This window comes from Saccopteryx leptura, chromosome 10 (genome assembly GCF_036850995.1).
Source record: "Saccopteryx leptura isolate mSacLep1 chromosome 10, mSacLep1_pri_phased_curated, whole genome shotgun sequence".
Lineage (NCBI taxonomy): Eukaryota > Metazoa > Chordata > Mammalia > Chiroptera > Emballonuridae > Saccopteryx > Saccopteryx leptura.
Window position 1 is genome coordinate 20,421,091 of NC_089512.1, and position 144,179 is coordinate 20,565,269.

Sequence of the window (144,179 nt, forward strand, 5' to 3'; positions counted from 1 at the left end):
AACCGGCCAGGGCCCATAAATGCTTTTTGTAAAAAAAAAAAGGGGGGGGGGAGGGGGACCTGAGACTGTCAGTTGAAGAAGACAGTGACAATGAAAAACTTGGGGCGGAATTGTCCCAATATAGTATCCTACATAAACTGCAAAATAGCCAAGCAAGCCAAAGGGGCTTAGCTACCATGAATAGAAACAGGAGGCAAGAAGCTGACCTGAGTATTTCTGCTTTATTTAATCTAATAATCATTTTATTTATATAAAAGACGAACGATGCACAGTATGAAAATAAGTGCTTGAGACATTTGACATAAAAAGAGTATATAGCATTCACATTCCTATTTTAATACATGAGTACGGCTGAAGTGTTCCATAAAAGAATAAAACTTTCCCTTTATGTATAGTAGTAAAAAATAAAAGTCAGTATTTTTAGGAACTACAGAAAGTTATTCCTTGGTCTTCGTCTTGAATAAGAAGTGAAAACATAAACAAAATAAGCCACAGTATTATCTGATACTACATTCCAGTTTATGCTGACAGTGACCCAGAAGGGAGTGATGAAGCTCTTTTGAATCATTCAAGGACCAGTATTCTAGAACTTCACCACTAGAGGTCAATGAGTAACAGCTATTGGGACGGTGTCAACAGCCTTATTATAGTGCACAGAGTTTCTGGGCACTTCCACGGTATTGCAGCCAACCTTACCTTAACCCTCCTCAGCCCACCCCTACAGGGCCGGGTGCCTAGAAGTTCCACCTAATCCCAAACTTCAGCATGTCTGCTAAACCCCGATGAGATGAGATCTTCCAAAATCCAAACAGACCTGATTTGCTCGCTGCTGGTCCCTCTCTAATATTCCTATTTGGCTGAAAATAAGTAGCTTCAAAAAATTTTAAACAAACAAACAAAAAACAGAAAAAAAGAGAGAGAGATTATTTGCAGCATTAACACTTGTTTGTGGTTGAACGAGTTTCCTATGGCGTATTAAAGCTCATTCTTTGTTCTTGTCCACGTGGACGCAGATGTCCTACCAGCAAATGGGACTCCTGTGGCCCACATGCAAAAATCCTCACTAGGAAAGTCTGCAAAGGTTGGGAAGGCTGGTAGGAGAGAGAGAGAGAGAGAGAGAGAGAGAGAGAGAGAGAGAGACGGGTATTTGTGATGAAAGCTTCTTGGCAGAAAGGCTCCCCTCCCTAACACAGAAGGGAAGGCTCTTAATATATAACAAAAGAGACCTGGGTTAACCGGGACCTCTTCATAGAGGTCCCCTTTAGTAAAAAGAAAAAGAAAATAGGCCATCTTCAAATGTTAACACCAGATCGAGGAGAGGGAGGCAATCAAAGGCAAGATATATATACAGCCAGAAAATGACTGTTAGAATGCACATTTCTTACAAGGGACCTTGGTCAGGGGCGGGTTTAGATTCCCAGACCGGGGGGGGGGGGGGGTAGGCAGAAAACGCTTAAGTCACGACATGAGGCAGCTTTCTAAGTGTGTCCACGCTTTCATTTTATGAATGATGTGGGTTAGAGGGAACTGGAAAGCATCTGCTAGCTATTCTCGTGAGAGGATCCCAAGATTCTGTCTATGTGCATGCACGCACGTGCATGCGTGTGTGTATGTGTGTGTGTGTGTGTAAAATGTCCAAATATTTTTAAAGTGGCTCAATTTTGTTAAATGCAGTGCTGACCAAATAAAACCTATATTCAGAGTGCCCAAGAAAACAGTCCTGACTGGGGCAGCTGCTCAAATCCTTTCCACCAGCGCGGAGCAGACTCCCGCACTCAGGAGCCCAGAGCGTGGAACGTACTGGCGTTGCTTAGAAAGCTAGAGGCTCCCACCAAGCACGCTGAACGAGTGAACACAAGGAACCCCTGGGAGACTCGATCCTTTTTAGGAAAGGGAGAAGGGCTGGGAAGGGATCAGAGTAACATAGGTGGAGGGGGATGAAAATATATCTGTATATGTGTGTCTATGTGTATATATGTATCTTATTAGTAGACGGTGTGGCAATTTCACAGATAAGGCAATTTGTCCTGACTTTTCTGCAGCCTGTGAAGGAAAAAAAATGGGGCTCAAAACGTTTAAACTACAAGAGATGGGGCAAAGTTTCTGAGCTGGTTGAGGAAGGTGGTTTCACAAGCCAGGTGTGGGGCTTGAAGCACAGGTGAACAGTCCAGGAGAAACAAGGGCACCCAGAAACCCCAGGATCCGGTCCCCAAACAGTGCGACTAGAAGTAGCTCCAGGGCCAGGTGAGGACCCACACACAGGGAATTATATTGCAAAAGCGGGTGCCAAGTGGCCACAGCAGACTCTGAGACGTGGAGCCTCTCTCCTAATGCCAAGTCCCCCCTCGTGCAGTCAGAGAACCATCCATCCCATGTGTGATTGTCAAGTGCTAATGTCCTGGATCCTTTCTTCTGCAATCGACTCTGTGGCTCACCAATCAAGCCAGTTTCCTGGGAATAGCTGATCTTTTTCTGCATCTCTTTCCAGAGTATGGCTATATATATATAGATATAGACATATATAGATATATATATATAGATATATATATATATATAAAACATAGCTATTCCATATTTATATACAGGCGTTAATAAAGTGCAAATGTTATTAGCTATAGTAAAAAAATCAATCTCATTTCCTGAGGAACCGCTAACACAGCTTATCCTATGACAACGTCAAAGGCATAGAATGCTCCATGTCACCCGCTCCCTGCCGCTGCCATCTCAGCTCAATCCCACGGCTTACAGGGCGAGAGCGGGCCCTGGTTTTCCAGGAAGCATCCGTCGGTTTAGGGGCAGCTTCCCGCTGCCTCTGTTCTTTGGTGACACGGGCGGCCTCTCTGGACTTGGCCCAGCCTTCCCTGGAAGAAGCTATTTGGTAGTGCCCAGCGAGCCATCCTCGGGAATCTTCTCCTCCGAGCAGCTCCTCCCGGAGAGTCTGTCCAGGTGCTCCAGCTCGCTGAAGCGCTCGGCCACGCACTGCGCCGTGAGGCGGGCCTCCGGGTCGTGGTCCCAGCACTCGGTCAGCGTCTCGCACACCATCTGGATGCCCTGCAGAGGAAGAGAAGGCCACAGGCGGCATGAGCGGGCGGGCGGGTCGCGGGCTCCTGGGAGGGCGCGTGGCCCACGGACCTTGTTCCTGCAGTGCAGGCCGGGCGAGCGAGAGCTGTGCATGGGACATCTGTGCATGGGACATGTCCTGGCAACAGCGCTTCCCCAGCGGGCGGCTTGGAGGGTGGCCTGGGGACCGAGCGGCAGGCTGTGCAGGCAGCCCCGGACACCCGCTCTTCCTATCCGCTCGGGTGCCTTTTCATCACGTAAGTCGGGGAATGGAGAGACGCAACGAGGACCCTCCAGGAGGCTTCTGGAGCACAGCAGCTTCCCCGAGGCCTGACAATTCCCCTTGGGTGCCCGACACCACTTCCCACCTTTCTCCGTGTCTAGAGCAGTCTTTTAGCCCGTATTGTTCAGGGCAGCTGTAGGTTCATAACAGAACTGAGTGGAAAGTACAGTTTCCACATCCCCCTGACACCCCGCCCCCACCCCCCTCACAGCGACATCTTGCACCTGTGTGGTACATTTGTCAAAACCAGTGAACCAACGCTGACACATGACCCAAGGACCACAGTCTGCATTAGGATACATGCCATGGGTCTGACAAATGTTGATCTCCCACGCTAGTATCCCACATAGTAAGTTCGGTGCCCGACAAGTCCCCTGTGCTCCCCCTGGTCACCCACCCTCTTCCCCCCCCCCCCCCCCGCAAGTCCCAGGCAAATACTGATTTTTCTACTGCCTCTGTGGTTCTGCCTTTTCCAGAATGTCTTATCACTGGAATCGTGTACACACACACACACACACACACACACACACACACACATTTCTGAAGCTGGAAACAGGGAGAGACAGTCAGACAGACTCCCGCATGCGCCCGACCGGGATCCACCCGGCACGCCCACCAGGGGCGATGCTCTGCCCCTCCGGGGTGTCGCTCTGCCACGACCAGAGCCACTCTAGCGCCTGGGGCAGAGGCCAAGGAGCCATCCCCAGCGCCCGGGCCATCTTTGCTCCAATGGAGCCTCAGCTGCGGGAGGGGAAGAGAGAGACAGAGAGGAAGGAGGGGGGGTGGAGAAGCAAATGAGCGCTTCTCCTATGTGCCCTGGCCGGGAATCGAACCTGGGTCCCCCACAAGCCAGGCCGACGCTCTACCGCTGAGCCAACCGGCCAGAGCCCACATTTATATTTTAACAGGACCAATTTCCCCAGTCGGAGAAAAGTCCAGGTATTAGTCTGGTTTTATTTTGGGATGTATGTCTACACGTTTTGTGGAGTGATTTAGTAACAACTGCCAAAGGATGCCCTCTGTGCCTCTTCTCCGACATGAGGCTGGGCCCTATGAAACAGCTGTCTGTGTAGGAATGACCCGCTTGACGCGGGGCCTTTTCAGAGGGTTCGATCTGACCCCGTAAGGGCCCCATTCAACAGCCCCTTCCGGGAAACCTGCCCAGCAACATGGCGAAGGTCCTCTTTCAGGGCCCTACATTTGGTTTGCATTGCAAATACTTTCGCTATCATTTCAAGTCCTGGAAATAAAGCAGGCAGGTGACAGCCTGTAGGCAGCCACAGTGTGCACTCCTGACAGTGACAGGCTCAGCACTGTCACCTGTGGCGACCCCTCACACAGGTGGGTCTGGCGGGGCAAATGAATCCCAACGCTTTCCTGAAAACCAGCACTTTCCTCATACTTGGTAACTTTTCTAACACACCCAGGTGCCTCTCCCTCCCTTCCCGCCCTGTGAGTGAGCTCATGATGTTGAATTAATTGTATAATTCACCTAATTGACGGTATTGATTGATGGCCCTGTTAAAGAGTGGAGTGTTATTGTTGGTACACAAGTAACATTTATTTTATTCTGACACTGTAATTACAGGCAGTAAATTAAATTAAATATTAAGCATTAACTTGAAATCAATAGGGCAACAAATCTCATTAAGAGAAAAAATGTATTATGCAAATTCTTTCCAGAATTTTATCATCATGAATAATGGCTTCATTACAAGAACTGTACAGCTTAGGAGGCAACCGAGTTTGAAAGGAGCAACACGAGGGTGTTGCTGATGAACGCAGAGCAGTCTGGCATTGTCCGAGTCAAGGAGGCCTTGCCCGAAGCCCCAGGGAAGCGCTGGGCTATCATGGCCGGGTCACATTCCCCTGACTTTATTAGGCTCTGTCCTTGGACGTGGCCCCAGGCCAGGATCCGCACAGGCCCGGCTTCCTGCTCCATCTGTCTTCCTGGTCGTGCCTGACCTGCTGTTTCTGTTTCTTATCTGAACTCGCCTTGCCCGTAGGAAGGCCCGTGACTCAGCCCCAGCTTTCACTGGATCAGGGAATTCGTCCAAAGGAGGCCACGGAGGGCTTCCCGCCATGGAAAGGACAGTCTCGGTGACACGGGGCACACAGTCCCCTCCCGTGCTTCCTCCGCGGCTCTTTCCGGGGTGTGTCACACAGCCCCCCTGCTCTCACAGCCTACCACTCGGTTCTTTTTCTCTGACTACTGCCCTCGTCCAAACGCCCCAGCCAAAGCAGTCGGACAGGTCTCCCTGCACGGCTGGAACGACTGCCCTGCTAAGGATGGCTTTACCTACCCTTTCTTGAAAAGAAAAAAAATAACTAAAGGAAGCCATTAGGATGTTCCCAACAGACAGATTTTGTTTGTTCTTTGCAGTTCTCTCTGCTTTCGTTCTTTCACTCCTGATGAGTCGGCCTCTTCCTCAGCTCCAAGTGCACCGCCTGCACATGGCCCTGAGCACACATCTGCACACGGCCCTGAGCACACGCCTGCACACGGCCCTGAGAACACGCCTGCACAAGGCCCTGAGCACACATCTGCACAAGGCCCTGAGCACACGCCTGTACACAGCCCTGAGCACACGCCTGCACACGGCCCTGAGTACACGACTACACACGGCCCTGAACACACATCTGCACACGGCCCTGAGCACACATCTGCACACGGCCCTGAGCACACGCCTGCACAGGGCCCTGAGCACACGCCTGCACACGGCCCTGAGCTCATGCCTGCACAGGGCCCTGAGCACACGCCTGCACAGGGCCCTGAGCACACATCTGCACACGGCCCTGAGCACACGCCTGCACAGGGCCCTGAGCACACGCCTGCACAAGGCCCTGAGCACACATCTGCACACGGCCCTGAGCACACATCTGTACACGGCCCTGAGCACACGCCTGCACACGGCCCTGAGCACACGCCTGCACAAGGCCCTGAGCACACGCCTGCACACGGCCCTGAGCATACACATGGCCTTCTCCTCTTGGTCCAGCTGGCTGACATACTATGCTTTTTTCTCTCTGCTAAGTGTTTCCTTCTACACTTGTTCAGAAGAGAAGATTTGGAACCCAAAAGGGAATAAAACATAAACTCCCTATATAAAGGTCTAAACCTGAATGGCAGAGGCTACAAACAAAACACTTTAACTGGAACCCAAGGGGCTTGGACAATGTGACAGATGCTCTTCAAATTATTATGTGTGAGTCCTCTTTGAACGTCATATCTGCCCACCAGTTGGGACTTAAAATAACAGGGTCAGCCCTCTTGACTGAAATTCTGAAATTTTCTTTATAAACAAAACCTAAGTGGATCCCAGAACACAATGGAAACTGCCCTCGGATGGAAGCCCCAATAGCCCGGAATTCTCTCCTACCTAAGACGTCACCTCAGGTGCCCCTTTCATAGCAGTCACTCCTTACCTGGTGGTTGAGCCAGGAGCTGGGAATTTCTGGTCGTCCCCGATCTCTCAACACATTGTCCTTCATGCTTTCGACACAGGGATGCTCCCGCACCTTGGAACCAAATGGAGGCTCATAATCTTTCACTTCTGTTAAAAAAAAAAAAAAAGCAAACACAGGGTCGCTGAGAAGGGTGTGTGCAGCCTGGGGACATGAGCATGTTGGGAGGTCTGGCTGGACAGCACAAGGCACTGAGTGTCAGTATGTCCCTGATGGCTCTGAGCGTAATTTTTTAATAATTGTGTGTTAAAACAAGAAGGAAGGAGTGATTGTGGAAAAAGCCTGAGAACTGATTATTGAACGCTTGCTATGTGCTAAGTATTGGGCTAACAACTGGGGCCAGTGTGGAGAGCAAGACCAACACGGTCACTAAGCTTACATTTTAACACAGGCATTCTCAGTGGGGTGATGTTGCCCCAGTGGAGCAAAAACCAGGCCAGTTTCACGTATTAGACTGGTCTGTAGGCCTACAAAGGCCCACAGGACACAGACAAATTTCTTATGTGGTGTTAAAGATCATGGTTATGCAGCCTAGAAAGGAATGACATTCTGATACATTCTGATACATGCTACAACGCAAATGAACCTTGAAAACTTGAAGCTAAATGAAATCAGCCAGACAGAGGAAGATAAATACTGTATGATTCTACTTATATGAAGTACTTGGACTAATTCATAGAGAAAGAACACAGAACAGTGGTCGCCAGGGTAAAGAGGTGAACGGTGAGTATTTAGTGGCTTACCGAGTTTCAGTTGGGGAAGATTAAAAGAAAAGGTTCAGGAAATAGATAATGGTGACTGTTGCACACTATCGTTACTGCTAGTGAACTGTACACTTAAAAATGGTTAAAAGTGGTCAATTTATGTTACGTATACTTTCATGAGAAACATTAAGGAAAAAAAAATGTCTACAAAGGCTCCTTAGGATACCAATGATGGAAAAAAAATGCTATTTAGTAAGATGACAGAGGGGAGAGATTAATAATAACATAAACAAAATTTTGAAAAGTAATTTTCCCTCAATGAGACCTGCTATAAAATAAATAACAGAAGAGGATATATCCCTTCGCTAGGGCTTTCGGTTCCAACTAAAGAAAATTTCTTTAGAGGAACTTCCTTGAATATCCCCCACCCCCCACCGCCAGGCCATTCTAGATTAGATGTCCTGGGTAGGGCTCTAGTTCAGTATATGTTATATTTTAATATAATCGCCTGCTTATTCTTCTCACCCAACTAGACTGTGCACTTTTGAGAGCAGATATGGAGTTCCTTTCTCATTCTTGTATTCCCAGCACCAGTGAGAGGGCCTCCCATACAATAGGCTCTTTTTTTTTTTTTTTTTTTTTTGTATTTTTCTGAAGCTGGAAACGGGGAGAGACAGTCAGACAGACTCCCGCATGCGCCTGACTGGGATCCACCCGGCACGCCCACCAGGGGCGATGCTCTGCCCCTCCCGGGCGTCGCTCTACCGTGACCAGAGCCACTCTAGCGCCTGGGGCAGAGGCCGAAGAGCCATCCCCAGCGCCCGGGCCATCTTTGCTCCAATGGAGCCTTGTCTGCGGGAGGGGAAGAGAGAGACAGAGAGGAAGGAGAGGGGGATGGGGTGGAGAAGCAAATGGGTGCTTCTCCTATGTGCCCTGGCCGGGAATCGAAACCGGGTCCCCCGCACGCCAGGCCGATGCTCTACCGCTGAGCCAACCGGCCAGGGCCTACAATAGGCTCTTAATAAATGCTGCAGTGAGCAAATGAATGAATGAGTGAGTGAGTTGTAGATCCCGTCCAAAGTAGCGATGCACATCCTCTGGTTGAATATTAAAACAGCACACTAATTCAAGTGGATAGACTAAGATGCACGTCAGGAGACTCAGGCCAGTTTAGAATAGAGAAAACATTCCAGGACTAGAACACATCTGAGCTAAAAAGAGGAGAGAGAGCGGGAGTCAACATTTTTCTCCCCAGGAAGTGGGACCTTTGACCTATAGCTTTAAAATAATCCTGTTTAATGAGTAAAACTTTTACTCATTTGCCCTTGCAGGCTAAGAATTGAAGAAGCTTTCAAGGCAAAATGACATCTTGAAAAGGGATGGCTTGTTCTTGTTTGTTTATGTGGGATTCTTCCCCCTTTCCCAGAGCCCTGCTTGCATACTTATCTTCTTCAGGCTCACGCAAAGAGAAGCTGGCAGGGTGTTTTCTTTTCACATAGTTTGAAATGTGGAGAAATCTGGAATGAAGACCTCCTACCACATTGAGATAAGCACCAACCACCCTCCGTGTCCATAGCACGTAACCCGTACTGCTCTGGGGGTGAGATCTGGATGCTGACTACTTGCATGCTGTCATTATTTCCTTCTTCATTCTCTTTTCTTCTACCAAACTGTAAAGTCCCAAGGCAGAGGCTAAGGTCTGTGTCCTGCAATTCCCCACCCAGTGCCTGAAACTGTGCCTTATATTATACATAGCAGGCATTCGATAAATAGGAGTTGGGTTGAATTCAAGCAAAAGCAAAGGACTGAGAATCAGAGCTGGTTTTCAGTAAGGGTAACCTCATTCTCCTCGTTTAGAAGAGGAAGGGGCTGGACGGAATGACGTTTATGTCCCCTCCAGAGTGATCTTGTAATCCCATCTAATCAAGTAATATGCTGTCCTCTTAGTGCCAGGCCTTGAGCTATGTACACTACACTATACTACACTACATTATGAGAGGATTTGTATATGATCTAAATTGCTCCTTACATAATGTGATCAGTCCACTGATTCTCCATTTCCAACTGTTGTTGTTGTCGTAGCTGGTGTGGTTGACCCCCTGTCTAGATCCCTTTACTAAGCCTAGGGTACCAGACTCCGGCTGCCTGCCCCAGGTGTTGAGTCCTAAGGGCTCACACTGTTAGCCTTCTCTGGAGAACTGCCCATGGCTGATGAAGCTACCTGCCATGGAGATTTCCAGAACATGACAGCCTTGCCCCAAAGGGAAGCCTACAGCCAATGGCAAATAATTGTGGAAGTTTCAAGAGTCTAACCCTCTTGCCTCTGAGGGGGAAAAGCTGGTGCAATTCATGTCCAGAGCTCCCCACAAGGCGAGGCTGAGGCTGGACCTCTCCAGAAACTATAGGTCTGTGAGCTCCTCCCCCTTCCTGCTTCTCTCACCCCTTCTCATCAGACCCTATTCTCAAAAGGCCATTGCACAAATATTTTTGCATTAGTCTCTACTTCTAGTCAAGCTGGCCAGGAAGTACTTTCTCCTTTCTCCCTACGTCAGTCTCACATCCTCCGACCAGTTGCAAAGCCACCGAGGAAGCCTTAAGGTGGCCTCCTCTGTAGAAACTGAAAGTACTAACCCATCACCAGTTCCCACAGCATGATGCTCAGAAGGGGGAGGGGTGGGGTGACCACAATCAGGGGAGAAAAATGCTGAGCTTAGAATCAATCCCAGATTTTGACCTCACGGTTGAGATTCCTTGAGAACAAAGAAAAAAAAGTCTCCATAGTTGAGATTAGAACCCAGGGACAGTTTACTTCATTGGAAGTACTAATCTTCCAAGTCACAAAATCACAAGCGGTTGCTTTAGTGATGAGCTCTATGCAGTCCGTGGGGAATGGGTGAGAGTTGGGAGAGAGGAAGGCATTGGACATCAGGAATGGAAATGCCTTTTTCTTTCTTCTTGAAGAAAAAGTAACGAATGCTTCTGTGGCACAGCAGACAAAAGGTCTGCTTCCCCAGAGCAAAGAGAATTTTCCCTGAATTGCTTCCTACTTTGCCTAAAACCTTGGGAAAGCTGTGAGATTCCCTATTATTTGCAAAGGGTATGAGGCCTGCCCTATTCTGGCTGTGAGAGATGATCTAGGGAAGGATGGTCAGGGGTAGCCCGAAGGGGGCCGGCAAAGAGACAGACTCTCTGAGCCACACTGGTGGGGGGTGGGGGGGGGAAGAATCTCTGAGTCTTCTGCCTCCTTCCAAGTTCAAAATAGACAAATCTGGGGAGATCACCGTTTGATCCAAACTGCCATACCCCTTGATACTCAAGTAGTCTTTCAGGTCAGGGATGGAGATGGGGCCTTAAAGTCTGTGCCTGTTTTAAGCTGACTCTTCAACTCTGAGGAAATGTGTCATATTTATATTCTATATATTTTCTCAAACATGGAAGTTTGCTTTTTGTCTTCTTATGAATTTCTGCAATTCCTCTTTCTTTGCTCTTCTCCCTCATTTGGAAATCCTACTCCCACCATTTTCTTTTATCATGCCCTATAATATGTATAAAGATGACCTAACGTGTCCATTTGCCATGTTAGGCCACCACCATAATGTTGGATTGTGGCAGTCATAAAAAGCACCCTCAGGGCCCTGGCCGGTTGGCTCAGTGGTAGAGCGTCGGCCTGGCATGCAGGAGTCCCGGGTTCGATTCCCGGCCAGGGCACATAGGAGAAGCACCCATCTGCTTCTCCACCCCTCCCCCTCTCCTCTCTCTCTGTCTCTCTCTTCCCCTCCCGCAGCCAAGGCTCCATTGGAGCAAAGTAGGCCCGGGTGCTGAGGATGGCTCTGTGGCCTCTGCCTCAGGCGCTAAAATGACTCTAGTCGCAACAGCGCGATGCCCTGGATGGGCAGAGCATCGCCCCCTGGTGGGCATGCCGGGTAGATCCCGGTCCGGCGCATCCCAGTCGGGCGCATGCGGGAATCTGTCTGACTGCCTCCCCGTTTCCAACTTCAGAAAAATACAAAAAAAAAAAAAAAAAAAAAAAAAAGAAAGAAAGCACCCTCAGGCAGTATGGCCTTTTTATTTTTTATTTTTGTCCTATATGGCTAATAAGGCTATGCCATCCTTGGGCCTCCATCAGAAGGTGGAAGAGGACCACTGAAGGACATTATGCAGGAGGCCTTTTCCTAACTGGTCCCTATTCTTCTCAGAGTCCCTCAAAATACCCCAGATGCTTACTTGAGCTGAGCAAGAAGAGGTGGCCACAGACACCTGCATGGGAGCCTGGACCCTAGTGGAGGTGGTTAGAGGGCAGGAAGCCCCTGCCAGCCAGGGGGGCACCCATGGTCCTTCCTGGCACGGAATCTCATTCACTGACCCCCAGGCAGTCCTGGGGGATCGAGCAGTTGGTGACTGGCACAAAGTGGGTTTTCAGCTCCAACCTTCGCCCCGTGGTTTCAGCCACCCAGAGGCTGCGGTGCTTGATCCACTTGGGCAAATGACGTCTCTTTTATCCTTTTATCCCCACTTCTCTTCCATGTTGCTTCTTACAGTATTTTTATTTTAGAAAAATGCATGTGATTAAAACTACAAAAACACTAAATATACAGACATAGAAATAAAGCAAATCTCTCTCAACTCCTAACTCCTTGTTTCACAAAAGGGGCTTAGGTTGGACAGTGGCATTAAAAGTGATTTAAATTGCTCCCTGCTTGTTTATGGATGAGCACTTCCATATATATCTATATCTATATCTATATCTATATCTATATCTATATCTATATCAATATCTATATCTGTATCTATATCTATATATCTATAAATATGTATATAGACATATAGACATATATTTACAGCAGATGTTTTGCCCACAGTTCTGAGTTTTTGGTGAAACACTGTGGAAATGAATTACAACAAAAATGAATCCTATGTGGGTGTCATGGCAACACCAAGTCGCTATGAAAGTTACTAAACACCTACTCTCAGTTTCTGTCCTTATCCTATCACAAATTGGAAACAGCCTGTTTGAGGACTAGCCCCTTCCACGGAGCCCACTTCCACAGCATTGCTCTACATCAGGGGTCCCCAAACTTTTTACACAGGGGGCCAGTTCACTGACCCTCAGACCGTTGGAGGGCCGGACTATAAAAAAACTATGAACAAATCCCTATGCACACTGCACATATCTTACTTTAAAGTAAAAAACAAAACGGGAACAAATACAATATTTAAAATAACAAACAAGTAAATTTAAATCAACAAACTGACCAGTATTTCAATGGGAGCTATGGGCCTGCTTTTGGCTAATGAGATGGTCAATATGCTCCTCTCATTGACCACCAATGAAAGAGGTGCCCCTTCCGGAAGTGCGGCGGGGGCCGGATAAATGGCCTCAGGGGTCCGCATGCGGCCCGGGGGGGCCGTAGTTTGAGGACCCCTGGTCTACATGTTTTGCAAGGAACAGGAGTTTCATCTTGGCAGAGAAAATGAACCCAAGTTAGTAAAGATATTTTAAGGGTTTCACATGAGTCAGACAGAGAATGGCAAAGAAGAGACTTCAGAGATGCAATCCAACACCTCATTTTACAGTTGAGAAAATCTAGGCCCAAGAGCGCCCTGGATTCCGGGAAGAGTCCTCAGATGGGCCGGCTGTCTCAATGTTGAGCTGATGCAACGGTGTTGCCTTTTTAGGAAGCTTTCGGGGCTTCCTGCTCCACCAGGCATTTCAGTGAGTTCTTTCTCCCCCAACCAGAACGAACCTATCTGGGAACATGCCTGTCACAAATGCGACAAATGCGTCCCTTGCTGCCTTGGCTGGGCGCTCCCCGCCATATGACCCTGAGACAGGGACCCTGCCGGCCCTTGTTGGATGTTATGGTTAGTCATTTCTAAACAAGCTATGCAACAAAAACAAAAAAAAACAAAAACAAAAGAAAACCACTGATGACAAAAGCCACCAGTCTCTTTACTGCTTTTATTTCTCAATACCACACCACTCTGGGGCTAGGGCAGTCAGTGGACGGGTGGTGGTGTGGGTAGGGAAAAGGGGACTGGCATTTTACACCGCAGGCGCCAGATCAGGGCACGTTTGGCAACAGAATAAATGTGGTATTTTCTTGAGTTCCTCTTCGTGCCTTTGATCAGACAATGCCCCGGCTCAGGGCTCCCTCCTGTGACAAACTGCGAGGGGAGCATGCTACAGGGTGAGTGGGATTAGTTCAGAGACGGCGATCCCCGGCTGACCTAGAATGGGAGCCACTCTTTAAAAAAAAAAAAAGTCTGGAAATGCCTCTAAGAAAAAAACAAAGCAAAGAGCTCAGAGAATTTAGCACTTAAACCATAGTGCTAACAATATGCATCGTAAGTTGGGATGCTATCAGGTCTATTTGCCCTGGCTCCTTCATAAATTAGACATGAGGACTTGGAAAAGAGATGTCTACACTTTGTGCCTCAGTTCCCATAGCCACAAAATCAGAGAAGTCACAGTGTCCGCCGCCATCATTACTCAGTCGGGCAGGTCCCCTTACCCGTGGGGGACATGTTCCAAGGCCCCAGTGGATCCCTGAAACCTTGAGTACTGCCACCCCTCCCCTCAATGTGCGTGTGTATGTTTGTGCGTGTGTGTAAGATTCTTTTTATTTATTTATTTATTTATTTGTATTTTTCCAAAGTTGGAAACGGGGAGGCAGTCAGACAGACTCCTGCATGCGCCCGACTGGGATCCACCCAGCATGCCCACCAGGGGGCGATGCTCTACCCATCTGGGGCGTTGTTCTGTTGCAACCAGAGCCATTCTAGCACCTGAGGCAGAGGCCACAGAGCCATCCTCAGCGCCCAGGCCAACTTTGCTCCAATGGAGCCTTGGCTGCTGGTGGGAAAGAGAGAGACAGAGAGGAAGGAGAGGGGGAGGGGTGGAGAAGCAGATGTGTGCTTCTCCTGTGTGCCCTGGCCGGGAATCCAACCCGGGACTCCTGCACGCCAACCAGCCAGGGCTAAGATTCATTTTTATTAAGTCAAAACCTTATACTTTTTCCCTTAAAGGAAGCAATTTACAGTTTTCTTCAGCATGTCTTAATTGGCAGCATCACAACTCTTGTGTGTTGGGGGCATTGTTACCTAAAACCAAGTTGACTTGAACACAAGCACTGAGACACCAAGATCATCAGGGGAACGTGAACAGCGTGTGGGAATGCTAGAAGGAGGAGTGACTCGCTTTCCCCAGCAGGACAATGCAAGATTTCATCACGCCACTCAGAACACCGTGCGATTTTAAAATTTACGAATCATTTCTGGAATTTACCATTTAATACTTTTGAATGACCTTGGGCAACTGAAACTGCAGATAACGGGGACCACTGGAGACTGCTATAGGATGGCTGGCCATACAACCCCCTATATTTGTCCTTCTCATGCACGCGGGGGGTGCTGGGAGTTCCCCCTCCCACCCGGCCCTAAGAGCAGCCCTTAACCAAAGACGGATGGGAGTTGTAAGATAAACACCCAGCTTCCTCCAGAGCTGGGTGGTGTCATGCTGAGGTGTGCGTTTCAACGCTGTACCCGGGTCCTCAGCAAGGTCAAGCTCCAGTTGTCCACCGTGGAGACCTGCTTGACAACAGACCACTTATTGGCTTCCTTCCCTTTCGTGACTCACTTCCCAGTTGCCTTATTGGCATTTCCTGAGCTCTATTCCCAAATAAACTAGATCCACTCAAATTCTCGTTCCAAGGTCTGCAATGCCCAACCCAAGGCAGATGCCCATGCGGTACAATGATTTTCTCAGCCCAAGTCCCCGTCTCCTCCCACCAATGGTTTCCCACACCAGGTGGATGAGGCTCAACACCTCAGGGTCTCCTGGAGCACCTCAAACACCGTCTTTCCTAAGAACCACTTCATTTCACTGCTTGAGAAAGAGAGAACAACCTGTTCTTTTTCCCAACCCCTCCCCCCTCCCCTGCCTTTCCCCACAGTCTTGTCACTGACAGAAGCCACCCGCCCCAACTCCCGGGTCCTTGCAGCTTCCTTTCATTTCTCTCAGAAGGCTCCCTAAGAGAAACTCCACTTGCGTCTCCCTCCCCGGTTCCTCAGCGTGCAGAGGCCAAGTCTCAGGGACAGCAGACATCCCTCTGAAAGTCAGCATCTGGTACCCAGCTGTTGCTTTGATTGGAGTTCCAACTTCACAGTGCAGCAGAGCTGTTGACAGTTTTCCCCGAAGCGGGGCCCCTGAGTTTTTATATCTGCCTTCCAAATGAGACTACCCTGAAGTCCAGAAAAACGCAGGGCTTCCATCCCAGTCCTTTTAACCCTCAGGCCCTCTCTCTATCCCCCCTCTTCCCCCACCTCCTTTCTCGTTGATGCATTTGCACTTTCTGCCCGTCTCGCAGGCCTGCGGCGAGCTGACCACACGCTCAGGAGCCATTCTAGAGGCTGTGCTTCCCCTCTTTGTTAACTGCTCGCTGGGCCAGCTGTTCTGTGTCAGCTTCTATTCAAAGGCCTGAATGGCTCGAGATCTGGAAGTCCGCCGGCTTGTGGGCCAGTTTTGGCTGGGGGTGCCATGAATATTGTGCCTGCTGTGTTGGCCAACAGGGGGGCCCCCAAGGGGCACCCCGCCTCTGTCTGCCTCCCACACTTCCCACAACCACTTGCATGAACACCAAACACACTGAACGCCACGGACAGAGATTTCTTTGTAAAAGAGAACCGCTCTCCGGGTTTGTCATTCGAACCCTTGTTTTCATGATTTTTCTCTCGCATTCTTTCAGATGATCAAAGTATCTGAAATAACACCCTCTGTCAGTATCTAGTCCCTAACTCTGCTTTATTTTTCTTTCTAAAATTCATCGCACCCACCCCCGATGTTCTGTATCTACTTGTTCCTTACTTGTCTGTCTAGAATATCAGCTCTTCATTAGACTCTCTGTCCCCTGAGGACAGAGACTGGTTTTATTCACTGCTATATATCCTTAGTATTCTGAATCATGCCTGCCATGTGATAGGTATTTCATAAAAAGTTATTGAGTGAATGAATGAATGATGAATGAATATATCTTCAGAGAAATGAAAGAATAAGGAAGTTATCTCAGACTTGAAGACATTGAGCCTGCAACAGCCTACGGACTTTAGTAGCCTTGGGATTCTATTAACAGAATCCACCTGGAGGACACAAGAAAGTCAATCAATGGAATCTTTCAGAAGTGGGGTCACTCTGGCCGGCTGGCTCAGTGGTAGAGTGTCAGCCTGGCATGTGGATGTTCCAGGTTTGATTCTCTGTCAGGGCACACAGGAGAAGCAACCATCTGTTTCTCCACCCCTCCCCCTGTCCTCTCTCTCTCAATTCTCCTGCAGCCATAGCTCAATTGGTTTGAGTGCATCGGCCGCAGGCACTGAGGATGGCTCTGTGAAGCCTCTACCTCTGGTGCTAAAAATAGCTCAGTAGCAAGCATGGCCCCAGATGGGCAGGGCATTGGCCCTAGATGGGGCTTGCTGGGCAGATCCTGGTCAGGGCACAAGCGGGAGTCTGTCAATCTCCCCTCTTCTTGCTTGGAAAGGAAAGAAAGAAGTGGGGTCATCATTGAGTGTTCTCCATGTGTGACTGTCTGGTCAGGTACTTCCAGAAAGGCTGTATGCCAAAGGCCCGGATGCACCAAGTAGTACTGACTGCCTTAATAAAAATAATGGTAATCGTACTTGACATTCATTAGATATGTACTCTATTATCACGTACTAGGAAGGTTAGGACCTATGGACTAGTCAGACAACAGGGCTTTGATTCTTGGCTCCACAACTTTCTCTATCTCTTGAAGCCTCTGTTTTCTCATCTGTATAATGGGGCCAAGAATAGTACGTACTTGAAACAGTCCTCACTAGATTATTTATTTATTTATTTATTTTACAGAGACAGAGTCAGACAGAGGGATAAATAGGGACAGAGAGACAGAAAGGGAGAGAGATGAGAAGCATCAATCATCAGTTTTTCGTTGCAACACCTTAGTTGTTCATTGATCGCTTTCTCATATGTGCCTTGACCGTGGGCCTTCAGCAGACCAAGTAACCCCTTGCTCAAGCCAGCGACCTCAGGTCCAATCTGGTGAGCTTTTTTTGCTCAAACCAGATGAGCCCGCACTCAAGCTGGCGACCAGGGTGTCTCGAACCTGGGTCCTCCGCATCCTGGTCCAACGCTCTATCCACTGCGCCACTTCCTGGTCAGGCGTGTCCTCAGTAGATTAAATGAGCTGATCCATTAAGCTAGTGCTCATGTCACAGTAGCAATTATTACTTTGTGTTTTATTACATGACCAAACCTACCTCCAGCAGAAAGCCTTTCCCTTTCGACCACTGTCTTAGATTATGACAGCCCATCTCTTGGGCTCCTAGGTGGAAATCTGTGCTAATGAAGTTGTACCAGTTGGCTTCCGAATGGCTCTGTTATCACCTGTTTGCATTTTCTCACCTGATAAGAGTGCGCGTTCCCCAGCGGGCTGCTCTGTCTGTGCTGCTCTGCGCAGAGCAGAAGCCAGCCGGAAAAGGCTGCAGCTCAGGAGGACACCCCTGAGTCTTATCTTTCCTTCCAGAGCTGACCCGCGCCTCACTGCCTGACCCTACCGCCACACGTCCGTCCCTTAGCCGGCGTGGGCATTCTGTCCCTGGCGCAGCCTGCCTGACCTTCCTGCGGCACTAACCGCTACTGAACTGCGCTGGCCTGTTTAGGGGTCGATTTCTGGGTCCCAGTCCCAAGAACACAGCATGAGACAAAGGCTGGAGCTGAGACCTAGCAGACAACTTCAGGATGACCAGGGTGCTGTGTGGAGAGGAGCCCAGAGGGGCGAGCAAGTGCTGGGCTCCGCACCCCCCACCCCCTGGTGAAAAGTTTGGGCTCAACCGGAAGAACACAATGGACTTGCTCAGAGGCCGGAAAACTGGGAGTTCACATTCCCCTGCGAGACTGCCCCCTGCTGCCTCGACTGTCTTCTACTTCCTTCAGTTAGATGTCTTCCCGCTCAGAATAAACTAGAGAGAATATTAGTGGCCCTGGGTTGTGAAATCAAATATCGATCTAGAATTCCTCACGCTAAAGTAAGCACAGTCCACATTTCCTTTTTTGAAATGAGACCGGCAATGAAAAAAAAACAAACAGTAATTGCAGATGTTGTATTTCAAGCCACAGAAAAGAAGTTTAAGCTTAAGGAAAAGAAAGCCCATTTCATCCTGCCCCCGTTCGGTTAGATCTTATAAATTAAAGCCTGGCACCAACTGGAGGGAATGATTATCGATTTTCTTTGTAAGGTAAGAACTGTGTCTGCATGTGTAACTTTTTAAGGAGGAGAAAAAAAAATAAAAGTCTGATTCATCAGTAAATCACACGCTTCTTGAGAGCAAGACCCGGCTTTACACGTGTGTTTCTACAACAGCCAGAAGGGAACACATTCATCTTCAGGCTTTTATACACCTTCCAAGAGACTCTTGAAATGTAAAAGGAAAGTCTGAAATTAAGGTGAGGCTAAAAGAAATCTGTCTTTAAGGTGTTGAAGGCATACCAAGAAGATAAAAAAAAAAATTCTCTTCAAAGAAGTTTAAAAAAAAAAAAAGGACTGAGTTCACACATTTAATCAACTAAAGGACTTTCTGTTGGACCAAAATCACCCTAAATAAATAACTTTTGTTCTTTTTTTTTTTTTTCCCCAGCCTGAGCAGAGATAGAAGAAACAGAACTGTGGGCTGAAGATCAAACAAAATGAGAACTGGGGTGGCCTCCTTCCGGTTCCCCAAAAGCCGTCTCTGTCTGTTCTTACCTTCAAGGTTGTGAAAGGTTTTCTGAAACCGGAGGAACAAATAAGCCCCTGTTCCTGCCTTGGGGACACGTGTTTACACTGTATCTGTTTTTAGACCTGGTAGACACTGGTGGACTCCGTTCTTCCCCATTAGTCTGAATTCCCTCATACTCAGCAAATATTAACAGGAAAGGGCTTCTGTCATCAGTACCGGCGATGGCAGGGAGCTCCGAGTCTGCCCTAATCCGCTGCTGCCCTAACAGAGCGAAAGGGAGAGAGAGAGAGAGAGAGAGAGAGAGAGAGAGAGAGAGAGAGAGAGACCGTCTCCTGCTCATGTTTATAGAATAATGGGGTTGGAAAGAAAAGATGCCGAAACGTAGGTAAATTGATTCTGACAGTGACAACAGCATCATCTCTTGCACAGCTCCGATGGGTCTAAGAATTCATCTTGGAACTGTCAAAACTTTCAAACAGAAAATGATTCTCAGCAGCTGAAACTTGGTTAAACAAATTTCACTGTGCAAGGAAAAACCCAGTTACTCTTGAAAGTGCTGTGGGGGGAAAAAAAAAATCTCAGGCAGGAAACCAGAAAATAACAGCATCAGCCAGAGAGGAAGTGCCATCCCCAGGTTCCTGCCCAGGGTGATGGGGCAGCGAGGTTTTCAGGGGGAGGGTCTGAACCGGGACCCATCCTGGAAAATGGGCTGAGCTCATTCTAAACAGGAGGATAAAGACGCAGAGCCAGCATGTGCCAACCAAACCCACCTAGGGCAATATGTTGAGTAGACTGGCCCAGTAACCAGAGCTATGCTAATCAAAGCAACAAATTAAATAATGGTAATATTGGATACCCAGAGACTAAAATAAAGACCCACAACTCCATACAGATATAAATGCACAATTAAAGAAATGGGTAACAGGGGATGGGAAATGAAAGAATAGCTATTCCTCACAGAAGACCTACACTACATGGAGGTAGAATAAGACAAATAGAGAATCACTGTTAGAAAAACATGACTGCAATAAACGTTGCACGCAGGAACTACTCAAGGATCCTACAGTTAGCAGGTAAAAAAGATGATAAGAAACAGGTCTGGAATTCTTACTATGCATGTTGTTTAGTATCTTTACAAACGGGTCACAGTACCTTCCCAGAAGATATGTTTCTTTTCCATTACAAATGGAAAAGAAAATAGTTACTTTACAGGGGAGAAACCTAGCAGGTACCACCTTCACCAAGCGATGGAACTGAAGAGGCCCCCCGATATGAGACACTGAGGAGGGCATAGCTCATTTCTGTGCTATTCTTGCCCAAGATAAACAATCTCAATTTAATCACAAGAAAAATAAAAAACCAAGCGAGAGACCACCTATAAAATAACTGGTCTGAGTTCTCTGAAAGTGCCAAGGTCATGAAAGACAAAGATAGACCGCGTCCAGGCAGAAGTTGAAGGAGACTTGGAAACACGAATGTTAAACATAATGGGGGATCCTGGATTAGATTCTGTTCTAGAAAAGGACAGTCTCAGGGACTTGGGAATTTGAATAAGTTCTATTAGATTCATTAAGAATATTGTACCAATGTTAACTTCCCGTCTCTGCTATTTCTGCAACTATTTTGAAAGTCTCAAATTATGACAAAACAAAGAGTTAAAAATAAAATTCAAGTCCTCTGGGTTTGACTTAGCAGTCAGCCAGGACTATGTTGAGATGCAGACATTTCCAAGATGGGACCTCAGCCCCTGATGGAAACTACTGAGAAGAGAGCCGGGAAAGGATGAAGACCTGTAGACTTCAGCCACTCTCACGTCCAGAGAGAGCAAAGGACAGTACTCTCTAAAACAATGACATCTCCCCCCTCCCATGCCCCTGAAGAATACTGCATTCCTCAGTAGCCTCTCTTTACTAGATTTTTCAAAACCTAAGCAAACCCATCAAACCATTTTGCTTGTTTTGCTCAACAAAGAGAAGTCGGGTCCATAAAAGTACATGTTGAGTCAAATCTATTTCCTGGATCGTATAATTCTGAAAACCCTTAAAACACCAACAAACTAACTAAATAAAATCAGATACTTTTCTGAATAGTATCCATTTGATAACTAGAAATAATTCTTACATTATTAGTGTTCATCACTTGCCAGATATTTAAAATCTCTATGGAGAAGTATGTCAAGAGAGAAAAAAATAACTATACTTTAAGAAAGGAAATAAAAAGCTTGATGCTCTAAGCATGGCTTTCAGTTTAAAGACCTAGGTTTTTTTAGCACAATTCCAAACCACCCTGGCATGGCTATGTACTACCAGATCTCAACCAGCTCTCATTGTGGGGCTAACTCTTTGGGGGTAACCCTGGAATTATGTTTGAAGCAAATAGCATGACATCACTTTGAAGGCACATGCACCACCGTGGCGCCAGAAAGGGGGGGGGAGTCCATACATACCCCCCACTGCATTGCAGCGGGATGTCATCTCCCAGAGCACCAGAGCCATGGAGTAGACATCCGTCTGCTTGAAGGACTCGACGTTCTCCAGATTCATTCTGGACTCGAGGACTTCCGGGGCCATGTATCGTGCGGTCCCCACCTGAGGCAGAAGCACACGGAGGCCCGTTATTGCGTTCCAACTGCATTTTTATTTTCGAAATCTAGCTGATGTTTGTCCCCTATGTGGGTAGATAAACTTTCAAAAGGCACAACACTGTTTTAAAATAATGAGACCTGCTTAGAATAGGTAGAGCTTATGTAATTAGTTTTAAAAATAGGTATTCTCTTCCTGAACACACCACCCTTGAAAGAATATAAACAAAGGATGCCAGAATAAGGAAATGCCAAATCCCAGCACTGCCTTGTCTAGCCCCGTGATATATGTCACCGTTATTATACAATTAACATCCTTGCAGAAAACCTGCAAGACAACATCGGTGATACTTTAGATGTTGATTTTTGCTTGTGCAAATTAAGTATTTCTTCATTCCTGAAATTCCAAGATTTATGGTGAAAATAATAATAATTTCCATTAGTTTTGGTCACTGAAGGTCTGTCTTAATCTCCTCTTGTTTTTACCCCCTGGCACATTTCAGAGTGCCGAGAACATAGTGTAATTTCATAAAAGTCTCTACTAAATTAGATTGTATGAAAATATTTCCACAGTAAAAAGACTAAATCTGGATCTTTACGTAGTTTTATTTGGATGATGATTGATAATATGAAACTATGGAGACATAAAGGGAAAAAAGGAGGGTCTTTCTACAAAAGGACTCACTTCACTGTTTGACAACGCAGTACATAGAGCCCGACTAAGTGACCATGAAGCCCCACCTTCCCAAGGAGCTAAGGAAGCTCAAGGGAGCTGATATTTTTATCCCAAAGAATGTTTTTTTTCATTGGCATGCGTTAGAAGACATTTTTTTTTTTCTTATTCATAGGTCACTGCATGAGTCATTCTCCTGGCACATTCATCTGTTCATGTTTCAACATGTTTACCTCCAGAATGCCTGTGCAGCCCCAGACCCAGAGGGCTGACGGAGCAGGAACTATAAAGCCTTCGGAAGCACGTTCCCCCACCTGGTTAGAGAAAACACTGGTGCTCCGGAGACTCCACTCTAATCCACAGCTAAGCTTCCGGCGTGTGGGAGAACAGGGGGCCCCTGTCCTTCATTAAAGGTGTCTCGGTGATTTCTAGTCCCTTTCCAATAGCTCCTTAGCTACACAGGTTTCTATTTCACTCTGTGAGATGCTTCAAAAGTGGAGCTGTTCATTCATTCACTCGCTCCCCCCCCCACCCCCCACCCTCGCTCACACAACAGATACTCATTGGTCACTTCCGCCGGTCAAGGCGTTGCGCTAGATGTGACCAAGTGGACGAGGATTTGGACTTCAAGGGCACTCCTGCCTTCTAGAAGAATGTGAAACAAAATAAAACTATATAACCACTAACAACAGTACAGAGTAGAACGGGCTGAGTACAACCATAAGAGGAAACAAAAAAACACCAGAGATAAAGTGCTAACAGTGTTTGAAGCACAGAAAAATAATTTGCAAATGGAAGAGAAATGAGGATCGACCGAAGGAGAAAAATGTCTGTCCTGGGTCAGGAGGATTGAAAGAAACAGGAGGAGAAATGCCAGCTCACTAGCAAAGGTACCCTGTCAGGAGACAGCGGGACTCAGACAAGTGTCAAGAGTGGGGGGACTTTTTAGGGATCAAGAGGTAGACTATGGCAGGGACAGGTGAGAGGAGTCCAGCTCTAACTTACCTGCCCACTGTTGGCCAAGTCGTCCACAGACAGGGTGGGGTCCAGACGCAGGGAAAGCCCAAAGTCACACAGGCAGCAGGTCAGGTCATTCTTCACGAGGATATTGGAGCTCTTGAGGTCCCTGTGCACGATGGGCATCTTGGGCCTGCCGCACAGGGTGTGGTCGCTGTGCAGGTGAGCGATGCCCCTGGCGAGGGAGCTGCCCAGCTTGCACAGGTCCTCCCAGCTGATGACGTGTCTCGTGAGGTACTCCTGCAGGTTGCCCTTGGCGTGGAAAGCAGTGATCAGCCAGTACTGCTTCCCCAGCTCCGTCTTCCGCTCCTCGGCCGTCAGGAACTGGAGGATGTTCTCGTGCTTCAGGTTGATATCCGAGAAGATGTCCTTCTCCATCTTCCAGGAGGCGTACTCCTCATAGGGGAAGATCTTGACTGCCACGGTCTCAAACTGCTCTGAAGTGTTCTGCTTCAGCTTGGCCTTATAGACCTCGGCAAAGCGACCTTTCCCCACCAGGGTGTCCAGCTCGATGGGCAGCAGCTCCGTGTTATGGTTGATATTATTGGCACACGTGGAGCTGATGTCAGAGCGGTCATCTTCCAGAATGATGGGAAGGTCGCTGAGGTCCATGAGCTTCTGCGGCTTGCTGGTCTCCCAGGATGGAGTCAGCTTCTGCTTCCGGTGAACCCGGTAGCAGTAAAAGGTGATGATGACAGCTATGGCGATGCCCAGTGGTGGCAGGAGGCTGACGCCTGTCACTTGGAATATGACTAGCAACAAGTCAGGGTTGTTGGTATAATATTCTAATGTGGAAACAAAACAAGAGACAGAAGGAGTTGGGTTGAACAGATTTGTACTGTGAGAAAGAGGGTGCACACCTCAGGCGTCTAGATATTTCAACACCAGTATAGTTCTTATAAATAACATACTGTGAATGTTTATTCCAGGGATGGATGCTAGTGTGCACCTGTCTCCCCTGCCTCTGGCCACTCGTTCAATGTCTCGTACTCTTTCTTCAAACTTCAGCTTAAATGCCACTGCCTAAAAGAAATCTAGGGAAACTTGGAAATTATTTTCTTGTATACAACCTCATAGCACCCTACATTTTTCCTGTGTAACAATTTAGCACAACTTAAGTCTAATATCTACGACTCTGTCTTTCCCTACTTTCCCCACCCCCGGTCAACTGACAACTTGATGCTGACAGGGACCTTGTCTGCCTTCCTCAAGACTGTAAATGACACCTAGCACCTGTCAGGTCTCTGACAAGTGTTGAATACATGGAAAAGGTGTTTACTGAGTGTTGACTATATTCAAGGCATTGCAGGAGGCTTTGGTAATGCAGAAAGAATGACAACTTCTGTTTCTAAAAACTTGCATATATAGTATTTGGTAAAAAACAAAGAGATGGCCACAGTGCTCCCATAATCTTTGCTCTTTTATAAACCCATCTTGTTCCGTTCTGATCAACATCCAGGCTATGTTCAAGCATCAGCTCTGGGCCTAGTGGTGGTAGAGCCTGTGGAAAGGGCCTCTTTGCAAGTTAGTTACCTTATACTGTATTCACCCAATATTCCTCTTTTCAGCGTGCATGTGATTTGTAGTTTCACAGAATAGAAATACTGAATAGCAACAAAGGTTAGAGAAGTTAAAGAAGGAAATGCAGGCTGTTTTCTGACTTGGACCATGGAAGCTGGCTCTGTGGATTGATGGAGGAGCCTTTGACATTAGCTTTTTAACTACAATGTCTTAATCCCAAACTTTGGTTCATGTGCTGGCTTTGGTAGAAGCTAATTAAACAGTGTTCCTTGAGAACTGGTACAGAGGCTGTGGCAAACATTGTGGAGGGTCCTCAAAAAAATGAAGGATACAGCTACCATATGACCCAGCTATTCCTCTTCTGAGTATTTATCCAAAGATATGAAAACACTAGTTTGAATTAAACCCTCATGTTCATTGTAACGTTATTGACAATAGCCAAGATATGGAAACAACCTAAGTGTCCATCAGTGGTTGACTGGATAAAGAAAATGATGGAAAAGGACAAAAACATATGATTTCACTCGTGGAATATAAAACAAAAAAGTAACAAGCAAAAAAAAAAAAGGAAACTCATAGACACAGACATTAGAATAGGGGATAGGAGGGCAACATGGGTAAGTCAAACATATCGTGACAGATGAAAACTAGACTTTTCGGTGGTAAGCACACAATACAATGTAAAATATCAAATTATAATGTTGTACACCTGAAATTTATGCAGTGATATTAACCAGTGTTACCCTCCATAAAAAATAAATTTTATATAAAAAAAAGAAGAAACTAGAAGTCCTTGGCACAGAAATCATATCTGGCTCAGAGAGCCTAAAATAGACTGCTCACAAAAATTAGGGGATATTTCAAAATGAATATGAAGCAATAAAAAAGCATGTGATATGTTATTTGCTATTCAATCACAAGAATTGAGTTTGCATTTCATTTGCATAATCAAACAACTTTCTTTGGCTTGTCCTTTGCTTTTCTGATGTTCTTATTTAATAAAAAAAAAATCAAATGCTTTATCGCTTCATTCATTTAGAAATATCCACTAATTTTTGTGAGCAGTATATTTACTACCTGCCTTTTTACAGAGAAAGTTTGCTGATTACTCTTCTATAGGTATTATTTTAAAGTTTTCAAACAGCTCTTTTTATTTATTGATTTTAGAGAGAGTGAGGAAGGAGGGCAGAGAGAGAGAGAGAGGAAGAAAGAAAAAGATTGATTTGTTGTTCCCCTTAATTATGCATTCATTAGTTGGTTCTTGTATGCACCCTGACTGGGGGTTGAACCTGCAACCTTGGCACAGGGGAACAACACTAACCAATTGAGCCAGGGCTATAAGTATTATTTTAATAACCTATAATACACTGGCAGAATTTGGAGAGACTTTATTTTGATCCATTGTGAATATTATTCTTTCACATATGAGAAATCAACACCATTAGAAAATTTTAAATATTAATTGTGTAATTACGAAGTTATGTTTCCAATTCATTAAAGAATACAAAACATCCAAATGAACTGTTCCTTTATCACTCCTAAATGTATTTTATAATTCCTGGCCATATATGAAAAGGGTCTTCCTTGCTATAAATTCTTTTCTTTCTTTTTTTTTCCAGACTAAGAGGAACATAAAAACAGAAATCCTTGAAATTTCTGTGGTCATTAATTGAAGAAGTCTCTAAAACACCCCCACCTTCAATGTCAGAAACCACAGTCTGACTTTCCCCTTGAATTTCCTGTGTTTTCTTTTTGAAAATCTACATGTAAATATCTTGTGGGGAGGGAATTATTGAATAACATCTGTCAATTCTGAAACATCAAAGAGGTTGTGAAAACCCTCACAATAGCAAAGAGGCAGAAAGGAAGCTTTGGGATGTGGCTTTATCTAAACAGGAGCCGCCCACACCCTCTGGCAGTATTAACCCTTAGGCATCTACTGAAGAAACCACCAGCTGTAGGTGTCAAGTACAAGCTAGCAGCTTTTTTATTCAGAGACCTGCAGGAAGTATTTCTTTTCGCCAGCCCCCAATTACACAGAAACTCATAAATCAAATTCTTAATATGAACTTGGCTGTGTCCTATGAGTTTTTCTATAATATTTCTATTTAAGCAGAAAAACCCTATGAGGTATAAAAACTGCTGTTATTGTAAACCCCGTTTTATAGATAGGGCACCTAAAAAAAAAAGGGTCAGGTGGTTTAAATAATTCTCCAAGATCGTAAACTTAAGCAATAGCAAAGCTGACATTTGAAAAGAGCTCTGATTGGTGAGACCCACCCCTCCTAACCCTTTGACACAATGCTCAAACTTCACATTGGTGAGAACCAATTTATGATGACTTCATATATAACCTCTCAATTTGACAAAGTGTTTTTTTCCATTGGGGGGGGGGGAGGATTAAGCACATTATAGGCATCCATAAGGGGCACTGGCAATTCTTGGATAATGCGTCTTAAGGGGCATATTCTGGGTGTGCAGGCTGTTTCCCTTGTTCTTAACTAAGAACCACAGTTGAGTGGTGTTCCAGCAAATATATCTCTTTCCCTGAATGTGAAGAAAAAAAAAGTCTTACATAAGGAAGAACCCTGAAATTCCTTTCTCAGAGTCTATCCCAGGACCAAGATAGAATATGGGGGGGGGGGGGCAAGATATAATTGTTGGACTATTGGAACCTTCCATGAGTTGTTTCTTAGATGCCTAGGTAGCTGGTGCTCAAGACCTATCATTCACTTTACACTCCCCCTTGTTATGTAACACTGAGCTAGATAATAGTTCTGGAGATAGGGAACCTACAGAAATAAAGGGAATTTCTCCAAGGTTGTAAAGAATGAGCCTCTACACAATAATAGCAGAAATTTAGCCACTGTCTCTGTGAATTTAAAACGGGCAAAATTTGCATCTTTTAATTTTCTCTAACCTTTAGCTAAAATGCAGTAACTCTTAGTATTAGCCGTACCTATAACTCTGTCACCAATAGAAACCATGGATATTTTCATGCCATATTATATTTATTGCAGATGTCTTGGCGTATCGTTTCTACTCATTAGTTAGTTCTTTTAAAGTTGTTAGATTTGATGCTAGATCTTGTTGTTTAAAGCATTACTATAAAAGCAGATATTACTATAGCATGAACTTATTTTTAAAATACTGAATAACTGCAGTTCAATGTTATTGATTTTCTCTGAATAGCTGTGTTTTATATATTCTGCACTGAAAAAGCATCACTTTGAGAAGGGGTCTACCGGCTTCTCCAGACTTCCAAGAAGCCCGTGGCACACATGCAAAAAGCGAAGAGCTCTTGGCAGAGAAAGGCACTTGACTCTCATCTCTCTCCAGGATTTCCTAGAGCGGAGTTGGAGATTCATCTGTTTCTCGGGGAAGTTAGTATGGGAGGAAGCTGGTGCCCTGTAGAGCCTCCTGGCATGTGTTGGGTTCCTTGTGGGCGACTGTAGTCTGTCACAGCTTTTGTCACGTGTACAGGGAGCTCCGCAGTGGAAATCGTATGGGACACCCTCCTTTGAACTCTCTTAATAAGAAAGATAACCACCATAATGTGCTTTATTGAGCTAGGCACTGAGCATTTCAGTTTATAAGCATCTTATCACTTTAGAGAGAGAAGAGAGAGGGAAAGGGAAAAGAGAAAGGAAGAAAAAGGGGGAATTGAGATTTATGGTGATTCGACGAGGGCAAGCAGGGAGCCCGTTTCCCCCAGGCATGAGTGGGCCCCTCATTCTAGGTTACCACGCTGTGTCCCTAGCAACAAACCCTGAGGTTCATTTAATAATTCTGAAAACTTCTAATGAATTATGCCCCACGTGGAGAGGCCAGACTTAGTTGCAAATAAGAGCCATTTGCAAATGTCAGTCTTGATAAATAAATAATTTTAAAGACAAATGTCAAAGGTAAATGTTAGTGTGCCATAAAAAAATACAATCTGGGCCTGATGTGTGGAAGTCCCAGGTTTGATTCCCGGCCAGAGCACACAGGGGAAGTGCCCATCTGCTTCTCCACCCTTCCCTCTCTCCTTCCTCTCTGTCTCTCTCTTGCCCTCCCACAGCCAAGGCTCCCTTGGAGCAAAGTTGGCCCTGGCGCTGAGGATGGCTCTATGGCCTCTGCCTCAGGTGCTAGAATAGTTCCAGTTGCAATGGAGCAACGCCCCATATGGGCAGAGCATCGCCCCCTGGTGGGCATGCCGGGTGGATCCCAGTCAGACATATATGGGAGTCTTGTCTCTCTGCCTCACGGCTTCTCACTTGAGAAAAGTAAAACAAAAACCAAAAAACAAAAAAAAACTGGCAAAGAACCTCAAGAGGAAATTCCATGGTATACATTCCTCTGAAGTAATTTAAAAGTAAACAAGCTGCCGAGTAACACACACGCACGTGCACGCGCACAGAGGCAGTGAAGGCAGATTGCTTGTTATACCCAAATCGAACACTGGTCGCTAAAAGGAGCTCAAAACCAAACCTCCACAGTTTACTATTTTTTTTAAAAAAAATTGCATAGTAAAAAAGATGCTAAATTAAGACCCACATAGTAAAAAAGCCCACGTGGGTCAATTGTCTGTGTTGATGAAAACCAGATCAACAGAGATAAATTTGAGAGATGGGCTCCTTCACTCAAATTTTTGTTTGGAGCAAAAATTTAGCAAGATGCTCATTTATCCGAGCCATAGAAAGGGATAGGGACGATCGTTTCTGCATACCTCGGTGCATGAGCACACTAACAAACACCACAAGACTGCAGATTCTTTTTTTTTTTTTTTTTTTTTTTTCATTTTTCTGAAGCTGGAAACGGGGAGAGACAGTCAGACAGACTCCCGCATGCGCCCGACCGGGATCCACCCGGCACGCCCACCAGGGGCGGTGCTCTGCCCACCAGGGGGCGATGCTCTGCCCATCCTGGGCGTCGCCATGTTGCGACCAGAGCCACTCTAGCGCCTGGGGCAGAGGCCACAGAGCCATCCCCAGCGCCCAGGCCATCATCTTTGCTCCAATGGAGCCTTGGCTGCGGGAGGGGAAGAGAGAGACAGAGAGGAAAGCGCGGCGGAGGGGTGGAGAAGCAAATGGGCGCTTCTCCTGTGTGCCCTGGCCGGGAATCGAACCCGGGTCCTCCGCACGCCAGGCCGACGCTCTACCGCTGAGCCAACCGGCCAGGGCTCTGCAGAGATTCTTGTGAAGCTGGCAGTGACCCTCTAACCACAAAGATTTTCACAAGCCAACATGCTCATCTAAAGCAACAGGATATATATGCAACTGGCGGAGGTCCAAAGAAGGAAACTGTGCCGCGGAGAGATATGCTGGGGGGGAAGGGAGCATTTCCTGTCTCTAGCCATTAGGTTAATTATAACATTGAAAAGTACAGCGTTCATTTATTGAGCACCTACTAAATGCTATACACTGTGCTTTATATGGTTTATTTTGAATCCTGGTAGCAGCACTGATAGGTATGTGGTTTTATTCCCATTCCACAGAAATGCAAACAGGTGTGGTCACAGCACAGAAGCCTGGCAGGGAAGTCAGTAGGTACATTTGGAAGGGTTCAGTTTCAATGACAAGGAATGCCTGTAGCAGCTATCATGATATTAAGCCAACATAGGGTTCAACAAGCAAATTCAAGAAAAGGACAGAATCATGGAGCCAGAAGAGCTAGAAAGAAAGAGACAGTAAAGATAGTAGTTGCAACTGGGGAAACAGAAAACAAAGACCTAAGAGGAAGAATTAACAACACCCCGAGTTGGTGGTAAATGTTATGTAGACCTCTGTGAGACTGAGAACAGAAGAACCTCAGAGGGGACATAGTGGCAGGCCCAGCAAAGAGTAAAGGATACAAAGTACACAAACAGCATTTTGTTAATAAATGTGAAAACTTAAGACGATGATAAAAAATCCTAAAAATATGATATATATGTGTAACCTATCAAAACTGACCCAAGAAAAACCAGAAAACTTGAATAATCTTACAAATATTAAAGAAAATGAGTACGTAAAAATCTTCCTACAGCAAATCCTTCTTAATGTTTTTTATCTTTTATTGTAACCTTTTACTGTCAGAGTAGTTTCCCTGGTATGAACATAACTGAATACACATGTCAAAATCTGATGTTTGCAGATTTGTCAAGCCCCACCCCCAAAGTCTTCTGAGAATAAAAATACAGTAGAATCCTTAGAGGAATGGTTAGTCTAAATAATTAATAAAAATAAAATGAAATTACTATCTTGAAGAGATATATACACCCTGGTGTTCATTGAAGCAGTATTTTCAATAGCTAAGACATGGAAACAACCTATGTGTCTATCGATTCTATTATGTGTGTGTCTGTGTGATTGGATAGAATACATCCAATAATAAAAAAACCCTACCATTTGGGACATGAATGGATCTTAAAGTATTATACTAAGTGAAATAAGTCAGACAAAGACATACTGTATGATATCACTATACATGCAATCTTAACCCTTTGAGTAGTACGAATGTTCATGAACGTCCTCAAGCCTCCTAACCATCCAGAGCACGATTGATTTATTGTAAAAATGTGTAAGGCAACAGTAAAAAAGGCAAATGTATGTTCCTCTTGTTTCCATTAATTGGTTATCAAACAAACATGATTTTAAGTTGATAAAACTGGAACTGGAACTAATTTCATTTTTTGAAAAAAAAAGCTCACTCCTGGGGGTCAGTGAGCATGAAAAGAATTCACTACTCAAAGGGTTAAAAACAAAACAAACTCATAGAACTAGAAAACCGACTGGTAATCACCAGAAGCGGGGGGGGGGGGGGGGGGGGGGGGGGGGCGGGCAAAACAGATAAAGGGGGTCAAAAGATACAAACTTCTAGTTATAAAATAAACCCGGGGGGTGTAACATACAGCACGGTGACTGTAGTTTATAAGACTATATTGCATATTTGAAAGTTGCTAGGAGAGTAAATATTAAAGTGTGCATCCCAAGAAAATAATATTTGTAACTAGGTACAGTGATGGCTATTAACCAGAGTGAGTGTGGTGGTCATTTCACAACGTCTCCATATACTGAATCAGTACGTTGTACACCTAAAACTAATATAAGGTTATATGTCAATTAAATCTCAAAAAATAAAATAAAAAAGAATCTGATAAAGCAGGATCCATCGGACAGATCCAGAATGTGCCTCTATAAAATAAATGACATGGCCTGTTGAAAAACGAGAAGCACAGGGAAGAGGAAAACCACCAAAAGCCATGTGTGGTCCTTGGCTGGAGCCTCCATTTAAACAGCAGCAGCAGCCGCATAGCTCGGGGAGATCCGAGTGTGGACTGTAACACACGCAAGTGCGCGCCTACGCGTATGGAGGGAAATGAGGATAGGGGTAAATACTGAGGAAGAGAAGGGGCTGGCAGCGGTTCACTTTACTCGTTTTTCAACTCTGAAAGTTTAGTTGTTGTGTTTTGTGGGGGTTTTTTTGAAATAAAAAGAAAAATTAACCTAAAACATTTGAACAGCAATGTTCTTCCAAAGGCCCAAATACAAGTCCCAGATGAAGTCGAGAGCGGCCTAACTTTCAAGGAATAGGTCGTTTCGATTTAACACAAAGCCTTTCAGAGAATAGAGAAAGGTGTGTCACGGCTCGATTTCCTTGTATGAGAAGAGTACAACCCAACCAGCCTGATGAGCATGAAGACAGAAAATTCCAGAAAAACCCCACTTGTGCACAGTGCTTGAATAAAATAACTCTCAATAAAATAGCCAGCTGAATCCATTGGAGAATATAAAAGATAAGACAGCAAAACCAGGTGATCAGGAAAATATGCTTTAGCACTAAAAACAAAGAAAGCAACTACCGCCATTGACCACATTTAATCATTTAAAGGAGAAAAATGATACGGTCAATTCAGTAGACACAGAGGAAGTATATGAGAGAGCTAAAGACTCTGATAAGGAAAATGCACCAACACTCTTCAGCAAACCCTACTTTAAGGGGTAAAGACTAAAGACATTCCTTTTAGGAAAGGACACTGAAGCCAATCATCGCTATTCTGCTCAGCATGAATATAAGATGCTACCCGCCCGATGAAACAAGCATCGGCCTAACCAGGAAAAGAATTCTTATAACCCCCAGCCTCATCCAGCCTGGGCCGTTACACCTGATCTCAGCCATTCTTGGTCCCCAGATGTCACTGTGCTAGCTCATCTACTATAGAAACGGACTCACAGGCACGCAGCTTCTTTTCTGATAATATATATAATGTATATTTATGCAATGGTCTCAATGTCAAAAAGAACAAGGGATTTGCAATATTATAAGTAATCTTACTTTCAGTAAAAAAAAAAACCAAAAAACCCAACTGATTATTTCCAAACACACTAACACAAAGTACATTCTGTTAAAAGTGCATTTGAGGTCTGACCTGTGGAGGCCAAGTGGCTAAAAGCATCCACCTGGAATGCCGAAGTCTCTGGTCGAAACCCTGGGCTCGCCCGGTCAAGGCACCTACCCGCTCCTCCCCCACTGCCTTTCTCCCTCTATCTGCTCTCTAAAATCAAGAAATTAAATCTAAAGTGATGATAATAATGTTTTTTTAAAACCCTGTAAACAATTTTCTTAAGCGCACCTGAGGATTTTTATCCCAAGTCTCCCACATACCCTGGAATACCCATCGCTTCCTTGGCGATGCAGTGCTTACTGCCTAATATTCAAGGTCACTTTGTTTCCCTTTAACAATTCAGCAGAATGTTCTGCAACAGCAGCCACATTTTAAATCCTGAAGTCCCTGCTGCTCTTGCAAGGGCCTTCTCTCGACTTTCCTAGGACTACAATCTAAGTGCTGTGCTCGGATCTTTCAGGCGACTCGACTTCCAAACCATGATACTTCCAGGCACCACGCTGAGCCAAGATCCAACTTCGTGCTTTTCTCTGTGGACACTGAGAAGCTGCCTTTTTCCTTTCCTTTTCTGACAACTGAAGGGAGAAAAATATCTCTCAACTAAAACTGGTGATATTTTATTAAAGCAATAGAAAGCTCTAAGAATAATCAAAGCAGATCTTGAGATTTAAAAATTCTGACAGAGTTCTGTAGAAGTAGAGACAATACAGCTGGGTTTTTAAGAACTTGGGATTCTTTAATTTTAGACCCGATTCGCTGTTTCTTGACTATGTGATTTGGGGTCTCAGCTTCTTCTGCATGAAGACAACCAGAACCAAACCCACTGGGTTGCTGTCTTATCAGAGATAGTGTTTGTCAAGCTCTTAAGTCTTACACTTTTAAGTTAGAAAGTGTTCCAAAAATATATTTGTATTATTTTATGATGGGTTCTAACAAAAACGGTTTTAATTTAGTAAAAGTTCACAGATTTCCAACCAGGAAAGAAAGTCCTGATCTGGTAAAGAAGCATTTAAAATACCACGAGGTGTGTAACTTGACTGCAATTTGCTTTGTCTGTTCTGGCAACAGGTCAGATAATAACTGCTCTTTATAGAGAAACCATTTTCCCCATGACTATCTGAGCTCCAGAATTCTCTTGAAAAAAAAAACAAACAAAAAAAAACAGAGCAGGCCCTGGCCGATTGGCTCAGTGGTAGAGCGTCGGCCTGGCGTGCGGGGGACCCAGGTTCGATTCCCGGCCAGGGCACATAGGAGAAGCGCCCATTTGCTTCTCCACCCCTCCCCCTCTCCTTCCTCTCTCTCTCTCTCTTCCCCTCCTGCAGCCAGGGCTCCATTGGAGCAGGGATGGCCCGGGGGCGCTGGGGATGGCTCCTTGGCCTCTGCCCCAGGCGCTAGAGTGGCTCTGGTCCCAGCAGAGCGATGCCCCGGAGGGGCAGAGCATCGCCCCCTGGTGGGTAGAGCGTCTGCCCCTGGTGGGCGTGCCGGGTGGATCCCGGTCGGGCGCATACAGGAGTCTGTCTGACTGTCTCTCCCCGTTTCCAGCTTCAGAAAAATACAAAAAAAAACCCCAAAAAACAGAGCAACGTGACCTTGTCAGAAATACGTTTAAGAAAGTATACACTGAGGAGTCTGAAGTGAAAAAAACACAAAAATAAGGCAGAAGGCTTTGGGGGTCGTCAGTCCGGCTGTGCTGAGGGAGGTACGTGCTTTCCGGTTTGAAGGTTGTGGTCCTTCCTCCCAGACACATCCCTCAGTGGAGCCACATGGAGAGTAAAGTGGAACCCAGTTATAATAAAGAAAATGATGAAAGTGGACAAATGGTACTGATCGCTCCTACATACTTATTAGGTATGTTCTGATTATGTTTCCTGATCACACCAAGGAAGCCTCGCTGAGTCACGGCTCTCACCCAGTGGACCTGCTGGGATCCCTCCCAAGAAAGAAAAAGGGTTGCACAAGCAGCAAGCAAATTGTCTTTTTATTTTGTTACATTCCATAGCCTTATCAGCATTCCTCTGTTCTAGCCCCCTCACTCGCACACGCACACGCACGCGCACACACGCGCGCGCGCGCACACACACACACACACACACACACACACACACACACACACACATATTGTATTATATACATAATAACTAACTTGGGAGTTCCAATATCTTACCACCACTTTTTGCATCTTTACCAGTGTGGGTGGCGCCGTACAGGAAGAATCATTCGGCACCGGCCTATTCAGAGTGTGTTTCCCACACCAGCAGCAGCAGCAGCAGCAGCAGGCATTGCCGGAGAACTCTCAGCCCTGTCCTAAATCGCTAAACCCGAGTCTGCATTTGACCAGGTTCCCTAGGTGCTCGTAGAGAGCACGTAGTCAGGTTCGAGAAACACGGCTTCAGCAGACACGGAATAAGTTTAAGTCCCTTGGTACGCTGCCATCGAGATGTTTCCCTCTCAACAAAGGAAATTCCTAGTGGAATTGTTTGCAAAGCCCTCGTACAATTTGCATTCAGCGCTAGCCGATGAGTAAATGGTCCGTGAGAATTTTCTAGTCAATGAACCTCTGGAGGAGACGTGTGGGATGAGATATGATCCCCCACCATTTCAATAAAAAGCAAACAATTAAATTCCAACAAACAATAAAGAAACTCATTTTAATTACACAACAGAAAGATAGGGAGCTCACTGGGCAGGCAGGATTTAATTTCACTTCCAGCATCTTGACTGTACTGTTTGTCATTCTGCACAGACTTTGAGAATATTCTCCCCCCACACCAAAAAAAAAAAAAATGACAGAAGATGCCTTCCTTCCAGCCCCTGTGGTTGTTTCATGCCAATTACACATAGTTCAAAACTAAGCTATTCCCTGCCCCTGCGGCCCTTCCCACAGGCTGCTTGCCATCATTTTCCTCCCTCTTCTCTCCCCAACCAAAGGGTCTTCCATGGAGTCTCATCTGGTATAAGCCAGGCCTCGGCCTGAAGTAACTGTAAATTATGCCAAGCGCAGTAACATCCTACATGGAAGAATCCCATTACTCCTTGGCAGTGTGGTTAATACGGGTCCTTTGTTTGCTTGTTTTCTCTTCCTCTCACCGGGAAGGCGGGATGCTGGCTACTTCCTGTGGTGGTTCCCACTCTCTAATTACTACCAGCCTTCCCAGGTAATAGGGGGAACAGGTAGATAATATCAAAAGATTTGGCAGAACAAACTGTTTTGAATCCAGTGTCTCCCAACACTGGCTGCGTATTAAAATATCTTGGGGAGTTTTTTTGTGGTTTTATTTCATCCTGACACAAGGCCCCAGGCCAATTAAGGCCAAAATGGCAGGGCTATGACCCAATTAATGAGTAGTTTTTACAGTTTATCAGGTGTTTCCCACCTGCGGCCAAGGTAAGGAACTCGAACTGCTACTCCAGCTGGACAGGAGAAACGGTTATTTTAAACAGGATGGGACCTGGACAAGGGAGGAATGGAAAGGCTTGTAAGGACTACATGTAGGGTCAGTTCTTGACATTGGAACTAGGTATATCCTAACGAGGTAACATGAGATATATATATGTTTTCAAAAGTAGAGAAGCAAATATTATTTCTTTAAACGTGAATATTAGATTTTTTTTAAAAAAGGCATAATTACTGCTAATAAAATATTGATCCTTCACATAGTTAGCACCATGCAGGAGTGACTTGAGGATCAGAAAAGGTTTTCCAAAAAGCAAGTTGGCCAGATGTCCAACAGGCGGTAAATGCAGCCTCTGAAGTTTAGTATGGGCGGAAATGAAAGTCAATTTCATGGTAGTTAGCTAGCCGCCTGGTGTTTTTCCACTGGTGGGACACTGCCATACTTGCAGAGGGGCAAAAAGGGTCTCCCTTCCTCCACCCTCACCATCACCCATCTGTGTGCTATTTGCGGGCCACAAGGCGGTAACTGTGGGAGAGCTGAGAGACTGCAGACATGTCACCTCAACCTCACAGCGACGCCAGCCTTATCGGTCCAACCGTTACACACTGGGCATTCGCAAGTGGAGGAGGCTCGAGAAAGACCGCGCGTGTCCTTAGGGGATTCCACTCTGCAGCGATGCCTGTCAGCATGAGGCTCCGGAGCAGAAATAATCATACCTGGCAACCACATCTGACCCCAGAACATCTTGTCTTACTTTTGCTGCTTAGGAAAATAAAAATCTGCAAAAGCCGCTTCCTTGCCCGAAATCACTACGAATACATTCTCTAAGCTTCACTTGACGGCGACCCAGTGGCCTCTGGCATGTACGGTCATCATTATTGTCTCGGCCAGGCACTGGGCCGAACGCATGGATTCAGAGGAGGTTTTCCAACCGAACTCATTCACAACCAAAGTCGGCATGAGTCACCTCCTCAAATAACTGAGTCCTCTTCCCAGGAATGAGACGACTGACTTGAATCCATAATTTTCTTCCTCTGCTAACAACCTTTCGCAACCATATTTCCACACTTACTTTTTTTTTCCTTCTGCATTTAGACCAGAAAGTAAATCTGGTTTGTTTCTCTCGAAACAAAAAAAAATGCACAGCTGGCGAGACAGCTATTTTGAGCCGCGAGGACACGGCTAGAAGGCAGCACAGCCAGAATCCCCGGACCCGCCAAAGCACCACGTGTGCTTCTCATCTCTCACATGCAAGAACCAGCAGTTTCCCCAAGAAGCCAGCTCCCGGCTCCTGGAGCGGAACGAACACAAAATGAGATTTGAGAGAAAAGGGGGCGGCACCCGCAAGCGTCTCCCAGACCCGGATAACCAATATGAGTCAATCCAAGTGCACCAGGTGTGTGATCAATACACAAGAGTGGGCTCGCTGGATGGCAAGGAGGCAATGGTATTAAGGTCACAGTAGGTCCAGGGGGAACCAGCTGGCTGAGATGTTCTGCTAGCAAGTTAAACACAGACAGGAAACCGCGTGTCTGATACTGTAAAAAAAAAAAAAAAATACATTTGTCTTCCTGCCAGAGTGAGGCTTGCAAACCGAAGAGGCTGTTTTCATTTAAAAGAAATTCTACAACAATGAGAGAGGAAGGAATGCAACCCTGTGGCTAGGAGAAGGCCTCGCCTCCGTGCCCTCAGCGTCTCTGGCGGGAGAGCGGGCCGGGTGTGACAGCCGGCACGCAGCTGGCAGGGCGGCAGCGAACGCACCGCAGCTCCCTGACATCCGTTCACGCACGTCAGTTCGGTGACAGCCCGCCTCTGAGGGCCTGCTTCTCCGTCTAACCGCATCGGTTGAACTTTGAGTCAGAGTGGTTTCTAGAGTCCTGGTTTCTAAGTTAACTAGATATAAGTGGCATATTTCCTGATCGTTCCATCCTGCACAAAGAGAAAAATCTCATGCAACCTATAGGCAGACATAACAGTAAAGGAGAGAGAGAAGGAAGAAGCTGGACGGAAGACGCAGGAAAGAGAAATACTACAGGGAACCAGGCCAGCAGGGGTAATGACCGTCTGTGCAATGGGTCCTCACACACTTGCTAGCAGCACGACTTAGACTGCACTCTAAACTTTTCTGGTAGTTAGTAGCAAAGGGAGAAATAGAAAAACACATATATATTAAATTTAAAAAAAAACATGGCCCTGGCCGGTTGGCTCAGTGGTAGAGTGTCGGCCTGGCGTGAGGAAGTCCCGGGTTCGATTCCCGGCCAGGGCACACAGGAGAAGCGCCCATCTGCTTCTCCACCCCTCCCCCTCTCCTTCCTCTCTGTCTCTCCCTTCCCCTCCCGCAGCCGAGGCTCCATTGGAGCAGGATGGTCCTGGCGCTGGAGATGGCTCCTTGGCCTCTGCCCCAGGCACTAGAGTGGCTCTGGTCGCGGCAGAGTGATGCCCCGGAGGGGCAGAGCATCGCCCCCTGGTGGGCGGAGCGTCGCCCCCTGGTGGGCATGCCAGGTGGATCCTGGTCTGATGCATATGGGAGTCTGTCTGACTGTCTCTCCCCGTTTTCAGCTTCAGAAAAATACAAAAAAAAAAACAAAAAAAAAAAAACCATTACCATCACCATCAGGGGATGGTCTGAAGCCCGGTTTGGTAAATAAAGGTTTATTGGAACACAGCCGCGTCCTGTTGTTTATACACCGTCTAGGGCAGCCTCAACGGCACAGCGGAGTAGCTGCCACAGAGACTCTAGGGGCTGCAAAGCCAAACATGTTTATTAACCGGTCCTTCATCAAAGACACTGCTTGGCCCCTGTTCTGTATACTTCAAAGTATCCTTAAGTTCAGAAGCAAATAGGTCCTCAGGAGGGAACACTCTTCCTGAGGGACAGAGCTGAGAAGAATGTCTCCTGGCTTCCTCAGGAAGATGCCAGTACCAGGCTCTACAGTTTCCTCAGCGGCATTCTTTCTGGTGAACACATCATGCAGGAATGTTGCCGGCCGTGGATGGCACTTAAACATAAGTCAGTTGACGGAATCTTCAGGAAGAAAGAGAATATAACCTGGTGTTGGTAGGAAACACCCCTCACTCATCTGGCTACAGCCAAAGATAAGGCATTGGAATCAAGGGGAATAACAGCGACAGGTGAAATATACTGAATACCTGCCCGGGGCCAGGTACTTTTCTAAGTTCCCTACGTGAATCAACTCATTTGTCCTCACAAAAATCCTACTGAAAATGAGCACTATGGCTAGCCCCATTTTTCAAAGGGAAAAACTAAAGCGAATTAGTTCACCCAAAGACAAGCAGCGTATAAGTGGCTTAGCTGGGATTTGAACCCAGATCATCTCACGAAGGAGACCATGATCTTTTCTAAAGGTGGGCATCCTGCCAGCCATCCTCTACAAACATCACTCCTCACAAACATGGGAACAGTGTAGCCCGGGATATACAGCATGCCGAGGACTGAGCGGCGATGAGCTCAGAGATCGGGTGTGTGCCCACAGAACACACAGCCTCTTTCAGAGTAAATGAAAACAGTAAAATGTTCAGACTTCCATGGAAATAAGACAGGTTAAGAGCCCACAGCCCTATCTGACCCAAATGTCAATGAGTGAAGGACAGTCCCTAGAAAAAGAGACCAGGTTCCCCAACTCTCCTGTGGACAAAATGTGGAGAACCACCCGAGATCTTGGGGAAATCCATGCCACTCTCTGGAGACCCATTTCTTGGTCAGTAAAGTAAAAAGTTTGGACGAGCTAATTTCATTTCAGCATAAAATGGTTATGAATCCAAAAGGACAAAAGAAAACAAGTGTTGGCGAGGATGTGGGAAGAAGAGAGCCTTTTCCCACTGTTGGTAGGAAGGTATATAAATCGGTTATGCTATAATGGAAAATACTATGGAGGTTCCTCAAAAAACTAAAATTAAACTACCATATGATCCAGCAATTCCGCTTCTGGGTATATATATATACCCAAAGGAAATGAAAACAGGATTTTGAAGAGACATCTGCATTCCCATGTTCATTGCAGCATTATTCACAATAGCCAAGATATGGAAACAGCCTAATGCTCATCAATGGATGACTGGATAAAAATGGATGTGGTGGCCCTAGCCGGTTGGCTCAGCAGTAGAGCGTCGGCCTGGCGTGCAGGGGACCCGGGTTCAATTCCCGGCCAGGGCACACAGGAGAAGCGCCCATTTGCTTTTCCACCCCCCCCCCCCTTCCTCTCTGTCTCTCTCTTCCCCTCCCTCAGCCAAGGCTCCATTGGAGCAAAGATGGCCCGGGCGCTGGGGATGGCTCCTTGGCCTCTGCCTCAGGCACTGGAGTGGCTCTGGTCATGGCAGAGCAACGCCCCGGAGGGGCAGAGCATCGCCCCCTGGTGGGCAGAGCATCGCCCCTGGTGGGCGTGCCGGGTGGATCCCGGTCGGGCGCATGCGGGAGTCTATCTGACTGTCTCTCCCCGTTTCCAGCTTCAGAAAAATACAAAAAAAAAAAAAAAAAATGGATGTGGTGTTATACATACAATGGAATATTATGCAGCCACGAGAAAGAAGGAAATCCTGTTGTTTTCAACAACATGGATAGACCTTAATGGGCTTTATGCTAAGTGAAATAAGCCACACAGAGAAAGACAAATACTGCTCGGAATGAATTTCAATGTGGAATCTAAAAGTAACTCAAAGTCATAGAGATGGAGTAGAATGGTAGTCGTCATGCTGGGCGGAGGGCGAGGGAAGAGAGAGGGTGGTTCAAGGGGACAAACTCTCAGCTACGGATGAGGCAGCGCTGAGGATCTAGTGTAAAACATGCCGAACGCAGTTGATAACACTGTGTTGTACAATTAAGACTTGCTGAGGGAGTGGAACTTAAATGTTCTTATGCACGAAAAATAGAGGCTAAGGATGTGAAGGGAAGGGTACTTTATCTAGCTGGCAGGACCCCTTTCCCATGTCTGTGTGTATCAAATCATCAGGAGGCACCCTTGACCTATCTTCTCATTTCCTTTGTGAATTACACCTCAATAAAGCAGAAAAAAGGCGAAAACATAATGCCCCCCACCAAAAAAAAAAAAAAATGTTATGACACTAGGAAACACGACAACACGCCTGAAAGTGGTTTCGCAGTGGTCGGCAAACTGCGGCTCGCGAGCCACGTGCGGCTCTTTGGCCCCTTGAGTGTGGCTCTTCCACAAAATACCACGTGCGGGCGCTACCTCGATAAGGAATGTACCTACCTATATATATGTTTAAGTTTAAAAAATTTGGCTCTCAAAAGAAATTTCAATCGTTGTACTGTTGATATTTGGTTCTGTTGACTAATGAGTTTGCCGACCACTGGATAGGTGAACCAAGCCATCGTAGGCTCCCAAGGCAAGGCAGTGATCATTGCTACTATTGTTCTGTGAATTCCCACAGCCTGGGCCTTGGGCGTGGCACCTGCTCTTCAGTTAAGGAAGGGGTTGGGGGTGGGCCTCCACCTTTGAAGCCAAGCTTTTCAAAGTCCAGCACTTGCATTTAGCACTAATTCCCTTTCCTGCGTGGCCATGGTGCCTCTCAATTCCCAGAACGAGCAATTCAGCTCTAAGGAAGAAAATAGGATGGCCAGGATTCTGGTCCTCCGGGACCTGGCAGTGGCCAGAAGCAAGTCTCCTTAATCTCCCTCAAGCCATCTTCTCCCATCCCACGTCCCCAAGTCCATCAGATGGCTGGGGAACAAACTGATTCAGGCGACCTCTTCTGAATGCCACTCTATTACTTGCCCAGTGCTCTCCGGAGCTAGCAGACAACTTTTACAGCTCCAGTCAAAACAACATGTTCTAAAATGCAACTTGGAAGCCTTCCTAAATGTCTTCCTGCTTTGGAAAACATCAGGGGACGATCCCACAGATAAACTAGCAGGAACGCTATCAGGGAAACCAAAGAAATGTTACTGAAAAAGAGCCTAATCTTCTCTACCTCCAGACCCATGCTAGTACTAAGTTTGAGGACCATATACAAAAATGAACTTCACTACTGCTGTTGCAAAACATCTTCATTTCACTGGAGAGTTCTGTTACATGAATGGACCGAGAAAAGTGTATTTAGCTCATTTCCAGATGACCCCGTGTAAGAAGACCAAATTCATTCCTCCCGAGCTGATTAGCTCAGCAAGTTACCAGCCCGAAGTTAACAAGCCCCAAGCTTGATTCCATCCCTAGCTGGGGGAGTTCACACCAGTGCTTTTCACACTTCAGTGTGCAAACAAATCACCAAGGGTCCTGTTACAATGCAGGTGCTGATGCAGTGGGTCCAGGGGGGACCCCAGGGTCTGCTGTCGTAACAAGCTCCCTGCTGCTACGGCTGCTAGTCTGTTGGCATTTGGAGTAGCAAGGGTTCTCACCACTCAGGAGAGGTGCCCTCCTTGGCAGAGGAGTAGTCTCTTGACCCAGGGGGGCAATGAGTAGAAAAGGAAGCCCTGTTGTGTGCCAGCTACTGAGCTGGGCATGCCTAGCACCACCCCCTTCATCCCCACAACAACCGCAGGCGATGGCACCAGGATCAGCCTCGTGGGCCAACAGTGGCACAGACGGTCAATAAGAAGTCCACATAGCAGCCCTGGCCGGTTGGCTCAGTGGTAGAGTGCCGGCCTGGTGTGCAGAAGTCCCGGGTTCGATTCCCGGCCAGGGCACACAGGAGAAGCGCCCATCTGCTTCTCCCCCCCTCCCCCCCTCCTTCCTCTCTGTCTCTCTCTTCCCTTCCCGCAGCCAAGGCTCCATTGGAGCAAAGATGGCCCGGGCGCTGGGGATGGCTCCTTGGCCTCTGCCCCAGGCGCTAGAGTGGCTCTGGTAGCGGCAGAGCGACGCCCCGGAGGGGCAGAGCATCGCCCCCTGGTGGGCAGAGCGTCGCCCCTGGTGGGCGTGCCGGGTGGATCCCGGTCGGGCGCATGGGGGAGTCTGTCTGACTGTCTCTCCCCGTTTCCAGCTTCAGAAAAAATACAAAAAAAAAAAAAAAAGAAGTCCACATAGCCCAAAGAGCAAAAAGCAAGCTTTCTGCTAAAAAAAAAAAAAGACAAGACAAGGGAGGGGACCCCTTGGGCAGGTACAGAACTGAGAGAGTCACTGCTCCAAAAGGCCCTTGTGAGTCGTTCCCGTTCTGTTCAGCGGAGTCCAGCAGCGGTTCAGAGTCAGAAGAGGAACAAGGTGCCTAATTCATCATATTCTCCTAGGATCTCAAGGGATGTGGTGAGCTGTGATGAACAACCCCAGGCTTAGCGCAGCCCTGTCCCCCGTGAAGGCAAGTGAGAAAAAGAGCAGCTGGAGGGGGCACGGATTGAAGCAGCACAAGCCCCTCCCCAACTCGGCGGTGTGACACCCGGAGGTCACTGCTCTACGGGCCCCCTGTGGTCAAACCCAACTGCAAAGCCTCAAGGCCAGGACACACCTGTGGGCTGAGCCCTGCTGGCCTTATGTCTGAAGATAAGCAAAAGTTCCAAGCCCTTTAGCAAAAGCTCCACTAATACCAACAGCTAAGGGCTAGGAAGTGACTTCTTGTGCTGCCCCGGGCACTGTTGTAAACGCCTTGTGTGAGTGAATCTAGCCAGTCCTCATGTCACAACAACCCCCCTCCACCTTTTATGTCCAGTTAACAGACCAGCAGACTGAAGCATGGAGCTGTCAGGTGTCTGGCTCAAGGTGGCAAAGCTTCAAGTGGAAGAACAGGCCTCAGTCCAGGAAACCCCCCTATGGCCGCCACTGAACCATCCATTCTACTAGATGGTTCCTCTCTTCTTCTCTTTGCCTGGTGCTCTGCAGAGGAAGCATCTTTACTGCGTTTCAAAACCGTTTATGAAATGAATAAAACTGAATGGTTGGGGGCGATTCTTAAAGGCAGTGAGAAATGAGTAGCCACGTAATGCATTTGCAAAGTGGACAAGCAAAGGGTCACTAGCAAGCAAAGAGGGCAACCTGTTAGTGCAGGCTTCTCTCCTCCTCCTTCCTCTGTTCGCTCCAGTCCTAGAGCCTGGTAGGTCTTATCTGACTCACAGCTGTCACCAGGCCTTCCTTAATAACCAGTACAGGCAGCCCCTCTTCCGCCTGGAATCTCGGGGGTCTGCCCGTCTTCTGGCAAGAGGGGAGCTTCGGAGACAGGACAGGAGACAGGAGTGAGGGAGCACATGAGTGTGGGAGGCCCAGGCTCCCCTTGATCTATCCGCCAGGTTGTAAACAATGCAGAGCTGGCGTTGGCCCTCTCTCTCTCTCTCTCTCTCTCTCTCTCTCTCTCTCTCTCTCTCTCGGTAGATTCTGTAGATTGTCCAAGGCTGGGGACACACCACATACTCATTATTCAGGGCCTTGGTTAAGTAATATGAAGATCAAAGAGAAAAAAAAAAAGCAACCACATTTTTTAAAATGTGAATAAAAATCCCAATAGGATTGCAAAAGGGCATGAGGAAACTGACTGGGAGTCACAAAAATGTTCTGCCTTGACTGTGGTTGTGGTCACACCACTGTATACATTTATCAAATCCAGCCAACCGTACGGTTTAAAAGGGTAAATTTTATTTTATGTAAATTGTACTACATCAATGAATATTGGCTTAAAAAAGAACTCAATAATATGTTTTACCAAATTGAGGATTTCCCTGCAGAATTCCCTCCAGAAAGAAATCTCTCTCTGGAAGAATGGATGGTCAGCTGTTCACAATGACCAGGGAGATTAGGGGAACAAAATGAAAAGAAGATTTTCTTTTCACTGTACCCATTTTGAAGCATTTGAATTTTTAAAATATGTATATATATTATCTGTTTAGATAGATAGAGAAAGAAATAAAAGAAGAAGAGAGAAAAGGAGGAAAGGAGGGAGGGAGGAAAGATGGAAGGAAGGAAGAAAGGAAGGAAAAAAGGGAGGGAGGGAGGGAGGGAAGATGGGAGGGAGGGAGGGAGAAAAGAAGGAAGGAAGGGAGGGAGGGAGGGAGGGAGGAAGGCAGGGAAAATCCTCACAATTTTTTTTAGTTGGTACGCAGCCCATTCTAAATCCTACCAATGTTCCCCACTTGTCATGTGATACTGACAAAGCATTAAACTTCTCTGAGCATGTTTCTCTCATCCATAGGATGAGAATACCACCAGTGTCATGGGGCGGCTCTGAGATTCAATGAGGCCATGCCATGATAAGGTCTGAGCACCATACACAGCAATCGTACATTCTCTCCAAATGGGAGATATCACTCATAAAAGCACTGGAAATATAAAACTACAATTGAAAAGAAGCCTGACCTGTGGTGGTGCAGTGGATAAAGCGTCAACCTGGAATGCTGAGGTCGCCGGTTCAAAAGCCCGGGCTTGCCTGGTCAAGGCACATAGGAAAAGCAACTACAGGTTGATGCTTCCTGCTTCTCCCCTCACCATTCTCTCTCTCCTCTCTCTAAAATAAATCAAAAAAGAAGAGGAGGAGGAGGAGGAGGAGGAGGAGGAGGAAGAGAAAGAAGAAGGGAGAAGAAGGAAGAAGAAGGAAGAAGAAGGAAGACGGAAGAAGAGGAGGAGGAAGAGGAGGAGGAGGAGGAGGAGGAGGAAGAGGAGGAGGAAGAGGAGGAGGAGGAGGAAGAGGAGGAGGAGGAAAGTCTGTGGCTCAACATTTTTTCAATAAATATTTATATTTAAGAAACCAGATGATTATAAACAACTGCCACCCATTGTGTTTGCAGGTCAGAAATCAAAATACAGTGTAAGACACTCCAGAGAGTTTTGGTTCACCACCTTGTCTGACTTAGCCCGGAGAAGAGTACTTCAAGACTTTTCATTCTCTAGTACAGAGGAGAGATAGATCCTAAAATGTTGCTGTTTTAGATTCGGGGGGGGGGGGGGGGAATATTGCATTGCAGAGAAGAGAGATATTTAAGAAGCAAACACCTCCTAGAACATTGTAGAAGACTAAACACAAACACCCCTGGAATGTGTTCAAAGGCTCCCAAATCACCCAGACATCTGAGTCATCAGCTGTGCTGGGTTCCTTGAGTTGTACAAAGAGAAACTGCCAGTATGGCATTTGTCTCACATCGTAAGGAAAGATATCATAGGATAATGAATAAGAGCGGAACTATATGAATGTGGGCCCGTGATTATCACCTGAGTTGAAATACACTGAAAACTCAAGTCATTAATATCTTAAAAGCTTCTAATAATACACACACACACACACACACACACATACACACACACACACACACATCATCTCCAACTTTCAGGTCATTTATCAAATTTTGTCTTTTGGGGATGAAATAAATTCTTCCATTGTAGGCAAGCCAGTAAGCAAAAGGACCAAAGACGTTCACCGACAATAGTCAACGTGTCTGGATTGTCTACTATTAAAGATGAATTCCTTTAGCTTAGCCTAGACCTGCTTTTGAAAAGTGAACTACTTGGAGAAAGCTGACATGTTAAGCCAGGATATCAGGTGTTATCACGCTTTGGTGTGATTTAATCTAGTTACAGCTTCCCTCCTAACTCAAATCACATAAGGAAAATGAGGGGGGAAAATGGTGTGTTTATAGAATGAGAAAACAGAGGAGGGAGGATTGATTTTGGAAAGCGCTGCTCTGACAAGATTACACGCCTGCCTTCCACGGGTGAGAAGCTGGCGTAAGTGGGAAGCTGGACCAGAAGAGAGGGGAGCCGGCAGACGGTCAAGGACACAGAGAGAGGACACAGAGGTCAGCAGGGCTGGTGAGCACCAGGCACAACACAGGAGGCACGTTACTTCCGTCACAGGGGAGTGTGAGGACGCAGCACTTGTGTTTCAAAAGGAATTTTAATCGACTCAGAACTCTTTGGGGTTAAAATAATCTTTTCCTGCTTTGCATTTACATTCTTAAAAACAAAAGAATATCATATTGACTATCAGACTGGCAAAATTAAAAGGCTTTTAAGCTCCAGTGTTGTAGAAGGGAGATGAAAATCCGTATCTTCAGATATCTTTTTTTTTGGAAAGCGAACAATTTAATCATAGTTACCATATTTAAAATGCTTGTAACTTTGATCGAGAAACTTCACTTCTAGAAATGTATCTTGCAGAAATATCAATGGCCCACACGTGCAAGATATTCTTTTTTTTTTTTTTTTTTGTATTTTTCTAAAGTTGGAAACGGGGAGGCAGTCAGACAGACTCCCGCATGCACCCAACCGGGATCCACCTGGCATGCCCACCAGGGGGCGATGCTCTGCCCATCTGGGGTGTTGCTCTGTTGCAATCAGAGCCTTTCTAGCACCTGAGGCAGAGACCACAGAGCCATCCTTAGCACCCGGGCCAACGTTGCTCAAATGGAGCCTTGGCTGCGGGAGGGGAAAAGAGAGACAGAGAGGAAGGAGGGGGGAGGGGTGGAGAAGCAGATGGGCGCTTCTCCTGTGTGCCCTGGCCAGGAATCGAACCTGGGACTCCCGCACGCCAGGCTGACGCTCTACCACTGAGCCAACCAGCCAGGGCCAAGATATTCTTACAAAGACATTCAGAATAGCGTTCACAGCATTCAGTGAAAAGCTAGAGACACCTAAATAATCTACCAAATAGAAATGGATCAATCAGTCACAGAAGATAGTCCATTTTATGAGATTCTAGACAGCTAAAAGGTGTGTAGTATGTCAGTACGTTTGATCTTATTTAGGAGAGGTAAAGGTGGTTGGCTAAAATAATTGTTGTCCAATTATATTTATAGTCTGATCCACTATTTGAACTGAAAGATGGAAAAGTGGATGGGATGGATGAGTAGACGGGATGGATAGATGGATGGACAGAAGGACAGATGCATGGATGAAGGATGGCAGGTAAGGAAGGACGGAGTAAGGAAAGAGAAGCAGGGATTATATAAATGAATGATGGAGATATATGTGCATCCCACAAACTCTCAATATTGATCATCTGTTGGGTTGGGAGTGAGGAGATGAGGTTAATGTACTTTCTTTCGTTTTAAAATTTTTGCATTTTGTTGGATTGTTTGAATGATAAGGCATATATACTGCCTTTGTATATAGTAGTTAAAAATCATTGATAGCTTTTTAAATTGAGGGAGTAGTATGTTCTCTTCTTTTAAGCTGAGTAAATGCTGCACTTCAAAGAAAAAGGCTAGTATCTAGTCTTCCCATTTCCATGGGTACACCTTGGCTCATTATTTCCCCTGTGCGATTCAGTTCTTCTTTCCCATGGGACCAATGATCATTAACCTTTAGATAAATCTAGAACTATGTACACAAAACCACGTGAGTTAATTCAAAGCAAGTCCCCTCTTGTATCCAACAGCTTCCCGCCATCAAGATCCGTGGTTCTCAAATTTTCCCTGGATCAGAATCGTTTGGAAGGTTTGTTAAAACACAGATTGCTGGGCCCAGCATCCAGAGATTCTGGTTCAGTGGGTCTGGGGTCGGGCTCTCGGGCTCTAGAATCTGCATTTTTAACAAGTTCTCAGGGGATGCTGCACTTTGAGAACAACTGCTCACTGTGGTCGGCAAACTCATTAGTCAGCAGAGCCAAACATCAACAGTACAACAACTGAAATTTCTTTTGAGAGCCAAAAGTTTTAAACTTAAACATATATAGGTAGGTATATTCCTTATCGAGGTAGCGCCTACACGTGGTATTTTGTGGAAGAGCCACGCTCAAAGGGCCAAAGAGCCGCAAGTGGCTTTGCAAGCCACAGTTTGCCGAACACGGTCTAGGGGAAGGAAACTATTTGTCAAACACAAATAACAATGTGGGCCCAGGAGCCAGACTGACCAGGACCAGACCAGACCCTGTTTCTCCATAAGTACCTCTTTCCACCATAAGCTCATGTTCCAGCATCTGCCCCAGACAGACGGACGGGACTCTTGAGACAGCAGACCAGGGACAGGAGAAACCAACACAGGAGCAGGCAGGCTCCAGGCCATCAAGAGAAGAAGACTCGGCCCTGGCCGGTTGGCTCAGTGGTAGAGCGTCGGCCTGGCGTGCGGAAGTCCCAGGTTCGATTCCCGGCCAGGGCACACAGGAGAAGCACCCATCTGCTTCTCCACCCCTCCCCCTCTCCTTCCTCTCTCTCTTCCCCTCCCGCAGCCAAGGCTCCATTGGAGCAAAGATGGCCCGGGCGCTGGGGATGGATCCTCGGCCTCTGCCCCAGGCGCTAGAGTGGCTCTGGTCGCGACAGAGCGACACCCTGGTGGGCAGAGCGTTGCCCCCTGGTGGGCATGCCGGGTGGATCCCGGTCGGGCACATGTGGGAGTCTGACTGTCTCTTCCCGTTTCCAGCTTCAGAAAAAATACAAAAAAAAAAAGAGAGAGAGAGAAGAAGACTCACCTTCTGAGAAGATGATGTGGTCGTTGCATTCATCAGTGTTACAAGAACACATGAAGAAAGTCTCGCCATCCACTTTCTTTTCCTTCATGATACACTTGGGAGAAGCAGCGTCTTCGAGAACAAAGCCATGGTAGAGGAGCTTGGGGTCATGGCAAACCGTCTCTAGTGTTATGTTCTCATCATTCTTCCTCCTTGGGTGCAGAGGTGCGTGGGTGGAGCGGGGGGGGGGGGGAGAAAAAGAGAAGGGAATAGATGAATATGGTCTTTGGATAGAAAAGTGATCTGGAACGTATTTCTTTCATGAAGTCGTTTCTAATCGTGGCAGCTGGTTCCTGTTTTCCAACATTAACAGGTTATTCTACAGTCTCCTGTGCTTTCGCTACTCATTTCAGTTTTTCCTTTGCTTAGTCTCTTTACTTATGATTATAACCTGGGGGGAGAGGAGCGGAGCTATACTGTGAGAGAATTTTATACATCGTCTTAATGAAATGCAGTCACCAAAGGGGAGGGCCCAGAGAACAGAGGATTGCTGGGTCCCCATGATGATTTTAAACCTTGCATCCCGGATATGCTGCAAGGCTCAGGCTGCATCCTGGTGTATTTGGCAGAACCAGGGTCATGCCTAGCTAACTTGCTCTCAAAGAGCGCGCCTGGGCCTGACCTGTGGTGGCGCAGTGGATAAAGTGTCGACCTGGAAATGCTGAGGTTGCCGGTTCGAAACCCTGGGCTTGCCTGGTCAAGGCACATATGGGAGTTGATGCTTCCAGCTCCTCCCCCCCTTCTCTCTCTCTGTCTCTCCTCTCTCTCTGTCTCTCTCTGTCTCTCCCTCTCCTCTCTAAAATGAATAAATAAATAAAAATTAAAAAAAAAAAAAAGAGCGTGCCTGGGAAAGAAGTGGCCGTTCCTCTCTTTTTTTGTTTGCTGGGCCCCAGGGCACTGTGAGCGGAGGCAAATTCCACGTCAGCAGCTGGCTGTGCTGAGAAAATGGAAGAGACCTCCCAGAACTGCAGTTTCCAGAATTACAGAAAGGAAGAGAAACGTGGAGAAGAATCGAAACACACGGGAGAGAACTGCAAGATGTTCTTCGCTTCGAGCTCAGTGAAATACTTTATGCTGTCGCAAACTAATTACGTCTACATTTTGTATTTCTTCACTCCCCTCATTGGGAGCCCAATTCAACTAAGGGCCCAGTGACATCACTCGCGTTTTACTCGGGGCCCTTATGAAATGCTTGATTCGCTCTACGTGCACATTACATCTACAAATGACGTGATTAATACAATTGCAGAAGTATTAATGTAATTAATGTAATTGCAGAAGTCAAAATAAACCCCTGGCATCCTTGGAAAGCGCGTTACTTCTCTCTGCTCCCCTCATGAACCTGCCACCCCCGGATGATTGTGCCCAAGGGCACAAGGTTGGTTTGACATCCTTCCTCTCCTCTCTGCCGTTTTCAGATGCAAAAAGAGCTGTTGTCTTGCATGGTAGCCTCCATATCTGGAGGGGGCAATCAGGCCTTCAATGACGTGATAGGTTCAGTCAGTCTTGCACCTGTAATCTTCCCTGGGAAGGATTCTGAGTGCATGCACATACTCCAGTGCACATGTGTTCAAAACGCACTGGTGCACACTTACCGGCACACCCACGCTCACTACTCACAGGAAGGAAAATGGAAGGCGGGCTGGAAGCAAGAAGCCGCTAAGCCACAGCTTTCACCTGGAAAAGAGTTGTGCTCACCCCCGCAGGGAAAGAGCAACCTGACCAATCCCCCTGCTGGTGCTTAATTCAAGGGCACTGAAGGGCAGTGTGTCAGCAAGGGGGCAGGAGGAGAAGGAATGAAGGGGAGGCTGGAACAGCCCAACCAGGAAAAGAATCACGACTGTGACATCCATGCTGCCCAGAGGCGAACAGCATCAACCAGTTACAGGGTATTGGCTGCCCATGAAGAAGAGGCAAGGCCCTAGCTGGTTGGCTCAGCGGTAGAGCATCGGCCTGGCGTGTGGGGGACCAGGGTTTGATTCCCGGCCAGGGCACATGGGAGAAGCACCCATTTGCTTCTCCACCCCCCCCCCCCCCCGCCTTCCTCTCTGTCTCTCTCTTCCCCTCCCGCAGCCGAGGCTACATTGGAGCAAAGATGGCCCGGGCACTGGGGATGGCTCCTTGGCCTCTGCCCCAGGCGCTAGAGTGGCTCTGGTCGCGGCAGAGCAACGCCCCGGAGGGGCAGAGCATCGCCCCCTGGTGGGCGTGCCGGATGGATCCCGGTTGGGTGCATGCGGGAGTCTGTCTGACTGTCTCTCCCCGTTTCCAGCTTCAGAAAACTTAAAAAATTAAAAAAAAAAAAAAAAAAAGAAGAGGCGAACTTGAGGAAAGTTCTGCTCAGAGCAGGGAGTCCCCAGGAGGGACTGGGGAACCCCGCAGCAGCCCGAGGGGATCAAGGGGGTTAGCAAAGCACTCACTGCACATCCCTTTCTCCTCGTCACACTCCCCCTCCACCGGAGTATGTGTCTTCACCAAGACGGCTGAAAATAGTGTTCACTGTATTTATTCTTTATAGCCGGGACACGGAGGAGATGGGGAGGCGTCCTCTCCCCCACACGGGCTCATTTTCTGAGACAAGCAAAGCCTCTGGTCTGGCGACTTGATTCACAATCAATCATTTGGGCTTCTAGTCAGGGGGGAAATGCCTGGATTAAAAGAGCCTCCCCTCCTTTTTCATTAGCAGAAGTCAGCTCAGACCACAGTGGATATTTCAGGGCAAATGGTCAGAGGGGAGAAGAGAAGGGAAGGAGGAAGCCTTGGGTCCTCCCAGCCACTGGGTGTCACAATCCTTCCTGCACCCGACCTGCCACCCACGCAGCCTCTCCTGACCCTCACTTGACTCCTCCGGAGAAGGAAGTCTGTCCTGCCATCAGGAAACCACGATTATGAAAATGGTTAAATGAGCACAAGTCTGTCCTCTTGTACACTTGAGGGACCCTCCTTCTGCCCTTCATAGTTACAAAGAAAATGTTTATTGTGTTTCCCACTCGAGATACCTCGAGAGATGTCCTGTCCTTCAACCTCTCTCCAGAGAAGCTATGTCCTTCCTTTCCTGCAACCAGCCCTCAGGTGGCATGCATCCTGACCCCCCTAACGATCCCTCTCTTCTCGACAGGCTCTTTGTCCAAATTCCTTTTTTCAAAAGCGTTTCTCAGCACTGGCCACGAAGGCAGCTGGCAGGTACCACAAGCCGACAGGACAAGTCTCTGCTGTGAACATTCCTTTGGTTCTTAAGAAGCGAGTCATCCCCCGCAATGTAGAGAAATCTGCAAGGTTTTCAGATCTGTCATCAAGGCTAGCTTCATGGGGTTTGGAGAGAGTCCAAAGGACTCTTTCCCCAAAAGGAGAGGAGGATATTTGGGTTTAGATTCTCATTTGCAATGGGCAGGAGACACATAGGTTACTTAAAAAAAAAAAAAAGCCGATAAATTGGAAGCATCAGAATATGTTTACAAAATGCTGTATTTTGTTAATAAATTCATTAATTGCTATGGTTTTATAAAAGGGGAACTCTCTTGATGGTATTTTTCTTTTTTTTTTATCTCTTGCTCAGACTCCCAATTTACAACTATGAATTCATCGGATGATGTCTGAGTACCCAGTGTGTGTGTGTGTGTGTGTGTGTGTGTGTGTGTGTGTGTGTTCAGGTGGGACGACTGAGAGAGACGAAGGATGGAGGGAATCTGATCTAAGAGAAATATGTATGTGGTTCTGACCCAAGAGAAAAGAGGCAGCGTGTAGCCCAGTGGTGGTACAAACGACACGGCCATGGTCTCTGACTAAGGAAGGAGTTGTTTTCTGGTTCCGGAATGCTCTCCTCTTCCACCAGCCACCTCTCATCTCCTCTCTTCCCACAAAACAAAGCTGAAACTGCCTCAGAAGAATAAAGCTCCTGGTGTCACTATGGGGTACTGAACGGGTACCCCATAGTATTACATGACTAGTTAAGTGTCAAATTCCTCTCTTTCACAGGGTCTCCTATGATTTACTACGAAAATGAGAAGTCATCTTCTGTGCTCTCTCACACACATAGATGCACAGGTGTCTGTATTTGAAAATGTACAGAGTAACTCTGGAAACTGCAGCGAACAATTAGAAGAAAGATGGGGTATGAGAGAGGGAAACGGGATGGTATCTACGCTCAGGGCATGAAGACACTGGGTCTCTATGTACCATGAGCATGCATTAAAAGAAAGATTTGGCCCTGGCCGGTTGGCTCAGCGGTAGAGCGTCGGCCTGGCGTGCGGGGGACCCGGGTTCAATTCCCGGCCAGGGCACATAGGAGAAGTGCCCATTTGCTTCTCCACCCCCCTCTCCTTCCTCTCTGTCTCTCTCTTCCCCTCCCGCAGCCAAGGTTCCATTGGAGCAAAGATGGCCCGGGCGCTGGGGATGGCTCCTTGGCCTCTGCCCCAGGCGCTAGAGTGGCTCTGATCGCAGCAGAGCGACGCCACGGAGGGGCAGAGCATTGCCCCCTGGTGGGCAGAGTGTCGCCCCTGGTGGGCGTGCCGGGTGGATCCCGGTCGGGTGCATGCGGTAGTCTGTCTGACTGTCTCTCCCCGTTTCCAGCTTCAGAAAAATACAAAAAAAAAAATAAAGATTTTTTTTTTAAAGGCAACCTTACCAGACAGCCACACAGACTTCGTGTGGCTTCTCACAGATGGATGTGATACTACAGTTGCTCATGCAGGATTTCTGGTTGTCACAGGTGGAAGATCTCACGTCACAAAATTTACACAATTGTGAAAACTTGACCGCCCCGTTGTTGTCAGTGATCATCATGTCATTATTAACTGTAGAGGGAAAAGAAAGATACACTGAATGATTATCTAACCAGGAGGCAGCCTGCCAATGACTTCCCAATGATGGTACGCAATATCAAGTGAACCTGATGTCAGAACAATGACTATGAAGACAGGCAGAATAATGCCCTCACATCCGAGGGAACTCCCTGCATCTCTGCAATCTGGAACAAAAGCTATTGCAGGGTGCGGGGAAGTTGGAGTCACTTTTTGCTTTTGTCCCTGATTTCATAAGGTACTCCTTCTCCACAGTCCTTATCATTCAATCAAGAAACGTAGGTTGGATTGGCCCATTGCATTTTTCTGAGTTCTGGGAGCACGATGAAGTGCCCGTAGGGAAATTACAGTGTAGCTGGGTGGATAGTCAAGGAAACAGATGAGGGTAGAGTAACCCAAAATAGACAGAAGGACAGAGGATGTGCATGCCAGACAAGAGTCACCACCCAGATGGGCAGAGAGGTCACAAGAGAGCGGAGCTGGGAAGTGGAAATGTGAGTTGGCAACTGAGGAGACCCTGCAGGTGGGGCCAGACTTGGTCATCTTGTTCCTGACCTACGCCGGAAGGAGCTATGGGGACCTCTTATAAGAAACTGGCCCTGAGGCCCTGGCCGGTTGGCTCAGTGGTAGAGCGTCGGCCTGGCGTGCGGGGGACCGGGGTTCGATTCCCGGCCAGGGCACACAGGAGAAGCGCCCATTTGCTTCTCCACCCCCCTCCTTCCTCTCTGTCTCTCTCTCCCCCTCCCGCAGCGAGGCTCCACTGGAGCAAGGATGGCCCAGGCGCTGGGGATGGCTCCTTGGCCTCGGCCCCAGGCGCTAGAGTGGCTCTGGTCGCGGCAGAGTGACGCCCCAGAGGGGCAGAGCATCACCCCCTGGTGGGCAGAGCATCGCTCCTGGTGGGCGTGCCGGGTGCATTCCGGTCGGGCGCATGCGGGAGTCTGTCTGACTGTCTCTCCCCGTTTCCAGCTTCAGAAAAATACAAAAAAAAAAAAAATAATAATAATAAACATGGACTGAGGAACTCCTAGAAACAATCCACACGCTGTCGAGGCTCTGGAGTCCTGAGGGCAAGCAAAGGCCGAGTGCTGCCTCAAGGGCCTGCCCCCTGCTACCTCTCTGACTCCAGCCCTCAAGGGCCTGCCCCCTGCTACCTCTCTGACTCCAGCCCTCAAGGGCCTGCCCCCTGCTACCTCTCTGACTCCAGCCCTCAAGGGCCTGCCACCTGCTACCTCTCCGACTCCAGCCCCCACCACCACCCCTCTCAACCCTCTGATTCCTCACCCGTGAGCTTTTAGGACACACGGGCTTTTCCTGGAAGAAGCCAAGTGCCTTTCTTCCTCAATCCTTTCCCTTGGTACTCCCTTTTGTCTGGTTTCTTGTCACCTTTCTGGTCTCTGATGAAATGTCAGTTCTTCATCCAAAAGCAGCCCACAAGTAGCAATGACCTGACTCTTGCCTTATCTTCTGCACAATCCAACTTGATCGCTGACTTATTTATAATGTACCCACCAAAACGCAACCTCTCTGAGATTTTATCCGCCATGTTTATATCCTGCGCAAGAGGGCCTGTCACACAGAAGAAGCTATCCGAAAATGCTTATTGAATAAATGAGCAAAGAGATGAATACCTAAAGCAGGCGTCCCCAAACTACGGCCCGGGGGGCTGGGCCGCATGCTGCCTCCTCAGGCCATTTATCCGCCCCCTCTGCACTTCCGGAAGAGGCACCTCTTTCACTGGTGGTCAGTGAGAGGAGCACTGTATGTGGTGGCCCTCCAACGGTCTGAGGGACAGTAAACTGGCCCCCTGTGTAAAAAGTTTGGGGACCCCTGACCTAAAGGAATGAATATAAGAAGTTGTCTTCTGGTCCTTTATATCCAGTGGGAAAGAACATAGACCTTCTTCCCCAACATTATCAGAGAGTGTGATTATAAATTCAGTATTCATTCACATCCACTAATCACATGCTGAAGAAGGGATTGTTCTTTGCAACTCACAGAATGCATGCTGAGGGGCAATAAAAAGATATAAAAACCCCTATAATCCCCATTATTTTCCACAAATCCCCATTTCCATTAGCAGTGAAAACGATTTTTAAAGGCATGCGTTTGGAGAGTCAAGCGAGACAAAGCTATAAGGCGTTTGGGTCAACAAATATGAAGTTCGAGCCAGCAAGGAAGACCACGTGTGGCGCTAGACTAGTCCCTGGCCGTTGGGAGACGTGCTTCTCCCAGGGATCGTGCTGAGAAAGCCGCCGCCTCTCGCTGTGTTAGGCGTGCTCCTGCCTAAAGCCAGGGAGAGCTTCAATGCCCTACCCCAGTCCTTCCCTGTCTCTGAGTTTTAGATTTCTGTCATCGACCCTTTGCCAGTCAACCCTCTTCGTCACTTGGACATAGCACCTGTTTCCTGGGTCTCTAAAAATATAAACATGTATAAATTCAAGATTTGCTTTCTTGTGGTAACATTAAATATAGAAGAAGAAAAAAATAAACCCATTCATCCCTCCCAGACCTCAAGTTCATTTCAGGAAGTGTATTTTTAGGTAACAAACTATTTTGAAATTCTCAATGTCTCCCAGGGCTAGAGCTCTACGCGCCGCTAAAAATACAGGCCTAAGTGCTCTCTGAACCGTGTGTTAAATTTGGGACTAAAGCAACAATGAATATATATTCTTTTCTGCAATGGTTAGATTTGGATCCATGTTTGAAACAGCGTATTCAACCCTTCAGCTTTCCCTACAAGACGTGGGAAAAGCATAAAATGCTAGGCCTTATTTTGTTTGATTCTTTTAAAATAGAATACGTTTAAGACAAATAGCTATTTGCTGATGAGGAAGCTTTGTTGTTTTGAAATATGAAATCGAGCCTCCGTGACTTGGAATTCAGCCTCCCAGCGTGTTAGGATTTTAGCCTAGGTTCCAGCGGCTATCTATTTGGGGGGCATGTTAGAATCCATAATGAAGCGATCCCATTCCAGAGAGGCTGGTTTAATTATTCTGGAGGGTCGCTTGGGCATCAGGAATTTTAGAAGCTGCACACATGGTTCTAACGTGCACCGTAAAGACCCCCGACCTAGAACTAGCTGAAAAACAACACACCGGCACAAAACAGAACAGAGGGAAAAGCCCTCCTCCCATACAAACACATATCCAGCTCCTGTGACGGTGAAAGGGGGGGGGGGGGTGAAACTAGAGGTTTCCTTGTGGAAAGCATGTACCCAAAGCTATGAGAGGAGCACTCCCCCTCCCACCCCCGCCAGGTGGGGATGCATCCTCCTGGGGGACTGGCCAGTCCTTCCCTAACAAGAATGAGAAGTGTGAGCACAGTGACAGGAGTCAGGAGTGATAATAAACACAGATGAGCCTGTGCTGGAAGCCAGAGCAGCAGCCGCAGACGTGGTGACAAGTACAAGGGGGCTGGATTTGACGCCTGCAAAACACCATCAACAGTACAGAGAAAAGAAAAAGGAAGAAGCAGCAGCCATGGCGGGGGAAAGAAGAAGAAGAAGAAAGAAAGATCACGAAGTGGCCCAGCTCAGGGCACCCCTCAGACCGCAGTCAGCGCACACAGGGCCCCTGGAGCCAGGCAGGGGCACCACGCATGGTGCCTCCAGGTGAGGCCCGGAAGGGGAAGCCCTCTCCACTGAATTCTGGGAAAAAAGACAAACGGATCACTTTACTCCAAACTTGGAGGCCCAGACATACGGGGGAAGGGGAAGGTCTCCATTGAGAACTTGTATTCAACACCAACTGTGTGTTAGTAAGCTGCATAAGTTATCATATATCACCTGGGAAGTATCCAGCAGGGAGGCCTCTTTCTTTTTCTTTCTTTCTTTTTTTTTTTTTTTTTGTGATAAAGAAAGACAGAGAGAGGGACAGACAGGAACAAAGAGAGATGAGAAGCATCAATTCTTTGTTGCAGCACCTTAGTTGTTCATTGATTGCTTTCTCATATGTGCCTTGACTGGGGGGCTACAGCAGAGCGAGGGACCCTTTGCTCAAGCCAGTGACCTTGGGCTCAAGCTAGTGAGCCTTGCTCAAACCAGATGAGCCTGCCCTCAAGCTGGTGAGCTCGGGGTCTTGAACTTGGGTCCTCTGCATTCCAGTCCAACGCTCTATCCACTGCACCATGGCCTGGTCAGGCCTCTTTTTTTTTTTTTTTTTTTTTTTTTCATTACAGTAAAAGCTCCGCCTACTCAGGTGAGCAGATTTCCTCTCTTGATCAGCTCTGTTTTCATGTGAAAGCTTCTAGGCAGGGCACAGTCACCATAATTTCCACCCCCTCCCCTGCTAGCCACTCACTTAGTAGTTGACTTCAGGAGGCTCCCACCCTACAATTCCAGGCAGTCAATAAATGTCCAGCCTTCGCAGAAAGCCAGTATTCTCCTTTGGAAATAACTGTGTTGGTGAGATCAAGTGTACAGGCAAAGCTACTCTTAACCGTTGTTGGGGGTCACCTCATGTTGATAAAAAGCTTGATGAACTCACTCTGGGACGAGGAGGCGGAGAGACATGCATACAAACTTCCGCTTGTCATTTCAGAGGACTGGTTCACAGATTCCCTGAAGGTGCATAAGCCCCAGCTGAAGAGCCCTAGGGTCCTTCAGGGTGAAGCAGTGATAACCAGCCAAGCCGCACGGTGCTGATCAGAGTGGGGTGGAGGGCTGGCGGGGGCCGGGGGTGGTGACGGTCACTCACTGTGTGCACAACTGCTTCTCTGCATCCCAACTCACAGCGAAGGAAGTGACTGTCATGACCTCACCTATAAACCACATCTTTATGTTTAATATAAATACATACAGAGCGTCGCCCCTGGTGGGCGTGCCGGGTGGATCCCGGTCGGGCGCATGCGGGAATCTGTCTGACTGTCTCTCCCCGTTTCCAGCTTCAGAAAAATACAAAATTTAATATAAATACATAATATTTGTGAGACCAAAGGAATGCATAAATGATAAAGTGATCGCATAGAGCAGGCCCTCTATAAACACGGGTTCTGTTTCCGTGGATTCAACAAGATTTGGATGGAAAATACCTGAAAACAAATATTTCTAAGTGCCACTGTAGGCTGACACGTAGTTAGGCCTAGGATGGTTGCATCTGTACTGAACACTTACAGACCTTTTTTTCTAGTCATTGTTCTCTAAAGAATATAATCACTATTTACATCGTATTCGGTATCATAAGTAATCTAGAGATGACTTAAGTGTTTTTCCACCAGCGATCCAAGGACCAGTGCCAGTCTGACAAGGAGTTTTGCTCAGGTCCGCGAATGAGTTAAACACCCTGATGTTTTATGAAGATGATAGACCCAGTGATTACAGACTCTGTAATCTTCTGGACAACATCAGGGTGGTTAACTCTTTCGTAGACTGGCACCAGAAAACCATTGCTCTAAACATCACAACAAAAGCCACCTAAATCGACCCTAGAGCGAACCCTCACCCACGCTAAAATGACTTCAAATTCAGGTTAAGTTACTCTCCGGGGTCTCTTCAGTTAAGAGGGTCTCACATGAAGGCAGGGTGTTTTAATGTCTGCAGACCCTCTGCGAACAGCTGGCCATCTTTAGGGAACTTTCTATTCATAACAGGCAAATGAGGTATTCATAATGTTTTCCCCCATGCAAAGGTTCCATCCAATAAGAATGTTTCTCCCCCTAGAAAGCCCTTCAGCAAAGGAAGTGAACACGGGCAGCTGTTTGGGGCATATGATGGTATCACATGCCCACATATTTCACTTCTCTTCACACAAACCCGTGAGTAATGTTCAGTCTAGGTCACACTGCCTTCCTCATTTTAGGGCGCATTTTCCCCAAACTCATCGCCGAGAGACAAGAGTTTCCGGGTCTTGAGTACATGAATTAAGCAAATGCTTAGCTGTATCTATTTCTGAAACCCTCCTGTTATCTTTGAAGGTCAGAGATGAGCAGCCTAATAAGGTTGAGACTTCTTCCAGATAAATATTAGGAATTCTGAATTGAAATTCTGAGTCCATCTATTGGCGTGGTGCCTACTATTAGCTGGACAATCACATGAACTCTCAAGATTCTAAAAGTAATCCTAAATGCTTGGCCAGAAATGTATCTGTGTATCTTTGAATCCATGCACCTACTTACTATTTGTTCTACAGCCTGTTGGGGGAGGGTACTTTAGAAGTCACTTATTTCACAAACACCTCTGGATGTCTTGCTCGGTGCTATCTATTGCATGGCATGACCACTAACATTGATACAGCTAAGTGCAGCATCTCATAGACTAATCCACAGCAACTGGTGACTAGAACTCCCTGGGCCCGGGAGCCGTGCTTTTCGCTTGTTATTAAGCACCGAGTCTTTTGGGAATAGGTTTAACCCACTGGTGTGGGATAAGCACCTTGGCTCACGCGGCTGGGGAGCTGGCAAGTCTGAACGTTACAGGGCAGGTCAGTGTAAGGACCAAGAGAAGATCAGAAAATAAGCAGGGCACTAATGGAACAGGGAACTTAAGGGTTACAGGCAGGTCCTGCTCCTGTTCTGTTAGGAGTAACATGCCCAAGGTCGTTCAAGAAGCAGAGACAGATAGGGACTCTGGGAAGCTGAGAGAGAAGAAAAAAAAAGGAAAAAGAGACAAACGTTTGCATTCTATTGGTTAAAAGACCCTTATCAGAAGTTTAGGTTTGGAATTCGCCAATGAGCTAGACCCCAGCCCCTGTTGCTATGCTATGTGCAGCCCCCTTAGCAAATAGGTTACCGCCACATCTGCTTCTGTATTAGGCTTGCTTGCTTAGCTTATAAAAAGAGTTAGCTGTGAGCACTAGGTGCGATTCCCATCTGTAGCTCCTTGTGAGCACGGTGTCTCTGGACACCTCGGGAATTTGCCCCCGTGCAGGTAAAACTGGCCAATAAAGTTACATCTATACTCCTGAAAGTCTCCGATGTTTGTTCTTGACCCGGTGGATGCTACAGTCGGTAGACTAGAAACTCAGGCAGGCATTGATGCAACAAGTTTGGAGAAAGAATTTCGTCTCTACGATACTTCAGTTTTGGTGCTTAGGCCTTCCAACTGATTGGATGAGGCCCCCTAAGGTCAACTGATTGTAGCTGTTAATCACATTACAAACCTAGAAACACCTAGATTAGTGTGGGAGTAAAGGATTGGGCACTAGAGCCTACCCAAGTACTCACGGCGCTGCCCGGCACAGCCAGGAACTGTGACGCTGTTTCCAGGTTACGTCCAGGCTGCTGGCTCAGACTGAGATAAAGGCTACGGAGAACCCAGCTGGTGACTGGCCATTCTTTCCCTTTTTCTCCACTCATTTTGGATCCGGCAAACTTACATACAGTACATCCTCCCTTGAAGTCATCGACAGGTTCTTGGACATTTAATAAAACAATGGATAATGAAGCCAAATTTTACCATAGGCTAATTGATATAAATAAAGTTTAAATTCTGACGGCATCTCATTGACATTATAAGGAGATGACTTCGAACGAAACGACGTTATTTGAGGACTTGCTGTACTATTCCTCACCTTTTTTTAAAAAAGGCATCTCATCTTACAGCTCTTTCCATTTGCTTTTCTCTGAAGCCCGGCCCTTAAACGGTCACAGGCCCAGAGGCTCTGATCACCATATGGGCTCGGAATAGAAGGACTTGTTCTCTGAAAGCAAGTTCTTAATTGCAGTTGGCATTGCAGAGTCAGACACTGAGGCAAGCATCTGGCAGACAGCCGCCACGGTCTGCGATGTGGGCAACCCCTCCTGCATGGCCCTGAGACCAGGTGGGACTAGTCTGCTGGCCTGTCACACAAGTCCTCCTGCCCAGAACAAAGAAGCAAGTCACGCCACCTCGGAGGTATCCCTTCATGACTCCTCATGAAAGAAAGACATCTCCAAGCTAATCAAATATGTTGGCAAATTACTATAAACAAACAAAAAACATCTTGTGATCAAGTCAAAGGTATTTTAGGAATAGTTTCCCTTTCTGAACATATATTGTTGGAACTTCTAACACACTTCAATGGCTTTTTAGTTTTAAAATTGTGTTTGAACCCTCAGCCCCTAAGCAATGCTAAGTATCTTGAGAGGGAAGGTGGATCTTTTCTCCAAGTGACCGTTCCACATGGTCTCCAGGGCACCAGGGCCAGTACTGGAGAAATCGTGGCTTAGTTAACCAGGAGACTGCAGTGTGGGCAGGGAAGACACAGAGACAAATGGCCTGAAGACATCGATTCTTCTTTACACCCAAATGTTTTCATAATAATAACATAATACTTTTAAAAAACCTTCCAAGGATGAACTAATCAATACTTTAAAATCTCTTTGCAATGGCAGGACATCATTCTTACTAGTCAAAAACCTCTTAAGAGAAGACACATTTTTTTCCATATTGAAATTGAAGACCACCTGGTCAGCAGTTAAGAACTTATTCAGGCCCTGGCCAGTTGGCTCAGGGGTAGAGTGTCGGCCTGGCGTGCAGGAGTCCCGGGTTCGATTCCCAGCCAGGGCACACAGGAGAAGCTCCCATCTGCTTCTCTACCCCTCCTCCTCTCCTTCCTCTCTGTCTCTCTCTTCCCCTCCTGCAGCCACGGCTCCATTGGAGCAAAGTTGGCCCAGGCGCTGAGGATGGCTCCATGGCCTCTGCCTCATGCGCTAGAATGGCCCTGGTTGCAACAGAGCAATGCCCCAGATGGGCAGAGCATCACCCTCTGGTGGGCATGCCGGGTGGATGCCGGTTGGGCGCATGTAGGAGTCTGTCTGCCTCCTCGTTTCCAACTTCAGAAAAAATACAAAAAAAAAAAAAAAGAACTTATTCAGTATCTCTGATGTTCACACAGGATGAGACTGGAAATTAACTTCAGGTTGGTCTCTGCCCTCCTATGGCTGATACTCTAGATACAGAGGAAAGATGATCAAATTCAACCTATTTGCCTTTAAATGCAAACATGAAGTCAGAACCGGAGAGCAAGCCCATACAGGAACACCCAGTTTCCTAGGAGGACGGTGGTTTGGAGAGGCAGAGGAAGGCCAGAAAGGCACTCTGGGTTGAGAACATAGCTCAGACCAGGAGGCTGAGCAGAAGGGGAGATCCAGACAGTCTAGATGTCAGCTCTCTGAAAACACAGGATTGGTCCACAAATATGCATGCTTCATTTCACAGAAGGGAGAGCTGAGAGGCACACAGATGTTCTAGGCGTGTCCACGGTTCAGAGGATTGGCCTGGCCAAAACCATGTTTACAACAGGCAAGGAGAGTTGAGGAGGCCCAGACAGAGTCCCAGACTTTGTCCAGTTGGTCTCATAGCAGAAAAATATTCTATTCTAAAAACGAACTAAATAAACTCAATGCCTCATGCAAAAACTTGAAAGTTGAGAACTAGCAAAGCAGTGAATCTAGAGAGTTGTAGAACTTTATAACAAAACTCTAGCCTACACAGACAATTATGTAGGTAATTATGAATGAATTGGAGAGGAAGGTATATGTGTTTGTGTGTAAATTTCTCTCTCCATTTCATTTGTTCCACTGAAGGGATTTAGTTTTGAGGGTTTGAGTTTCAGTGGCCTTTTTGTCTCATGAGTTTCATAGTTCACCCTGAATTGCTTTAAGAAAACTGCAAAAAAAAAAAAAAAGAAAACTGCACAGTGGCTCTGGCCAGTTGGCTCAGTGGTAGAGCGTCGGCCCAGCATGTGGAAATCCCAGGTTCGATTCCCAGTCAGAGCACACAGGAGAAGAACCCATCTGCTTCTCCCCCCCTCCCCCCCTCCTTCCTCTCTGTCTCTCTCTTCCTCTCCCGCAGCCAAGGCTCCATTGGAGCAAGTTGGCCAGGGTGCTGAGGGTGGCTCCATGACCTCCACCTCAGGTGCTAGAATGGCTCTGGTTGCAATGGAGCAACACCCCAGATGGGCAGAGCATCGCCCCCTGGTGGGCTTGCTGGATGGATCCCTGTTGGGTGCATGCAGGAGTCTGTCTTTCTGCCTCCCTGCTTCTCACTTCAGAAAAATTAAAAAAAAAAAAAAGAAAACTGCATAAACATAAATCTGTATTTACCAAACAAGTAAATTAAGGAATTATGGGATGCACCAAAGGGATTATCCAATAGAGTGCTTTAAAAACCTGACTGTGCCTTTAGGATTTAAAACTTTTTATTTACAAGGACATTTGAAAGAAACTATACAGAATAAAACAATCTGTAGCTGGATGGAAAAGTAATTGGCTTCTAGTAACAAACAGAAAACAACTGAGCTGGAGCTTCAACTGTACACATCCCCATAGAACACTCCCCGGCCCCCGTAACTCCAAATAGCTCCTGAATATGAACACTGTTTTCTCGCTTCTCCCTGAATTTCTTGGATCACTGAAGAATGAAGTGCGGTCTGAGTTCTAACACTTGCTGAATTTGCCCTAAAAAAAAAAATATGTCCCAGAATCCTCACACATACGGGAGACAAAACCCAAACATTTAAAATGACTCTTACAGATGGAAAAAATCTACATTGTTGCCAAAGACAGGATTTCGGAATACCAAGCTCTTTGCCATATTCAAAAAGCAGAACAACTTTGAGGTTTCTCATCACCTTCCTTCATCTTTAATAGCAATCAAGTGGATCAAAGACACTCCTGGAAGCTGGGCAAGGGGCGAGCAGTTTGCAGCAAAAGCTGCTATCCACACTTGGCAACTACAGTTGATCATTGGCAAAGCCGATTTTAACAGGGTGTTTATCTGGCCAGTCCTAACTGGAGGGGCTTGACATGAACCCCAAACCAGGAGCACGCAGGGGCTGGGGCTGCAGACAAGAGACATCCAGTTGATCAACTTTGTTCTTCTGCTTGGAAGCGCTTTCAAGTTGGTATACTCTACAAGAAGTAATAGTAACTGGGAAAGCATTGCTCCCCCGGGGCTAGAACTTGGATGAAGCGCTGTGTGACAAGGAAAACCACTCGGATTATTGAAAGTCATGGGCGATTAACTGTCTTGGTGACAGTCAAAACAACACTGGTAAAGAGCACAGTGTGAGAGAGGCCAGATAATGAGCACACGATTTATGGAGGTTTAGAACATTATAATTCAGCTAAAATAATTCATGACTTAGCAGAAAACTGAGCCAACCTAAACAAATATGCACTGTTTATCCGCTTTGGGAGTACCTCCTATTTAAGCCCTGAGGAGAAGTTGGACAATATAAGGCACGGTTTTTTTCTCAAGATGTTACATTCAGGTAACAACAACAACAACAAAAACATGCAGCCCTGGCTGGTTGGCTCAGTGGTAGAGCATCAGCCTGGCATGTGGAAGTCCCAGGTTCGATTCCCAGTCAGGGCACACAGGAGAAGTGCCCATCTGCTTCTCCAACTCTCCCCCTCTTGCTTCTCTCCCTCTCTTTCTCTTCTCCTCCCCTCCTGCAGCCATGGCTCAGTGACCGGCACTGAGGATGGCTCCATGGCCTCCACTTCAGGTGCTAAAAAGAAAATGGCTCCATTTCAAACAGAGCAAGAGCCCCAAATGGGCAGAGCATTGCTCCCTAGTAGGCTGGCCGGGTGGATCCCGGTCGGGGCCCAAGAGAGAGTCTGTCTCTGCCTACCCATGCTCTCACTAATAATAATAATAATAATAATAATAATAACAACAACAACAAAAACATGCACAAAAATTATTTTTATCCAAAGAACTGAGAATGAAAAAGATCTATATGAAGACATAGTTGTTACTCATAGGACTGAAATCACACTGTATCTCCAAGTACCGAGGCAACTAAATGCAAAAACGAGTAACCCTATCTGGTCAGAAAGAATTTTTTTAAAGCAGCTATTAGTGAATCGGAAAAACAAGCACCTGAGATGAGCCATGTGCTTCAACTGAGGGAGGAATCTGGTCTGAGTAGCAATTTCCTGTGACAGGGCTTTTCATTTATAAATGTTGTGCAAGATTTTTTAACGCCACCGCCGCCGCCGCCATACCCCCTCCGGACACCCGCGCCTGAAAGGTTTTTCAATTACAGTTGTACTAAGTATGTGAAAATACCAGTCAAAGCATATGATTCTCATATGCAAGCTCTGGAAAAGGGCTGGAAATATTACTGCACTGGGGGGGGGGGACTCCTTTAAAGGGTGCAGTCCAAGAGAGTCGGTTTCTGACGACCATATAACTCGGGAATAGATCTGGCTGGGAGATGCTAAAGCAGAGATTGGTGGGGGCGGAGATGGGGGGGGGGGCCCGTTCCGCCCAGGGATGTGTTCTGTCTGACCCAAACTCTTTTCTTTTTAAAATGTGAACCAAGTTTTAAAATGAGGGTGTTTCCCATGAGAAGCCAGACTTCCAACTCCACTTAAGAAAGTACAAAGAGGCCCTAGCCGGTTGGCTCAGCGGTAGAGCGTCGGCCTGGCGTGCAGGGGACCCAGGTTCAATTCCCGGCCAGGGCACATAGGAGAAGCGTCCATTTGCTTCTCCATCCCCCCTCCTTCCTCTCTGTCTCTCTCTTCCCCTCCCGCAGCCAAGGCTCCATTGGAGCAAAGATGGCCCGGGCGCTGGGGATGGCTCCTTGGCCTCTGCCCCAGGCGCTAGAGTGGCTCTGGTCGCGGCAGAGCGACGCCCCGGAGGGGCAGAGCATCGCCCCCTGGTGGGCAGAGCGTCGCCCCTGGTGGGCGTGCCGGGTGGATCCTGGTCGGACGCATGCAGGAGTCTGTCTGACTTCTCTTCCCGTTTCCAGCTTCAGAAAAATACAAAAAAAAAAAAGTACAAAGATGTGGCAACAGTGGGCGGCCATCATCCCATGACAACAGTCAGCTGGTGGTGTGCAGCGCTGGCCCCTTAAGGTGGTGCAAGTATCTTCAAGCCTGCCTCCTCCCTGCTGCTCCCCGTGTCTCTACTGCTCTGCCTGGCCCCTTTACCATGAATGACTATGAAACATGTCCATTCAATTCTCTCTCCCAATATTGGAGGTTTCCCTGAAATGTAGAAATTCATGATTTGAGTCTTCTGCTACAGATGTTTTCTAATATGCCTCTGATTCTCTAACATGGACACTCACATTTTGGTTCAAGGAAAAGAAAAATTCTCTCCTTTAAAAATCAGAGCTGCATGGGATAATAATAACAGTTATTATTTCTAGTGTCACCGCATATTGAATGCCGGCCAAATGCCTAGTCCAGTGCCAAGTGCGGCAATGATTATTTCATTTGCTCATCACAACAACCATGTAATTTTGTCATCACCAGTTTATAGTGGGGAAATGGAGAGTCAGAAAGGTGAAATTACTTATCCAAGATCAATGACGGAAAGCTGGGAGACAAAGCCACAGGTCACATGGAACCCTTCATCCCTCCTGATGCTAACAATAAAATAGACGTTCCCATTGCAAAGGCCTAAGAGCAGAGCTTTACTCGAACTCCATGGAAGACAAGGACACCGAGTGTGGCCTGCAGAAGTTGACGGACAGTAGGTAGGAACAGAGGGAGCAGTACTTTTCTTTGAAAAGAGCTTTCGATTCTTTGTAATTATCTCACTTATTTTAGTAGACATATATCATAAGGGCAAGATAGATCTTGGTGAAGGCCAAGAGTTTTAAGGTCAAAGACTGGAGAGTGAACTCAGGTTCTGCCAATATTAACGGTGGGACCAAGGACAAGCCACTTCACTTCTTGGAACTTCCATTTCCTGGTCTATGAAATGGTACTTTCTAGAGTCAGGATGAAGAGAAAAATGCCTGAAGTACATGTGAAAACTGTCTAGACAAGAAAAAGTGCCACACAAGCAACCCCTGGTTCCAAAAGTAACACTGCATGTGATGCTGTCCCCCTAGGAAAGTAACTTACAGGAAAGGCAAGACAAGATAACCAAGGGTTGGGTCAGTCTAGTCCAGGGGTCTCAAACTCAACTCAGCATGTGGGCCCCAGAGCAAGATCACAGCCATTCGGCAGGCCGCATTAGGTCTACAAAAGGCAACTGTTACGCAACACTTTTCTCACTGCAGTTGAAAACAAAAAAAAAATCAGTACAACAAGCACAATCGTACATGCAGTTTACTCAGTGTCACAAAACGACCAGAAACTGTAGTTCGCATCACAACTGCTGTTAACTAAGCTAATATCTAGCTAGGATACTAGAGAAATGAAAAATACAAGTAGGCCCCTAGGCTTACTTAATTTTATCCAAAATATTTTGAACTTCGTGGATTAGTCTGTGGGCCGCACAAAATTGTTCGGCGGGCCACATGCGGCCCGCGGGCCGTGAGTTTGAGACCCCTGGTCTAGTCCTACTGAGCCCTAGACTACAGCAGGTTGGATGACTTTCTAAAAAAATCTTCCAGGAAATTTGAGTGAGGAGACGAACTGAAATAGAACATTTTTGTTACCACTATGCTCCAAAGCTAAGAGATATGATGGAATCAATCCTTGATCTACAATCAAGTTCCCAAGAGTGTTTAGGATCTTTCAACAATCCTTGTAGAACCAAATAATCTGGTTTTCAACTATTGCTCATAACCAGTTTAGGATCGAGTTCAATTCTCAAATTCTCTTCTGACTCTGCACCATATTCAACAGGCGATAGCTGATCTCCTTTGGCTTGGAGACACTTTAGAGTGTTATTTGACAACATGCTAATAAAATGAGTGAGTCTGACATGCAGAGATGGGAAGGCAATGAGGCGCCTTGAGATTACGGAATTCTCAAGTGTCGAGATCAAGTTCGGTTTGGTTTTCTTTCTCAAGGAAATAAAACCAGTACACGTTGATTCTCCGCTGATAAGAGAATCGGAGAAGAAAAGGAGCTACAGTTGAACCAGATTTTTCAGTACCTAGCTAAGACGTGTTCTGTGTCATTCAGTGATACGGAATGCGGTATTTCTTGATTTCTTCTCCTGGAGGCTATTTACTCATGTAAAAATGAACTCTCTGATATTGTTATATCATTTCTGCTGGAGGGGAATCCACCGTGCTGGGAATGGAAGCAGGTGGCTGTAGAGAAGGCTATGGACCAACTGTGAGCGGGCACCATGCTGCCAGGCAACAGCTCCACTACTCTCTGCCTGTCCTCTGACCCATCACATGGGTGGGATGAATCATGATCTTTAAGATCCTTTTCATTCTGGAAAGTATTCACAATTCAACCCCCAAAATAAAAAAAATAAAAATAAAGCTGAATAATTCAAATATGGCCCAGCTTAGACCTGGCAGCCCTGATTAAACAGAGTGAGATGCCCTTTCAACTTAGAAGAAAAATGGCTTCAGGATTGTCAAGCAAGGGGTTACATCTGGATTGGTTTTCTCTGCTCATTGGGAAAGCCCTTTAGAACTTCTTATGCTTCTATGCTGTTCAAGTACCATGTTTCCCCTTTAGACATCCGCACACACACTTAGACCTGAACCCCGCCACTGATCGGCCAGTCCTGTGACAGCAAGACTGCACAGTGTCATCTGTGCATCACGAGGTTGGAAGGAAGGAAATTTATGGCAGGGTCACTTTCCATTCAGCCCCTGTAGGCATGCATTTCCTCTCATTTTATGGGGGATGTGGAGGAAATTCTGATTTAGAGCAGAGACATTTACTGTCACAGTTGAAAACAACAACCTGGAACATGTTTCTCATTTTTCTAGTCCAGGTTGACTTCTGAATCCATTCTCTGGGTTCCGCTTGCATGGTAAGGAAAAATAACAAAAGGGGCAAATGTGTAAAAACATCCTATTGCTTGATCAAAGCCTTGATTACGTCGATACATGGTTATGGAAGGTTAGTCTTCATGTTCTATTTTCACAGCACAGAGGGGTATTTAAGTCACTTGCTAGGTTGGTAAACAGCACAGGCCATCAGCTTCCTGATGGCAGGGACTGTCCTCTGTCCTGCTGCATGATGACAGCCTCAGTCCAGGGTCTCCCACATAACAAGGGCCCGATAAGTGTTGGCTGAATTAAAACCCAACATTCAAAAGCAAGTTCCTTCATGGTTGATTTTCCCCAAAATGCAAATGAAGGAAAAGAAATACAGTCAACATTAAGGGAATGAAATGCAGAAACTGCTTCTGGTGTCCTTTTACCGATACAGGACAACAGTAACCCACTTCCGAAAGAACTTGGGTTGGTTTCTAAGAGAACACCAAACACTCTGAAACACACACACACACACACACACACACACACACACACACACACACACCCTTCACCACCACCACCACCACCACACACGCACTTGGTGTTTTTCAAGCAGAGGAAGTGAAATTAAAAAGAAACAAACAAGTTTCAAGCATTGTTAAGGATTCAAGAAAAGACAACAAAGGACAGGAAATTTGAAAGGAAATCTGAGAATCTGCCCTTACACTGGGCAACTTGGCTTGTTTTCTCACAGTGCAGTTGGATGAGAAAATGGAAGGTTGGTCCTTTGCCTTCCCTGGGCATTACTCATTGTAGTCATGACCTTCAAGTTCTCTGCAGTAAACAGCAGCAAGGTCTCTCCTGAGGTATGTAGCTGCAGTGTGTGTGTGTGTGATGCAACCCTTTAATGAGTGCAAACCAACTTCTCTGCAAGCCCTAATCACGCCACTCCAGCTGGGGAGCAGAGAGAATCACGTTTCCATGATGGCACTGTCCACAGGCTGCAGTAGAGTAAAGGCAGATTCCAGGGACCACTAATATGGAAAATGAGAACTCCTCTCCGAGTTCCTGAAGTGTATTCTTCTCACATAGTACCGGAATATGGCAGGCTCCTTGCATCTAGGAGGAATGGCCACATTTGCATACTCTAGATGTTATCATCTACTAGGGCTAAGGTGGAATAAGTAACTGAAACTTTGAAATTTGAATTATGACTCGGAAGTCAAATTACAATACTTTCTTGATCTTAAGAAGACTTTAAGCAAGCTCTGGTATGCAGCTAACATCTGTGCCTTTGAATGGCCCTCCACGCCATCTTATTTGTTCAACCAACAAAGTGAGAGTGAAGATGTATACTGTGCTGCATGGCTGCGGCGCTAGACTGAGAAAGTACACTTTGACTACATTTCCGTGTCTTATCCATCGCGGTCTAATCTCTTTGACAACACCAGTGGAGTGCAGTTGGCTCCATTTCTTGGGGGGGATCGAATGTAAAAAGAGATGAGAGACCGTGGGAGAATGGAGGGAAGAGGGAAATATGACAAGCACAGTCTGGTTTTAAGGCAGATGGACTTATTGTTCCTTCCAACCTAGAATGTTCTTACTCCAGATTATCTGCCTGCTTCAGATAGGAATGTGACAGTCCCTCCTGAAATTGCAAACACTGACCATCACTCTCTGCCTCTCTAACCCTGCATTCATCATCCCCGACGCAGGAGTCGAGTCCTGTTTGCTGACTTGTACACACAGGCTCTGTTGGGTTCGCTGCTACACCCCAGCATCTTGAATGCTGCCTGGCACAGAGGAACGGGCGCTCAGTAACACCTGTTCCCACTTTCCTTTCCTCAAGTCCTCTAAACCCAAGTTCCAGGAGAAACCTTCTATTCTTTTGATAAATTCCTCATATGTATTAAAAAAAACAAAAAGCATTTATTTTCAGTTACTGGATAAGGAATAAAAATATGCTCACACAGGGAATAGGACAATAGGGAAAAAATGCTGAACCCAGGGGACAGTGTGTGTGTGTGTGTGTGTGTGTGTGTGTGTGTGTGTGTCATCAGTGACATGTTTGTTTTGTTTGTTTGAATTGTTTTGAATAAAAAGCTCAAGGTTCAGCAGTCAAAATTAGCAGTAGAAGGATGTCAGTTTAGAAGTCAAAGAGTTTCTTGCCTGGGAAGAGCAGGTTTGTGAAGGTGGAGGACCCCACGGGAGCCAAGAGAAGATGCTTCCCTCGGACACACTGTTCTGCAGTCAACGGGACCAGCCAGGGCTACACTGTGTCATATGGCAGCCAGAGGCTTTTATATTTAACGTCAGTTAAATAAGATCACAGTCACTTTTATTTTTTTATTTTTTTGTATTTTTCTGAGGTTGGAAATGGGGAGGCAGTCAGACAGACTCCCGCATGCGCCCTACCGGGATCCACCCGGCACGCCCACCAGGGGGCGATGCTCTGCCCATCTGGGGCATCGCTCTGTTGCAACCAGAGCCATTCTAGCGCCTGAGGCAGAGGCCACAGAGCCATCCTCAGCGCCCAGGGCCAACTTTGCTCCAATGGAGCCTTGGCTGCAGGAGGGGAAGAGAGAGACAGAGAGGAAGAAGAGGGAGAGGGGTGGAGAAGCAGATGGGCGCCTCTCCTGTGTGCCCTGGCTGGGAATCGAACCCGGGACTCCTGCACACCAGGGCAATGCTCTACCACTGAGCCAACAGGCCAGGGCCAAAATCACAGTCACTTTTAAATTGCGCTTGCCATTTTCAAGTGCTTAGCAGTCACATATGTCTAAGATAGATAAACACAGAATATTTTTATCATCACAGAAAGTTCTACTGTACAACATGAATGGAAGGACATCCAAAAAGACCTGGGTTCCTCAGCTCCCAGGGAGACCTGCAAATGAAGGTTACAGGACACAGGAGGAGAAGCAGGGCAGAGCCAGGAAAGAAGTCCCGGGCGGAAGAGACTTGCCTACTGGCTTGGATGCCATTTCTAATGACAGTTCCATCTTGGATTCTTAATGAATGTGTTTTGTAGTAAAAGGACTGGCTCTCTGGACTATTCCTGCTGAGGTAGGGGCAGACGACAATTAAGAGCAAAAGCTAGATTCCAAAGTAAACCTCTAAGCCCTGAGTGGCAGCGGCAGAAGTTTCCGGAAGTCAGAAAAAAATGGACCGAACTAGGTTTGTGACGAGCTGAAACTGCGAGGGCTCAAGTCAGCTGGCACCAGCTCTCAAAACGCAAATCCCTGTACCTAAGATAAAAGGCTGTGTAAAAAAAAAAGTTAGGCCCCTCTGACTCCAGAGGTATTAAGTAATTCCTAGTAAAACCCCATTTCAATGACTGAAACGTAGGGCAGAGCTGAAGCACACAGATTCAGTTTCCAGGCAAAGCCCACATAAGCCTAGAGCAAGGAAATTAACATTTTATAAAAACAAACAAAACAAAACAAAAAAAAAACGGCCTTTTTCTGTCAAGGTTTTTCAGAGGGTTCAAGTCACAGCATGCCAAATAAGGGTGAGTTTCTAGAACATAGCAGAGAGGTGACCAAAGGGGGAAGAATTTATTCACAAGGGAAAATCCCCATGGCCTCAGGGTAGCCGCTTCCCCTGGATGCCTGGGATGGCAGCTAAACCTAATTAAAAGCATTCCTTCATGGCCACTTTTCTCCCAGGTCACTCCTACCTGCCTCTTGAATTTCTCTCTACCTGGTCTGTCCAGCAGTTTGAATAGGTTTGTAATCCCTCGCCCTCCATGTGCATAGACTTTAAGTGTCTCTTTCTCTTACAGGACAACACCCTTTTTACAGCCTTTTGAAGGCAAAACTAAAACCACAGGTGATGATAACAGAGACCTGGCTGGATCCTCTTCCAACAAAGTATTAGAACGAGAGTGTATTACTAGAGAGTATTTCCAGACACATGAAAATATTATATAGCCAGATAGAAACCGGAAAGGGAAAAATGGACAAATAATTTCATCTATCCTGCTATGATTATAGGTGCTAAGATATGACCAGAATGTATCATATTTCAAGGGAGGAATTGAGGAAAATGGGAATTTTAAGGACACTCTACAACTGTTCTGCCCATTATGGTAGCAGATAGCTACATGGGGCTATTGACTTTTCAGTTAATTGACATAAAATAATATTTAGAATTAAGTGCCTTAGCTGCACCTGCCACACTGCAAGTCACAGGTGGCTGACAGTTACCACACTGGACAGCACAGATATAAGATACTGTCACCACTGCAGAAAATTCTACTGAACAGTGTTGCTTTCCAAGATGGCTATATAATTTACCCCAATGATAAAGGGCCCTTAAATACCAAGTTTCTGAGCTATTGGCAGCCTTCTCCACCCTGATGAGTTCCGGATAGTGGTTTACAGATGTTGTCTAACCAATCCAACCTTCCAGCCTCAAGTCCATTAACCGGGCGTTAGATACAAGAACAAACAGTATTGCACTGAGCTTTCCCCTTCCGAAACTCTGAACTCTTGAGTCCAAAAGTATATGAAACATGCATTTGAGATAACTGAGTTGCGAGCATATCAGGAAAATGTCTATGAGTGAGGTGCGGGCAAAAAGAAGGCACTCCTTGGAATTAATGAATTTGTGTCTTTTATTGTGTGTGTGTGTGCATGCGTGCGTGTGTGTGCACATTATCCCACACTTTATTCCAGAGGATTCAGAAGGCTGCCTTGCATGGAGTGAGGTCTAGACAGCTCCTAAGAAAAGTTCTGGGACTCCTAAGCGCTTTCCCATAAATCTTTTCAGGTGCAAAGAAGCAACGACTGTTTTTAAAAAAAACTGTGAAGAGCTGACTGACAATGGAATCCTAGCGTCACTTGGTACACAGGGCGATTGTGATGGGCTCCCTGCCTTCTGCTAACTGCAAGGCATCATGGGAGAGGAAGAGAGAAATGTACTACCTTTCCATCATCACAAACTCCTGGCCTTGCAATGGCTTCATTATATCATTCTTCTACTTAAAATTTGCCAAAGACTCAGAGACTTAGGCCTAAACTGCATGGGCTAGCATTTAAGGCCTCCATAATCTGATTACTTTTCTGCTGAACAACACCCTTATCAAAAATCCTTTCATCAGTAACTGCCTCCCCTACCCCCACCCCGCCAGCATTTCCGCCTCTCCACAAGATCGACCGGTGCACGGCCACGGGATGATCCCCAAGGTGGCCTGCCCAGGCCCTGGAAAGAGTTCAGTGCCTCTACTTGCAGCCACGCGGTTTAATGGGACTGGGAGAAGGGACTAAGAGAATGGCTTCTGCAAGGACACCTGCTGTCTGCCAGGACCCGGGAGAAGAGGCCCGAGGCAGTGAGCATCCTGACTGTCTGGGTGTGGCTCGGGAGACCTGGAGAACTGCCTCCACATTGTCAGTGGACGTGATGCCCCTGGGTAGCTTCCCAGCTTCCCCTCTGCCTCCTTGAAGTAGGTGGAGAAGTGTAACTCAGCGGCTAACGGGCAGACAATGGTGCCATTGAATTGCAGCCAGCCTTTCAGACCCAGGGCAACCCTTTTCTCTTCTGAAAAGTCTCCGCCTCCTCCAGCCTTGATTTTTAGCCCCCTTCATTGTGAGAAGCCTTTTAGGTGGGCTTCTGCTTACCCCACTCTGCAGGTAAGTTTTCAGAAGCAAAGGGATTTTCATTCTCCCTTCGCTCTACTCTAAAACCTGCCTCAGATTTGTTATATTGGATTTAGTACAGCAGTCAGAGATGGGAAGGTTTGAACCCCATAAGTGGTACTTCTTTGCTGGGTGATAGCAAGTAAGTACCTTGACCTCTCTGGTCAAATTCCCCATTTGTAACCTACCTGCAATAGGCCACATCAGTGTTTTTCAACCTGGGTTCCACATTGGAATTATCTCAGGATATTCTAAAACAGTATTGATACCAGGGCCCTACACCAAGGGGAAATAAATCAGAACTCCTAGAGGTCTGGCTTGGGCATAAGAAATGTTCTACAAGCTTTCTAGATCAGTGGTCGGCAAACTCATTAATCAACAGAACCAAATATCAACAGAACAACGATTGAAATTTCCTTTGAGAGCCAAATTTTTTAAACTTAAACTATATAGGTAGGCACACTGTTATTATAACCTGTGCGCCCACAAATGGTATTCTGTGGAAGAGCCACACTCAAGGGGCCAATGAGCTGCATGTGGCTCGCAAGCCGCGGTTTGCTAACCACAGATCTAGATGATTCTAACATGCAGCTAGAGTTGGGGGAAAAAAGCGTTCACTAAATAATTTCTTTTTATACGGAGTGCAGTACTCAACAAGAACAAATGCAGGAGGCCATGATAGCACTGGATAGATGTGATCAGGCCCCTGAGCGATGTGTCTCAATTTACCCAGCTGCTAGAGAAAATCACAAACGCATTATCACAGAATCTTATTATATATATATGTGTGTACAAGCAGGGTCAAGCCCAGCCCAAATAATTTTCTTATGTGACTCAAACTCTAACAATGTTTTAAGATGAGGCAGGGATCATAAACATAATCGACCCTGAGGCATTGGGTACCTATTGTACAAATTCTTCCTGGAAGATCATCTTTAGATTAATTTTTAAGTATGGATTGTATACGTTCCTATTTTTTCAAAGGATGAAAATCCTTGACCAATCACTAAGGAGACAATAAGTTTCAAGGAGGATCTTTTTAAAAGATCGAAGGGGCAGGTTTCCTGAGAAATCTGAATTCTAAAGTGTTTTTGACCCCACAAGACCAAATGAATAGCGACTGCAAGCAGACCAACGTGAGAAAGTATATCTGCCTTTAGATAATCTGGCAAAAAAAAAAAAAAAGTTCAGAAGGTAAATAAACAGTTCCTTAGACAGTTGTGGATAAGCTTGTCCACAAAAATGTCAAAGCAGAAGTGGTATGGCACAGAGAAGAGATAACTTCTAAATCAACATATTCCTGGAATTTAATTTCTCTTCCTAACCTCTGTGATATTTTTCTTTTTTATTCCATGAAACAAATATCTATTGAGCATCATCCATGTTACCAGGTCTGAGAAACCATTCCTGAAATGTGCAAAATTTGAATGTATTTTTTCTTGGTACAATGACATTTGCCTTAACAAGGTTCAGTATGTAAAAGTCATGATTTTTAAAGGATTATATACATAAAAGGTATTATGCCAGAAGATTCATTAAGGAATCACTTCTTTTTAAGCGCATAAAAAAGGTAACACTAAAACCTATGGTAATTTTAAGAAGAAAATCTCTCCAATGATAAACTTCATGAACCCAGTCATTATTTAATGCAGCTCATCTTTTCTAGGAAATTTTCACTGAGAAGGAAGAATCAGAATGACTGTCTGTTCCAAGTCCATTGGAAAAATCACCCTAATGAATACTTGTGGAAAAAAAAAAAGAAGTCCATATTGTAGTGTAGGAGCTGATTTGACGGGCTTCCTTAACCAAAACTAAGAAAAACAACATCACGACTCAACTTCTCTTTTTATGTTGTGGGGGAAATAACTTGTGTGTAGAGCGAGTTGCAAGAGAGCAAGAACACAAATTAGTTTTGTTTGCTGGCCAACTGAATACAGTTTCTGTTCATCAAGAGCTTTCTTTACCATATCCTTTGAACATGTCATAGTCATACAAGTAGGGCTGGCTACTTCTCATTATATGACTTCTTTATATAAAAGCAACTTCACTAAATATTAGATGCCTGTTATTTGTGTTATGCAAGCCAAAACAATTTTATTCTTCTCTATATCTTTATTCAGATAGTCATTTTCAAGAAATTCATTGAAAGGAAGCCTAAGAGAATACTTGACTTCTATACTGATATGAAGAACTCCCACATGTACAGACGCCCACATCACTGATTATGTTCAACACCCTGAAGCTTTGGGGAAGAGCAAAACTACAGGACCATAGCAACTACCACAGTCATAAATGGCAACATCTGTCTACTGACCATGGTGACTTAACACTCAAGGAGACAGACCACATGGTGCTTAAAAGAGAAATTGTCCCCACAAGAGAAAGGGGGAAAAAATGACTCATTACATAACTTTAAGTCCAGTAAGACTGGTAGACAAAACCCTCAAAGGACTGTATCTTGAAAGAGGAAATTCTCCAGTCCTAAATGTAGCTTCTGATTTTGGAGGCAAAGAACAACTCTTCTAACATCACCCCCTCCATTTCCCCTTCTTCTATAATTTAGCTATGAAAATACAAAAACACAACAAGACCATAGATAGCTTTTATCTTAGGTTTGCTCAGAAATGAAGCCATGAGGGGAACACAATGACTACACAAATGGTAAAATAACGAGAAGATCAAGTATGATCCTGTATGGTGCCTCAGAGGGTCATCGCCTTTCTTGGTCTCCATTTCCGTATTCTCTGTAAAGTAGGATAATCAGACCTGTCCCAGAGGATTGTTTCTAAAATTAAATAAGGCAAGTAAAACTGTTTAATAGACACTAAAGCATTCTACTACAATGAGGGAGTATACAAAAATCATGATAGCCAGGCATGGTCAATGTTGCGGGCGGGACTGGACTTGGAGCACATTGGCGCTCTTCCCCCATCGGCCTCCATGATAGTCAAGTTATTCAAATCACTTCTCTTTTCTGTTTTCCTGACACTAGTTTCCATCTGTCTGAAGAAGTAGGCAAATGACTATTTTTTACAATGTTTGCTGTGCTTTTAATATTTCTTTGACAGCTAATTTTAACAACAAAAGATGTTTTATATACTGTCAGGAGAGACAGATGCACCTCAGAAGGCTGTGGACAGAAATGTTGACTACAATCAGGATCTTCTACTGAGCCCTGGTCACCGCTGACAGAGGACATACAAGTAAGTGGTTGCTGTCAAGCAACCCAGTCATCAACTCCCCACTGTGGCCCCTTCCTTTTCTTGAACATTCAAGGTACTTCAGTTTAGAGGACAGGAGCCACATCTGCCTCCATGATCCTCTTGTGTCACATGGGAAGGTGAGTTACAAGAAGCAACACCGAATCAATCCGATTTTCCCAAGACTTTCAATCAGAGGGGTCTCTTTAACATAAATTGGATAGTACATTGTATTGGAGGTCAGGTATTGTTTGGGACTTCCCTTCCCACACCTTAAAGATGAGTTTATCGGCATAAACATGTACAGAGAAGAACAAAACTGTTTCAACCAGCAGAACACAAGTAACACAGACATCTAACATCAGTCCGTTGCTTCTATAGAATAGAAGTTATACCTTGAGGAGGAGCAAAGCCAATAGGCTTGGAGCAGGATTAACTGACTCTCCAACAGTTTATTCGAGAACTAAAAACTGACCTGTGAGAAACTAGATTCCCTCCTGTGCCCCACAGACAACATAAACATCTCATTAATAAACCGGTAACGGGAAATATTGAGTGTGACAAAATGCTTTGCACAGCGCTGAAGAAATATAAGTGATTATGTAATTGCCACAAACATCCTCACCAACATCATCGTTAAAATCTTGGAAGATAATTGTTTTCAGCAGTTTGGAAGCTTACCAGTGGTATATCAAATTAAAAGTATTCACTCTCAACCATTTCCAGTAAGTGCTCTAGAATATGAAGACATAAAAGTGTGATTTCATCTCCTTTCTCCACTGAGATAGAGAAGATAGGGCATTGCTAGCCCATGTCAGTAATGTTGTAAAGTCTGTGGTAGCTCCCGAATTTGCATAGAGGAAGGGCTCCAGGGTGACGACCCCCGTGAGAAGGGAGCTGGTCTGGGAGCTGTGTAGGGACAGGAAGCACACTGCTGCTGCTTTCTAGATTCATGTTCACCTGGAGGGTCCTCACAGGGAGCTGATGGGGATGACAGTGGAAGGGGAAGCTGAAGACCTTGACCTTCAAGACCAACCTTGGACCTTCCAGACTCATTCTTAATAAGCACCTATCGAAGAAAGCCTTCATATTTAAGTCTGCTTAGCACGTGCCCTTAATGGGGGCTTTCCCAAAAGTACAACCAGGAGTCACCTTTGCAATACGGGATGTTCTTCAGACACTCTCCACGCACCGAGCAAGACCCTTTCATTCATCTGCCCCTTCTCCAGCCATCCCCATGACAGGAGATAACCTATGATTCATAAAAAATGAAAGGCAGAAGTGGCAAAAAAAAAAATTGTCCTGAGTCAGATGGTATGGTTTACTTTATGACTTTTTCTGGCCTCTCCAGTCATAACACATCGGGCTATAAAAGAATCACACACAAGAAGATAAGTGAATTAAAGACAGCCTGTGATGGATGGAAAAACAACAACCCTTCACACCCACAGGCTGCAGCTCCCCCAAACTCAGAGAAACGGAAGACTGAAGCCAGAAGTAACCTCTACTATAGAGAGCAACTTACACACATCAGATCGTCTGAAATTTCCCGCCAGCCCATGTGCTCTCAAACAATACTATAGGTGGCTATAAATAACATAGCCTTTGATGACATACTTGGTGGTAAAAAGGCAAGCAGTCTAGAGGAAAAAATGCTCGTGTGTGTGTGTGTGTGTGTGTGTGTGCGCGCGCGCGTGTGTGTCCTGTCACCCCATCTTGAATTTATAAGCAATTTTTCCCTGGCCTTTAAAAGTAATGAATTTTAACTTGGGGTAGGGGGTGTGAACACACAATATGGTGTACAGAAATGTGTTATAGAATAGGGCACCTGAAACCTGTATAATTATGTTAACCAGTGTCACCCCAATAAATTCAATTATAAAAAAAAAAAGACGTTAAAATTAATGAATTCCACCCAGCAAAAATCTTTTAGTGAAAATGTGTGCTAGGTGCTGGAAAAGAATCAGAAGGCTCTCCTTCAAAGCCTTCCATTCTAGTAAGAGAATTAGAATACACACACACACACACACACACACACACGTAGCTTGCAGACCAAGCCCATCTGAGTGAGAAGTCCTGTTAGAGAGGCTGTGCAGAGGAGAAAGAGAATGCTGATTGGAATAATAATGACAGAATGAAGAGACATTTGGCCAGGCATGATTTCAGAAAGGAGAGGTGTTGTAGGGTGCAAGCAGAGAATGGGGAAATTGTAGGGAGCAGAAAGTCATGTTAGAAAATTTGAAAGCAGGCCCTGGCCGGTTGGCTCAGCGGTAGAGCGTTGGCCTAGCGTGCGGAGGACCCAGGTTCGATTCCCGGCCAGGGCACATAGGAGAAGCGCCCATCTGCTTCTCCACCCCTCCGCCGCGCTTTCCTCTCTGTCTCTCTCTTCCCCTCCCGCAGCCAAGGCTCCATTGGAGCAAAGATGGCCCGGGCGCTGGGGTTGGCTCTGTGGCCTCTGCCTCAGGCGCTAGAGTGGCTCTGGTCGCAACATGGCGACGCCCAGGATGGGCAGAGCATCGCCCCCTGGTGGGCAGAGCGTTGCCCCATGGTGGGCGTGCCGGGTGGATCCCGGTCGGGCGCATGCGGGAGTCTGTCTGACTGTCTCTCCCTGTTTCCAGCTTCAGAAAAATGAAAAAAGAAAAAAAAAGAAAAAAGAAAATTTGAAAGCAAAAGGATGTATAAGAAACCCGGTTGGAGTGGAACCAGGGCCTGAAGCATGTGCACGGGTAGAATGGGAGATACAAGAGGATGCACGTGGTCATCTAAGAGCCCTGTGACCATCTGTGTGTCATAGGAACCCTGACCTCAAAGAGGAAGCCAGGGCCATGTAACCACCTGGATCTATGGAGAGCATCCACGGGAGGTTTTCTAGCAGGGGCCACTTATTCAAAATGACGTGTGTGGAGGTGGAAGGAGCATTAACTGATAGCAATGTATATGTATTGAAGAGATCGGGGACAAGGGGCTGTCCATGGGCAGACACCAGTGAGGAAATTCTTACAGATGACAGAAAAGAGGAACTCAGACTGGCATTGTGGTTATATAATGTAAGAGCAAAAATGAAACCAAATGGTTAAGAACTTCATGTAAAACTAGATTCCTCCTGTAAATAAATGTCTGAATAAGAGATTCTAGGTACTAAGATTTTAAAATGATTCTGATGACTAAGTTGAGATTAGATGCAACAGGAAACAACATGAGATATAGGTGGCAATGGAAAGTTCTTTACTGTTCTTTTTTCTAAGTATAGTTAATATGTCAGAAAAAAAAAAATAGGTAAGAAAAGAAAATTATTTGGAAAAAGCAGAAAGTAGTTGTGAGAATTGGCTGTTGTGACTGACAGGGACCCACAATACTTGAAGAAAAAGTAATCGAGGTACAAAAATGTTGCCTTATGGTGAGTAAAATACAGAAAAATTCAGTGAATCCTCACTGAACAACAACCAAATAAGTTCCCCAAGACAAAAGAAGCTGCGTGTTTTTTTTTTGTTTGTTTGTTTTGTATTTTTCCGAAGCCAGAAACGGGGAGGCAGTCAGACAGACTCCCACATGTGCCCGACCGGGATCCACCCAGCACGCCCACCAGGGGGCGATGCTCTGCCCATCTGGGGCATCGCTCTGTTGCAACCAGAGCCATTCTAGCACCTGAGGCAGAGGCCATGGAGCCATCCCCAGCGCCTGGGCCAACTTTGCTCCAATGGAGCCTTGGCTGCGGGAGGGGAAGAGAGAGACAGAGAGGAAGGAGAGGGGGAGGGGTGGAGAAGCAGATGGGCGCTTCTCCTGTGTGCCCTGGCCGGGAATCGAACCCGGGATTCCTGCATGCCAGGCTGACGCTCTACCACTGAGCCAACCGGCCAGGGCTGTTTTTGTTTTAATATATATTAAAGAGTAGAACTAACTTCCTGGAAAACCTGACATCAATTCATTAATTTACTGGGTGCATATTTTGCTCACAGCTGAGTGCTACACGTTTTAAGAAATGCTAAGGCATAATAGCTCTTAAATAATGCCTACAACTAACTATCAAGGCCAACTGATTCAATGCCTAACAAATAAACATGATGAGCGGGCCAGTTCTGCAGAAAATCGGTTCTCTGGGACCCACAGTTGGTGGTCAAGGCACATTCGGTGGAGGGAAGAGCCAAGAAGGATGCTTTGGGGAAACAGACTGCTTAAAACTTACTCATTAATTGACTCGCCATCAGTGCATTCTCTCTTCTGCTATGCTTGCTGTAACCTTTGTTACAACCAGTTCAGTGGGGTCTTCCCAGGAGTCAAAGCATCCTAATAAAACCAGAGCTCTTCTTCTTCCTTGAAACCTCTTCTGGGCTCACTGACAAAAATGCACCTAATCTGATCTACTGAAATCAGGGCAGATCCTCGGACTCCTCGCTGGGAAATGTTCTCTTGCTCTTAGAGTAGCGCTTCTCACACTCCGATGAGCCTGCGAATCACCTGGGGGTGGGTCTTGATAAAATGCAGATTCCCATGCAGAAGGCCTGGGGAGGGGCCTGACGTTCTGCGTGTCCAATGAGCTCTCCGTGATGCTGATGCTGCCGGTTGCTAGACCACCCTTTCAGTAGCAAGGTGTCAAAACTTCTTCAGTTGCTGTCGTCAGAGGATGATATAAAAGCATCATTGGCATCAAAATGCTTGAACTCAAGATGTGGGCCTTGAGGCCAAGTATAACTCATGAAGGGGAACGTTAAAAGAGGAACGAGCCTGACCAGGCGATGGAGCAGTGGATAGAGTGTCGGACTGGGATGCCGAGGACCCAGGTTCGAGACCCCGAGGTTGCCAGCTTGAGCACAGGCTCATCTGGTTTGAGCGAAAGCTTACCAGCTTGGACCCAAGGTCGCTGGCTCGAGCAAGGGGTTACTGGGTCTGCTGAAGGCCCATGGTCAAGGCACATATGAGAGAGCAATCAATGAACAACTAAGGTGTCACAATGCGCAACGAAAAACTAATGATTGATACTTCTCATCTCTCTGTTCCTGTCTGTCTGTCCCTGTCTATCCCTCTCTCTGTCTCTGTAAAAAAAAAAAAAAAAAAAAAAGGAAAAAAAGAAGAGGAACAAGGCTCCTAAAAGAAAGAATGAATGGTCAGGGTGAGGCTGGAGGAGATGGGAAACAGGAAACAGCCAAGAAGCAAGAACTGGCTGGTGAGGCTGGAGGAGATGGGAAACAGGAAACAGCCAAGAAGCAAGAACTGGCTGGTGAGGCTGGAGGAGATGGGAAACAGGAAACAGCCAAGAAGCAAGAACTGGCTGGTGAGGCTGGAGGAGATGGGAAACAGGAAACAGCCAAGAAGCAAGAGCTGGCTGGCCCGGCGCTCTTCAGAATCAATAAAGAGGCGATAAGAGAGGCAATAAAAATGATATGATTAGCTATAACAGAAATTATAAAGATAAAAGTAACAGTATGCAGGGGTTAGATTGTTAGACATGATTACATAACAACGTAACATCAGGGAATCCAGAATATTGATTATACAGTGTTAATTTGGGGGTGTTTTTTCCTTTTCACCTAGTTAAGAAAAAAATGTTACCGCTTTTTTTTTTTTTTTTTTTTGCTTCATACTATAGGTTTTAGAGAATAAAACATAAACGTGGGATGTAGCAACAAGATATCATACAAAGCAAAAGTTAGAAGACTCCTCCTCCGTGCTAAGTAGTGTCTGCAGAACACTCATTATGTGAAGTGCAAAACACTTTATACAGAGATGCAATTATGGGACTCGCAGCACCTCCCCTGCCCAAAAAAAGCAGTCTGAAAACGGCCGATCCGGAGCGCGTTCTCTTTTCTGAGAATATTTTCAGAAAAGTGGTAGAGAAATCTTTGAAAGGCAACAGATGACTAAATATATTCAGACAAGTTTCCTTTCTTTCCCCTCCAGAACAAAGAAGCTCCTCTAGGCTTTTCTTTTCCGAGACATAACCAAGCATTTCGTAGCTCTCTACCTTAGGAAAAACCTTCACAGACACTTGAACCAACTCAGAGGAAGGAGAGAGTGGCAACACCGTAATTAACCGGAGAGAAACGGGATTACCACCAAAAGCAAGAACGGCTTTTCTTCAGCAAGAAGGAGGGGGTGAGTTGATGTAGACATGCCATTTAGTCAAGGCTGTATGCTCAGACACCTGTACTAGGAAATTTTCAAAATAACCATGGTTTCTTTTTTCTTTTCTTTTTTTTTTTTTTAAACAGTAGTCATCTCCAACAAACTCCAAGCGAATGTGGTATTGGTCAGTTCTGACCTGTTATGACTTTTGACAGCTTTCTATTTTGATTAATTAAGGCTCATGCTTTCTAAGTCAACTTCAAATGGTTTCCTCTGCTAACGAACTTACAGAATGAAACCTTTCAACAAGCTGAAAAATATCATCTAGTCCAGTTCTTCTCACTGTACAGGACAAAAAATGAGACCCGGTGGGACCAAAGGGCTGAACCAGGTCACCCAGACATTTCATTTACGAGGATAAAATGCTTTAGTCTTCCCAGCTGTCTCCTAGGGAAAGTCTTCATCTAAAAGCAAGAGTTAGACTGGGGTTACCTTTCATTCAAGATCAAGGTTTAAAATAATTACATATTTGCAACTCTTTTCTATTTGGCACAGGGCCTGTAAACTAGGAAAATGATGAAGGGGTTTAGCTACATCTGGGAAAAAAAAGTTTTTTTCGTTTAGTGAAGTAATGATACAGACTTAAGTCTCTGTACCACAAGGAGAGAAGGAGGAAGCATTTGTTATTTATCTTCTAAGTAAATAAGCAACTCCTACTATTAAGCATAGAAGCAGGTATTATGGAAGCTGAAGCTTTTAAATTTCAGGGACACTCTTTTAGAAAAAGAACTCAGGCCCTGTCCAGTTTGCTCACTACGTGGCATATGTATGTCCTGGGTTCAATTCCCAGTCAGAACACACAAGAGAATCGACCATCTGCTTCTCCTCCTTACTCTTCCCCTACTCTGCCTCTTCCCCTCCTGCAGCTAGTGGCTTGATTGGTTTGAGCACCACCCCAGCACTGAGGATAGCTCAGTTGGTCCAAGTGCGTCAGCCTCAGGCACTCATAACAGCTCGGTTGATTTGAGCATCGGCCCCAGATGGGAGTTGCCAGGTAGATCCCAGTCAGGGAGCATGTGAGTCTGTCTTACTATCTCCCCTCTTCTACTTTAAAAAGAAAGAAAGAGCCCTGGCCGGTTGGCTCAGCGGTAGAGCGTCGGCCTAGCGTGCGGAGGACCCGGGTTCGATTCCTGGCCAGGGCACACAGGAGAAGCGCCCATTTGCTTCTCCACCCCTCCGCCGCGCTTTCCTCTCTGTCTCTCTCTTCCCCTCCCGCAGCCAAGGCTCCATTGGAGCAAGATGGCCCGGGCGCTGGGGATGGCTCCTTGGCCTCTGCCCCAGGCGCTAGAGTGGCTCTGGTCGCGGCAGAGCGACGCCCCGGAGGGGCAGAGCGTCGCCCCCTGGTGGGCAGAGCGTCACCCCTGGTGGGTGTGCCAGGTGGATCCCGGTCGGGCGCATGCGGGAGTCTGTCTGACTGTCTCTCCCTGTTTCCAGCTTCAGAAAAATGAAAAAAATAATAATAATAATAAAAAGAAAGAAATAAAAAAAATACAAAAAATAAGAATAGAAATTTAGGTATAAAAGTGAATATTTAGTATTTAGAATGACATTTTAAAAAAACTGTAAATCACACAAATATAAAATTTTTAGAAAAAAACGATTTGTGTTAATTTACTGTCTGACACACCTCTGAAAAATTTTTGCAAAAAAAAAATATTTTTTTATTGCATACACTTTGATCACCACTTCTAAGGATATTTTGCAATACTGTCTACAGAGAGAATAGAAAAATAATTCGATCTTTCCCCTAGAGCTGTTGATCAGAATTTGTAATTTATTACTGAACAACTTGGAAAGTCTTTTTCTACTTCATAACTCACTATAAGTAATGTCATATAAATGTTTGGATTGCCTCTCAATTTGGGATAATCTCTGTCAGGTTTTGTTTATATGTGAGCTATAATATTCAGGGCACTGCAAGTTTTCTTAAATATTCTTTAACTTGATGGCACTCATTAACCTCACTGGAGAGCTCCACCCAGAGCCAAGAGATGGGCCTGTTCCAGGGAGAAGCCTTGAAATTCCATTCACTTCAGACTGAATTCATCTTAGCTACACCTATGTATATTTATGCATCCTTGAATTCCCCCAATCCTCCCAAATAAAGTGAATATTTTGCTCAGAATACCTGAACTCCTTGATGGCATAACTATCCCATGATTCAGCCCTCACTATATCATTTGAAGTAGATATTTTATTTTCCCATTAAGGTCACAAGACAGGAATGACGTTTGACTACTTTGTGTCTGAATCGAACATAATTTTATTTCGCTAAGGAAACTAAATGGGATAATATATGAAAAATGCTAAAGCATTAAGAAAAATGTAGGATGTCATCATTCCTTCTCTAGAAGAAATTCCTAGAGTCTCCCAACACCCATGCTACAGTGGAGAAGTGGTTTATACCCACAGAGGCAGCCTGGTCTCAGTATAGCTTAACGATTAGAGCAGGGGTCTCAAACTCACGGCCCGCCCACCAATTTTGTGCGGCCGCAGACTGGCCCGCAGACTAATCCACGAAGTTTGATTAGTCTGCGGGCCGCACAAAATTGGTGGGCGGGCCGCGAGTTTGAGACCCCTGGATTAGAGTCTAGTGCGAAAATCAGAGCATCTGGGTCCCCACGCGAGCTTGATCGTTTGCTAATCAGGTGGCCTCCATTAAGTTTCCTAGTCTCTTGAGGAGTTATAATGAGCATTATAAAATCTATCTCATAGCGTTGTTTGGAAGGTTAAATAACGCAGGTGTAGAGCTCAGGAGGATCCTGGCAACGGCCAGCTCTCAGTAAGGTAGCTAGCCATGTCCATGAAGGCTCCTGAGAAAAGCTTCCTCAAGGCAAGAACCCTTCTCACAGGGAGCAGGGGGCCAATTCCACCTCTCAGTGTAGAAGAGTTCTGCAGAGCTTCAGAAGGACCGGTAGTCATCCACAAAGCCGCAGAGCGAGTTTCCTCCAACGCCAACGAACCCTCTACAATGATTTACAGCTTAAACAGATAAAGAGACACTGTGGCATCTGCTCTCCTATGTTTCACTGAAGGCATTCATGTTCGTTCTGCCAAACCCCTAGTTCTCTAACGTGCATAGTTTTGACAACCCTATACCTGTTTTAGTGTCAGATGGGCTTTTCACTTCACACTGTTTTTAATAAACTTTTTTTTCTTTAAAGAGCATTAGGAAGGCTATGGAATAGTCAAATATTTACAAGAGTAGAAGAAAACATCCAGATAAGCTTCACCTTGCCCTAGTGTTCTAAATACACAAAGGAAGTGCAACTAAGGCACTGGGAAATCTTTTTTTTTTTAAATGTGTAAGTGAGCCCTGGCTAAGTAGCTCAGTACTTTAGAGGGTTGTCTGGATACACCGAGGTTGCAGGTTCGATCCCCGGTCAGGGCACATACAGGAATCAACCATTGAATGTGTGAATGTGTGAATAAGTGGAACAACAAATTGATGTTTATCTCTCTCTCTCTCTCTCTCTCTCTCTCTCCCCCTCCCTAAAGTCAGTCAATAAAAAAATTATAAAATATGTACAAGTGAAATAGCAAATAGAACAAGTCAAATAAATAAAGCTTGAGTTTCTTTAGGGAAACACAAACTATGAAAAACTGAATTCCCCAAAGGAAAATACAACAAAACAAGTCCTTAGCTTTTCCATTAATGAGCAATCTCTGTCCTCCAGGGAAAAATACACTACAATCAAGAAAAACTAAGTCTTTCCAACACCTCTGCACAGGAATGTTGTTGGTGCCAGAGAGGCACAGACACTGGAAGGCCCAAGGCAAGAGGACAAATGAGGCCCCACCACCAGAGGTCAAAATGTTGAAAGCTAAAAAAAAAAAAAAAAAATCAAATAAACTGTGCAATAAAATAGATTTTATCCTTCCACCTTGACTGACAAAGTCAAGAAAGTCTTGCTTGGAATACCAAGTACAACTGAAAAGGACTTGAACAGAGTCCCTTCCTGGAACACTCCCTGCGTGTTTGTGTTTGAGGAAAAACACTGTCCCAGGCCTGGTCCACAGTCTGTTCTCTTTCCCCTGCCTGCTCCCTCTCACTGAGAGAAACCCTGTCCGATGTGTGTGGACACTGGAGTTTTAACACAGCCCACCCACGCACAGCTGTCCTGTCACAACCCTTCAGACACATAGACAGGTGGCCCTGAATGCCTTCAGGGAGCTGGAAGCAAAGGTCCCCGTGGGTTGTAAAGGCTGGTCTGGGGCCATCCAGACAGTGAATTTTGGGTTCCCAAGTACCTGAAACATGATCTGAAAAAGTGACAGAGTTTGGACTCAGAGGTCTGAAATCTGTTCACCCCATGGACAGGGGCTTCCCCTCCTGAGAAGAATAAAAGCAGTACTCACTAAGGCCCAGGACAGAGGTCCTTTTGCCCTTATATTGCTAACGAATGGGAAAAAATGGGGGGAGGGGCTATGTATCTCATCAGAAAACTGAAAACAACAACAACAAGACCCTCCTGTCTTGAAAGCAGTCTTTCCCAAATAACAATCTCACCAGTCATCGGCTCTTAGCAGGCAGCTAAATCCATTCTAATCATCTATAGCTTCAGCCCGTAAACAAAACGCAGATGCTGGGAAGCCCTTAAGAACCTCAAAAGAGGTCCCTAAGTCGATCACATCCAAGGAGGCAGTTGCTTCATGTTGAGTGCCAACGCCTAACACGCTGATCACAGGGCAAGTGAAAGGCCAGCTCCTTTGGTGAAGAGAAGAATCTTAATCACCTACAAGTTTTCAAATTAGCTGGACCTCAAAAGTCAAACCATCCCCCTTTGTTATGTGGGATGGAATCTGTTCTTTCCGCCCTCACCAGCAGTTGTTTGAGGCCTGTCCACAGATGCTGGTCCTCTATGCCTGGAATCTGGGGTTCAGTTACACATCCCTGAGAACGGTTCGTGGCCAACTGCTGTCAACAGTCAAACCGGGGGTCACCGGCAGTGGGTCTTGCCACCAAGATGCTGTTATCAGACTAGGAGCAGTAGAGTTTCCTTGTGCAAAAAGACTCTTACCCTATCTTGATTTTTCTACAGTACAAAGATAATCAAGAACAAGCCAGATCACGCAAGCAAAGCCAATCATGAGGTCAGGAGCACTGAACTGATGACATGAGATGATAAGATTCCCCTTTCTCAAATGTAATGTCCCTTTGCTCATTTCCTGGCTTGTAGCCCAGCACGCACACATACAACTAATACACCAGGAAAAAGCCTGCACCAAGTAAGCAGGCCAAGCTTAGAAACACACACACACACACACACACACACACACACACACACACGCAGACCTCAAGTGACCTTGGGCAGACTTGATCTTCCTAATTTATAAAATAAAGATAATAAAACTTGTCCTCCAGGTTTCCTCTGAAGATTAAATTAGGTAAGGAATGTCAAGTGGCTGGCTCAGCGCATTTTGTCAAATGCGCTCCCTTCTCCCCACTTCTCCCTGAGATGAGCCAATTGGCCCGCTGAGCATTACGCACCCTACTGACATGCCAAGCCAAGACCGGCATGACTCTCTGGCCTCAGTCAGAAGCTGCAAGCACCCGAGGAGCCAAATATTACAAGTAAAAGAGAGAGAGAGAGCGAAATGAGTGGTGAGCATTCTGGGTGCTAATGAGTATCTGCTAAGTGATTTCTACAGGAAATCATGAGTTACACTGGCTGGAATGACCCCGGCGGAGCTGAGACAAACATGGTGGTGATATAGCTCTGCTTTTATGCAGAAATTGAGTAAATGAGGTCAACCTGTAGCCAGGAAGTATGTTTCCTCCACACCCTATTTTAAACCACTTTGGTGGTTTGCATCAGACCTAATTAATAGCCATACTGCACCCCAGCAGATAGTGGTTGTTACAGGACCTCACTTTCCGTAGAACAACTCTGCTCTACTGCTTACAAACCAAAACACAAAACCCTGATAAAAGGTTTTTTAAAAACTGAAAAACTAAATTAAGATTTCAGCACTTTTTTTCCCCATAGTTCATCAGAATAAAAGAAACAATTCATAGTATAAAAACAGCCGAATTGTCTATGTAGGTGGGAGTCTAAGCTCTTCTCACTAAAAGTAAGATTTTTGGTCCTGGCCAGTTGGCTCAGTGGTAGAGTGTCGGCCTGGCATGCAGGAGTCTCGGGTTCGATTGCCGGCCAGGGCACACAAGAGAAGCGCCCATCTACTTCTCCACCCCTCCCCCTCTCCTTCTTCTCTGTCTCTCTCTTCCGGTCCCACAGCCAAGGCTCCATTGGAGCAAAGTTGGCCCGGGCGCTGAGGATGGCTCTGTGGCCTCTGCCTCAGGTGCTAGAATGGCTCTGGTTGCAACAGAGCAATGCCCCAGATGGGCAGAGCATTGCCCCCTGGTGGGCATGCCGGGTGGATCCCGGTCGGGCGCATGCGGGAGTCTGACTGCCTCTCTGTTTCCAACTTCAGAAAAATACAAAAATAAATAAATAAATAAATAAATGTAAGATTTTTATCCTGTAGACCAAACTCTCAATAAAGAGTGATGGCCTGGGCCCTGGCCGGTTGGCTCAGTGGTAGAGCGTCGGCCTGGTGTGCGGGAGTCCCGGGTTCGATTCCCGACCAGGGCACACAGGAGAGGCGCCCATCTGCTTCTCCACCCCTCCCCCTCTCCTTCCTCTCTGTCTTTCTCTTCCCCTCCATTGGAGCAAAGATGGCCCGGGCGCTGGGGATGGCTCCTTGGCCACTGCCCCAGGTGCTGGAGTGGCTCTGGTCGCGACAGAGCGACGCCCCGGAGGGGCAGAGCATCGCCCCCTGGTGGGCAGAGCGTCGCCCCCTGGTGGGCGTGCGGGTGGGCGTGCCGGTGGATCCCGGTCGGGCACATGCGGGAGTCTGTCTGACTGTCTCTCCCGTTTCCAGCTTCGGAGAAATAAAAAAAAAGAAAAGAAAAGAAAAAAAAGACCTGGTTGTTAAAATGCTCGACGTTGTTGCACTTTGTCAGGAGGATGAAGGGTGAGTTCAGCAGTTCCTGGATATTAAATGACGAGCCAGGTACTGCAGGAGACCTGGAGGTAGAGAAATGAAGTAGACACAGCCCTTGCCTTTGAGTGAATTAAAGGCCTAATGGGCAAGGAAGTCACACGGATATATAATTTTGGCTTACTCTTGTTAATGATTATTACAAGCTAAAAGAAAGGCCTATCCCTTGGAGAGGACCTTAGCTTGGCAGGAGATATTCAAAGCAGGTTTCTTCTAAAAAAAGATGACAGTTGAGTTCAGTCTTAAAGGACAAGTGAAAACTATCCAGGTAGCAGGCATTCCAGGCAACACCTTGAGTAAAGGCATGGCTCACAGCTCATGTATACACGAGTGTACTGGGGAAGTGGGAGTGTTGGCGAGATGTGGACCTGCAGAATCATATGGGAACCAGATCACTGAGGACCATGTTAGGCCAAATTCAGATAATGAGAATAATATAATAGAATAATAAGACAATAAGAATAATGACAATACAATAGAAGCTGATATTTATTGATCATTCACTCTGCTGCAGGCACTATGTTAAGCACTTTAGAATATTCCATTGAGTTTTCACCAGAACACCATAAAGCCCATTTCACAAACGAGGGCACTGAAGGTTAGAGAAGTAACATCACTGCAACAGGCTCCACGGCCAGGAAATGGGAGGTGGGTCTGGAACCCAGGATGGCCTGATTCTAAAGCTTGCACCCTATGGACTCTTCTATCTCCAAGACTATCCTTGCAGGTAAGACTGGATGGGCATATACCTCATGCCGGGTACAGAATGCAGAACTGAGGTGGCCCAAGGCAGGTATAGAAAAGAACAGATCAATTAAAAAAAAGTATTCAGAGAGATTGAGAAGGAAACATTCAACATACTCCCTCTCCTTAGAGAACTCAACAACAAAACGGACTTTGGACAAAGGGGTCTAGAAAATAAATTACTAGTGCTCAGTAATGCTTCCAAGTGGACAGGGTTAAAATGTGGCTGTTCTCCTTGCCTTTAACATGCTCCTGTGTGTTAAACTCAATGAGGGCAAAGACCAAGTCTGTCTTCCTCACTGGGGTCTGTCTCCAGGTCTCAGCCTCCTGCCTGGCTCAAGGAGACACTATCAATACCTTTGAGAAGTAAGAATGAGTAATGGCCACTTTTGACCATGGTACCCAGAAAGTCTCATTATTAATTGGGGAAATAGGGTTAAGAAAATGTTTAAAAGTTGGCTTGATAACTGAGGATTGGAAAATTGAAATGAAAAGCATGTAGCAATTATGTTGACTATCTAGATATTAATGAGGATGCGTCACCATGGGGTGCTGTTTCGGAAAAAAGAAAAAGGTGAGGAATACACAATGTGAAGAGTGTATCGTATAAATCATAACTGTTAAAAACTAAGATGCTATTAAAGGAAGTGGCCTAGAGGTGAAAAATGGGCCGTCTGGAAATAAAAGCAAATAGACCAAAAATCAAATTCTGGGCCTACTGATTACTGACCCTGACAAGTAAGCACATCATTAAAGTGATTTTAGGAAAGAAGTTTATCTGTATGACACTTTTACCAACATTTAGTCAGCAACAAGCATCTCTTGATGGGTATTTGAAAAGTAAACATCCCATTTTTCAGGTCTGAGTGGTTTCAGACATGCAAAGTTTTCCCCCAAAAGAGTAATTACTTAATTCTGAGCATTTTGGAAAAAGGAATCTACTAATTCAAAAACAAAACAAATTTTAAGTTAAGTATATTTCTTAGCAAAGTTTGTTTTTATATTGAAATTCTTTGCACATTTCTAAATCTACTAGAGCATGGATTTATTATTATGATTATTTTGTTGGTGACCTAATAGAAAGCCATAAATAATCTTATTTCCTCATTCCTTATCATGAATTAAGATATTCTGAAAAATGTTTTGACATTTACCAACTACATTAGAAAAATCTTGAAACCATGTACTTATAAGGGAAATTAAAATGCAATCATGGAATTAGGTTTCTCGTCTTCATTGCAGCTACTCTTTACCTTCAACTACCTTTGAAATTTTCATTTCAAATGAATACAAATTTAAAATGATTCCTTGGTGCAACCATTTTAAAACTTTCATTCCATAAAGATACTAAATCTGTGGGTTTTGTAAAACTGTTTAAAAGCCCAAATAAAAAGCCACTAGGCTTTTAATTGTTTAAAAGTGTGTATATAGATGAAATGAAACTAACTCATGAACTATTGAGTCTGGAATTTGTAATCGTAAATCTTATCCTTGTAAACAAAACCTAACAAAATCAGAGCCCACAAATTTCCTTCTTTCGTAATCTGAAACAAAAATTTTAATGATTTTTTCACATCCACAGAAAATTAAGGGTGCATTTAAAATATTTATTAGCTAAATATAACTCAGTTTTTAAGAGTCTGGGGTATAATCAGAGACAGTTGAACATTTTGAACATTTTGGTACTGCACTGTAGGACCATATCCAAGAATGAAATACTGGGGTTTAATTTAACCATAGAACTCAGTTTTATGTTAGGAATTTTTGTTTACAATAATGCTTCTTCCTTGTCCCATTAACAACTCCCATCTCCATGGGACCTTCAATGTGAAGTTTTCAATCCACTTCAATACTCTGGAATGCACCATTTAGAACCTGGGGCATATTTCTTCTAGATAAACCTACAGGTAAGTCTGCCTGAGGTCCTTGGTAAACAGAACCTGTGCCCCAGCGTGCCAGTGAGGACTGTTGAATCCTCTACATTCCAGCTCTCATCTATGCAGGGCATCTTCAAGTCACCAAGGAGGGAGGAGAGGGACATATGATGTTCAAGTGAAGGGAGTGGAAAATTATCCAAATCTAACCATGTCATTTTACAGATGAGGAAAACTGAGGTCCTGAGCGGTACAAATACCCTGTTAAGCAGCCCACAGCTGCAGATACTCAGTTATATGGGTCATAGCTGCAAAGGCTCTAATTTTTAATGTCTCAGGGGTTGGGTACTTTCCATAACACATCTTTAAGTACTCCATTCATTCCCCCTCACGTCCCCCCGCGACCCAAAAAAACCCTCTAGAGATAGACATCAGTAAGGCAGCAGAATTGCGACTTTAACCTTCCCGTTTCCACCGAGATAACCGCAGAGAACCATAGGCTCCCGGAAGACAGTGTTGTCTTGCTTCAGGCAACATCCTCGCACCCCGCACCTAGCAGGCCCTCGGTGAATAATTCCCCTCCGCCTCCACCTGACAACCTCCGCTCCCTGATGCACCCAGGCCAAGCACTCAGCGGACTCAGAGAACTTTCCTTTGCAGATTGCTTCTTTTCTTGAAAGTTTATCCTAACTCTGGGCCAACGAGCCGGCCTGGGGGAGTGTGACGCCCTTGCCTGCAGCTAAGGACGGAGTAACTGGCCGTTTACAGGGGTGGCTCGGCCAGTCCCGGGCGGGCACGAAGCATCGGCACGGGCCGCGGTGGCCCCAGGTGTGCCAGCTGCTTTGGCGGCCTTGGCGGCCGCCGCTCCAGGCCGCTGCTCCCCTGCCTCCTCCAGATAACCAACTTCTCAAACTTCCCTTTCCGGGGGTTGGGGCGCGCCGCGAGCGCAGCCAGCACACAACGCCTTTCCTGCTGCACAAAGGGGGCCAACGCGCCCCGCGCCCCCTGCCACTTGAACTTGCCCTCTCTCTGGAAAGTAAAACTCACACAATCCCTGTAGCCAAGGGAGTCAGGCTGCGCGATGCCCGAGGGGAAAGGTTCCCGTTTCCGCCGAGCGCGGCGATCCCGGGACAGCCTGTCAAGCGCAGCGAAGAGGCGGGGAGTCCCGGAGACCCCAGGCGCCCCGCCAAGCCCGACTGGCGGCCACTCACCCGACTTCTGAACGTGCGGAGGGATCGTGCTGGCGATGCGCGTCCACAGGACGATATGCAGCGGCCACAGGCCCCGGAGCAGCCCCCGACCCATGGCAGACCCCGCCGCTTGTCATAGACCGAGCCCGGAGCGCAGCGGCCGGCGTCTTCCCGGACCCCTGGCTGCGCCTCCGCGCCGCGTCCTCTCGGGACCCCGCGCCCGGCCGGCCGGGCAGATGTGCGGGCCAGATGTGGCGCCGGCTCGGCAGCGAGGAGGGGGCCTGGAGGCCGGCGAGGCGCGGGGAGGCCCCCGGCGGCCGAGGGGAGCTGCGCAGGAGGCCGGCTCCTGTCCCGGGCTTGTGCGCGCGCGGGGGTGTCGTCGGTCCCGGCGCGCGAGTGACTCACTCAACTTCACCCCGCGCTGCGGGGGGAAACAGGAAACTCCTCGCCAACAGCTGGGCAGGACCTCTCACCGCCCCAAGCCTTCTCCCTCTCTTCGCTTCCAGCCCTCGCTCTCTCTCGTAGCTGCCAATCACCCTAGACCAGCCCCTCCCAGGGCTTTGGCAAACTTTCAGCTGCCCCTCACCGCCCTCAGGAGCCCTCGCTCCAAGTATTTACTCCGGGGTGACTAAGTGCAGACGTTTCACAAAGTAACCGGACTTAGAAAGTGTATATACTTTTCAAAGCACCCTCACGAAGCACCTTCCCCTTCCCTCCAATCTTCTACGGAAGGTTCTAGGTGCTTTCGAACTGTGTTTTCAAACCACAATCGCAACTCAGGAGTAGATGCTGAAATCCAGTGTGTTATGAGCACATTTTTTTTCTCTATTAAAATAGTCAGAGGAAGTATTGCCTCATTAAACTTTTGTTTCAGTAGTGTATGCATACTGTTACATTGTAAAAGTGTTTTTCTCAGTGTAGCTGGAAGTCTACAAGTTTTTTCTCAAATAATGTGCATATTGATCACCTGAGCATCTTGTTAAAATGCAGGTTGATTCAGCACATCTAGGATGGGTTTATTTCTGATGAGCTCATGGGTGGTGGCTCCCATTTTCAACTGCCTCGCCCTGGAAGTGATTCAGTGAGAAATGGTAAATGATCAGCCATCCTAGAGTGATAATGGTGGAAACCATTCTCTTCAGAATGTATCCTGTATGGCAGAAAATGGACAGATAAAAGTGGCCCCAAAGTCAGCTGAATACCAGGGTTTGCATTTCAATAGTGCCAGCCAAAGAGAAAGAATCCTTAGCTTCTCCCCTGCAAAAGGTGAATCATGGGAGCAGGACAGGATCAACTTTCAACTTTCTCTTCTTCCTAGGGGGACTAGGTTTTATCTCAGTTTTGGTGTACATCTGTTTTGAAGTTAATTTTTTTCCAACCCAAACACCTTCTCTTTCCCATGTGTCTGGCTTGGATAATGAATTATATGCTCACCCTACTGACAGCTCTCCAGACTTTGATTCTGTATAGCCCTCTAGTCAGGGGATCTTCCAGCAGGTTGAACAACTAACTATCCTTCATCTGAGACAAAGATTGTTGGCAGGGAGGCAAGGTGGCCAGGCTTACTGGAAATACACAAAGGCAAAGAGCCCTCCCACAAACCCAACTCCTGAAATCTTCCCTGCCAATCTAGGAGTTCCTTTGCTTGATGCTGGCATTTTAGGTCTTGTCACCATGGTTTCAACCACATCAAAGCCACCTCTGAAGGTGTCTTTTAGGAAATTACCACTCCTCAGCTCTTAGGTTTCGGATGCAGGAAGGGCAGGAAAGTTAGGAGAGCTGGGCATCTTCTTGACCACCAATAGTGTTGGCAAAGCTGGAGCCACCATAAGACGGAGGAAAGTTGAGTTCAAAACCTGCTTCTCCCCATTTCCTCCTCCTCAGCCACGTTGCCTGTGTCATTGCCATCACCCGAGCAGAAGTCCTCCGACCACTCACCCTCCATCAGGGACATTCTGACCTTCTTCTACTCAGTTTCTGAAACCAGAGCCGATGTCAGCATTTCAAAATGCAAACCTGGTTATGGCAACCTTCTGATTGAAATCTTTCAATGGCTTCTCACTGCTCTTGAGATAGAGGATAGGGACCAGACCCCTCAGCATGTCTTCAAGCCTCCATTTCCCATTACTTTCTATTGGACTTCCCCTCTTCTCCTGCAGAGAGCCTTCTCTGAGAGCCTAGAAAATGCCCCTCTATTCTTTCTGCACAGAGCCCTTCCCAGGATGTACTTCCCTTCCTCTGACCTTTCTTTCTTCTTTAGCCAGCCAGCTCTTACTCTTCCTTGGGTAAATCAGAACTTACTTGATGGGCATGTGTAGTCCCCCAGCTCTCTGTGAACTACTGGTGTCATGTGGAAAAACTGCTCAAGACACAAAGTGCTGTCAAGAGAAGAAGGAGAGGCAGTCGAGAGAGACTAACTTCCCGAGTCCCCTGCTCCCAGAGCTTTTATTGATAAGAAGCAGAACAAAGGTACCAGGATTGCAGGGGAGGGAGATCAGGTGATAAGTACATTAACAAGCACAAAGGGAAGGGCAATCTACAAACCTCTAAACTAATTTCTTAAAGCCCATTCACATGCATTCCTCTGTGTTTGCACAAAGGTCACTCACAGAAGTTTCTTAGTGTTTGCCTCCAAGAAACCTATATCCTTGTGTTTGCAACAGGGGAGCACATTCACATCACCCTTCATGCTCAGCGCTTTTTAACCAAAGTTCCCCAACCCAAGTTATAGAGGGTCCAAGATCAGATAGGTGATTCCCAACAGGCATGCTTTCCCTGAGCTCCTCTGAGAAGATCTTTTATGATAGGTTCTCTTGGCACATGTCCCTCTATTCATTAGCACTTACTACCACTATAGTTTTATTATTCTCTTTTTTTTAATTTTAGTGAGATAAGGGGAGGCAGAAACAGACTCCTGCATGTGCCCTGACTCGGATCCACCCAGAAAGCCCACTAGAAGGCAATGCTCTGCCCATCTGGGGCCCTTGCTCTGTTGCAACTGGAGCCATTTATTTAGCAGAGGCCATGGAGCCATCCTCAGCACCCAGGGCCAACTCCCTCTAATCGAGCCATGGCTGCAGGAGGAGAGGAGAAGAGGGGAGGGGGAGAGGGGGGGAGAGAGAAACAGGAGGTGTAGGGGTGGAGAAGCAGATGGTTGCTTCTCCTGTTTACTCTGATTGGGGATCAAACCTGGGATATCCACATGCCGGGCTGACGCTCTATCACTGAGCCAACAGGCCAGGGCCAGTTTTATTATTCTTTAACTTCTATTTCTCTCCCTCACTTAAGTCCAAATTCTTGGATGACAGGGATCCCTTTCCCTCCACTCGTTATTTTATCCCCAGCACCTAGCACATAATAGGTGTTTAGTAAAATTGTGTTGGATGAGATTCAGAAGGAAATTTTACTTAATTCTCCTAGTTACTTCATAACTCTGAAGAAGGCATTGTATTACCTAATAAATTGAAATAAACAAGCTAGATTTTAGCTGAGGGTGATGTCACTACTACTTCCTGTTCTTAAAAATAGAGAAGTAAGTTTCTTTTTTTTTTACTAAATTTGCCCAAGTTCCTCTAGACAGCATGTATATGTTTCCTTTCTCACCAAAACACACTGACTGAGACAAGTAAATGCCTAATTGATAACAAAGACTGTCTTTTCCATATTTATGGCAAAGACAGATGTTTACATTGTTAGTAGCCAGGTTTGAGGTATTTCTTTCCCTGGTAGACTGTTTAACTGGTGGTCTTTGTTATCATGCATCACTAAGGTTGATTTTAATTATGTTTGCCTTTAGTGTTTATGATTTAATCCTTAACCTCCTGTGAAATTGAGAGGCTGAATTCAGTATTGCCAAGTTCAAACTCATGGTTTAGCATCCATCACAATGAAATCACAGACATGTAAACTTCCACATATTGCAACTTGACAATTTTAAAAATTTGTCAAGATCGCCTTTTGGGACTCTCGTTAAAAGAGAAGTTTGATACCATTGATAAAGACATTGTTTCACACATAGTTGTATATTTGATTTAATATAATTTTCTGTGTATTCACATAGGTAGTTCATAGACCTATGCAAAAAAAAAAAAAAAAAAATAGGCCCATTTGCAGTTGGAAACAAAAAAAGGAAATCTCGACTCAGGACTTAGAAAAAAAGGAAGGTAATATTTAAGCCCTTACCGCCTTGGCCAGCTAGCTCAGTGGTAGCGTATCGGCCAGGCACGTGCAAGTCCCAGGTTCAATTCCTGGCCAGGGCACACAAGAGAAGGGCCCATCTGCTTCTCCACCCCTTCCCCTTCTCCTTTCTCTCTGTCTCTCTCTTCCCCTCCTGCAGCCAAGGCACCATTGGAGCAAAGTTGACCCAGGTGCTGAGGATGGCTCCATGGCCTCTGCCTCAGGTGCTAGAATGGCTCTGGCTGCAAGGGAGTAATGCCCTAGATGGGCAGAGCATCGCCCCCTAGTGGACTTGCTGGGTGGATCCCGATCAGGCGCATGCAGGAGTCTGTCTCTCTGCCTCCCTGCTTCTCACTTCAGAAAAATACAGAAAAAAAGCCCTTACCAAATTGAGCAACGATAAAAATCAACTTGAGCCACAGTTAAACAGCTTGAATATCTTCATTTTCCCATTTTTACTAACTCTACACACACACATTGAACAATTGAACTGAATCAAAAATGTGGTTAATGCGAGCCCTGCATTTCCCAGTTGTGATGGAGCAGGAACTTTCTACAGTCCTGAATTTGTTGACATGTAGCTGTGGAGGTTCCCGGTAACTAAAGCAGTGGACAGGGAGATTCCTCTCCATGTAAATCAATCATTCTGCATTCTCTGCCCTTATCTCTTTCCCAGTTTTCCTTCCATTGTGAAGCAGACCAACAAGCACTGAGACAATAGAGTGAATTCGTGGCGGGCACCCACCCACCCTTTCAGGGTCACACATGATGCTAGGTCCTCCAGGAAACTTTTTGGGATTCTTCCAGACCCATGTGCCCTCTCCTCAGAGAATCCCAGGAGCATTAAATTTATTTATCGTATCTTTTTTTTTTTTTTTTTTTATTCATTTTTAGAGAGGAGAGAGAGAGGGAGAGAGAGAGAGAGAGAAGGGGGGAGGAGCTGGAAGCATCAACTCCCATATGTGCCTTGACCAGGCAAGCCCAGGGTTTCGAACCAGCGACCTCAGCATTTCCAGGTCGACGCTTTATCCACTGCACCACCACAGGTCAGGCTATTTATCCTTTTTTTTTTTTTAAATGTTTGCTCCATGCTGACATGAAGTACCTTGGGGTAACACATTTCTTTCTTGGAATTCTACCCTACCAATTGTAAAGTCCTTGTAATCACAGATTATTTCTTTGTCAGCTTCGAACCCAACAGTACTCAGTGTCTGCTTCTTGTCTTCAATAGAAGGGAAAATAAGAATATCTATTTCTCTAACCCATTCCCTTGTTTGCAATTCCTGATGGTATCAGTAGAATCCGCAGTTATGTCACATGTTTATAGAAAGCATGAATAACTTCTTTTGGAAAAAGCATAACCAAAAAAATTACAAAGGCAATATAGATGTTATTAAAATTATTAATATATATTATAAGTAACATATAGTATTTAAATTAATATATATTATTAAAAGTATTATATATGTATTACTTTTAGGTAGAAAAAAAGTCTGAAATACAAACAAGTCAAAGGCAGAAAATAAAAAAGAATCCTCAACCTTATCATTAAAAGATAATCACTGTCAACATTTTGGGACAAGTCCTAGCAGTGCTAGTCTAACCTTTACTTTACAGGTAAAGAATTTGAGGATTGGAGAGATTAAGTATTCAAGTATTTCACAAAGGTCACATATCCAGAAAGAGATGGTACCCAGGTTTGAACTAAGGCTACCTGGAGCCTGAGCGGTCATGGCAGCCCCCAGCAAACTAATACGCCCCGTTTCCTGCCTGCTTGTCCAGCTGTTTCTTCTCAACATCTTTACAGGTTTGTTTTCTTCCACTCATTGTTCAAATGCAAGTGCTTACCAATTCTGTCCTCTGCCCCTCTCTCTCTCTCCTGCTGGGGAACACATATATTTCTGTGGCTTCATCAACACATGATGATTTCCAAATCTAGTGATCAAGCTTCAATTTCTCACCAAAGCTACAATCATTGAGACTCGAGACTGCCTCTCCTCTCTTCATGGATGCTCTGCTGGCACCCACACGTATTACTCTAAAATGGGATTCCAAAATGTGTGTCCCCTTGGGACATTTCCAGTAAAGGCTCTATCTCCAATAGTAACTCAAGCCAGAAATAAAAATCAGCTAAGAGTTTGCCTCTATTTTACCCCTCAGACCTTAGTAGACACCGGGGTCTACTTACCTCCTAAACACCTCCTGAATCGGCTGTGTTCTCATGCCCATCACTGACATTATTTTCGTTGTATTTCTTATTTCATGGGGGATTATTTCATTTTCTTCATCTTCTTGTCTTTCTAATATTATCCCATTCTACTACACCCTCCACTGTTACTAAAATATTCCCCCCTCCAAAAATATGAGAAGAATGATCACATTTTTTTTAAATTGATTAATTTTAGAGAGCCAGAGAGAGGAAAGGAGAGAGAGAGAGAGAGACAGGGAAGTGTTCAATTGTTGTTCCACTTAATTGTACATTCATTGGTCGCTTCCCATATAGGCCCTTACTGGGGATCGAACCCACAACCTTGGTGTTTTGGTATTACCTTCTCACCAGCTAAGCAAACCAGTCAAGGCCAAGATGATCACATTTTAAATTACCCAAATACCTTTGCACTGCCTTTAGGATCTAATTTTAACCTCTATCCATCTATTTATTCAAACAATGTTTAATCCTCTGCTCTGACCCAAATACTTTGTTAAGCAATGAAGACATCAGAACTCAGAAAATGTAATCCCAGACTTAACTGAAGGGCACTAGGCTTGTTTGTATGATCTAATGTGAAACATTACTAAATAAACAAATAATATTAATAGATATGATAAGCTGGACCAGGCAGTGGTGCAGTGAATAGAGCATCAGACTGGGATGCTGACAACTCAGGTTCAAAACCCCGAGGCTGTCGGCTTGAGCGCAGGTTCATCTGGCTTGGGCATAGGCTCACCAGCTTGAGCAAGGGGTCACTGGCTTGAGCATGGGATCATAGACATGACCCCATGATTGCTGGCTTGAGCCCAAAGGTCGCTGGCTTGAGCAAGGGGTCACTCGGTCTGCTGTAGCCCCCCTGCTCAAGGCACATATGAGAAAGCAATCAATGAACAACTAATGAGCTGCAACAAAATTAATACTTCTCATCTCTCTCCCTTCCTGTCTATCCCTATCTGTCCCTCTCTCTGACTCTCTGTCTCTGTCAATAAATAAATAAATAAGATAAAATGATGGTCATAATGGTAAAAAGCTCAGGGTACCAGAATAGAAGGTACTAAAGACCACTAATCCAACCAGAGAATAAAAGAAGGCCTCAGGGAAGAAATGCCTTTTGAGCTGAATCCTGAAGAACGGTCAGTGAAGTCATGAGGAAGATGTGACCGATACTCAGATCAGCAGTAAAGACAAGGAGACTTGTGGGCTTGCAGTGGGTAAGGAAATGCGAGTATTTCAGAACGCCTATACTATAGATTTGAAAAGATTTTAGATTTAATATTTTGGCCCCATTTCTGCACCCTTTCCTGAATTCATGCTCTTTGCCTTCTGACTGTATAGTTCCTCCCACTAGAGTCAAAGGGTTCTTTTTTTTTTTTTTTTTTCTGAAGTTGGAAACGGGGAGGCAGTCAGACAAACTCTCGCATGCGCCCGACCAGGATCCACCCAGCATGCCCACCAGGGGGCGATGCTCTGCCCATCTGGGGCATTGCTCTGTTTCAACCAGGGCCATTCTAGCGCTTGAGGCAGAGGCCATCCTCAGCACCTGGGCCAACTTTGCTCCAATGGAGCCTTGGCTGCGGGAGGGGGAGAGAGAGACAGAGAGGAAGGAGAGGAGGAAGGGCGGAGAAGCAGATGGGTGCTTCTCCTGTGTGCCCTGCCCGGGAATCGAACCTGGGACTCCTGCATGCCAGGCCAACACTCTACCACTGAGCCAACCGGCCAGGGCCAGTCAAAGGGTTCTTAAGGCAAAAATCACCACATGCTTTGTTATGGAGACCAGGGATGAGGAGGGCAGTAGGACTCCTTGAACTTTTGGCATCATCAACAAGTTTGGTTCTGTATTTTTACTTACAGAATATGGCCAACATCATTGCTTGCTCTCACAAAATCCGTTCCCCCTTTCCACTTTACTGTCACAGTCTAATTTTGTTTAGGATATAGATTTACCGTAATTACATCTTAGGAAAAGGGCCCATCCTTGCTTAAGGGTGGATATGTGATCCAATTCTGAGCAAAGAAACATAAAAAGAAATCTGATGGGGAGGTGTGAGAAAAACGTTACAAAGAAGTGCCCAAGGAGAACCACTCTGACCCTCACCACTCCTGTTTCCTACCTTTGAACACGATCGGGAGAAGATAAAATTGTTAGAGGTGACACCATCACCTTTCAACAATGAGAAGAAGAGCAAAAGTTCTCAGGGCAGAACTACTGAACCAAGGCCAGCAAATACCTTGAGGTGGACATTATATGAATGTGGTATTAAATCTTCAAAGATGCCGTGGGCCCTTCCTTTCCTCACTGTACTCACATGCTACTCCTCATCTCAAGAGCTGGGATGGAATCTACTCTATTTTCTCTCTTCTTGAATCTGGGCAATCTTTCACCAATAGAACATGGTTGAAATGACACAGTGCCCCTTCTAAGACTAGTCTGAAAGACAGGCTCCCTCTCTTTGAAACCAATACCAGATAAGAAGTCTCAACACCCTGCGACCATGATGCTGTGAGAAAGCCCAAGCTAGCCAGGTAAGAGGCCACATGGAGAAAGAGATACCTGGCCATCCACCAGCTGCCCAGCCCTCCTAGCAAAGGTACCAAACATATGGACCGAGGAAGCCATCTTGGACTTTCCAGCCCATGCAAATGTCTAGCAATCCCAGTCCAGACTATAGAATCATAAGACATAATAAACTGATATTGTATAAACTGTTAGTTCCAGTCAAAAGCATTTCTAATGAATACAGAGTAGTCCACTGAAGAAATGGAAAGAGAAAGATGTTCCAGTCACCATATGGCTGTCAGTCTGTGTACCAAACGCAGAACCACATCAACTATGAATTAACAACCGCATGGTTCCACCAGTTATCTTGTGGATCACACAATTGTATTTGTATGCTTTTGTGTTCATAAGTCCATAATACATAATATTTATATGTATTTGAATTTTATGTTTAATTACATGCTGCAAACATGTTAAATATACCACCATTTTGCGATTTTTATTTTAATAGTTATCAATTTTTGTACATTAATAAGGAATCTCAGAATCCAAAAGTGTCCCAAGATAACCTCAGCTCTGAGAGGTCCTGTTTGTCATGCTAGACAAAAGAGTTTGCATTTCATACTCATGATGATGAAAGACATTGAAGGACATCTTGATCAGCAGAAGGAGATAATCAGAGATAATCATGTAAGATTTTCAAATTAGGGATCTGAAGGTCTCACAGATACAGCTGAAGACATGACTGTGTCAGAAAACAAGTATGAAATAACAAGCCTGAAACAAACTCATGATCTTGGGAATGCAGGGAAATCAGTAGATAAGAAAGTTAGGAAAGAACTCAGTTTAGCAGGAATTGGCATCTGGACTGACTTAAGCTGAAGAGAGGACGCTTTTGCAGAAAGCAGCTTCCAAAGCACCATCCACTTAACAATCATAGCCAACACACCTTGTCCAGTGCATTTACTGCTATGAACCACACACTATTCTGAGCTTTCTGTGGGAAGGAATGAATGCCTTTAGTCTTCCTAACAACCCTGTGAGTGGGGTAATATTATCATACCCATTTTACAGCTGGGAATACGGAACCACAGAGAGGTTAAGTAATGACCGAGTCCGAATCCAGCAGTACCCAGTCTCTAAACCACTTTGTCACCTGCTGCCATTACACTGGCCATTTCGGTCTCTGCCACTAGACTATGACATTCTTGAGGCAGGGAGTGTGTTTTTCACACCTGTAGCTTACTGTGTCTGATCCATATTTGCTACTCAGTCAATACCTGTGAGGGAGAGAGTGATTCAATAAATAAACTCCTTAATATGTAATATTCAAGAACTGAGACTCGGGTGATTGTGAATTTGGGAAATAAAATCTGTAGTGTTTTCAGTGCCTGACTACCAAACAAGGCTAAAAATGTTTGTTACGGAATCTAAACATCAACATAAACTTCCACTTAAACTGCTGAGAAACACTTCCTGCACATGAAAATGGTACAAATAAATGTGGGTAGATTGCACCTCTTGAGAGAGCAGTTTTATCCTGAACAGTTAGTTTCAGTAATCAATTCCAAGCCGATAAAAACGTTCATCTCCAATTCTTAAGTTTTTTTTGTTTGTTTGTTTTTTACAGAGACAGAGAGAGAGTCAGAGAGAGGGACAGACAGACAGGAAGGGAGAGAGATGAGAAGCATCAATCATCAGTTTATCATTGCGACACCTTAGTTGTTCATTGATTGCTTTCTCATATGTGCCTTGACCGTGGGCCTTCAGCAGACCGAGTAACCCCTTGCTTGAGCCAGCTACCTTGGGTCCAAGCTGGTGACCTTTGCTCAAACCAGATGAGCCCTTGCTCAAGCTGGCAACCTCGGAGTCTCGAACCTGGGTCCTCGTCATCCCAGTCTGATGCTCTATCCACTGCACCACCGCCTGGTCAGGCTCCAATTCTTAAGTTTTTAAAAAAGAAAAATTTACAGCAAAGCACTTTACATTTTAGTTCTTACCCAAGGCTTGTTTGCTTAGAAATTCTGGACAACTTCACTCTCATTTTGACATTATTTTCCAATCCAAGCTCCAAAATCACTCAGTTTCATACATAAGTAGATACCAAATTATATCACAAGACTTGAAAGTTAGACACTTCATCAAACATAAGTTATTACTTTAATTATAATAAACTATTTTAATTGTTCATTGAACAAAAAGTACGAAATCACCTAACAGACAGGTTCATTGACTTAAAAATAATGTCTTTAGGTGGGTTTATGTAGTTAGTGTCAGAAAAACGATGATGATGACCATTTTAAAAGCTATACTTAATTTGTACTTCAAACCCATGGAAATACATATCTTAGCACATATAATACAGATGTGTGCTAATTAGATTCAATGAACTTTGAGGTTATCGCTATAGAGTTTTCTTGTGTAATGGTAGCATTTAGAAAGCTCTTATCAAAAGACCGCACCCCTAGGCAGTTTCTGACATATTTATACTTTGCTGGACTCCAGAAGTTCTGTTTAATTGACATCATGGAGGTCAAAAATGCAATTTTCATTAGTGAAATGATTGGTGCTTGATATATGTGCTAATTAGTTTCTAAGAGAGTGGAGCCCTTAACCTAACACAGTATCCTGTGTTTAGCCACTGTTAGAAGATTCTGACCTTTGAGCTCAGATTAACTGAATCCTACCGCTAGAAATTGTCACATTTTCCCGGAGTGAACATTTTTTTGCAAAATACTTTCAGAGTATGTGAAAGAACCCAGAGCAGAGTCTTCACCTTCCTAGAGAGGTAGCCAATGATGGTTTGCTAATACATATTTGTGTATGTAGCTGAATTCAGTCTGAGGCTTACTTTCATTGTTAAATATTCCTGGGTAGCAAGGCTGCAGGGAGCCCTTGAGTTCTCACCTATTTCTAACTTCTCCCTTCTACCCGCAATGAAACCAAGTGTTTGTCAACGATAAAATAACTTTGGTCAGTTCACAGCAATTTTATAAATGCAGAAACTCTAGATTAGCTGCAAAGCCTATTTGGTAACAGAACACTTAGGCTGTAGTGCATCGGGAGTGAAGAAATCAGTGTAATGTGGGCTCTTGCATAATCATTTGCACAATCTCAAGAGGTTATTAATTATTAACCTGCCGAATCACTGGAAAAGCATGTGCCACTTGTGCCTGCAGGCATTTCAAAGGATTGCCTCCTTCCTGAACTTGCCAAGAGACTCATTGGTTCTTGCTCAGAACTGCCACCACTACACGCTTATCTCTAAGTCACAATAGCATTAAACCATCTGCTCTGCGTAGTCATTCTTCACCTAGTAGGCTATCAGAATGCGACCAAGTGTTCAGAATTCCCAGAGGAAGTAGTTCAGAGAGGCTGCTTTTGAAATTTATCATTATCATTTTACCTCCGCATACCAAACAAACTCCTAAAAGACAATGAAAACATTGAGCGATTTTCGTAATACTTAATGTTTTATTTGACTGGTTTTATAGACACCTTTTATTACACTCCATTTTTTTTTTTTTTCAGCTCAGCCATCTGCTCCAATGACAGGTATGTGTTTCTGTTACGGGGAATGCCCATGTACCCCTAGGATATTGTTTCTAAATCCAGAAAACTGCAATAGGTCATGGTTTTACCATAGAACTTTTATAGGTTTTCCTATCAGGTCTTTTTTGTATGTGTGTGACAGAGACAGAAAGAGGCAGAGAGAGAGACAGACAGACAGGAAGGGAGAGAGATGAGAAGCATCAATTCTTCGTTGCAGCACCTTAGTTGTTTAGTGACTGCTTTCTCATATGTGCCTTGACTAGGAGGCTACAGCAGACCGAGTGATCCTTTGCTCAAGCCAGCGACCTTGGGTCCAAGCTGGTGAGCCTTGCTCAAACAAGATGAGCCTGTGGTCAAGCTAGTCACCTCGGGGTTTCGAACCTGGGTCCTCTGTGTCCCATTCTGACCCTCTATTCACTGCACCACTGCCTGGTCAGGCCCCATCAGGCCTTTTTATATAAATATCTTTTACAGAAAAATAGCAATTCTGTACATCAAATTCTACTTCTGGGTGAGGTGTACAATCTCTCATCAGATCTAAACATAATATTGGTGTAGCATTTTCCAATTCACATAGAGTCTCCACTTACATGATCTTATTTGCTTTTTAAGAAAATCACGTGATATAAGCAGGGTGAGAATTAACTGCATTTTACAGATGACGAAATTGAGGTTTCAAGACATCAGTGACCTGGTTGAGGCCACACAGCTTATAAAAGCCAGAACAGAAATCAGTTACCTGACTGTCCTTTCTTCTATTCTCCGTGGTCTTCCTACCCGCCCCCCTCTCTTTTTGCTGCCTTACATTTCTCTAAATTGGGTTTTCACCTCTGCACCTGGCTCAGGGTATACTGATATGCTTAAGTCAGTCCCTAAAGTCCATGTGCTGTCACTTGTCCTGGAGCCAGAGTTCCCTGGTAGAATTGCTACAGCCCGGGCAGCATGGGCACTGACAATTAGCAGAAAGTGTCCTAACCTAGAGAGGAGCCCAATAGAGCTGCCTGGCCAGGACAGTCACACCTGATAGAGATGGGGGAGGGGAGAAGACAATAGAGCAATGATGGGCAATCTTTTTTTTTTTTTAATTTTTATTTATTTATTTATTTACAGAGACAGAGAGTGAGTCAGAGTGAGGGATAGACAGGGACGGAGAGATGAGAAGCATCAATCATTAGTTTTCCGTTGAGTGTTGCGACACCTTAGCTGTTCATTGATTGCTTTCTCATATGTGCCTTGACCGTGGGCCTTCAGCAGACCGAGTAACCCCTTGCTTGAGTCAGCGACCTTGGATCCAAGCTGGTGAGCTATTGCTCAAACCAGATGAGCCCATGCTCAAGCTGGCGACCTCGGAGTCTTGAACCTGGGTCCTCAGCATCCCAGTCCGACGCTTTATCCACTGCGCCACTACCTGGTTAGGCGATGGGCAATCTTTTGAGCTCGGTGTGTCAAAATTTGCAAAAAAACCGAGCATAACTCGAGTGGTGTGTCACTTCAAGAAAAATGGCCTAACCGGAAGTCCCAGAACTAGATGCTCTGTGCCGGAGTTCTGTTGTTTTGGCCTACAGACCTCCGGCACAGAGTGTCTACACCACAGCAAATGTTTTATCCTCGGCTACTACACCTAGCCGTGCAGGAGCCGAGGATGAAACGTCCTTATCAGCATGCGGTCCTGGTCCCATACTTCTCTGGTATGTGGCCGCCTGTCATCGAAAATGGCTAAGCATGTCAGTGCTGACACACGTGTCATAGGTTCGCCATCACAGCAATAGAGCCTGAATGAGAAGAGCGGTATCTTCTAGCTTAACCACTGCTCTTGACACTACCGTGATGGCCGCACAATTGTTCTCTCCTCATTGCCTGGCCTCAGAGCCCTTTGATCCAATTTTTGAACCAATGAATGACCTTTCAGGATGTGATTCTTTGCCATGATGTGCAAAATGTTGTATGTATTACATCAGTAAGCTTTTCAAAAGAGGGAATCATAGCTTTCACAGATTCTCAAAGGTGTCTGTAGTAAAAAAGAAGAAGGTTTCCTGATAATATTTAGAGGGGTAGATCTGGGAGCCAACCCCAGTCCATCTCGCTCCAGAACCCTTATTCTTAAACCCTTTTCTGATCTTCCCGCTTCTAACTAGGTGACCCTTTCTGAGCCTGATTTAAGCTTAAAATCAAGATGTGTCGTGTCAGACTTCCACCTCCAAGAAGGTGGTATAGCTCTACTTTTTTCCTACTGCTGATAAATATAATTAATTCCTGGGAACTATAGATAAGAAAATATAAGATGGCTATGAAAGGTAGAGAGGAAAAGGAAGACTAGCTAGGGACCTTGGACTTGATGAAAACATGGTGGTGAGGTTTTTGATTTTGTTTCGTTTTGTTTTTCTTTTCTCCTGATATAGTTCACACTTGGAGCTGAAGAAGCCAACAACTTACATCAATAGGGGAGACAAAAAGCAAAAACAAAACAAAACAAAACCCAAAAAACAAAACAAAACAAAAAACTCTAACGAAAGCCTCTTTTCTGTAGCTAAAAGACCCAGAAAGAGGAGACCTAGCAAGAGAAAACATTAACTCCTATGCTCCAGTAAAGCACCACACAAATCCACCCCCAGCCATGCCAGCAAAGACCAAATGGGGAGCATGGATTTCCATCATCCTGAGGTTGTAAAAGGGGCCCCCCTAACCCCACCGGGTGGTGGTAGACAAAGCCAAGTAGAAAGGCAGAACATTTATCTGCACTGGTCAGTAAGATGACTACTTGTTCTGGCTCACAAGCAGGAGCTTGTGACTAATGCCACCTTCTTTTATCACTCTGGTTTTTCCACTTGACTTTGTCTTTTTGATAAAGAATCGCTGTTTGAGCAGGTCTTCAAAAGAAAGTGGCACAAAAGAAAGGGGGCGTGGTGGCAGGCAGAGAATGAGAGCAGAAAGGTAGCCCGTGCCTGATCATGAAGGAGTTTTATTTTCACTTGATCAAGACAGCACTCGGGCACCCCAAGGATCTTATGCGAGAAAGAGACCCTGAGCAGTCATGTTTGATTTTTTCCTTAGTGAAGGCTGGTGCAGTTCTGAAGGAGAGTCCGCCTTCTCCCTAAATGCTCTCTAATCCTCTTGTAACCTGGTTTGTTTTCCCTTTGCTATTCATTCTCCACCATCAATCCTGGATGCTCTGTCCTCTCTCATAAACCAAGGATCGCCAAAAATTTTTAGTTGTATACCTTTATGTTTAAGAAAATGTGAAAACAAACTAATTTTTTTCTCGTATAGAATAAACCCTGAGACTTTTAGGGCAAGTATGGCAGCTTCCCAGTGTCATAAGGTCCTATTATCTGCACCCCTATCCTTCCTGTGGCTTTCTACCCTCAAAGGGACAAGATGGCTGCTGGGACTCCAGCCATTATATCTGGGCTCATGGAGGAATAAAAGGAAGGACAAAATCAAAGTGGCTGTGATCTAGCTCTCTCTCTCTCTTTTTTTTTTTTTTTGTATTTTTCTGAAGCTGGAAATGGGGAGAGACAGTCAGACAGACTCCCGCATGCGCCCGACCGGGATCCACCCGGCACGCCCACCAGGGGCAACGCTCTGCCCACCAGGGGGCGTCGATCTGCCGCAACCAGAGCCACTCTAGCGCCTGGGGCAGAGGCCAAGGAGCCATCCCCAGCGCCCGGGCCATCTTTGCTCCAATGGAGCCCCGCCGCAGGAGGGGAAGAGAGAGAGACAGAGAGGAAGGAGAGGGGGAGGGGTGGAGAAGCAGATGGGCGCTTCTCCTATGTGCCCTGGCCGGGAATCGAACCCGGGACTTCTGCACGCCAGGCCGACGCTCCACCACTGAGCCAACCGGCCAGGGCCTGTTTGTTTTTTAAAGATTTTATTCATTTTAGAGAAGAGAGAGAGAAAGAGAAGGGGGGAGGAGCAGGAAACATCAATTCCCATATGTGCCTTGACCAGGCAAGCCCAGGGATTTGAACCACTGACCTCAGTGTTCTAGGTCAGCGCTTTATCCACTGCGCCACCACAGGTCAGGCCTCTGTTCTCTCTTTTAAGGAGGCTTCTCAGAAGTTCTACCCAACGACTTCATCCTACTGTCCAGAATTTAGTCACTTGATACACGTAGTTGTAAAGGAGGCTGGAGAATGTAGAGATTCAGCTGGGCACACCACCACACCTGACAAATAGTATAGAAGAAAAGGATGTTATTCCTGCCAGTTGGCTTTATTTGTTTTTTTTTTCTAGTTAAAACAGCCATTTTAAAGAATATATATTTAAAATATTTTAAAGAATAAATCATCTTTTATACATCTTTTTTAATAGTTATATTAAAAACATATTCCTTTATGTATCTATGTATTACAAAAGCATTCAGCAAATAACAGGTAAAAACATTGGTGTTTTTATTCAAGTGCACAGCACCTTCTCACATGTGTCATTTGCTCTAATGTTTGCTCTCTCGTCACCATCAATGTTGTCCATGCATTTCCTTCAAGTTTGTCAAGAAAAAAAGCCTTTCCGTTTGCTCCCAAATTACACTTTAGTGTTATTTCAGGGGTTTTTTTGTTGTTTTTTTTACTATGGAAGAAAATATAAATATTGGTAACTGTTGAGTGCCATTCGGTAAAATACTAGATTGAGTATATTGTGACACAAATTTCACTGAATATGTTTAGCTTCCAGTTGCCTTGTTGTCATGTCTTTATACTAATATTAACTATAAATTCAAGCTGTTTCTCTTAAAGTTTTGGCATGTTCTTTCAGGACTGGACTTCATGTCATTAGCATGACACAGCCCTTTGCCTTAAACCAGAGGTCGGAAACCTATGGCTCACGAGCCAGATGTGCCTATTTTGATGGCTGTATCTGGCTCGCAGACAAATATTTAATAAAAAAAAATAATAACGTTAAAAATATAAAGCATTCTCATATATTACAATCCATTCATTTCCTACCGCTCATGTTCATGGTTGCGGGTGGCTGGAGCCAATCACAGCTGTCCTCTGGGACAATACCAAATTTTTATTGGATAATGCATAACGTACATGGGTCGTTGTATGGCTCTCATGGAATTACATTTTAAAATATGTAGCATTCATGACTCTCAGCCAAAAAGATTCCCAACTCCTGCCTTAAACTGTTCCGATAAGTACTAACAGCCATTTGATGTAAGCCACATTTTTTTTTTATTTCTAGTAGTCACCTTAAAAAATGAAAAAAAGAACAGGTAAGATTAATTCAATAATATGTATTATTTAAGCCAATATATCCAATATTATACCTTCAACACATAATTAATAGAAAAATTATTGAGCTATGTTATACTATTTTCTATACTGTCTTTGATTTTCATTATATAGTTTCCATTTGCCACAGGTGTCAATTTGAAGTAGCCACAGTTTAAGAGCTCATTCATTTACCACTGAAGAAGAGGAACGGACAATGGGACACAGTATCCAGGGACACCGGTCACAATGAGAGTCAGCCTACGGAACACATTTCTGTCCAATGTAAGTAACTGTTAATGGCTTCTGGGAAGGTGGTCTGTCAGGGACTTTTCTATCTTATGACATGAAAAGGGAGAAGTCAGCCCAAGATTATATTGTCACATAGTACAAGGGAGAACCATTACCTATTTTATTTTTCTAAGAGGTTGGTAAAAGAAACATCGACTTAAAAGGAAAACGGAAATATAATATACTGTAATATAAATGGAAGTGGTAGCGTTGATGAGCGGAAATTATCAATGATTACCAGATCTTTTAAGATAAAGAACTGCATACTTGTGTGTCTGAGTGTGTTTACTTCCATTCACTCTACAAGGTGAAGCAGATTGCATCATGAGTTAGAGATCTTGGGTTTTGCATTTCACTGCTTACTCGCTGTGCAATCCTGGGCAACTGATGTAGTGTCTCTGAATTTCATCTTCTTTATTTCCAAAATAAGGGGAAATATTTGTCCTGCTTAGGTAGGGATAATGTGACATAATGAATGAATGGATGTAAAGGGGCCTTGTGAACAATATGCTCCCATATTTTATGATTTACTTACTACAGTATTATCACAACAAGAAATTGATTTGGGGGTACTCTGATCTATAATATTTCTGGAGCCCCAATAACATTGCTGGTATTGGACCTGACATTTTTTTTTTTTTTTTTTTGCATTTTTCTGAAGCTGGAAACGGGGAGGCAGTCAGACAGACTCCCGCATGCACCCGACCGGGATCTACCCAGCATGCCCACCAGGGGGCGATGCTCTGCCCATCTGGGGCGTTGCTCTGTTGCAACCAGACCCGTTCTAGCGCCTGAGGCAGAGGCCACAGAGCCATCCTCAGTGCCCGGGCCAACTTTGCTCCAATGGGGCCTTGGCTGCGTGAGGAGAAGAGAGAGACAGAGAGGAAGGAGAGGGGGAGGGGTGGAGAAGCAGATGGGCGCTTCTCCTGTGTGCCCTGGCCGGGAATCGAATCTGGAACTCCTACACACCAGGCCGACGCTCTACCGCTGAGCCAACCTGCCAGGGCAGGCCTGACATTTTTAACGATAGCATGTTTTCAATACCGTATCTGTGGGCACTCCCCTTGAATCTTGGAGGGCCGAAGCATGTACTGACCCACAGAGCCTGGCGACAGTGATGCTATGTGATTCCCAAAGACAGGTCATAAATGTCGACTCACCTTCTGCCTTGTTTTCTGGACCACTCATTCTTGGGATTCTGGGCTGCCATGGAAGAACTCTGACCATCCTACAGTTGCCATGGTGATGAGAGCTTAAGGAGAAATCAGATGGGAAGGCCCTGAAACTACACTGAAAGAGATGCCAGTGAACCCCAGGCACTTTAGTCATGCAAATTCAGGTACCAGACATGCAAGTAAAGATAATTTCAGCCCCCAGCCCCTTGAGTCAACCCCAGCCATGGAGTCTCCTTAGCTGAGGTTCTAGAGTGTAGCATAGACAAGCCCTATTGATTATATACCTTGTTCAAATTCCTGACCTACAAGATTCATAAGCCGGCTGACATAATCAATAATCTACCACTCAATTCCGGAGTGGCATGTTATGCGGTAATAAACGATCAGAGCGGTTTCTCAATGACTTCCCCCAAACCCCGCGTAATGCCAATGGAAACTGAGTCAGTGAGTGAAGTTAAGTCACTCTGAGTCCTACCATGGGAAATGGGAGGTCATAGGTCTGCCGTAAGACCCAGTCTTTGTTCTTCTGACCACAGCCAGGCTGCCCTCTGGGAGCACACGCCTGACCGGCATGCTGAGTTCACGGGATAAAAGGGAGGCCCGAGAAACCTGCATTCTTGCTTTGGTGCTGGTCTGTCTTCAGGCGTCTGCGGGCTGATCACTGGAGGAGCCGAAGCCCTCACATTGGTTATTATCTGCCTCAGACATCTTAATTAAATGCTTTGGAAGCCCTGCACCATACAATCAAACCTCTAAGCACTTTTCTCTCTCTGGGAAAAAAAAAAAAAAAAAAAGTATAAAAAAATTGCCGTCCACTGTTCAGATTCCAGCTATTGATTTTTGCTCTTGTGTTTTAACCTACTTTTTCTCTGAGAGCGCAAGTGCCCCAATAAAAGAATAAATAAAAGCGAGTTAGTGCCACCTGGGTAAAAGAGGGCGGGGGAGATTAGAACACCGATAAGAGCTGGCACTGATGGTTCAATAAAAGAAGGTTAAGAAGACGTCAAGTTAAAAAATGTTTGAACTTGAAAAATCCTTTCTGGAAACCCCAGTAGAAAGTCTTTTCATTTTCACAGTGAACTTTGCTCTATCAGGGGTCGGGAACCTATGGCTCGCGAGCCAGATGTGGCTCTTTTAATGGCTGCATCTGGCTCGCAGACAAATCTTTAATAAAAAAAATAATAACGTTAAAAATATAAAACATTCTCATATATTACAATCCATTCATTTCCTACCGCTCATGTTTCATGGTTGCGGGTGGCTGGAGCCAATCACAGCTGTCCTCCGGGACAACACCAAGTTTTTATTGGATAATGCCTAAGGTACACGGGTCGTTGTATGGCTCTCATGGAATTACATTTTAAAATAAGTGGCGTTCATGGCTCTCTCAGCCAAAAAGGTTCCCGACCCCTGCCATGTACTTTGGCAATAAGGATGAGAAAATGAAAAGAAGGAAGACAAGAAAGTGAAGGGATACGCTATTATACAGCAAACATCTCCTCAACTAATATGTTAGATGGACAAAGAATTTACTCCCTCAATTTTGCTAGAGGAAGAGATCAAGGCACAGGGAGCCATGAGGTGTTCCGGGACCCCAGAAGACCAATGGAAGCAATGCCCAGGGAAGAATTCTCTGTTCTGTACTCTTGCTCCCTAAGAGTTATCCAGATTTATTTTTATTCAATGCAATTGCTAGGACTGGTGTGTGTTATGCATAATATTGGGTTACTTTGGTTCTGTGAGGTTATATTTAGAATAAGGATGGTCAAGAGAATTTTAGAGACAGGGAGGAGTGGAGAAAGTAGAAATAGAATTTGAAAGGGGAAATATCAATAGCATTTTAGTAGCTAAGACTGAAACCCCTAAATAATCAATGGAAGGCTCCTATTAGGAGATTTGCATTTGTTATTCCATTTAATCTCCCATGATTCCCTGAGGTCAGTTTCCTCATCTCCATATTTACATAAAGGATTGACTTTTAAAGAGGTTAAGTCACCTTGGAAATGGAAAAGCTTTGGCTTGAACACCTATTCATCTTATCCTGAAACCTATGTTCATTCTACTGGGCCAGTGTTTACCATGATACATACAAGGTATCCTCCCATGTAGATAGTTCTAGAGTACACAGGATATAGTTCATATTTACGTGTTCATTTTAACGTGAATTAGAGAAATCATGCAACAGGCTCATAAAACTCAAATATTTATGAATATTATTTTTTACAACAGCATTAAGATATGTATTTAAGTTAAAAAAAAGTGGGTAGAGTTAAAGAAAAATATATACTAAATAACCACATAAGTGTAATAATAATAAGATAAAATAGTTTAGGCAAAAATATGAAGTAGTATGCAATGAAGCTAAAGTTTGGGAAATACATTATATTGGGCTGCACGATATTGTTGATTGACTTCTGGCTATTTAAAGATTTCCAAAGAGTTTGTTCAAATTTTCTGATACTAAACATAAGTGAGATGTGGTTTTATTTTTTTTATTCTTTGTGTATGTGTGTGTGGGGAATTGTTTTTTGTTTATAGCTGCAAAAAGCTTTAATGTTTCCATTTGGTCTAATGCATGGGAGAAGGCTCCAGGGTGGTTAAAAGGATGCCTAGTGGTTTCAGGGAGAGGCTCAGGCAGAAGCCAGACACCCGGGGGATGCAGAGGGGCTCCTCAAAGGCCTCTGGGCTCCACAGGCCCCTCGTGCTGGAGGGTGAGCCTTTCCAAGAGATACTGGCCCAGCCCAGCCTGGGGGCACCAGCCTGCGGAGGTTGGTCAGCTGTAGCGCGTCTTGTTGATGAGTTTCACCTCCTCAGCCAGGAAGTGGTTCTCCAGGAAGTCAGAGCGATGAGAGTCAGTGCGGGTAGAACCCAGGGCATGCAGACCCAAAAAGGGCCTGGTTCAGGTTCTTCTGGCGGCTTCCGTGGTGTCCTGAGTTTTGCCCCGCTTGTCTTGGGAAGGCTACAGCACATCCTGGAAAAGGGCGGATATGCTGCTGCACTGGTTTTGCATCTTCAAGAGATGATTGGTTCCCTCGTGCTTCTCCTCAGCCGACTCATGGAGGAGGCGACCCGCACCCTCCAGCGCCACATCCTCCTGGTGGAACTAGAAGCTCAGACAGAGGAAGGTATGAGGCCTGCAGATGCAGGGTGACTGGGCAACTGATGGTGGCCTCCACCTCAGTGGAATAATTCTGATGAATTGGGGAGCTCCTGGTTGCTTGGCAATAAGGAGTTAAGCTCAAGAAACGGTGCTGGCTGGTCTGGAAGGCTGAGGGTGACTGAGATGGTTTTGAAAGTGGGGACCAGAAGAGAGGTTAGAGGGTGGTCAGACTCTGGGTGAAGGGGTGTCCCTGGGTTTGTTCCATCCAAACACTGTTAAGGCAAGAGAGAGATCCAGGGACCCCCAAGGGCACTGCCAGTGAGATGTAGTTTTAAAGTGACAGGAGTGATATTAGGGTTAGAGTATGGTCTTTAAAAAGAAAATCTTTCCTTTCAAAGGTATTTGTTTAAGTTAGTAGGAATGTAAATCTCATAATAAATAGTCACAAAGCATCATTCTTAGAGAAAGCACTATCCGTCTGTTCGTTCATTTATTCATCCATTTAACGTAGTTTATTAGGCACCTGAAAAGTAGCAGAAATAGTAAAATTGGGGTACATTCCCTCTGTTCAAGGAGCTCGTGTCTCCTAGGGGAGACAGTCATGTACATATTTATTATGACATATTTATTTGTGGACAACGTGCTATGGAATCGACTGAAGGGTGAGTTACACTCCAACTCTCCAGGGGAGGGATCTCTGGGAAAACTTCACAGCACAGAGAATTCTGCTGTTGATACCAGCCGGGCACTAAATTCAGTCCCAGCGCAGATCAGGTGAAAATCTGCTACTTACATCTGATAAATTATGGAAACCCCATTTGGGGTAAAGGGCCAACCTGGTACTTAACAATGTGAAAGATATAGCATAATTGCCACCCTGGGCTTATCCTGTTTTAACACCACCTCTCTTTATTTGATAAAATCATTTTCAGTTATAGTTCTGAAGGAAAAGGATTCCTAGTAATAGCGTCTAGAAAAGAAACAGAATAATGAATTTAATACTTTGTAATTACAGTAATGTACTTCTTGAACAAAGGGGACAGTGTATTCCATCATATTGTTCACTCACAGGAGTGAATAACAACGTGACAGTTTGTTCTTGAGTCTTAATTTCTGCCGATTTGTTGATGACTTCATAAACATTAATTTTCTTCAGACATTCCTGAAGAAAGGAGAATGGCTAGATGGTTCAATGTTTCACTCGTAATTGATCAAAGAACATGCTTTATTAATTTTAATTTCAAAATGTTTCACATGAAGTAACAGATATGGAAGTACTTATGGAAAATCCTGAACATAAGGATAAATTTGGCAGAGATTATAAAAATTCCAATGCAGCTACCCATATATTTGTTTCTTCAAGATAGTAGATTTATGATAACTTTGTAAAGTATATAAATGTCTAACCATTTTATAGCACACCTGAAACTAATATAATACTCTATGTCACTGGTCATGGAAAAACAAATTTAAAAATAAACAAGCAAAAACGTAGTGTGCAATTCTTCCAGTTGAAGAATTGGAAACACAAAACACCATAAAAATGACAGAATGAGTCCCTCAAATTCTGGGTCTTGTCTCTTCAATCACTGTGCTATCACTGTTTATTTCTGAGCTAATGTTTAAACTGGAACGTGTAGTCCAGCAGGGGTTAGAGACCAGAACTTCCCCTGAAGCCAGCTCTGGGGATGTCAAACTGGTACAAACTTACCCTCAAGGCAAACTCATCTAGCTGAGGCCAGGTGTTCCCAGTTAGGCTGCCTAACTGAGGATTCTGAGTTTCATGTGGAAACAATAAAAGTTACTAATTTTCTGGTTGTGAATATGTATGTATATATATAAATTCAATTATAATTGCAGCTGTTGTTCAAAACTTCAACAACATTTTTTAGAGAAATATCTCTGTATTACTGCCATTATTCACATTTGCTAGTGCATCGTATAAATTAAAAGTAAGCTTTTAGTCAAGCTTTATTATTGCTTTAGCATTGTCCACAGGCACTAGGTCCACAGACAGCAACGGAAGCGGGGCCAGCCCCTCCCAGGGCCATCCTGGTACGCCGCTGCTCTTGGGCAATCTTCGTTAGATAGTGGAGCTAAGTCGTGTCTGCTCAGACGTAGGAATTAGGCCTGGCCCCTCCAGTAAGGTTAATAATGTTGTTGGTAACAGTACCAGTAACCCTCTCATCTCTGGCCTGAGACTGGAACTTTATTGGGAGGAAGCAGAGCACACGTGGGAAGGAATTCTGCGCGCACATCCTGGCCCCTGGGATTGTCACCCGCTCGTGTCTGGAGGGACACCGCATCACCTCAGCGTGGGGAGCCGGAAGGCCTACCTCTGCTCCCCTTCACCTCACTGAAGGATAAGCTGACCTCAGCTGCCCGCCTGCAGTTTCAACCAAGGCCTGCCACGCGAGGTTTCTTTTTTTTATTTCTCCTTTCTTAAAAATTTAGTTCAAGTGGTAAAAACAGGTTTTATTCGGTGACTACAGGTAGTTAGGAAAGAACAGAGGTCCATTCCCATTTGTGTAGAGGAGACCAGAGGTGTTTTGTTTTATTTATTTTATTAAAGTATAGTTGATATATAATACTATATTCCTTTCAGGTGTACAACATAGAGGCATTAAGAAAATCAAAACAAATGAACAAACAGAACAAAACAGTAACAGATTCATAGAAATAACAAACACGCTGTCGGAGGGGTGGGGAGGTAATGGGTTGGGTGAAAAAGGTTACAAGGACATAATGATAACGTAATAACTCTGCTTGGTGACAGATGGTTTCTAGACATAGTGTGGTGAGCACATTGTAAGATATGTAAATGCTTTCGATTCTTACAACTATGTCCCTGCACCTGGAAACGTGCAGACACTGGCCCACCTTGGGAGACACACTCAGGGGTGTCCAGAGGCCCGGCAGGCAATGACTTCGTGGAGAAAGCGGCGCATGCGCAGGAGGGAGCCGTTAAGACCCGAGCGCCGTGTCTGTCCACCCGTGGGGAGCGTCTATTTCATTCTTGCCGGTCACTGACACATGCGGGCTCATGTTTTCATTTTTCCAAGAAGACCGGTTATCTTGCTTTTCTATGTTGAATCTCAGGGTTTTCAACGTTGCTGGTGAATTAAAAAGCATTTAAAACCTGTATGAGCCAAACAGCACGTAACTGCCGGCCGGTGTCTGGTCTCCAGACGTGGTGAGCTTTCTGACCCTCGGGCTTCCTTTGTCTTTCTGTCTTGTTGAAAAGGGGAGGCTTGGCCGTCTTGCCTGAGTAGGACATCCAGAAAACAGTCTCCAGTCTGATGCCGAGCTTACAGCTCGGGGGTTCATAAATCAATGCCTGCAATTGGACCCAATCTTTTCCATCCAGCCAGATCTCATCCACCGGGCTGTGAGAAAAGGGGATTACCTTCGGTCAATGGTTGCCATTCCACAGCGTGGCTTTGAGGTCCATTTGGAATTGGGTTGTAAATACAAGGAGAAATGGAAACTCCCATTCTAGAAGGACAGAATGAAGGTGCAGAAGCTTTTCATGCTAATGTGCCTCTTCATTTTTACAGTGACAGGCCATGCCATACTCTTTTTGAAAGGGTACATTAACTAAGATCTGTCTTTTCTATCTGCTTTTTATTTACTGGTGTGTGTGTGTGTGTGTGTGTGTGTGTGTTTATGCAGTAACGTTATCAACTTAATTTGTTTGAGCAGTAAATTCCTTGGGACACTTGTTTATTTTTTACCTTGCAATTTACGGCAACTCACTGCCCATGGTTCTCTCTCTCTCTCTCTTTGGTGACAGAGACAGAGAGAGGCAAATAGAGAGACAGATAGGGACAGACAGGAAAAAAGAGAGATGAGAAGCATCAATTCTTCTTTGTGGCACCTTAGTTGTTCATCAATTGCTTTCTCATATGTGCTTTGACCCGAGGGCTACAGCAGACTGAGTGACTCCTTGCTCGAGCCAGCGACTATGGGCTCAAGCTGGTGAGCCTTGCTCAAACCAGATGAGCCCACACTGAAGCTGGTGACCTTGGGGTTTTGAACCTGGGTCCTCCCCATCCCACTCCAATGCTCCATCCACTGCGCCACCGCCTGGTCACGTTTGGTTCTTCTCTTATTTCCTCGGTATTCTTCTCAAGAAACTCTACAAAGGACTTTTAAGGATTAAGAAGAGATGAGAAGTCATTGAAATTAAGCAGAGGGTAGGGAAGCAGGGGACCAGGAGAAGGCAAAGGCAGGGAAAATAAAGCCTGAACAGAATTATTATTCATGTTAGTCATTAATCAACACTGTTGCTCTTTATTAATCTGTTGGGTCCTGGTGGGCTTGCCTCCCAGAGGAACTGAAGCCTGGGCCGCCTCCTTTTGTTCCGTGTTTCTATTGTAATAGGAGAGGGCACTTATTCAAGTGTAGTACTACTTCTGGAGAAATTATAAGAACATCCTGGAAGTCAGTGTGTGAGAATTCTCTCGTTCCCCATTTTTCATGCCATAAAGGACAGTTTCATTTGCATGGGTTTGTTGTGAATAATTAAAGTAGAGGAAAGCGCATACTCAATTATAAATTAAATCTTCTCACAAGAGGATTAAAAATGATCTTATAAACAGGCTTTTTAGAACAAGAGCATAAGCTTTAACTCCGAATTGAAAATCAGTACCACATAGAAATCGGAGCAGGAGCATTTCATTAATCTAGTTTATCCTCTTTTGGTGTGAGAAACAATAAGAAAGTGTCATTTTCTTAGCACCTTTCTGTTTAATTTTTAGGAACAATTGCATTAACCGAGAGGGAAATTATTAGCGCAGAGGAACGCCTGTAGATTCCTTGCAGTCACAGGCACAATATTGAAAGTCTCCATGCTTGAAATTCAATCTGTCTCGTAGGGCTGTGGTCTAATAAAAGAGTACCTGGATCTCAACCACTCACAAAGTAGTACTTCTTGTACTTGTCTGTGCTTGCCTGTTTTTATTTAAGTCCTGAGGGTGGGGGAAGGGCGCGCGGGGGGAAGTATGCTTCCATCATTTTAAAACAATTATTCTAAAATGCTGCCTCACTGATGAAAGGAACAGAGCATCCCCGGCAGGGCCAATAAGTGATTTATATATAACATGTTAATGAACATTTCGCTTTTCACTTTGCATTGCGTAGACGCAAGCCAAGAGAAACCAGGAATGTAATTTCAGAACCTGTATGAGAATTTCAAGGCTGGAATGTCAAACACAAGAATTGAGGAGAGAAGAAAAAAAAAAAAAAGATCATCATTAACAATAATCATCCCTGTAACCTTAGCTTTTGTTCACATCTCTGGTTATTGAAATAGGTGTCTTTTTAGTTGAGCAGAATTGGTTATAGGGTCTCTGGGTACGTTTCCAACTTTAGATCTTGCTTCAAGTACAGAAACTTGGGACCTACCCCGAATCAATGAATCAGAACATCGAATTTATAGGTCTGGAATAGGATCTGGGGAAATGACTTGGAGACAGGCATGCCTAGGGGATTCTGATGCGGATCACATGTTCAGAAACCCTACGCTACAGCTGCAACAAATTACCCGTGTTTATCAGACATTTTGCTAGCAGTTAAGTGCTTTTCAAACTCAGTAAAGAAAGAGAACAAACTCAGCTGCTCTGTCAAAATGAGTTGAGCATTCTAGGCCCTGTGGCCTTGACCTGCCTGGCTTCCAACCTCAAGCAGTAACCTAGGAAGTATGCCCGTGGACTGCTGACAACCACCGCACCTCTCTCCTCAACTCTTCGCTAAACAGAAGCTTTTCTATCTCCTTCCTGGGAAGGACTACAACCAATAAATACATAAATAAGTGGAACAACCAATAAATATTTCTCTTTCTCTTTCTCTAAAATCAACAGGTTTAAAAAAAATCAAAATCTTGGCCTGACCAGGTGGTGGAGCAGTGAATAGAACGTCAGACTAAGAGGCAGAGGACCCAGGTTTGAGACCCTGAGGTCACCAGCTCGAGCGCAGTCTCATCTGGTTTGAGCAAGACTCACTAGCTTGAGCCCAAGATCGCTGGCTTGAGCAAGGGGTCACTTGGTCTGCAGTAGCCCCCCCTCCCCCCGTCAAAGTGCATATGAGAAAGCAATCAATGCACAACTAAGGTGCTGCAATGAAGAATTGATGCTTCTCATCTCAACTCTGCTAACGGTTTGGGGAACATCTATCTAATTAAGGCTAATATATAAGTGGAAACTCCCCGCAGCTAGATTCTGCCCAGCTGTTAAAGGCCTTCCTCTGTTCTGATTGGTTATTGCCCTGGCCATCCCCATTATTAAATATTTTATATATCCAGTGGGGTTTTTTATTGTATTCCTGTGGCAGACAGCAATATGTGGGCTTTTAAGAGCCGTCCCCAGGCCCAGTTTTGCTTTTCTGCATTGTGCTGTCGAGGATGAAAAAGTCAATGTTGCCTTTCCCAGCTTCCCTTGCAAACAAGAATGGCACATCACGTAATTGGGAACAAGGAAGTAGAAGAGGCAGTTTTCTGGAGTCCTGAGAAGGGTTTTCCTCCATGATGAAACCAGAAAGGTATCCAAAAAGAGCCTGCCTGCCTTTGGAAACACTCACATGAGGAGGTGACGTAGAAAGTGGCAGTGGCCCCCTGACCACCGCAGGGCAGAGTCCACGAGAACGTCAGACACCAGTCCCCTACACTGTCAGGGCAGAGCTGATGAACTGATCCTGGGAGGAGCAATCTCCAGACTTTTCGAGAAAAAAAAAATCATGGCTTAAAAGCCCTGGCCGAGTAGCTGAGTTGGTTAGAGTATCATCCCCTACACCAAGGTCACGTGTTTGATCCCCAGTCAGGGCACATACAAGAACCAACCAATAAATACATAAATAAGTGGAACAACCAATAAATATTTCTCTTTCTCTTTCTCTAAAATCAATAGATTAAAAAAAAAAAATCAAAATCTTGGCCTGACCAGGTGGTGGTGCAGTGAATAGAACGTCAGACTAAGAAGCAGAGGACCCAGGTTTGAGACCCCGAGGTCACCAGCTCGAGCGCAGTCTCATCTGGTTTGAGCAAGACTCACCAGCTTGAGCCCAAGGTCGCTGGCTTGAGCAAGGGGTCACTTGGTCTGCAGTAGCCGCCCCCTCCCATCAAAGTGCATATGAGAAAGCAATCAATGCACAACTAAGGTGCTGCAATGAAGAATTGATGCTTCTCATCTCTCTTCCTATCTGTTCCTTTCTGTTCCTCTTTCTGTCTCTGTCACACACACACACACACACACACACAGAAAAAAAAATTTTATGGCCTTGAATATTAGGTCTTCTAATAGTTTACTATTTTTGGTGTGTTTTTTTTTTTTACCCCAGGGCATTCTAACTGACATTGTCTACAAGTCTCTCTCTAGGACATCTTCTCTTAGAGGAATATTTTCCCCAAAACCTTTCTTTAAAGTAATATTTTAGACTTTCTAACTGGATGACCTATAGTAAAATTTGTACACACACACACACACACACACACACACACACACACGTACACACACACTTCTGATTCAAGACCAATCACCCAAAGTTAAAGTCTGTAACTTGCACAAGTCCTCAAAACTATCTTCTTAATAATCATTTTATTCATTGATTGATATCTTCCTTGTCTTACTCTAAAATGTGTTTAGAAGAACTTAGAACTATTCATACATGACAGACACAGTAAATAAAAAGAATTACGGCAGCCTCTGCAAGGGAGCGAGGGGTGGGACATGAAACAGCCTGGAGAGAGGAGGATGGAAAGATGCACATCCCGATAGGCTCTGAAAGCAGGGTCGTCTATGCATCTGCTGTTAAACCAAGTACTAGTTACTCAAAGCCAACCCATTGTTTGGAACAATTGTAACTATTCCTGATCCTAATGTCAGGAAGGATTTTTTGTTTTTTCCTGAGGATTCTTGTAAGTCAAGTATTGTGTAATGTCCCCGGGCTCTGGGCTATGTGTGGCATCCCTCGGCTTTTGACTGTGGCTTCACACCGGAGTGTGTGGTCCTTCCTGATGCTCATCAGCTCAGCCCAAAGTGAAGTGGAGCACAGTCTCCAAATAGACCACTTTAAAGGGACTTACGGAGCATATGAGGATAACCCTTGCTTAGCTTGACTACGTGGAATCTAATTTCTTAAAAAGGGTGTTGGGATTTTAGTGTGTTCAGAACATAGGCTCTGAAGCCAGGCTTCCTGGCTTTGAATCCTAGCCTCGCTGCCTCTTAGTTAAGTAACTAGGGACGAGATACATAATCCTTTTTGCCTCACTTTCCTCATAGGGATGATAAAAATAATATACTCTTCACAAAAATTAGGGGATATTTCAAAATGAAAAGGAAGCAAAAAAATATCCCCTAATTTTGGTGAGCAGAATACTTAGTTCACAGTATTTTTCCCTCTCTCTCTTTCAAAATCAAAGGAAAAATTAAAAAATATATATGTATATATTTCAGTCATTGGAATGATGGTATATGTCTTTTTGGGTTCTGATGGTCTATTCCTCATAAAAAAAATGAGCTCTGGACCCTGGCCGGTGGCTCAGTGGATAAAGCATTGGCCCAGCGTATGGACATCCCAGGTTCGATTACCAGTCGGGGCACACAGGAGAAGCAACTTTCTGCTTCTCTCCCTTCCCTCTCCCCCTTTCTTCCCTCTTCCCCTCCTAGAGCCAGTGGCTCAATTAGTTTCAGCATTGGACCCTGACAGGGTTGCTGGGTGAATCCTGGTTGGTCAGGGTCTGTGCAGGAGTCTGTTTCACTACCTTTCTTCTCTCTCTCTCTCCCTCTCTCTCTCTCTCTCTCTCTCTCTCTCTCTCTCTCTCTCTCACACACACACACACACACACACACACACAAATTAGCTCTAAAATTGGTCACTTTACAAAGCAAGTACTTAGTATATCTCACAATTACATAGGTCAGAAATTTGGTAGGGTTCCTATAGACAACTTTTCTGCTGCTCAAGTCACTGACTGAGGTCACAGTGGCACTCAGCTGGTGGAGGGGGAGGGGCTGGGCTGACCTGGGGGGCCCAAGATAGATAGCTTTATTCATATGTTTGACACCTGGGAGGAATGACTAGAAGTCTTATATTTTTATTTTTTATTTATCAATTCCAGAGAGCAGAGAGAGAGAGAGAGAGAAAGGTATGGAGGAGGAGCTGGAAGTATTAACTTGTAGTTCCTTCTTGCATGTGCCTTGACCGGGCCCAGGGTTTCGAACTGGCAACCTCAGCATTCCTGGTCGATGCTTTATCCACTGCGGCACCACAGGTCAGGCTTAGAAGTCACGCAGAGTTTGTTCCCACGACCTATCTAGCCTGGCAGCTTCTGTAATCAGAGTCCTCACATGGTGGCTCAAGTTTCCCAGAACGGGTATTCCAAGAGATCCAAGTGGAAGCTGCAAGACATCTGGAGACTTAGCCCTAGAAGTTCCAGAACGTAGCTTCCATTGCATTCTATTATTCAGGCAAACATAGAGATCAATACAGATTCCAGGGGAAAGGCAGGAGACACCACATCCAATGAGAAAAGAGTAAAAAATTTGCTGTCATCCTAAACCTGTTACATCAAGTATTTACCCTTCTGGTCTGACCTGAGACATGTACCGCTCCACCATTCCATGTGAACATGTCCCTTCTTCTTTTTTTTTTTTTTTTTTTTTGTATTTTTCTGAAGCCGGAAACGGGAGAGACAGTCAGACAGACTCCCGCATGCGCCCGACCGGGATCCACCCGGCACGCCCACCAGGGGCAACACTCTGCCCACCAGGGGGCGATGCTCTGCTGCGACCAGAGCCTCTCCAGCGCCTGGGGCAGAGGCCAAGGAGCCATCCCTAGCGCCCGGGCCATCTTTGCTCCAATGGAGCCCCGGCTGCGGGAGGGGAAGAGAGAGACAGAGAGGAAGGAGGGGGGGGGGGTGGAGAAGCAAATGGGTGCCTCTTCTATGTGCCCTGGCCGGGAATCGAACCCGGGTCCCCCGCACGCCAGGCCGACGCTCCACCGCCGAGCCAACCAGCCAGGGCCGAACATGTCCCTTCTTCAGTCTCACAAGTGTTGTTGGATGGAACAGAGTTTAAATACTTTGAGAAAACAAATTTTATTTGTGGGACTTTTTTTTTTTTTTTTTTATTGGTAAATACTACTAAACATTTTTTTTTTTTATATATAATTTTATTTTTTTAATGGGGTGACATCAATAAATCAGGATACATATATTCAAAGATAACAAGTCCAGGTTATCTTGTCGTTCAATTATGTTGCATACCCACCACCCAAAGTCAGATTGTCCTCTGTCACCTTCTGTCTTGTTTTCTTTGTGCCCCTCCCTACCCCCTATCCCTCTCCCATTCCCCCCTCCCCCCCGTAACCACCACACTCTTATAAATGTCTCTTAGTTTCACTATTATGTCCCACCTACGTATGGAATAATACAGTTCCTGTTTTTTTCTGATTTACTTATTTCGCTTCGTATCATGTTATCAAGATCCCACCATTTTGCTGTTAATGTTCCGATGTCATCATTTCTTATGGCTGAGTAGTATTCCATAGTGTATATGTGCCACATCTTCTTTATCCAGTCATCTATTGATGGGCTTTTTGGTTGTTTCCATGTCCTGGCCACTGTGAACAATGCTGCAATAAACATGGGGCTGCATGTGTCTTTACGTATCAATGTTTCTGAGTTTTTGGGATATATACCCAGTAGAGGGATTGCTGGGTCATAAGGTAGTTCTATTTGCAGTTTTTTGAGGAACCACCATACTTTCTTCCATAATGGTTGTACTACTTTACATTCCCACCAACAGTGTATGAGGGTTCCTTTTTCTCCACAGCCTCTCCAACATTTGCTGTTACTTGACTTGCTAATAACAGCTAATCGAACAGGTGTGAGGTGGTATCTCATTGCCGTTTTGATTTGCATTTCTCTAATAGCTAAAGAAGATGAGCATCTTTTCATATATCTGTTGGCCATTTGTATTTCTTCCTGGGAGAAGTGTCTATTCATATCCTCTTCCCATTTTTTTATTGGATTGTTTGTTTGTTTGTTGTTGAGTTTTATGAGTTCTTTGTATATTTTGGATATTAGGCCCTTATCTGAGCTGTCGTTTGAAAAAATCATTTCCCATTTAGTTGGCTTTCTGTTTATTTTGTTATCAGTTTCTCTTGCTGAGCAAAAACTTCTTAGTCTGATGTAGTCCCATTCATTAATTTTTGCCTTCACTTCTCTTGCCATTGGAGTCAAATTCATAAAATGCTCTTTAAAACCCAGGTCCCTGAGTTGAGTACCTATGTCTTCTTCTATGTACTTAATTGTTTCAGGTCTTATGTTTAGATCTTTGATCCATTTTGAGTTAATTTTTGTACAGGGGGAGAGACTGTAGTCCAGTTTCATTCTTTTGCATGTGGCTTTCCAGTTTTCCCAGCACCATTTATTGAAGAGGCTTTCTTTTCTCCATTGTGTGTTGTTGGCCCCTTTATCAAAAATTATTTGACTATATATATGTGGTTTTATTTCTGGACTTTCTATTCTGTTCCATTGGTCTGAGTGTCTATTTTTCTGCCAATACCATGCTGTTTTGATTGTCGTGGCCCTATAATAGAGTTTGAAGTCAGGTATTGAAATGCCCCCAGCTTCATTCTTTTTCTTTAGGATTGCTTTGGCTATTCGGGGTTTTTTATAGTTCCATATAAATCTGATGATTTTTTGCTCTATTTCTTTAAAAAATGTCATTGGAAGTTTGATGGGAATTGCATTAAATTTGTATATTGCTTTGGGTAATATAGCCATCTTGATTATATTTATTCTTCCTAGCCAAGAACAAGGTATATTCTTCCATCTCATTATATCTTTTTCGATTTCCCTTAACAATGGTTTATAGTTTTCATTATATAAGTCCTTCACATTCTTTGTTATGTTTATTCCTAAGTATTTTATTTTTTTTGTTGCAATCGTGAAGGGGATTATTCTTTTGAGTTCCTTCTCAGTTGTTTCATTGTTGGCATATAGAAAGGCTATTGACTTCTGTATGTTAATTTTGTATCCTGCGACCTTACTGTATTGGCTTATTGTTTCTAGTAGTCTTTTTGTGGATTCTTTGGGGTTTTCGATGTATAGTATCATATCATCTGCAAAAAGTGATACCTTTACTTCTTCTTTTCCGATATGGATGCCTTTTATTTCTTTGTCTTGTCTGATTGCTCTGGCTAGAACCTCTAGTACCACATTAAATAAGAGTGGAGAGAGTGGACAACCCTGTCTTGTTCCTGATTTAAGGGGGAAAGCCTTCAGTTTAGTGCCATTTAATATGATGTTAGCTGATGGTTTATCATATATGGCCTTTATCATGTTGAGATATTTTCCTTCTATACCCATTTTGTTGAGAGTCTTAAACATAAAATTGTGTTGTATTTTATCGAAAGCCTTTTCTGCGTCTATTGATAAGATCATGTGGTTTTTGTTCTTTGTTTTGTTGATATGGTGTATTACATTAACCGTTTTACGTATGTTGAACCATCCTTGAGATTCTGGGATGAATCCCACTTGATCATGATGTATTATTTTTTTAATATGTTGTTGTATTCGATTTGCTAGTATTTTGTTTAGTATTTTAGCATCTGTATTCATTAGAGATATTGGTCTGTAGTTTTCTTTTTTTGTGCCATCCTTGCCTGGTTTTGGTATGAGGGTTATGTTGGCTTCGTAAAATGTGTTTGGAAGTATTGCTTCTTCTTCAATTTTTTGGAAGACTTTGAGTAGAATAGGAACCAAGTCTTCTTTGAATGTTTGATAAAATTCGCTGGTATAGCCGTCAGGGCCTGGACTTTTATTTTTGGGGAGGTTTTTAATGGTTTTTTCTATTTCTTCTCTACTGATAGGTCTGTTTAGGCTTTCTGCTTCTTCTTGACTCAGTCTAGGAAGGTTGTATTTTTCTAGGAATTTATCCATTTCTTCTAGGTTGTTGAATTTAGTAGCATAAAGTTTTTCATAGTATTCTACAATAATTCTTTGTATATCTACGGTGTCCGTGGTGATTTCTCCTCTTTCATTTTGGATTTTGTTTATATGAGTTCTTTCTCTTTTTTCCTTGGTAAGTCTTGCCAAGGGTTTGTCAATTTTGTTGATCTTTTCAAAGAACCAGCTCCTTGTTCTATTAATTTTTTCTATAGTTTTTCTGTTCTCTAATTCATTTATTTCTGCTCTGATTTTTATTATCTCCTTTCTTCGGCTGGTTTTGGGTTGTCTTTGTTCTTCTTTTTCTAGTTCCTTAAGGTGGGAAGTTAAGTGGTTCACTTGGGCTCTCTCTTGTTTGTTCATATATGCCTGAAGTGATATGAACTTCCCTCTTATCACTGCTTTTGCTGCATCCCATAGATTCTGATATGTCGTATTGTCATTTTCATTAGTCTGTATATATCTTTTGATCTCTGCACTTATTTCTTCTTTGACCCATTCATTTTTTAAAAGTATGTTGTTTAGTTTCCACATTTTTGTGGGATTTTTTTCCTCTTTTTTGCAGTTGAATTCTAGTTTCAAGGCTTTATGATCAGAAAATATGCTTGGTACAACTTCAATTTTTCTGAATTTGCTGATGTTGTTTTTGTGGCCCAACATATGGTCAATTCTTGAGAATGATCCATGTACACTGGAGAAAAATGTATACTCAGTCACTTTGGGATGAAATGTCCTGTAGATGTCTATCATATCCAGGTGCTCTAGTGTTTTGTTTAAGGCCACTATGTCTTTGTTGATTCTCTGTTTGGATGACCGATCTAGAGCCGTCAGCGGTGTATTGAGGTCTCCAAGTATGATTGTATTTTTGTCAGTTTTTGTTTTAAGATCAATAAGTAGCTGTCTTATATATTTTGGTGCTCCTTGGTTTGGTGCATATATATTAAGAATTGTTATGTCTTCTTAATTCAGTGTCCCCTTAGCCATTATGAAATGGCCATTTTTGTCTCTGAGTACTTTTCCTGTCTTGTAGTCAGCATTATCCGATATGAGTATTGCTACACCTGCTTTCTTTTGGATGTTATTTGCTTGGAGTATTGTTTTCCAGCCTTTCACTTTGAATTTGTTTTTATCCTTGTTACTTAGATGAGTTTCCTGTAGGCAGCATACAGTTGGATTTTCTTTTTTAATCCATTCTGCTACTCTGTGCCTTTTTATTGGTGAGTTTAATCCGTTTACATTTAGTGTAATTATTGATACTTGTGAGTTCCCTATTGCCATTTTATATCTTGCTTTCTGTTAGTTTTGTGTCTTGTTTGATCCTTCTCTTTTGTTTTTCTATCTTTTGTTTTTATTTGGTTGTATTCCATACATCTTTCCACTGTTGCTATCTTTTTTATCTCATGTGCTTCTGTGGTGGTTTTTTCAATGGTGGTTACCTTTGAATAATGAAAAGGGTCCCTACCCTGTTCATTGTAGCGAACTATTTTGTGAGTACTTTTGCACTCCATCGTCCTTTGCTACTGTTAATCTCCATCTTCTCCCCCTCTTTCTTTTTGTTGTTGTCACAGTTTAAATTTGGTTTTATTGTGTTCTTCTTGGAGCTTTTACTTGTGGCTCTGTTTTTTTTTGTTCTTTGTATCTGATTGGAGAACCCCCTTTAGTAATTCCTGGAGTGGGGGTTTTCTGATGATAAATTCCCTCATCTTTTCTGTATCTGTGAATGTTTTTATTTCTCCTTCATATTTGAAGGATAGCTTTGATGGGTATAGTATTCGTGGCTGAAAGTTCCTCTCTTTCAGGACTTTAAATATTGGGGTCTACTCTCTTCTATCTTGTAGAGTTTCTGCTGAGAAATCTGATGATAATCTAATGGGCCTTCCTTTATATGTTGTATTCTTCTTTTCCCTGGCTGCCTTGAGAATTTTTTCTTTGCTGTTGGTTTGTGTCAATTTCATTATGATATGCCTTGGAGTAGGTTTGTTGGGGTTAAGAAAACTTGGAGTTCTGTTTGCTTCTTGAACTTGAGGCTTTAGTTCTTTCCACAGTCTTGGGAAGTTCTCATCTATTATTTGTTTGAGTATGTTTTCCATTCCATTTTCTCTCTCTTCTCCCTCTGATATACCTATTATTCTTATATTATTCTTTTTGATGGAGTCAGATAATTCTTGTAGGGCTATCTCATTTTTTTTAATTTTTGAGTCTCTTTCTTCTTCTCTCTGTTGTGCCTCAAGTTGCTTGTCTTCTATTTCACTAATCCTCTCTTCTATCTGACCTGTTCTATTAGCTAAGCTTGTTACTTCGTTTTTCAGCTCGTGAATTGAGTTTTTCATCTCTGTTTGATTTGTTTTTATAGTTTCAATTTCCTTGGACATATATTCTTTGTGTTCATTGAGTTGTTTTCTGAGCTCCCTAAATTGCCTTTCTGTGTTTTCTTGTATATCTCGGAGGATTTTTAGGATTTCTATCTTGAATTCTCTGTCATTTAGCTCCAAGGTTTCCAATATATTAAATTTTTTCTCCATAGATTTTTCCTCATCTAGCTGTGTTACCTCTCTTTCTTTTGTATCCATGATATTCGATTTTCTCTTCCTTAATGGCATCTGAGGGTGGTTTTGTTGATAGTATTAATGAGATTTAATAAAGAATAAAAAGTTTAAAAAAATAATAAAAAAAAATCGAAAAGAGTTGTTTTTTTTAAAAAAAAATTAATAATGAAATAAAGAAAAATAAAATAAAATAAAAATTTAAAAAAAAAAAAAAAAGGAAATTATTCCCCCCCTCCTCTTTTCCTCTCCTCTCCTTTCCCCTCTTTCTTGATAAAATCTTGTGGTGGACTGTGAATTATAACAAACAATGCCTGTGATGGAGGGCCTGAATTGGGGAAAAGTAATAAAGGGGCAAAAAAAAAAAAAAAAGAAAGAAAAAAGAAAAAAAAGACCGTATGGACCCACAAAAAGCAAATAAGGAAAAAATTTGGGTCAAGAATAAAATGATTTGCTTTTAGGTGTTGGTTGTCTAAGAGTTATGATGAGAGGATTAAGAGGAAAACGGAAAAATGGGGGGACAAATTAAAAAATTACTATTGTATTTAGTGGAACAAGAACTAGATAATATGGCGAGCCAGGGATGGGAGCACTGCTAGTGAGTTAAAAAGGTGAAGTAAAAACCCCCCAAAATGCCACAAACATAAGTTTGAGTCCCAGATAAGATAATTTGTTTGTTATTGAGGTTTGAATGAGAGGAGATGTAAAGGAAAAAGGAAGAAACTAATATAGAGGGAGAAAAGAAAGAGAGAGAGAGAGAAAAAAAAAGAGGGAACCACTAGAAGAAGAAAAAAGAAAGGAGAGAGAGAGAGAAAGAGTTAAGTGTTTTGGAGTGCAACCCTCATAGAGAGAAAGGAAGAGAAGAGAAAAGATAATGGGAGATGTAACACTTATGAGTAGTGTAGTTCAAGGAGAGGAGAGAGTAAGACCGGTAGAGAGTTAATCGGCCAAATTGGAGGAGGAAAAAAAAAGTATCAAGAATGAAGATAAGAGAAACAAACGAACAAATATAATAAAATGGGATAGGTTATAAAGTCTGCAGATTATTCTTGATTTTGAGAGGTTATCTTCTTGCTTTTTCTTTTCTCTCCCTCTTCCTGGTCGGTGACTCTGTACCCTGGGTTTTGCCCCTTTGCCACGCTCAGGTGGAGGTTTGCAGTTGATAAGTCTCTATGGCAATGTCATGTATTGTGCTTTAGTCTCGTTGGCAGACGAGGCTATTAGCATTTATAGGCTCCGACAGTGAGAGAGTCCGTGTTCCTGGAGCCTTTCTCCTAGTCTTTCCTTCCTCAATTAGTAGCCTGATAATCCAGCTATGTGGTTGCTGCTGCCTCTGCCTGGATAGTAAGAGGCTCAAAGAGCTGGCAACTCCCCACTCTATTTCCACTCAGCACAGGGCTCTGGGTAAGGCTCAGTCTGTCAGAGCTGCTAGCATAATCAGGCGGGCTTTCCACCCTATTTGTGGGACTTTTGACCACAGAAACCACGGAGTTATTAATCATTTCATATTTTCTTAGTACCAAAAAAGCCTGTTTGATGTTATAAAATATATACAGAATTTCTTGATGTTAACATTTGGGTATCTCTACTTTGTCTTCTGTGAATTGGGCCGCAAGAGAATTCAGGACCTGTGTTTAGATATCTGTTACCTACGTGAAGTTATTTGATATTGCCAGAGATCATAGCTCAGCCAGGAAACGGCAAGACTAATCAAAGTGCCCATTTTCCGGCTTGGTAGATCAGCAGAGAAGTGAGTCACCTGTGTCAGAGATTAAGAAAATGTTTGGAGCCTGACCTGTGGTGGCACAGTGGGATAAAGCGTCGACCTGGAACACTGAGGTCGCTGGTTCGAAACGCTGGGCTTGCCTGGTCAAGGCACATATGGAAGTTGATGCTTCCTGCTCCTTCCCCTTCTCTATGTCTCTCTCTCTCTCACTCCTCTCTCTCTAAAAATCAATAAATAAAATATATAAAAAAAAAGAAAATGTTTGGTTTAACCCGTTGCAAAAATGCTTATGAATGGGAGAAACCATGGCGCAGGGAAAAAACTAGACTTCAACTAAGCAATAAAGGAAAAGTGAGGAGTTTGGGAAGAACTCACTGGTCTCATATTTGTCTTTTACCTGGTTGAAGTGTCACAGTAGAGGATCCTAGACTGAATTTGTCCCTCACACTATCCAGTGAGCACACCATCGTGTGTGTTGTATTTCTATTGTGTACTTGACTATGTTTGGGTAGGGAAGATATGCTGCTTTTAGGCACAGTCCTCACTACTCCCTATTGTCATACACTGATCTGCTTCACTTACGTATGTTACTTGTTTGGTGCCTGAAACATGAGAGGGCCTTATTAGCTCTATGGCTTTATCTGGTCCTTTGATATTTTCTGGTTCAGATGCTAACCTCCAGCGTGAAGGAAAATGAGGACTTAAAAATGCATCAGCTACCCTTCGCTACTGAGGACCAGTTCTGGAGCTGGAGCCAAGTGGAGCTGGGGGCAGAGCGGAATGATGTCTGCCCCACTCAGTCTTGGGGGAGCTGGTACACAGCAGTGGTATCATCCTCTGAATACTTTTGCTGGTTGTCTTCTAGTTTGACTGTTAAGGTTTGAATCCAGTATTGAATAGGTTGACCCCTTAGATTTAAACTTGTCACTCTGATATTTTATTAATCATCTATCTTAAACACCATCATGTCAAAGTCTACCTCAAAAATTGTGGAAAAGACACCATTTTAAAAGGATGTGCCGGGGAGGGAAAACGGCTTTTCCTGTAGCTATTTCATTACCTGGGTTGGGGTCACTTTCTTCTGGGTCTGAGCAGCTTCTAATTCTATTAGCAGTGATTGCAGTGGACTCCTTAGTAATAATTGTTGGGAGAAAAAAAATCTTATATAAGGCATTAGAATATCATGAAATTGACAGTGTTAATCACCAAACACATCAGAATAGGCTTACCCTTGTTTTTTATTTGTCTGTTTATTTTTATTAAGTGAGAGGTGGGGAGTCAGAGAGACACTTTCTCACATGCATCCCGACTGGTATCCACCCAGCAAGCTCCCTTTCTGGGGATGCTCTGCCCATCTGGAGCTGCTGCTCTGTTGCTTGACAACCGAGCTATTTTTAGCACCTGAGAGAGGCCATGGAGCCATCCTTAGTGCCCGGGGCCAACTTGGTTGGAGCCATGACTGCAGGAAGAGAGAGAAAGAGAGAGAGAGAAGTGAGAGGGGAAGGAGTAAAGAAGCAGGTGGTTGCTTCTCCTGTGTGCCCTAACTGGAAATTGAACCCGGGACTTCCACACGCCAGGCCAGTACTCTACTGCTGAGCTAACTGGCCAGGGCTGGCTTGCCCATGTTTTGACAGAAAATTCAAACAAAGCTCTTTAATAAATGATCCTCTTTTATCATATGGATTAGTACTTTCTGGAAGATGTTTTTTCCCACCTTGACTGTACATATTCTCTCCTTGTGTCTTCATATTCATTTCTTCTCATTTCTGACACACACACAAAGCTTTCGTGTTAGACAACAAGAAGGAATGTTTCTAAAGTTTCATAGTAAGAAAACTGCTGGATTTTGTTCAGAAAATTCTGGGACTGAACTGCAAATAATAGTGGGCTCTCTGGTTAAAAGGTCACCTGTACTCCCAACCCCCTGCGGAATATGATGCAATTTGGGACCTTCTGGTGTTTTCCTTTCTTTCTACTTGTTGCCTTTTGGTCCTGTGTCAAAGGATTATTCTCATTAGAACAATAACAACAAAACCCCTTTGTTCTTTCATTGGTCCCTTGGGTGGTTTTAGTGGTATTGAACTAAGACATATATTTGCTGTTTCTTGAAACCATGAATTCCACATCTCAATGGGATCATTAGGGCTCTGCAGTATGAGATAAATCAAATTGTATGGCATTTGTTTGAGAGATTTCTAAAGAAGAAAAGGAGTGTATGGGTTGGGAGGAAGGATGGGGGTGGATGGAATCTATTCATACCTCCAAGATCATGGAGAACTTCCTCTCCTTAAAATAGCTGCCCTTTGTGGCAGGTGCTGCTTGTTGCCTACTCCAAATCCATTTTTCTTCTTCTTCTTCTTCTTCTTTTTTTTTTTTTTTTGTATTTTTCTGAAGTTGGAAACGGGGAGGTAGTCAGACAGACTCCCGCATGTGCCCGACCGGGATTCACCGGGCATGCCCACCAGGGGGTGAGGCTCTGCCCATCTGGGTCGTTGCTCCACTGCAACCAGAGCCATTCTAGTACCTGAGGCAGAGGCCATAGAGCCACCCCCAGCGCCCAGGCCAACTTTGCTCCAATGGAGCCTTGGCTGCGGGAGGGGAAGAGAGAGACAGAGAGGAAGGAGAGGGTGAGGAGTGGAGAAGCAGATGGGCGCTTCTCCTGTGTGCCCTGGCCGGGAATTGAACCCGGGACTCCTGCGTGCCAGGCCGACGCTCTACCACTGAACCAACCAGCCAGGGCTATTTTTCTTCTTTATTCCTAGCAAGGTTCCTGGTTTCATTCAGGGCTGTGATGTGTGGAAAGAAAGAAAGAGAAAGAGAGAGAGAGACAGAGAAACAAAGAGAGAGAAAAAGAAAGAGTAGCAAGCTCCTGAAGTGCCTTTGTGATGTGGAACTGCTCTGTATCTTGATTGTGACCATAGTTATATGAATCTATATGGGTGATAAAATGTTACTGACATATAAAAAAAATGAAACTGGGTTCACAAGAAAAACTGTTGAAATTATAATGCGGGTGGTAGTCTGGTCTAGTTCATGGTCATCTGTGGGTGTAAATTTCTGAATTTTGATAATGTTCTATACTTATGGAAGATATTACCAATGGGGGAAGCAGTGTATTGGCTATCCAGGACCCTTTCGTATGATTTTTGCAACTTCTTGTAACTTATTTCCAGACAAAAAAAAATTTTTAAAGACTTTATTTATTCATTTTTGTAGGTGGGGGGGGGAGAGAGAGAGAGAGAGAGAGAGAAGGATAAGGGGGGGAGGAGCAGGAAGCATCAACTCCCATATGTGCCTTGACCAGGCAAGCCTGTGGTTTCAAACCGGCCACTTCAGCGTTCCAGGTTGATGCTTTACCCACTGCGCCACCACAGGTCAGGCTCCAGATGAAAACTTTAAAAAGTAAAAACAGTGACTCAGACATCTTTGCAAGTAAGGATGACCCTGTGACCTAATTTTGACCAATGAGATATAAGCAGAATTGGGTAGTCTATTTTATCAAACTTAAAAGCACTATACTACTGCATATGTTTTCACTTTTTGTTCTTTTAGCCTTCTTCCTGCGTAGAGCATAAACACGGGGCCAGATATATAGCTGACTTCCTGCAAGTACAAAGTAAAAGTTGGTTAATTAGGTGAAGTTGAAAATTAGAAGGAGCTTGGGTTCTTGACTGTACAAGTCCAGGAAATCCTACTTTGGGGTTTTGTATCACTTGAGAAAAATAACTCCCTTTCATGTTTAAGATGGTGTAGTAGAGTTTATGTTCTTTGATGTTGTATATAATCCTAAATAATACTCTTCCTCTTTGTTCCAAGTGTAACCTTAATCACCAAAGGGGCGGATGCCAGTGGACTTATATTTTATCATCCTTAGGAGAACCATGAGGAGTGCCTTGGATGACATTTTAGGAGTCCTGTGTTCTTCTAACAATTTATCTGTGAGCTATAAGTATGCTTTTGGATAGGAAGTTCCATTTTCTCTAAGCTGGGAGAGTTGAGCTTAAGAACACTGAAGGCTCTTGTGTGTATGATTTAAGAAAAACCTTGGCCCTGGCCGGTTGGCTCAGTGGTAGAGCGTCAGCCTTGCGTGCGGAAGTCCCAGGTTCGATTCCCGGCCAGGGCACACAAGAGAGGTGCCCATCTGCTTCTCCATCCCTCCCCCTCTCCTTCCTCTCTGTCTCTCTCTTCCCCTCCCCACATCTGAGGCTCCATTGGAGCAAAAGATGGCCCGGGCGCTGGGGATGGCTCCATGGCCTCTGCCCCAGGCACTGGAGTGGCTCTGGTCACAACAGAGCGACGCCCTGAATGGCAGAGCATCGCCCCCTGGTAGATCCCGGTCGGGCGCATGTGGGAGTCTGTCTGACTGCCTCCCCGTTTCCAGCTTCGGAAAAATACAAAAAAAAAAAGAAAGAAAGAAAAACCTTAAATCAGGGAATGGGTAATGATGGACTCTAGGGACATGCCAAATCAGTTATTGTGAGGATTAGATTTTGAAAGGAAGGAAGCAGGTTACACCAGTTTTCACAATTATTTACTCCCCTTCTCTTTGTAAGAGAATAATCACATCTACCTGTTCCCATGTGTCTTGCTGTGTATTTCCAGGGTGAAGAGTAAACCTCTTGCCTTACTGACTTTGGGTTTGGCCATTCGACATCCTTTGGCTAATGGAATACGAGAGGATGTGATGTATCCCTTGCTCACTCAGAGACTTTCAGAGGAATAGCAAATTTTCATCAGAGTTCTTGCTCTTCTCCTGTGCCCCAAATGCAAGCATGGCACATGCAGGAGCTACTCTTCTGTTCTAGGTCTTTGAATGAGTAAACACATGAAGCAGACATGCAGCCTGGCTGCAGTCAATCCACAGTGGATAATAGGGAATACATGTTTGTTATCATAAGCCACTAGGGTTTTAGAGGTTTGTTTTTTTTTTTTCGGTTTTTTTTTTTTCCTGAAGCTGGAAACGGGGAGGGACAGTCAGACAGACTCCCGCATGCGCCCGACCGGGATCCACCAGGGGCGACGCTCTGCCACTCCGGGGCGTTGCTCTGCGGAGACCAGAGCCATTCTAGCGCCTGGGGCAGAGGCCAAGGAGCCATCCCCAGCGCCCGGGCCATCTTTGCTCCAATGGAGCCTCGGCTGCGGGAGGGGAAGAGAGAGACAGAGAGGAAGGAGGGGGGGGATGGAGAAGCAAATGGGCGCTTCTCCTATGTGCCCTGGCCGGGAATCGAACCCGGGTCCCCCGCACGCCAGGCCGACGCTCTACCGCTGAGCCAACCGGCCAGAGCCTAGAGGTTTTGTTACTGTAGATAAACTGACTGGTATGGGACTGAAAGGAACCTCCAAGCCTTTCAGAAAAAAACAGTCCATGGAAGTGGTTGCAAAAAAAACCCCAAAAGCCACCATTGAAGAAGGCAATTGTGACCAGAAGCTGGGAAATAGAGTCGGGCACTAAAGAATGGGAACTTGGGCTTGGTTTGGTAAACTATATTCTGCTAGATGATGTCTATTACATGACATAATGGTGACAAGTAGTGGCTCTGGAGCCAGAGGTATGCGTTCTCATCCCAGCTCCTGGTTTGCAAATTGTGTGTCTTTGTTCAAGTTTCTAATATCTTCCCTAATAGGGTAATAAGCAGGATTTAACTCACTGGCTAGTAAGTATACAAAAAGGATTAAATGTATTAATATAAAACATTTCAAATTGTCTAAATTATGCACTCAATAGTTAGCTAGTATTTTTTTTTTTTTTTTTTTTCATTTTTCTGAAGCTGGAAACAGGGAGAGACAGTCAGACAGACTCCCGCATGCGCCCGACCGGGATCCACCCGGCACACCCACCAGGGGCGGTGCTCTGCCCCCCAGGGGGCGATGCTCTGCCCATCCTGGGCGTCGCCATATTGCGACCAGAGCCACTCTAGCGCCTGAGGCAGAGGCCACAGAGCCATGCCCAGCGCCCGGGCCATCTTTGCTCCAATGGAGCCTTGGCTGCGGGAGGGGAAGAGAGAGACAGAGAGGAAAGCGCGGCGGAGGGGTGGAGAAGCAAATGGGCGCTTCTCCTGTGTGCCCTGGCCGGGAATCGAACCCGGGTCCTCCGCACGCTAGGCCGACGCTCTACCGCTGAGCCAACCGGCCAGGGCTAGTTAGCTAGTATTAATGTGAGATCTTCCCCATCCCTCCCTCCACTGACCATTATTCGACACTATTCTTCTTTTGGCTAAGATGATAAAAATAACTACATTACTATAGCAGTTATCATAGCAGTAAATATAAGTACTGGCCAGTGGAAGATGGTCAGAAGAAATCACTGCAAGACAAACGAAAGCCCAAAAATATTAGTACAGTGAGAAATGCTTTGTCTTTCTATCTCTCTATCATCTATCTATTCATTCATCCATCCTTCTCCCCTATTTTCCTGTCAATTGGCTTCTAAATAAAAATATATTTATCAAAGGCAAAAAATATTTAAAACAGCTTTGCTTTTTTAGCTAAATGTTTTCTTTGTCTGTTTTGAGAGGGAGAGAGATAGAAACATGAAGCTAATCCCATATGTGCTCTGACTGGGAATTGAACTGGCAACTTCTGCGCTGGGATGACGCTCCAGCCAACTAAGCTATCCAGTCAGGGCTTAATTTTTACTGATTTATTTTAGAGTGACAGAGAGAGGAAGGGAGAGAGAGAGAGAGGAGGGAGAAGAGAAGCATTTGTTATTCCACTCAGTTGTGCATTCATTGGTTGTTTCCTATGTGTGCCTGTCCAGGGATTGAACTCACAACCTTGTTGTTTTGGCATGACGCTTTTGTTCAGCTGAGCTAACCAGCCAGGGCCTAAATTGCTATACACAAACACACACAATATATATATATATATATGTATACTATATATATATATTGTATTTTTCTGAAGTGAGAAGCGGGAAGGCAGAGAGACTCTTGCATGCACCTGACTGGGATCCACCCGGCATGCCCATCAGGGGGCAATGTTTGGCCCTTCTGGGTCATTGATCCATTGCAACTGGAGCTGTTCTAGTGCCTGAGGCAGAGGCCATGGAGCCATCCTCAGTGCCCAGGCCAACTTTGCTCCAATGGAGCCTTGGCTGCGGGAGGGGAAGAGAGAGACAGAGAGGAAGGAGAGGGGAAAGGGTGGAGAAGCAGATGGGTGCTTCTCCTGTGTGCCCTGGCCGGGAATCGAACCTGGGACATCCATATGCCGGGCCGACGCTCTACCACTGAGCCAACCAGCCAGGGCCTAAATTGCTATCGTTTTATTGGTAAACTTTAAGCATACACAAAGCTGGAGAGAAATGTGCAAGAGCCCCTGCGTATCCACCACCTGAGTATAATAATCATCCACTCACGACCATTCTTGGCTCACCTGCGCCCTCTATTTCCCTGCTCCCCTAGATTATAATGAAGAAAATCCTAGATGTCATAGCATTTGGTTGAATAACTTTGAAAAATCGCTTGCAATGAATCTTTTTCTAATGAAGGACAGCATGTTTGGACTCTTCGAGTACTCTCATCCTGAGTTACACGGCATCGGAAAATGAAAGTATAATAATTAACTGGTGGGTGGTATATATCAGCTTGTTAAATAGCAAGTGTGGGCTGTTATTATGGTCTGGAGCCAAGAGACTGCCAGGCATGCTTCCCACGTGGCTTCAGGGCACTCCTTCTCCGAGGGCTGTGGTATGAGAGTGATTTGTAAGAGTGGTACTTTATAAAACCTCAAGACCGAATCAATGCAAAATATCAGTTCACTCTATTTCAATATATATGTAAAGACCACCAAGAGTACAATATGCTTCACATTTGGGAAAAATAAGTGAGTTCAATATGGGCCTGCCTTTAGAGTTTAGTGAGGATTACACCTATGTATGTATAAACTAATTATAACCCGAGGGCGAAGACTTTTAGTATAGAATTCCAAACCAAACGCTATATCAAAGGGGAATGTGAGTAATTTTGTACTTGGAGGTCTGATGCAAAGAGAGCGTTCCACAGAGGAAGCAGTTTTTTTTAAGTTTAGCTTTGAAAGAATATGTAGCATTTTGACAACTGAACAAGGAAGTGGGTGGTTGAAAGCCTCCCCCCCCCCAAAAAAAAAAATGAAAAGAGAAAGAAATCTTAAAAGGTGTGAAAACATATACATGTCTTAACTCACAAATCAATCCCACTTTTGGAATATAAATCCAAGGAATGTTCTAAAAACTTGTTCTTTAATAGATGTCATTTATTGGCATAAAACATATGCTGCATACTGATGAAGTTTAATGGGCAAATCAAATAATGTAATGTTTATATTCATTTAAAATATTTCCATAGAACAGGAGTTGGCAAACTCGAGCCCTCGGGCCAAGTCTGGCCCACTGCCTGCTTTTATAAATAAAGTTTAATTGGAACACAGCCACGCCTATTCATTTAGTATTCTCCATAGGGTTATGCCGCTACACGGACAGAGTTGTGTAGTTGCAAGAGACCACATCTGGCCT

The 144,179-nt window shown here is 44.9% G+C and overlaps 1 protein-coding gene and 1 non-coding gene across 2 annotated transcripts; one reads left to right on the plus strand and one right to left on the minus strand.

Annotated features, from left to right (window-relative positions):
* Positions 1–200: 200 nt before the first annotated feature.
* TGFBR2 (transforming growth factor beta receptor 2) lies at positions 201–96,767 on the minus strand. Its single transcript, XM_066352148.1, has 7 exons — positions 96,282–96,767; positions 54,760–54,928; positions 50,100–50,290; positions 23,517–24,313; positions 21,704–21,845; positions 6,770–6,897; positions 201–3,051 (listed from the first exon to the last, which is right to left on the minus strand). The coding sequence occupies exons 1-7, from the start codon at positions 96,373–96,375 to the stop codon at positions 2,872–2,874; spliced, it is 1,701 nt and encodes a 566-aa protein (XP_066208245.1). The 5' UTR covers positions 96,376–96,767; the 3' UTR covers positions 201–2,871.
* A 42,971-nt stretch (positions 96,768–139,738) lies between these two features.
* Positions 139,739–139,814, plus strand: TRNAA-UGC (transfer RNA alanine (anticodon UGC)). The gene has a single exon. It is a non-coding gene; the product is annotated as a tRNA-Ala (tRNA).
* Positions 139,815–144,179: the final 4,365 nt, after the last annotated feature.

What these genes read in the sequence shown, in the direction of transcription:
- TGFBR2 (XM_066352148.1), bottom strand. Translation starts at nt 96,375, where the DNA reads ATGGGTCGGGGGCTGCTCCGGGGCCTGTGGCCGCTGCATATCGTCCTG. An exon ending in ACTTGGCCAACAGTGGGCAG is followed by an intron (nt 21,846 to 23,516) that starts GTAAGTTAGAGC and finishes CTTCTGCCTCAG; the next exon opens with GTGGGGACCGCACGATACAT. An exon ending in GCTCCTGGCTCAACCACCAG is followed by an intron (nt 3,052 to 6,769) that starts GTAAGGAGTGAC and finishes CTTCCTCTGCAG; the next exon opens with GGCATCCAGATGGTGTGCGA.